The following is a 121,896-nucleotide window of genomic DNA, read 5'->3' as shown; positions in this document are numbered from 1 at the left end:
GTCTCCTTGGGCTGGGAAGGGGAAGCAGCTAAGAGCAAGATCTGCTGCTGGTGTATGGAACCAAACTGCCCCTGACCCACCTCTGGCTGACCTCTGAACACAGGGCTGGACAAAGCAGGCCCTCTCCAAGTCCTCTGTCTCAGAGAAACCCCTAGGTTGAAGGGAATAGGCACTGGGGCCGTGTAACCCATCGTTTCCCGCCCCCTCCCTTCCCTGCCCTTGTGTTTCTGCTTCTAACACCCCGCCCTTGGCGCCTGAACTGCACAGGTCAAGAATGGGAAGAATGGGAATGCTCCCCCACCTTCCCCTCCCCAGACCTTATCTATCCAAAGACTGACACCATGAAAGCCCCGCCCCCTTGCCACCCAATGGGGACAACTCTGGCCCAACCTGTACTCCAGAGACCCCTGCAGAATCAGACTGCAGCCCTTATTGGCTTCCTCCTTTTTCCCCCTCCAGATTTCTCCACTCCCTTACGGGCTCCGGGGAGGGAGGGAGTGTGGCCTCAATGAATCACCTGCACACAAATCCTCACCACACAGTCAGCATCTGGGTTCCACCCTAAGGCAGGCCACCTCCCTGTGCCTTAAAACATCCGTGCACATTGTGCATTCCGCCCCATAACACACTTGTGTGCTTTAGTTTATTTATTTTTAAAAGAGATTTTATTTATTTATTCATGAGAGACACAGAGAGAGGCAACGACACAGGCAGAGGCAGAAGCAGGCTCCCTGCGGGGAGCCCAATGTGGGACTCGATCCCAGGACCCCGGGGAATCACACCCTGAGCCAAAGGCAGGTGCTCAGCCACTGAGCCACCCAGGGGCCCCTCCTGTGTGCTTTCACTTAAAGGTATTTTCTGTGAATAACCAAGAAGGGTGCCGCAGGATGTGGGCGTGGCTTGGGTGCCCCTGCACCCCCACTGTGCATCCTGCGTTGAGCCCTGGGGGCAGGGGAAAGGCCGCAGCTGCTGCTAGGTGTTGCTCTGAGCGCCTAGCATCTGACCGACCCACCCCTCTTTGGTTGAGCAATCAGAAACCCCAGCCCCAAAGGCAGGCCACACAGCACGCTGGGCCTCAACCTTGTTCAGATTTCTTTATTGAAAAATTAAAGTCATAAGCTCTGTATATAAATACGCTGACATCGCTGGTCACCTGCAAGGCCTCTGGGATAGGCTGGGGGCGGGGCTGGGAACCTGGGGTCTTGGGGTCCCCAGGGGTGAGGAGAGGGAAATAAATAATAAATACTATAGGGGGATGAGGAGCCAGGAGGAGAGGGGGTGAGAATGGAGGGGGGGGTTGCTTGATGCTTATTTGTGGCACTAAAGGTCCTGCAAGATGCCCCCCTGGCTGGGGGCCGTGTCCTCGAATTCTCATGTGACCTCACTCCAGATAAAGGCTCAGACAACCTGAGGATGGGCCAGGTCCTAGCTGGCGGGGGAGGGGGACACAGTGCCCCCTCCCCAACCCAGGTAACGGGCCCTGGCAGGCCTCCGGTGGACCTTCTCTCCTTCCCGACACCCATGCTTGTACTGAGCGCCTACTGCATACCCCGGGCATGGCACCGGACCCCAGCCTGACCTTCTGTGTGCCTCACCCGGCTTTCTTCTCCTGGTTCTGGGCCGGTGCGCCAGGAAAGAGTGGGGGGATGTCTTCCTGCTACCCTGGCTACGCAGCCCTGGCCCTCGAGGAGCTTATAGTGCTGGGAGGGAGGAGGGACCGGGGCCAGGGACTGGGCAGCAGTGGGGGGCCTCCAGGCCTCAGCCTCTAGAGCATCACGTTGAACTCCGTGACCAGAAAGTCGATGTAGTCTCGCTCCTTGGTCTTGAAGGCCTCCGCAATGATGCGGGCCGCCTCCCGATGCTCCTTGCCCCGGAGCGTCAGCCCGTTCACTTCCAGGATCACGTGGCCCACCTTGAGCTGCCCACAGTTGTGGGCCGAACCGCCTCGCTGCAGGGGCGAGACACAGGGCCGGGGTGTGTGAGGCAGCTGGGGGCGAGGCTGGGCGGCCTCAGACACCCACCGGGTCAGGCCCGGCACCGCCAAGCAGCCTGCAATCTGGGTGTCCACTGCCCTGATTAGGAAAACAGGCTCAGTGAGGGGCAAAGGGCCTGGCTCTGCCCGCGGGTGCCGGGTCACCCCGGAGATGGCGAGGGAACGGCCCTTGGGGGTACGGACAGACCTGTCAAGCGGAGCCCGTGGAGGGGTACCTGAATCGTGACGATCCGAGGCAGGGGCTGGCGGGTGTTGGCGCCACCCTCGATGGCAATGCCCAGGGTGGCTGCACTTTTCTTCACGCGGACCACGGTGGACGTGGGCTCCAGGAGGCCAGGCTGCAGGTGTGAGCAAGGAGACCAGTGCCTGAGGCCTGGTCAGCGTTCAGGCCTGGCTGGGTGGGGGGGCGGCCTGGCCATGACATGCACCCCACCCCCGGGGTCACAAGGGTCCAGACCCCAGCCCAGTGCTGGGGGCCGCCAGTATGCTAGCGCTAGGCTAGGAACTGGTGTTAGCAGATCTCTGATTGCTACAAACCCCGAGGCTCAGGAGGTTAAGGGCCGGCCCCAGGCTGCCTGGTGGTGGCGCTAGGACTCGGACCCGGGCCTGACTCCCTTAGCCAGGACACCCGCTCAGAGCCGAGCTGAAAGGCCCTCAAGACCTAAACTGGGCCCCCAGACTCCTGACACACTGTTCGCTCTGGTACCCACATCCCTCCGGTGATGGGGGCTCACTTCTTCCCCATGGTGGTCAAGTTGAAACCTGGTTGGGGACCTCCTGTTCCCCTCTGGGGCCTGCTTTCCCCTCGGTCCTCTGTATCCCCTCCTCCTCGCTCACCGGTTTGGTGGCCCCCTCTGCGGTCCTCTCGTTCCTAGGTGGCTCCTTGCTACTCCTGCTCTTGGTGGATGCGATCTGTCTGCCTCGGCCCGGGGCGCTGGCCTCTGCCTCACCGGCGTCCACACCGCTGTCCTCGCTCAGGGTCTGCCCACTGTCCGAGAGCTGGGACAGTGTGGAGGCTGCTGGAGGTGGGAAACGGGAGGAGAGTGGTGGTTTATACAGGTGGGGTGGAGGAGGGCTTCCTGGAGGAGGTGACAGAGCTGGGATGCTGTGGGGATTCCCCAAGCATGGACTAGGGAGGAATCCAGGGAGACTCTCCACCACTACACCTGTCCTTCCAGCTGGGCCTGGCCCCACGGCTGCCAGGACTTCTGCTCTGACCCCCTCAGTCCTCAGCCCGTGGCGTAATGATGAACACGGAGGTCAGGAGGTCAATCCAGCCCACAGATGTGGGTCATTATTATTATTATTATTTTTAAACTCGCACAATGCTGTCAAATCGTAATGATGGATGAGCACATGGATGTTAGAATATTTTGCACAAAAATTAAATCTCTGGCTTCTCAATAAGACAATGGAAGCTTTGCCACACCTGGTCTGTACCCTCCACGACCCAAGTGGCCTGAGCTGAGCAGTGGGCACATACCCGAGCTGCTTTGCCGCGTGCGTGATGGCTTGACCCCTGCGTCTGAGACACTCTAGAGTCCAGCAGGTCAGGCCTGACTCCCCTCTGACCAGCCCGAGCGACCCCGGGTGAGTCACATGGCTTCTCTGAGCCTCCCTGGCGCTGTTCCACGCCGCCGCCCGTCTAGCAGCATTATCACCCAGACTAATTAGATACGACGTGTACAGTGAAGCCCGCAGGACAGCGGACTTGGCGCTAGACACTGCTCCGAGGTTGCTACGTTCTGTGTCTCAGCTTTTTCCTCTGTAAAATGGGGATAACGGTCCGGCCCTGCAGGGCTGCTGCTGGGAGGGATAGAGGAGCTGCTAATACAGGCAGGGGCCCCTAGAACCGAATCTGGCACACAGGAAGCCCTGCACAACAGACAGCTCCATGGCAGGTGGCGCCTCGGGTCTCCCTCACCACATCCTGCCTGCTGTCCCCCTACCTGCCCTCCCTCACCGAGCTCCCGAGCCCAGGGACCCTGCACTCAGCACCCCAGCCTGCCCGCCGTCTGGCACACAGCAGGCGCTCAGTCCGCAGCCCTGACCTGGCCTGCCGCCTTCCCTGGCCACCGCGGGGGCCCCCTGTAGCCCTCTAGCCACAAGGTGGCAGCAGGGTCCAGCAAACTGCACCCAGCTTGCCAAGGGGAGGGAGGAGACCTAGAGCCCACCAAGGTTCCAGGCTTCCTGGGAGCCGAAAGCCAGCTTTACACTGCCGTCCACCCCCTCAGCTGGACGCCCTCTGCAAACTCTGGGGCCGCAGCCTCGTCCCAGGGGTCTGTGAGGTCGAGCCTGCACGCTGACCCTGCAGCCCCCCGGATCTGGAGACTCCCAGGGGTCCGGAGACAGTCATTTCAACACAGGCCTTTCCCCCAGCACTTGCCTTGTGCCAGGCCCCGGGGACAGAGGTCACAGAGGTCACCCCTGCCCTCACGGGGGGCTGCTGTCCCTGGAGAGACTGTCGGGGACTGCAGGGTGGCCAGGACTGGGGGTGCTGGAGAGAGGAGCCCAAGCCTCCCAGCGACCCGGTGGGGCTGTCACGGAATCTCCATCCCACGGCTTGTCCGTGGTCACCCGGTTTTTCAGCGGCAGCGCTGGGGCTCAGGACCCTGTCCCCGGGGCGCTCTGATGCCCCCCGGGCCACGAGCAGGGAACACCTGTGCTACAGCACGCTGGGCGCACACCGGCTCCCACTTTGTGCCGACGGACAGCCCACCCCAGAGCTGCTGGGAGCCCCCCACCCCGGCCCTCTCGGCAGGTGCCCTGCAGCCCAGCCGCGGGGCGGGAGGGGGGCGGTCGGTACTCACCGCGCGTCTGCGGCAGCGCCCTCACTTCGTTCACGTCGGGCTCGCTGTCGGGCCGGTGCACCTCCACCATGACAAAGTGCTGGTTCGTGCCCGTCGCATCCGGCCGGCCCGAGGGGGAGGGCGGCGGGAGGCAGCCCCCGGCCGGCGTGGCCTCTGCAGGGGGGCTCTTCAGGTGCGGGGGTGACCGGACGCGCGGGAAGGGGCCGATGGGGTGCTGGTTGACCAGGGCCAGGTGGGCGTCCAGCGGCCTCTTGGAGCCGGGGTTGGCGGGGGACACAGAGGCATAGACGGGGGAGGAGGGCGGGTCTGGGGCTGCCGGGGCGCCTGGGGCAGGTGCGGTGCCCGCCGGTGGGCTGTGGGTCCTCGGGGCCGAGAAGACGATGCCCGAGTGGGAGGATGCGGACGAAGGGGGCTGGACGTCCTCCTGCGCTGGCTTCCTCCGCTGGGTGGGCGGGCGGCCGTGGCCTTGGGCCAGGGGCGGCGGGGGAGGCGGCGGCTTGCAGCCGGGCAGCCCCTCGGAGCCGGAGCCGGCTTTGACATCATCCTGCCAAGAGACCCAACAGGAGTAGAAGGAGTCAGAGCCCATGGTGGCGCGGCGGGGCGAGGCGAGGGCCCCGCTGGAACTCCGGCCTGCTCTGTCAGCAACCGGCCACGCCGCTCTGAATAATGCAACACCCCAGTGGAAAACTTCTCCCCCCCACCTCGGCAGCTGATAAGCGTCGGGATCTTGGCGGGCGTCTCTGGGGATGGCATCGTTACCTTTGGGACCTGAAGCTCTTGGCATCAGCCAGGGCTTGTCACGGGGAACAAGACTCAATTAGAGGTGGATGCGGAGAATGGAAAAACAACAACAACAGGGGCATATCCTTGGCTTTTCTTTTTAGAAGATTATCATGGCTGCTAGAGATTGGAGATGTGCGGGATTAGAGGGAGGGAGGACGGATAGGCGGGGACAGTCCCCTGGGCTCCAGGGCTGCGCGGTCCCGGGCAAGGCACAGCCCCTCTCGGAGCGCTGCTCTGGGCCGCGGGGAAACCCGCGCCTGCCCAGCGGAGGTGTGGGGACGTGAGGAAGCACACGTGTCACGTGTTCACAGGTGCCTGCCATCGAGCAGGTGCATGGTGAGGGGCGGCTGTGGGTACGTGGGTCATTGCTCTCCCCCCTCTGCCTAGGCCAACCTCCGACACTCGCAGAGCTCCGATGGCAGTGCAAGCATTGCCCCAAATGCTTTGACTTCAATGGACTCACGTGCCCCTTGCCACAAACTCGTGGGGTAGGTACTCTAGTACTATCCCCATTTTACAGAGGGGAAAACGGAGGCACAGAGAGGTTAAGGAACTCGCCCGAAGTCACGCAGCCAGTGGCAGAGGTGGGATCTGAGCCCAGGCAGCGGGCTCCGGGGCCCAAGCCATTCAGAAGTGATTTGGGTCAGAAATTGCCAAGTGATGCTGCTGACGTGTGCACAGGGGCCCGAGGGGACGAGGTCACAGGTAGCCTCCATTTCCAGTGTGGTCAGACGGCCGCTCACACACTCGTTAGGACAACGTGCAGATACCGAAGCCAAAGTTAACACCAGCTCGGCAAACAAACAGCCCGAGTCCCCGCCTCGCATCCCCCGAGCGAGTGGAGAGCGGTCCTGGGACCTGCCGGAGAGGCGGAGGGACGCCCCTGGGCCCAGGCCCGGGGCAGGGTCTGAGGGCCCCGGTGCCCCGCTGTGCTCTGCCGGAGGAGCCGGCCGCCAGGGCCTCCGGCAGGCCCAGGGAGGGCAACACTCAGTGCAAGAGCCAGAGGGTCTCACCAGGGAAACGTCTGGGAGGGTGTTCGTACTGCCCTGGACAGCCTCACCAGTTTCCTCGAGGTCCAGAGTGTTCTAGAAACGGAGAAGAAAGCAACGTGAGCAGATATAAACTGGAGAGGGAAAAAGCAATGCGCCCTCCGGGACTCCAGAATCCTCCCTCCCTGCGGCTCACGCTTGTCCCCACACGCCCCACCCTGGGGAAGCTGACACGTTAAAATTAATGTTAATTTTCCTGCCGGTCATTCTGAAATCAATTTTTTGTTTGGGGCTCTCCAGGCCTCCCCTGAACCCCCTGGCGATGCTGTGGGGTGGCTCCGACCGGGACTGGGGATTCCCGAAGCTGGGCCCCGGGTGCCCTGCTCCACGCGCTCCCAAACCCAAAGGTGCTCCTGGCAGCAGCCCCAGGAAGGGGTGACAAGGGCAGGACGCAAGTGAGAGGTCAAGTCTCTGTCTTTTTTAATGTGAATGGTTTCAACTGCGAGGCGGGCGGGAAGTTTAAACAAACCTTACTTCGCAAAAACATGCCCATTTCTTGCTTCCTTCTCTAACTCACCGGAAGAAGCCTCACGCCCCCTCAATCTCCGGGTCATCCCCAAGAGGCCGGGCAGTGCCCCTCTAGGGGTCCCAGAGGGGAGCCCAGGATGGCAACGAGCCCCCTGCGACCAACGCCTGGCTCACGTCTCAAGTGCAGCCGTCAGTGTCAAGCAGCCTCGACGCCGGACTGACGAGGAGGGCCCGGGGCCCCAGGGGAGGTGAGACCCCAGCCCGGCCTTCAGGAGCCTACAAGCGGTGGGTTGGACACAGGCAAGCAAGGAGGAGACTGCGCGCGGAGCGAGGACACACAGGCACAGAAGCGGATGGGGAGGGGCCGTCAAGGAGGGCTTCCTGGAGTAGGGAGCGTGGCTGACAGTGGAGAATTGCGGGCGAGCGGGGGCAAAGGGGGGAAGGACGGGGTTTCAGAGGGCAGGGCGCGCAGAAAGCGGGAAGGAGGCAGAGAATCTTCGAGCACTTCCACCCGACTCAGGCATGGATGGGGCGGCTGGGACCTGAGGCTGCGGGCAGTGGGTTGCCATGGCGACATGGCCCCAGTTTGTCTTCTGGGAAGATTCCCTTTGCTCACTTCCTCTCCAGCCACAGCAGAGCAATGCGGGCAGGTCGGGGCCTTGACCCACGCGGCCTGTTCCCTGTGCCTGCAACGGGCTCCGCCTCAGCTACCACACGGCCCGCTCCGTTCTTACCTCCTTCGACACCTTCCCCGGATACCACCTCCTCCAAGAAGTCTACCCTGACAACCCCCCGCCAACCTGAAACCACAACCCTTCCCTCCTGCCCTGCTTTATTTTTCTCCTTCTTACTCTGATCACGTCCTTCACCCAGCAGCCCTCAGGATGTAACCCTTGAAACATAAATCAGATAATATCACTCCCCGGCGCATAACCAGGGTCTCCTTCCATGGAGAAAGTTCTAAAGTCTGTACTCATCGAGCCTTGTGACTGGGGCCCTTTCTTGCTACTTCTCCAACAGGATGGGATGGTTCCTGCCCCAGGGCCTTTGCACTCACTGCTCTCTCCCTGCCCCCAGAGACTCGCTCCCTCACGTCACTTAGCTCTGACCTCAGCGAGGCCTTCCAGGACCAGCCCTGTCTAAAACAGCACCCGTCCCCACCTCCACCCCCACCCCCACCCCCTGCCGAACCCCTGACTCTGCTTCGTTTTTCTGTATAGGATGTATCAGTTATATTATCGATCTGTTTATTGTTTGTCTCTCCCATTAGGATAAAACCTCCTCCAAGGCAGGACTTGGGACCACCTGGTCCCTACTCCCTCCTCAGTGTTTCGGATTGCTGCTGCTCGATAAATATTTACTAAGCAAATGAATCCACGAGTGAATCGATCGATGGTGAATGAATTCATCGATCACTGGCTGTCACGCAGGAGGCCCCAGAGAATGAGGCCAGGCAGCCCGTGCGGATCATCGTGGAGAGCGTAACGGTGGGGCCTGAATTAGGGTAGAGCAGTGGGCAGGGATGGAAGGGGCTCCAGGTGCCAGAGTCCCTGGGCCACCGGCTGCCAGGTCACTCCACACTCAGCCCCGTCTCGAGTGATGCTCCTTGAACATTCTGGGCGGGCGAAGGGCATGTAATCACGAACACCCGCCATGGGAACCCACCCCCGAGACACTCGGCCCTCCCAGCCCGGAGCCTTTCCCACCCAGGGCTCTTTTTCTGGTCCTTTGACATCCGGGGGGTGGGGGGTACCATCAGGCCGAGACACCTGCTTCATTTTACCAACAAGCTGAGGCATACGTGCAAACTTCAGCGTCCCAACCCCGTTCCCTGCACCGTGTCACAGGAAGATGCTTCTGGATGCAGAGATGGGAGGGGTTCCTCGGGAGGGGGAGTGACGGGGCTGCTCTCCCCCCCCACCAGGGGAGCGGCACCACTTTTGGCGTCTATGAGATCACACCGGCTCCTCTGCTGCTCACAGCCACGGGGCGGGGAGGGGGGGGCAAATCACAGACGTGCCCTGCGCCGTTCCCTCCTCCGCAGAGTGGGCTGACGGCCGTCCCTCTCTCGTGACGTGCTCAGAACAGGGCCTGGCACAACCCATGAGAGCAGGTGACTGTCGTCGTATCAGAAGCTTGGGACCTGGCAAATCTGCCCCAGTAAGCCCAGAGGCTGCAAAACCCTGCCCTGGCCCACGTGACTGCTTCAGTGGAAAGGAAACGGCCTCCAAAACCAGGCCGGGTCCAGCGCTCCCCGGAACTGGTACAGCTGGGCACCCCCAGCCGACCCGAGCCGAGGTAGACGGCGAGGCAGGGCTGGTCGTGAGCAGAGGCTCATGGAGGCAGCCCTGGCCTCTGCAGCAGGCACGACGGGGATCAGAGGCCGGATGGCTGTCTGTCTGCAGGAGGGCCAGGCGGCGCCTCTGCCACACTCAGCCGCTGCCACCTGCCCCCGGAGTCAGCCCGCAAGCACCCTGGGGGCTCAGCTGACGTCAGAGATGTGGGACCCTGCCCTGGTCTGCCTCGTCAGGAGCCTTGGGCCCTCATTCAGCCAATGAGCATTTATCAGGCAGCCGTGGCTCATGGGGATAAACGACGTGCAGGTCACCGCGTCCCCAACACCCGCAGAGGGCCATGCACACAGTACGTGCCCATGCGCTTCCGCTCAGGATCACTGATGGGGGTTGTAACGGGGCCCCTGGGAGGGACGGGAGGGATCCGGGGCCCTGACCACACTCCAGAGCAGGTGTGGCTTTCTCAGCAGCACGGCAGCGAGCGGAGCACAGCGGGCGAGGCACCGGGCCCTTCTACGATCTCACTTGCTTCTGCATGTGAGGCGCACCCCACGATCCTCCCTGGCTCGCAGCTTTTAGGTTTTCAGCTCAGAGAGGAAGTGACCTGTCCAAGGCCATGTGGCCAGTCTACCGCAGATCAGGTTTTTAACCCAGGTGGGGTGGCCCCAGAGCCCAGGCTGCGGTACCCTGACCCCAGAACCGGAGACAGCCCCAACACTGTGGGAGCCAGAGGGCCCTGGGAGCGCCCCTCACCCAAGTGCAACGGTAGGGCCATCCCTGGCCCCTGGCCTCGGCCCTTCTTGGCGGCAAAGGGCATCCTGGAGCCAGCTCGGGAGGCAGGGAGGGAGAGTCGCGAGGTGAGGGTACGGAGACCCAGCCCTGGGAGGAGGCCTCAAGTGGAGCAAACGGCAGACGGGTCGCAGCCCGGCCCCGCCAGACTCCATCTGCCGGATCCAGACGCTCAGGAGCCCCGAGGCCCCGAGCCATGTTCCCTGAGCCTCTGAAATAGCTACGGACAGCAGGCGGAGAGCCCCGGGGAGGCGTCAGCAGAACCGCTCGAGGAACGAGGAACGGGCTTCCAGAGGAGGATCAAGGTCAGAGCCCACGCAGGAGCCCGCCCGCCCCGCATCCGGGCCTCCTCCTCCTGCGCCCGCCCCCGCCCGCTGCTTGGGGGCCCCCCCTCCTGCACCCACCCAGGCCACAGACCCGTGGCGGAGGGCTTAGACTCAGTGGCTCCACTGGTCCTGCTAGACGGCCCTTCATCTGTCTGCAGCTGAGGTTGCGAGGCCCAGAGAGGGAAGGCCACCTGCCCAAGGTCACACAGCAAGGACGAGGCAGGAAGCGGGGCCTGTTAGGCAGAGGGCTTGCAGCAGGCAGGAGCCAGGACGCCCTCCCGGCTGGCTACTCCCCCCACCTCCCATCTCCTTCCTCCCCAAATCAGCGACAGTTCAGAAAATTCTCCTCCCTTCCTCTCTTTTTGTCTGAGCTGCCCCAGTCAGGGCCCGGATATGCCAGGAGCCTGGTCTGGGGGAGCTGTGCAGCCAAAATAAAATGACGCGATGGAGGGCGATGACCCGTGCTGACCTCCGCCAGGTGGCCTCCTGATTCTGGAAGCGGTGACACTTCCAGGTGACTGTGGCCTAGGTGTCATCTCAGCAAAACGAGCCCCCCCCCCCCCACTGCCCCCGCCACCCGCTCCAGCCCAACTCCCTGGTATCTCAGCCCCTCATCACCACGGGAAGGCTCTTACATAAAGGCGCTATTTTCAGCTCTTTGTTCTTCTTGCTTCTTTACTCTGATGTCAGGACAACAGGCTCCCCCCCCCCCCCACTCTGCCCCAAAATGCACCAGAGGCCTGATGCTATCTGGGCCTTATCCTGCTCTGTCCAGAGGAAACTGAGACCCTGAGTCACAGAAGGTCCTGGAAGGTCACCGAGGGGGCCGAGATGTCTGGCCAAGGCCAGTGGGGAGGGGCAGAGGAGGGAAGGCAGAGAGGGGAGAGGGAGCCGGAGGGAAAGAAGAGGAGGAAGACAGCGGGGAGAAGTGGAGAGCAGGGGATGAGGCAAGCGAGGCGTGGTACTGACCAGAGCCGGGGCTGGGGAAAAGGGGCCATCACCCCGGGAAGGTCGGGGAGGGGAGGGGACCGGCTGGGTGGAGGCTCGAGTCCTGGAGCTCCTGGGGGCACGGGGCGGGGGCGGGGGGGCAGTGGGGCTGCCTGGAGTGCAGGGGACGGACTGAGAGTCCAAAAGGATCATGGAGCCAGGCCATGGGGTGCTGGCCACACTGGCGGAGACAGGCTCATCCTCTCCCGAGCTGAAAGTCTGGGAGCTGCCAGGGAAGGGCAGAGGGGTCGGCGGGGAGACAGGGTCCCCAAACGGAGGACTGGAACCCACCCTCACCGGCGTGGCACAGGCCGTGGGAACTGCCTCGGCTCCCGGCCGGCTCGGGGCGCGTTTCCCAGCTGCCCGCCGCGGCACCGTGTTCGACCACCCAACCACGCACGGCCCCCAGGCGCCACCCTCCCAGGGGTCTCAGGGAGAGGCCTTCACTCAGCGACAGACGGTGACCCAGAAGCTCCAGGTCAGGACCGGAGGAGCCCTTAGGACAGGTGCTGGAAAGCAGGGCTCCGGGAGGGATGCGGCGACCCAAGAACCCAGCCGAGGGAGAACACACTGCCCGTGTTCACCAACCTCCAATCCACGTCTAACACTTGCTTCCTTATAAACCGGGGGCAGCGCAGCCCAGCCGGAGACACCGTCACCAACCGAAGTCGCAGGCCTATCCCGTCACATCCCAGATCCCCGTTGTTGCAGACGCCACAAAACCCACTTACGCTCACCCCGGCTTCACAGGAGGGACGGCCTCGCGGACCCGCCGTCAGACCTTGCCGCCGGGCGTGCGAATCAGCAAGCACCCGGTTTACAACTGCTTCCGTATTCTGAACGTGGCATTTTGCTCCAGGACTTGAGCTGGTTTGTTATGATCCAATGTATTTTCTTTTAAACATTTAAAACTGCTATTTCGAGCAGGGGTGCCCGGGCTCGCCAGCCTGCCGGAGGGGTCCAGGGCACGGAGAAGGTGAAGACCCCAGTCTCAGGTCAGCGCTTACCCTGACTCGCCCAGTTTATACCTGGGAGGGTGCAGGCTCCGGAGGAGCAGGGCGGATCCGTGTGGACTTGGTTCTGTTTGCCGGAAACAGCTTCCAGCAGTCAGTCCCAAGTCCCCGCGCGGGGAGGCCACCGCCTCCCAAAAGGACCGGCCGGGAGGATCGTGGCTGCTGCAGACACCAGCTAAGGCAACGCCGCGGCCGCCCCGAGGCTCACTGACGCCCCCGATGAATTTAAGGCTCTGAAGGTGCAGGGCGCTCGTGTCGAGGCCTCTTAGGGGGGAATGGGCTGTTCTACTCGTGCAGAAAAACTAACTCCAGCCTTGCCGTGCCCCCCGCCCCGGGGCACCGAGCAGCCTCCTGGGACAGGGGCCGCGGAGCCCGGCCGCCTGACTGCAGACCCGCCTGCCCGGATGGCAGCAGGAGCCTCGCCAGGTCACCCCACCGCACGCGCCTCTGAGGTCTCTGCGCAGCAGGGGAAGCATCTTAAAAGAGGCCAACAGGATCTTGTCACTTCCTGGCTGAAGACCCTCAGTGGTGTTCCGGGGCTCCAGGGTTAGTCGAGTCTCTGGTGCCTCCTGCTGCTAACTCGGCGCCCTCTCCCCATCACCCCCGGCATTCTGGCCCTCCTGACCTCCCCTAGCTCCTTCTGGGGTCCACAACCCTTGCGCTCAGGGCCTTTGCACATGCCGATCTGGCCCACCCGGCTCCTGGCCTTGTGGATTGCCCGGTTGATGCCAATGACTTCCGAGCTCCGCTCAAACATCCCCCTGACGCCCTGCTCTGCTCCCCAGGGCCCCAATCCTCCCCATCTCTCAGGGTGTGAGTTAGGTAGGTGATCTGATCTGAGGCTGCCTCCCCGACAGGACTGGCTAAGCTTCCCCGCAGCAAGTGCTGTGGCCTGAGAGCCCGGCGCGGGGCGGGTGGCGGGGGAGTCCCAGTGGATGCTCGCCGCAGGAGTGGCTGATGGATGAGTCAATGGTTGGGGTCCTTCCTGCTCCCCCACGGCGGGAGGGCTCGCCCAGCAGAGCTCGCTCTGCACCCGGCCAGGGCTGGGCCACAGGCACGGCACAGGAGGTGGGAAAAGATCCTCTGATGGTTTGCTCCCCGTGACAATCAGGGGAAGAGCTGCCTTGACAATCAGGGTCCCTGCGGCCGGAAGGGCCTGAGGCAGGTCTGAGCATCTCCACCCTCCTCTCGCCCCAGAGGAGGAGGACAGAGTGGAGGCCACAGGGGAGCAAAGTGCTGACAGCCACACCCGGCACCCACTTCTCACCTTACCGCGTGGGGACAGGGTAAGGCTTTTAGAGGCAGGGCCCCCGCCCCAGCATCCTCTGGTGGGGCCCGGGGAGCCCCTTTCCAGGCACAGGAGACGCCTGGAGTGCAAACCTCTCAATTCCAGGAGCAAAGGGGCTGTGGTTAAGGCTGGAGATGTCCCAGCTGCCACCCCTGACCTCAATGGCACCTGCTATGTGGGTACAAGGCTGGCCTTGGCCTCTACAACCCCTCTGCCCCGGAAATCCTCTGCAGCGCCCTTTGCCAGCCCTTAGAGCATTCAGGGAATTGGCTCCCCCATTCTCCACACCTGCAAGTCCGCTCCTGAGCTCACTGAATTTTCACGACAACCCACAGATGACTGGTCTTATCAGCTGGTGTACAGATGTGGAAACTGAGGCTCCAAAAGCTGACGTCACCTGCCCAAGGTGACACGGCTGCTACTGGGGAGAGCCAGCCCCGGGCTGCGGGACTCTGCACCTGTGCACCTAAGCCCCCCTGCCGCCGGCTGGCTGGTATCCCGTGAAGGATTCAAGAAATGGCAGGCAGGCCCTGCTTCCGCTCAGCTCGCCTGGCTGACGTGTGCATGGGAGGAATGACATTGTTTGCAGGCAGGACAAATTCCCAGGGCTGGCTCTCTATTAGACAAGTGGAAAAGAAACGCAATTTGTCATCGGGGGAAGGCTGTATCTGATCTCCTTTGATCGATTTTGTCTGGTTTAAGGGAAAAAGCTGCAGAATGAGCCACGTTTAACCTGCGGCTGCTAACTGCACAGCGCGGTCCACGCTCAGTGGAAACTGGCTCCATCTGGGGCAACCGTCTGGGGCATCTGGGTCACGAGAGCCAGCCGCCTGCCACTCTGCCGGTCGGAACACTGGGGCAAAGGACATTTGCCTACGATGCGGGAGGTACGTGTTTAGAAGGCTGGAATGTCGGAAGATAATCCTGAGTGGCCAGGGCGTGCGGATCCATTTCAGTTTCTGCCCCACATTTCCCGGGCCCCGACTCACTTCCAGAGCCTGGGCTGGCACTTGGGCACACAGGCAGGAGAAAGGTGTGGTCCCCGCCTGGTCCCCGGTCCCTCCTATTTACCAGGGAAGACTAACTCAGAAGGAGGTTAGAGCCATGTGACAGGTGTTTGCACACAGACAGGGAAGCAGGTGAGCTGCATGAGGGACAGGAGCTGCGTGATCACAAGAAAGAGGTGCTGTGGGGTCTTGTCCATCTAGATTTGGGGGTTCAGCATCACTGCAAAGCTCACGGACACGTGTCGGTCCCACAGACCAGTGCCCGGCACTCGGTGGGGAGTAGATAAATACTGAATCCTGACTCCGCCACTCACTAGCTGAGTGACCTGGACCAAGTGGCTTCCCTCTCTGACTCTGGCTTTCCTCTCTGTACAGTGGGAATCGTGGCTGTACCTGCCCCTCCCAGTTACCGGCAAGGTCAAAGAAGACACAATTGGAAAGTGTTATCACGAGGCCACAAAGAACTCTCGACAAATGCCAGCAGTGCTTATTATTAGGTAAGGCCCCAGTTGCATCAAGGAGGGCACGTGATGAAATGAGCACTGGGTGTTATACTACATGTTGGCAAATCAAATTTAAATTAAAACCAAAAACCAAAAACAATGGCCTCAGATATTAATATGGGTCAGGCTCTGGGCTGGGCACTAGGGATTCATTGGTGACTCAGACACAGTAGCCACTGTGGGCGGTGGGGAGGAGGGAGTACCCAGCCAGGCTTGTCAACATTATTAGAATATGATGAGACAAGAGTCATGACAATGGGACGCTCAGGGGGCTGGAGGAGCCATAGGGAAGTCAGAGAATCAGGGAAGTCTTGGGGGAAGAGGTGACCTGTGAGCACAGGGCTGATGCACACGCAGGGGACAGCCAGGCCATGGGAAGTGGGAAAGAGAACAGTCCAGACAGAGCTTATAGCCTATGGAGGGGCAAGAGGTCTCACAACGGCTCCACACCCCAGAAATTATCATCCTTATCTTACAGATCCTAAAACTGAGCTCAGAGAGGTAAGATCCCTTTCTGAGGTCACAGAGCAAGGAAGGGGCAGGGGCTGGGGTTTAAGCGGAGAGCATTCCCACTCCAAAGCCTGAGGAAACCTCATGGACTGGCCAACAGGAGGGACAGCGAGCACGAAGGAGGATCCCAGTTCCCACCAGGGCTCGGTGCAGACATAAGGGGGTGGCAGGAAGGGCCACGGCCCCCCTACCTCCACCCCACCTAAGGGACCCCCCAGCCCCGCCCGGCAGGAAGGACGGTACCTCCATCAGGTCTATAAGCCACAGCAGCCGCTCCTGGGGAGGATGGGTGGGCAAAAGGCAAAAAGAAAAATACATCAAATAAATACCAGGGATGGGGTGGGTGCAGCAGCCGCCCCCTCTGCCAAACATGCACGCATGCACACACCCAGAGAAAGGCACAATGAACACGATTCTCTAAAATCCCCTATCTCCCCTAGATGCCTGGGGCGGGGGGGCAAAAAGGACGGATGAAGAGAAGGCCCCGTTGCCACAACTAGCACTCCTCCGTCGTAACTGCGTCCTCGCAGGAGACCAGGGGCCGCTGCGGCTCTGCAGAGATGGCAGCTGTGAATAGACGACGGCTATTCACCCGGGGGCCACCCTGGCACTGGCCAGCAGGCAAGGCTGGATCGTCACTCCCATTTGGCAGATGGAAAAACGGGAGGCCCAGAGAAGAGCGGGGACTTGTCCAAGGTCACACCTGCTAGTGGAAGGCAGAGCCTGAAGGGGGACTTTGCTCCGAAGATTGGACCAGAGAAAACCTGGACTTCACAGAGGCCCAAGCCCTGAGCCGGCAGTGAAGCCCTGAGTCTGAAGGATGAGGCCCCAGGCTGTACATGCAAGGGCACCTGAGGCACGAGAAGAGTGAGGGAGGGTAGCAGACCCTCAATCCAGTGCCTTCCAGAAGCTTCCAAATGTCTGCAAGGCCCTGGATGCAAATCCTTAAGGTGGTTTTCTGCAGTCAGGTGGGGGGTGGGGGTGGGGGAGTGGGTAAGAGCAGAAGCTTCACCTGCCCTCGGGGTCTGGATGGCGTTTCTGGGATGCCGGTGCCAACAGGGAGGTTACTCCTCACTTAATCCTCCCAACAAGCTGTGCATAGCCGCATCCCTGTCCCAGTGCAAGTGGGGAAACTGAGGCACCAGGCAGTGAAGCACGGGGCCGAGACTGGGGGGGGGGGCAGCACCTCTCAGGTTTGGGGGCGACCCCGGGGCTGGGCAAGGCCACGGCAGACCAGTGCTGAGCTGGACATAACAGTCACCCTGACGGCCATCAGGGCCTCGGACGAAGACTTTGGGCCATTCTCCTCATGGGAAAACTGAGGCCCGGAGAAACTGGGGCTCAAACCCACATGTCCTGCCTCCCAGGGTAAAACACACCCCGTTCCCCCCACTGGATCTCCCATCCCCGTTTCTAAAGGGACTAGCCCAGAATTACAGCCTGCAACCCCCCAGGTTTTAGAGCGGAGGCTCACGGCCCCCGAAGCCCCACAGGGATATTACCGAGGCCAATCTCAATGGAAATGGAGCTGGCCCCGGAGAGAACCGGCCCCTCGGGCCAGGGCCCTGCCCCCTGCATCCAGCTCATCACCTGGGTGCCCCATCGGAGCACGTGCACAGAGCCAAACACACAGCCAGCCCCGGGCGGCGGGGACCGCTTCTTCCCTGCCCCAGAAGCGTGATCTGCTCGTCCCGAGGCCTGGCACTGCCTCCACTGCAGCCACAGCCAGAGCCCTAGAGGAATGCCTGGCAGCTTGCCGGTCACCCCAGGACGGGACCAGGACTCAGAAGGGGAGGAGGGTGACTCAGAATGGTAGGGGTAGGAGACAGAGAGATAGAAGTTCCCCCAGAAACCCAGATCCCCAGAGCTAAAGAGGAACCAAAGCTCTGCTGGGATGGGCAGGCTGCAGAGGCTCCCCCGGGCTGTTCCCTGCCGGGCCCCTAACCGGGGTGCACCCCCGGGCTCTGCTCCTCCAGCAGGCCCGCTGACTGCGTGTGCCCCAGGGCTCCGGAGACCCCACCGGTAAGATCTCCCAAGCCAGCATCTGGGAGCAGCAGGGCTTGAGAAATGCGGCTCCCCCCACCCCACCCCCCGCCCGCCCTTTCCACGGGGCAGTGGTGACGAGGGATCTAAGGACAGCAGAGGAGAGCGTGAGCACGTGGGCTCTCCTGACCCCCAGGCCCGCGTGGCCTGAGAGCCTCTTCCCTTGCTCCTTCCTGGCAAAGGCCTCCTGGGGCTCATCTGCCTCTGAGCACCCTGGGGGCAGAACCCAGGAGGGACCCCAGGCTTTTCTGGGGAAGAGAGGCAGAGTGGGGTCCAGAGACAAGACGGTGCGTCTCAGGCGAGATGCCACCACGATGACCCCCAGGAAGGCCCTGCCACGGTTTCTGGTGGGATCCTCCCGCGGGCCGTTACTGATTTTTCTGTCTGATCCCCCACGTTTTTCACCTCTGTCCCGAGCCTCCCCCTACGCACCGCAAGCCCACGCCTGCCTTGCTGCGCACGTGTGGGGCCTCCAACAACGATGAGGTTTTTCCAAGGGAAGAAGCTGCAGCTGGGAAAGGCAAGGGACAGAGCCGGGAAGGGGTGGCGCTGAGATGCGCACCTAGATCCGTCTCACTGCACAGCCGGCATCCTGAGGCCCCCCGGCCCCCGCGGGCCAGCACGCCAGGGACGGGGCGCGGGCAGCTCACCCTGGCCGAGCTGACGGTGGTGGAGGTGCCGTGGCTGCCTGTGGACGAGCCCGTGTCGCTGTAGGAGACCACGGAGTAGGTGTCCCCGGCCCCAGGGCCCGGGGGCTGGCGCGCCTTCATGGACTCGATCTCCCGTCTCAGCACCAGGTGGTCGAAGCGGTCCAGGTCTTGGGGGGAGATGGTGCCCCTCACTTCAGACAGGAGCGAGAACTGGGGATGGAGACCAGCAGGGCAGTCAGCCGGAGCTCCACCAGCAGGCGGGCCCATCCCCTGCTGCTCCCAACGACCGAGGGCAGACTTGGCCACCGGCTTCCCTCAAGCCTCCGTGGCTCCCCCTGCCCCGGGAGACGTCCACGCACGCTGTGGCCTGGATGCCGGGTCACCTCGTCCTCGCTGGCATCTTGGCACGCCCGCGTGGCTGCAGCCCCCCGAGCACACCAGGAAGCCCCGTCTCTCCCACCTGGAACGCCCTTCCCTACTTCTCTCCAAACCCCGTTTCCTCTGTTAAGCCTCCCCACACGCGACCACTCCCCGTGGGTTTAATCACTTCTTCCTTCATGCAGCCTCTGGAGCCCGGACCTCCTCTGGCAGCACGGCACGGTCCCCTGGGGGCTCGCGGCGGGCTCCCACCCACAGATGAGTGGAGTTAACCAGCCTGGGGCGGGGCCCCGGCCTTGCTTTTGAAGAGCAATCCAGAGGATTCTCAAGGTAGCTCAGCACTGACAGCCACCTCGTCAGGGCCCCGTCCCCGGGAGTCTGTGGGCTGGCTTCCCTGGGACAAGGAGCCCGCCTCGGTCACTAGCCTCCGCCCAGGGCCATTTCCACCCGATTCTTTGGGTTCTCAGGAAAGGAGCAGGGGATGGAGGGAGGCAGGGGGTGGGAGGAGGGCCTCGTCCTCACCTTGGCGTGGGTGTTGAACAGCTCAAACAGGGCCATGACCAGGGCCTCCACGGAGACGCTGCCGCCGCGGTACTCCTCCAGGTAGTAGGCCATGGTGGCGCGCTCCTGCGGGTTCAGCAAGTGCCTTGCCTGCTCCTCCAGCAGCACACGCGTCTGGTGGCCCAGGCTGCTCAGGGTCACCTGGGAGCCAGCCGGCCCCTTGCACAATCCCAGCTGAAAGACAGGTGACAGGGAGCCGGGGATTCGGAGCTGCTCCGGGTGGGGGTGGGGTTGGGGGTGGGGTTGGGGGTGGGGCCGAGCGGAGGGATGGGGGCACCCCATGGCCTCGGCCTCCCCGGGACTCCTGCAGGAGAGGCCGGTTACAGGCCCCATCTCAGACGGGGCGGCTCGTGCGGTTGCAAAGCACTTTCACGTGTCATCTCATCAGATCCTGGCACCGTTCTGAGCGGAGCAATTTCAGTGTGTGGTTTCCAAGTCATTCCCCAGGCTTCGGTGCCCCCCTTGGTAAATCGGGGATAAGTCACCTCATTTCCGAGAAGAGCGCAGACGTGTATCCACCCCCTTGCCCTCCCGCCACTGCCTCCGGCATCACCTGGAGCCGTGGCCACGACGACGTGGGTGTCCCCTGTCATCCCCTCTGCCTCCCCCATCACCTACGCAGAGCTGCTGAAATGATCTTGTGAAAACATGACGCCCCTCGTCTCGCTCCCCTGCCTAAGCCCTTCTATGAAGTCCCAGCATTTCGGGCTAGAAGCCAAGCCTCTCAGGCGGCCCACAAAGCCCCGTGTGATCCAGGGACCCCGCGTGGGGTCACTCGGTTCCCACCCCGTGCTCGCTCACCGCACCCCCTCGTGCTCTCCTTGCCTCCACCAGGCGGCCCTTTGCTGCCGCGGGGCTCTGGCACACGCTGCGCCCCCCGACCAGACCACCCCTTCCCGCCCCTGCACCAGACTCTGGTGTGGCTTCTAGTTGGCATTCAGGGCACAAGCCCAAGTTACGGCGTCACCGACCCCCACAGAGCCTTCGCCCTCCCGTCTGCCTCTCAGCCCACCTGAGTCAGATGTCCCACCTGCTACTCCCTCTCATGCTCCAAGCCCCTCGCCTCACGGCACCCAATGACTTCTGTGACTACAGAGACCCGTGTGCGCGGGTTTGATTTTCTGTGTCTAGGCGTCATCTCTGCGTGGGCAGGGATCTGATGGGTTCTGTTCAGTGCAATTATTCCCGGGGCCCGGGGTGGTGCCCAGACCTGGTGGCGCTCAGCGACAGGCCGGGATTCGAGGATGGACGGACCATCGGCGGGCTGCCCGCCCCAAATGAGGGCAAGCACGCGAGTGGCTCTGCACACCCGGCCAGGCCCGGCCCCCACTCTCACCCCCCACGGGGACCGTGACGAAGCCAAGGATGGCCGCAGGTGGAGAGTGCCCTACCTTGCTTGTTCCTTCCGTGGGAAGATCCCCAGGGAACCTATGGAGAAAGACAGATGTGACCGAGCCGTTCCACAGGCGTGAGCAAGGGAGGGGCGCATGTCGAGGGCACCCTGGCCCCACTCGCTGGGGCACCTCAAGGGACTGGGAACCCCTGGGCAGCGGCGCCACTTCTGGCCTCCCCATCAGCCACGTGGGCAGCGCGTCTAAAACCACGCCCAGGTGGGCTCCTGACTCGTTTTGACCCCACAGGCCCAGGTAGGCAACGGGACAGGAGACAGCAGCCATGGCCTCAGGGGACAGGCCAAACTTAGGGAGGGGGAAGACCGGGGTGGGGGGGGCAAACTGGAGACCCAGAGATCAGCTCGCAGGTGCAGCTCAGCTCCAGCCCAATTTCATAAAAAAACATGCGCCCAAGCCGCCAGAATGCCTAATTTTAAAAGCAGCCAGAAATCCGCTGTTTGTTTTTCCCCATGGGAAACCTGATGGCCTCTTAAATGTTGGTAGCTGATTAAAAAATTTATGATGTTGTGCTGGGGAAAGGGGAGGGAAGCAGGAGGGAAGGAGGGAAGAGGGAGCGCGATGCTCTGGGTGTCACTGGCCTGGGCGGCCCCCAGCGGCTCTGAGACTCCTGATGGAAATCCAAAGGGGACATCTGGCACCATCAGCAATGACAGTCACTTTCTGACTCCCAGACCCCTTTCCTCGGGTAACTCGCCGGGTCTTCATCCCCAGGGCTGGATGGGGGCAGGGGTCAGGAGCCCCCCCTTTCCACAGGAAGCAGCTAAGGGCCCCAAATGACGTCAAGATAAAGAATGCGGGAGCTGGATTATGCACGTCAGCTCTCCACGGAAACAGGCCTGGGAGGAGAAGGGACGTGCCCTGGGTCATGCAGAGGACCCTGGTATGGGGACCCTGGGCTCTCAGAATCGTCACAGGTCAGGGTGTGGTGAAGGGACGGCAGGGGGCTTCACAAGGAGCGAGGGGCGCAGCCGGACCCTGCCGTGTTTGCGGTGGCGTCCTCGATCCGGGAACTGGCGATCCACTTGGTCTCGTCCACCGTGGTGCGGGCGTGGGGCAGCCTCCCCACGTCCTTCACCGTCAGGATGAGGTGCTGGGAGGACTTGAGCAGCCTGACCGCCTCGTCATGCAGGATGTTGAGAAAGCTCCGCCCGTTCACCTCCAGGATCTGGTCCCCAACCTGCCAGGACCACCAAGGGACACAGTAACCCGGGCTGCTTGGAGGACACTGGCTCATGCCAGGGGCGTCCGAGTCCCGACCCCAGCCTGGCGAGGAGGTCACGGGGGCCCCGAGAGGTTACAGGGGGGCGCCTGTGGGTCACGCAGCAAGTCCGTGGCAGAGCCAACCTCCCCATCCTGAGCCTGAGCCCACGCTGCTGTCATTACAAAGGGCCACCTCCCTCCCCTCAAGGGGTGAGTCCACAGCCGGCTTCTCAAGAGGCCCCTTATCCAGACGACGACAGCCCCGCGAGAGGCCTGGTTAGGCCGGGCAGGGCAGGGCGAGGGACGGGGAGGCCCGCTTCCGTGATCTCCCTTCTACGCTTCCACGGGGTTGAGAGGTTTACACCTCAAGCGCGCACGTATTTCCTTAAAACACAAACAACATTTTAACTTACTCAAGAAAGAAGGAGTAAGTGAGAAAACGAGCCTCCCATTAAAGCAGTAACATATCGCTTGGATTCTTACAAGGAGGCAGTTTTATTTTGTAACATGAACTCCCCCCCACCTTTTTTTTAGCAGAAGGATTCAAAAAAATAAAAGGGGGAAGAAAAGTAGCCTTCCCATACACAGGAACCCATCACCGAATCCCAGGGGTCTGGAGGGCAGGATGCCCGACCCGGGGCAGCTTCTCTTCCTCCCTCTTCCTGGAGGGGGCACTGCTGCCCGGGCGGCTCCCCACCGCGGCCTTGAAGGGCAGCCCCACAAGGCCCGGGGTCCTGCCTGCTTTTCCCTCCCCCAGCCCCCCTGCCCTGCTCACGGCTCCGGGTCAGGCCCCAGGGGCCAGGAGAGCACTGTGGTCAGGGCTTAAGGGTTCTAAGGGACATCACAGCTGGGGTCGAATCCCAACTCTGCTACTTCCGTGCCATGTGAGCTCAAGTGGATCCCCCACAGGCTTCTGTGCCTCAGTTTCCTCGGGTGTAAAAATGGGGTGCGAGCCCAGGACTGTCCTGCAAATGTCTCCAGCCACCAGCATGTTTCCCAGGGCTCCCGGCCATACCTGTGGGTCTGAGTCTTTCCGCACCACCCGTGAGCACCCGGGCTGCCGAGAGCTTAGGTGGCCCCAGCTGGCCTCCGAAGACCAGACCCAACCCCTGCTTCTGCGCCTGGCACACAGCAAGTGCTCAATAAGTGCTTACGCAGGATGGATTTTGCCCCTTCCCACCCTGTCTCGGCGGCCCCAGCTGGGCCTGCCTCCCGTCGGCCTGCCCCGGCGGAGCAGCAGAGCAGAGGACCACTACGCACCAGGCCCTGCTGAGCGTGGAGGGCACCTCCTGCCAGGGCCCCGGCACCCCCGCCCGTGCCCCACGGCCCCACCTCTGCCCTCGGCCCCTGGCCCTTTGCCCGACCCTGGCCCCCTCCACCACCCCCCTGCACTCTGCCCTCTGCCCGGCCTTGGCCCCCTTCTGCCACCCCCCCACCCCCCTGCCCTCTGCCTGGCCCCCTCCGCCACCCGCTGCCCCCACAGCTCCGGCTGCAGCCCGCCCACACCTCCCGTCCGCTCAAGGCTCTGTTTCCTCCAGTATCTCTCCCAAGAGCTTCAGCTTTGTTAAGGGAATCGGTCGTAATCTTCCCTACACGCTCTATTCCCGTCCCAGCAGTTTAACTAAAGGGACTAGCCTCTGAGAGCCCGCACACGTCAGGACACCGTTTCGTGCACGAGCTTCTCCCGCCGGGTCCCCAGGGGAAGACAGCTCAACTCCGCGAGCACCCACCTGGCCCTCCAGGGAGGCCTGGGGTGGGGGGGTCCATCGCAAATACCGCACAGGCCAGATATAGGCTAAAGGAAGCATCCGTTACCCGGGCACATTTAGAAGGGCATCCTGTATTTCGATGCGCTAAATCTGACGACCCTGGGGTGTGGTGTCAGTAACCATAGGGGAGCAATCGGGGAGGGGGGGGCCCTGATTGCACACGGTGGTTCCAAACTCCAGTTACTCTCCCTGGCCCCGAGCCCAGCACCTGTCACCTGTCACCTGTGCAGCCCCGTGATTTCCCAGCCACCCCATCCTCTGCATTCATATCCCTGAAATCACCAGGCCGCGGTGCTGGTCCTATTTCCCTTCCTGCCTGCTGAATAAATACACCTCTGCCAGATCCGGGCAGGCGGCGTGGGGTTCGTGTGCAGCCCGCCGGGGGAGCGGGCGTGGAACGGGAGTCACACTTGGGAAACCCCAACTGAATGGGGGTACGGGAGCCCATCTTCTCAATCTCCTTCCAATTTTCTTCTTTTCCAAGCAGCATCGGTTTTAAAACCCCAGTTCCAGACAGGGTCAACTTCGGGTCCCCACACAGCCGCCCACGGCATCTGAGTTGGTGTGAGATGCTCCCGCGTCTCCGTGTCCGGTTCTCGGTCACGCTCTGCACTCGTTGGAGGGCTTCCCGGGTCCGACAGCGCCGTCAGCACAGGGGCCGGCTGGCTTACTGTCACCGCGAGTCCACAAGCCACTTGAAACAAATCCGGGGTCTCCCCGGCCGCTCAGAGCCCAGCGCAGGCTGTGGGGTGTGGGGTCTTGTCCCCACGGTGCAGCAAAAAGAAGCCCCTGCTTCCGCGGCCGGACAACTGTGAAACAGGAGGGGGCGGCCCTGCACTGCTCCTGAGCACACCCTGAGGCTCGGTGTCCTCTCTGTGGAGTGGGCTCGATACCACCGGCAAGGCCCGGGAGGCCAGAGAATCCAAGGGGCCCGCCGGCCCACGAGAGGCTGTTCATTCGCTCCCCTTCCAAACCGAGGGTCAAGCGACTTGCTCAAGGTCACACGGGATGGGAGAAAAGAGCCAGGACCCGAGCCCAGCTGTTTGCACATTCTTGGCACCGCTGCCACTTATTCCCGGTGGTCCGGGCTGGTGGGGGGCATTCGCGGTGAAGGGCAGGGAGGCCCCCATCCTCCCCACCTGCCCCCCTGCCCCTTTGCCTTGGCCTGTTGGAGATGGCATGTTTCAAGGCCTTGATCGGGCTCCTTCCCCGCCAGGACTGGGTGCCCTGTGTTCATTCAGGGCATCGTTCCTTCCTCTGGGCCCCCGGCGCCAGCCCGGAGTTAGAGGCAACAAGCAGGGAGGCCGAGATGCTGTCCTGGTCAGGGTGGTCCAAAGTCTCCTGCAGATGGGGAGACTGAGGCCCGGACCGCACGGGGCACGTGCCTAGGGCCACAGCGAGGCCACGGCAAAGCCCAGACTCTGAGGCTAACTGAGCAAGAAGACACCCACGCCACCCAGAGCTCCTCAGGACACGACCCCCCGGAGAAAGGGGAGACAGATGCGGTGTGATCGAGTGTCTGACAGCGCTCAGCTTGCACACGGGATGCCGATGGGGAAGACACGGGAGGATAAACGAATAAAGGTGGCTTCATTTTATTTGTCACCACGGGCATCCTGTTTATCACCAGGGACGGGGTGGGGAGGAGGCGGTGCCAGGGGACGGACCACGGGAATGACCTTTATTTTAAGGCAGAGGAGAGACTCCTCCGTCATCCACAGCCCATCAGGTGACAGGCTCAGATCTGGGACACTCCGCGGAGGGCACAGAGACCTGGCCAACCACCAGGAAGCAGGAATTCACTCCCTCTGGGTCCGAGGCCAGCAGAGGAGCACAGAGGAGGAGGCCCTGCAAGCGGCACAGGGCGCTCGGCAGGCGTGGGACTGACCCACCTCGACTGCTGGTCCCCTCTTACTCCCTGAGAGACCCAGGGAAAACAAGTTCACCGTTCTAGGCATCTCTTCCCTCAAAACAGGAATGAGACACCAAGTGCTCCGGAATGACACAGAGTAAGTGGCAGGGCATGTGAGGCACAGGAGTCGGCCTGCCCGGTCTAATCCCACCTGCGTGACCCTGGGTAACCCCCCTCTCTGTGCCTCAGTTACCTTCCCGGGAAAATGCGGGTAGCGTCAGTGCCTACCCTCATGGGTTCCAGGACTAAGGGAGTTGATAGATTCCGCTGGAGCCCGAGCACCTAGAACAGCACTTGGCACGTAGTAGGTGCTCAGTGAATATGTACTGAACGGGTGCACAGAACGCAGTAAAATAGTGTCTAGCATCCAGTAAGTGCTCAATTAATGTTAGATGTGCATTTTTTTTAAAAGATTTTATTTATTTATTCATGAGAGACCCAGAGAGAGAGAGGCAGAGACACAGGCAGAGGGAGAAGCAGGCTCCACGCAGGAAGCCTGATGCGGGACTCGATCCCGGGAGCCCAGGATCACACCCCGGGCCGAAGGCAGATGCTCAACCACTGAGCCCCCCAGGAGTCCCCTGTTAGCTGCATTTTTGAGAAACTGTGCTGACAGGGTCCCTGAAGAGACCTGTCCTCTGAGACATTCAAAATCATGCCCTATCTTTTCACCTGCCTCCCCGCTGAGCCCTGCCTTCAGCTTCCTCTGAATCATGTTCTGACCACATCTACGAGGTACATACGGTTACCCCCATTTTACAGATGGGGAGACTGAGGCCAGGACATAAAGTGACCAGGGCTGGGATGTGGCCTTCGTTCTCCCAGCCGGCAAAGCTTGCCTGCTGCCCGCGCCAGGCACAACTCCTTTAAGGAGCTTAAACTCCTTAAACTTTAAGGTTGAACTCCTTAAACCAGCCGATCCTTCTGTCTTCCACCCCTCAGCCCCCCGCTCCGTGTCATGCACACAGTCGGTGCTCTATTCCTGCCTGAAGGGAACTGAGAACGAAGGAGCCAAAAGAACCCGTGGCGTGGCGGGATGACAGTAAGGCCTGAGCTCCCTCCCCAGGGAGAGTCAGGAGAGAAACCTGCAGGCAGCTCGGGGGGAGGCGGGCGTCCATCCCCTCCGCACGCTCCCCAGTGCCAGCAGCTGGGCGAGGGCCCCGACGGAAGTGCTCTCGGGCCCTTCCTCGCCACCTCCCCAAGCCTTTATCGAAATGGCTTTTGCAGCTTCAGCGGAGGACCAGAGGAGCACCCCGCTGACTGTAGCATCACCACAATGACAATTTCCAATTCTATGAAAGGGTTTTATTACAATTATGAATCTTTAATAGTCTTCCATGTCAGGTATGAAACTTTAATGGGCTTTTGTGGGGGTTTTTGGGGGTACAAGTGAGCAATGCAGTTTTAATGAGACAACACTAGTTTTTCCCAACAGTTCAGAAGTCAGTAAACCTTGTCCATGTCTTAGAAGAAAAAAAAAAAAAGGATCAAGATAAATGCTAAGATAAGAAGGCTCCTGGAGAGGCTGGGGGCACAGGCTGGGCCGGGGTGAGCTCTTCACGCAAGCCCCTGGTCTAGCGTAGGGCCCCATGAGAAATGCCATGGATGGACCTGGCAAAGCCTGTGCATGCTGACCTCTGGTAGGAACCCCCGCTTCCTTCTGGTTCCTTCTACTTCTTCTTCTTCTTCTTTTTTTTTTTTTATGATTTTATTTATTTTAGAGAGAGAGAGCGGGGGGAGGAACAGAAGGAGAGGGAGAGAGAATCTCATGCAGACTGAGCACTGAACGCTGAGTGCAGAACCCGACGTGAGGCTCGATCCCAGGATGCTGAGATCGCAACCCAAGCAGAAACCAAGAGTCGGACACTTAACCGACCGAGCCACCCAGGCGCCCCTGGTTCCTTCTGTTGACACGAGCTCAGCGGCTGGCAGTGCTTGTCACTCTCTTCGGCGTGTGGGCCAGCCCTCAAGGAGGGGCTGCTCTAACGCCCACATCACCAACGGGGAAACGGAGGCCAGCAAGGGGAAACGACTTGCCCAAGGCCCTACACTCTGCATCAAAGCCGGAGCCAGGGCGGAGGAGCCACCCGGGAGTTCTTTCGTCCAAGGAAACGTATCAGAGCAATTAGAGACGTCGGATCCAGGGGGAGTTACAGGTATCCGTGCCAGCGAGGGCCTCTCCAGGCCAGCTACCTCCCGCAGCGGAGCTCTACGCTTACGCAGCACCGCACGACGCACGGATGCAACATCCGGTTTCACAGATGAGGGTGACAAGGCTCGGAGAGGTGAAGTCACTTGTCCAAGGACACCCAGCATGCAACCTAGCCCGGCTGCTATTCTGAGCCCCAGACTTAACATTTGTCCACTCAACGTTTCCACTCAGATGACTCACAGGCACTTGCGACCAGCGCCGTCCAAAAGAACTGCCTGCGATAATGCAAATATTCTCCATCTGTACCGTCTGATACGGTAGCCACTGTTACTTAAGTTTAGATTAATTGAATTTACATAAAATTAAAAGATGCATTCCTCTGGTCACACTAGCTCCACGTCCGTGGCTGCCATACTGAGCGGGGCAGCTGCGCACGCTGGTGCAGACCTCCTCCAGGGCTCCCGTCCCAGGGCTCGAGCCCCAGACCTCCGAACCTACCAGGCCCATCACCCTCCCCTCCAAAAACAGTCTCTACTCCACTCACTCCCCTCCATCGCCCCTCATGCCCCGGGGTCCTGGCCTGGACCGCTGTCTCGGCTGCTAACCGGCCTCCCTGCTCCCACCCTCAGCATCCTCTCTGATGGGTGGTGGTGGTGGCCTGTGCCGGCGTGACCGGGCTCACAGACGCCCACGAAGCTGGGGAACCCTTAATTCTGGGTGTGTCTGTGAGGGTGTCAGGAAGACATCAGTGTCTGGATCGGGAGGCTGAGGGATGAAGGCTGCCCGCAGCAATGGGGGCAGCAGCATCCCATCCCCTTGGGGCCTGAGAAAAACAAGAACGTGGAGCAAGGGGGAATCCAGTGGCTCTGCTGAGGCGGAGGTAGCTACTTCTCCCGCCCCTGGAGCACCAGGCGGTGCTGCTGCTCTCAGGCCTCAGGCCTCCGACCCAGGCCTACATCACCGGCCTCCGGAGTGGGGCCTTCAGACTCGGACTTCCAAAATCAGCTCCTCTGCTTCAGGCCTTTGGACTTAGACTGAATCGTACCACCAGGTCTCCTGGGTCTCCAGCTTGCAGATGGCAGACGGGAGGACTTCTCTGTTCTAGAATCATGTGGGTCAGCTCCTGTGATACACTTCATCTCTACCTCCCTCCCTCACTACCTGCCTCTCTCTCTCTCTCTCTCTCTCCTATTGGTTCTATTTAATTTATCTGGAGAACCCTAATATATCTCCCTATGTAGCAGAGGGATCAATTTAAAGATTTTATTTATTTATTTGACAGAGAGAGAGAGAGAGAGAGTGAGCGCACGCGTATACAAGCAGGGGGAGCAGCAGAGGGAGAGGGAGAAGCAGGCTCCGTACTGAGCAGGGAGCCTGATGTGGGGCTCGATCCCAGCACCCTGGGACCATGACCTCAGCCAAAGGCAGATGTTTTAACCGACTCAGCCAACACCCAGGTGTCCCCCAACGGATCAATTTGAACTGCAAACCTGATCTTGTCAAACTTTCCTTAAAACTCCCCACTGACTTCTAAGCTCCTTTACCTAGCCTGGGAGGGATCTTACCTTGCTCACACTTCCATCCACCCATCTCACACTTCTCTCCCTCAGCATTTTCTGCTCCATTCACCCCTGTTATCTCTCAGTTCTACAACCAGAAGGAGCCTCTGGTCACCTCAGGGCCTTTGCATATGCTGTTTCTCTGCCCCAAAGGTTTCTCCCTCTGTTCCTTATGTAGGTGACTCCTATTCGACCTTCAGATCTCAGCTCAATTGATGCTTCCTCCAAGAGGCCTTCTTTGACCACCCCCTCCAAGGCAGGGATAGCTGGTCCCCACCCAGAGCGCCAGGCAGCCCGCCCCACAGCTCTTACTGTGCCTTGAGGTCATGCTGAGCTGTAAGCACTGAGTTCAGGCCAGTGTGCTGCATCTGCCTTGTAGGGCCTGTGAGGGGCATCCAGCAAGTGCCTGACAGACTCAGTGAGCAAGTGAGCACACAGTTCGGTGTTCACCACGAACATATACACGAGCAGGCCAGCCCTCTTGCCCCTTTCTGTTTCTGCAGACAGGCAGGAGACATTTTCCATTTCTGGAAAGGTTGAGTTTGACAAGGCCAGGGCACATAGGGAGCTGGGTGCTTGCGGCCCGGCCCTGTACACTGCAGCAGGGAAAGAACGTCGCATTTTTTTCTTTTCCAATCAGGTGAAAGCCAAAGGGATAAAAACACAAATCATAGCTTGGTTTCGGCTACAATTACATTCTGGAAAATGGTGCACACTTACTCAGTCCCTCATTTTGGAAGCCAGAACACGGGCTGAGGACTTGAGAAGAGATGTCACAGGCCCAAGGCCTCCCAGGGCCCAGCCCTATCTATCCCCTGCTTCGGGCCGCTCCGCAGACCTGCAAGAATCTGAGCTTTCAAGTTCAAGCCCACAGCTTTCACACGCACGAGCTACTGGCCAGCTGGAAGATGTGATGACAGGGCAAGCCCCGTTTATAGTAGCAAGAGAAGAGAGGCAATACTTAAAAATAGGGATCCCTGGGTGGCACAGCGGTTGGGCGCCTGCCTTTGGCCCAGGGCGCGATCCTGGAGACCCGGGATCGAATCCCACGTCGGGCTCCCGGTGCATGGAGCCTGCTTCTCCCTCTGCCTGTGTCTCTGCCTCTCTCTCTCTCTCTCTCTCTGTGACTATCATAAATAAATAAAAATTAAAAAAAAAATAAAAAATAAAAAAATAAAAAAAAATACTTAAAAATAAATATAACAAGAAGCGTGCAGCACCGAGGTGATGAAAACCTGAAAACACTCAAAATGAACCCACAGAGAGAAACAACTTCCCCTGTTCCTGGAAAGGATTCCACATCCTTAGGATGGCAGCTGGCGCTCAGCTGAAAACCGAACATTATCCTGATGAAGACACCAACAAGTTAGATAAGCTGACATAAAAGTCCGTGCGAAACAATAAACCTGCACACGCAGGAATCTTCGGTGGATGTAACTAAGCATGAAAAGGCTATGCACTGTACGCCCCGACTCTAGGACATTCTGGAAAAAGCAAACTATGGAGACCGAATAAAGATCAGAGTTGCCAAGGGTCCAGAGAAGGAGGGAGGGATGATAAGGGAAGCACGGGGGATCTTCTGGGCGGTGGAACTCTTGTGATGGTGGATGTGTGACATCACACATTTGTTAAAACCCCCACTATGTGTACAACGCCAAGAGCGAACCCTAAAGTAAACTAGGAATTTAAGTAGCAATGACAACAGTCATACTGCATCAATATTGGCTCAGCATCGTAAGAACACTGAAGATGTTAAAAGTAGGGGGATTGGTTATGGGAAGGGTTGGGGTGGTGGTGGTGAGGCATACGGGAACTCCGCACTTGCTGCACGGTCTTACTGTTAATCTGAAATTGCTCTAAAGATGAATCAATTAATTCCTTTTACAGTAAAAAAAAAAAATCAAAATGAAAAAAATGGCTATGAAAATCCTGATACAGAATAGTTACGAGAAGACGTGCCAGAAACTAAAATCTGCTCTAAGCCTCTATAATTCAGATGGTGAAGCACAGACTCACAGGTAGACAAATAGGAGAACAGGCCAGAAAGAGGCCCATGGACACATGGGGATGGATTTTACGATAAAAGCGACGTTGCAAATCTCTGTGGCAAAGCTCAAGTACACGGATAACTACATCCCCATTGGAAAAGGGATAAAACTGGATCAATATTTCATATCCTACACAGGAGTAAATGCCAAACACATCTAAAGGGGAAAATGTACATAGGGATATTTAAAAAAAATGGGTACAATCCTCTACATCGTGGGGGCTTACGGAAAAGTTCTCTAAAGAGAACTCAGATTTAACAAAAAGAAGGGATTGATAATTAAACAAAATGATGATTAAAAAAAACCTTTCATATTGGGGAGAAAAAAAACATCAAAAGCAAAGTCAAAAGAAAATGACAACCAGGGAGAAAAAAAAAGCATTTGTAATATAGATCACCGATAAGGGCTAATTAATCCTAATGTATAAATAATTCTTAAATTTTAGGGGGGAAAAAAATCCAAAGTTCTGATCCCAAAAGGATAGCGAAAGACATGGACAAATTACAAAACAGATATTTTAAATGGTCTTTAGTCCCGTGGAAAAGAGATGCTGGACATCACTTATAAAGAAAACGTCACTTATAAGGAAAGATAAGCTACACCAGGATTCCATCTCTCGCCTATTGGACTGGAAACCCTTAAAACCTGACGGCACCTGTGGGGGGAGCGGTGGGGAAGCAGGCGGGCACGCTCCTGCGTGCTGGTGGGGATGCAGGTAAAGCAACTGGGCACCAGTCCACAAACTATGTATGTATTTACCATCTGACCCAGAAATCCCACTTCTGGAAATTCACCCTGCAGATACGCTTGCAAACCTAAGAAAAGACACATGTGCAGTTATTTTTGGAGCATTGTTTGTCATTGTAAAATACGGAAAACAGCCCAAGTGCTGGTACAGAGGTGAGTGGCTGACCGAGGCCCTGCTGCAGCCTCCTGGGTGAAGTGGGGAGGGGGGGGAAGAGGGGATGCTACACAGCTGTGGAAAAGGATGATGCAGATTTCTGAGCACTGACATGCCAGGATACTCAACTTTGAAAAACTTCAGTGCCAAAGAATCTCTGCAGCATCCTACCGTTCGGATAAGAAAGAGGAACGTATGTGGGTACCTGCCTATTTCTGCACAAAGGAACAGCAGCAGTGGAGTCCCACAGACTCCAGGGAGTAGGCGGGAATGGTCAGGACACGAGAGCAGTGATACCCTGAGCACAACTCTTTGGGTATAGTTTTGATGTTTCAGTTACTCAAAGAGTAAAATTAAATTACTAAAGATGGGGGCAGGGCCCCTGGGTGGCTCAGTCGGTTAAGCATCTGCCTTCAGCCCAGGCCATGATCCCGGGGTCCTGGAATCGAGTCCCGCATCGGGTTCCCTGCTCCGTGGGAGCCTGCTTCTCCTTCTCCCTGTGCCTGCAGCTCCCCCTGCTTGTGTTCTCTCTCTGTCAAATAAATAAATAAAAATCTTATAAAAATAAAGAAAGATGGGGGAAACGCCAGTGAATGCCAGCGGGAATAAATGAACCTATTTTAAAGGGATAACAGAACCAAGAAGAAGAAATGATCCAAGCATCACAGTTCTTTGCCTATTAATCCCTCAGTTTAGAGACAAAAGGAGCTGCAAAAAATAGCAGAAACTCGACCTGCTAGGTTTGCTCTGCACAGCAGTACGCAGGGGGCAATTCCACTTTTTGTGTCTTGGAAGACTGGGCAAATGAGTAAAACGCCGAACCATCTGGACGAGAACCAAGTACCTGCGAAGGACCAGCACTGCGCTCGATGTCAGGAACGCGGTATGCACAGTACTCATTTCCTATAACAAATTACAGGTGAAAAAATTACCACCAACTGTGTGGATGAAAAGAACACGAATTTATGACCCGACAGTTCTAGAGAAGTCCGACATGGGGGCTAGGATCAAGACGTCGGCAGGGCTGCGTTCCTCCCTGGGTGCTCCAGGGCACAGCCCATTTCCTAGCCTTTTCCAGCATCGAGAGGCCACCCCCGTTCCTTGGCTGGTGGCCCCATTCCTCCACCTCCAGAGCCAGCCTCTGCCAGCCGAGTCCTTCTCCCACGGTCATCTCTCTGGCTCTCTCTTCTGACTTCCTCTCCGACTTTTCAGATTCCTTGTGATCCCCCTGGGCCCACCTGGACAGCCCAGGATCACTTCCCCATCTACCTGCAGGTCAGCTGATGAGCAATCTTAATTCCCCTTTGTCACATCACCCAACCTAGTCACAGGCTCCGGGTAGATTAGGCCATAGACAACCTTGGGGGGCCCTTTATCCTGCTACTACAAGGGTGGTGCTCAGCACAAGGGAGGCAGTCAGCCAGACAGCGGAACACTAAGAGGCTTCTACTACCCCATCTGGGCGAGGAAGGGTTCTGCACAGGGCGTCTGGCACTTTGCCGGCTGGAGGCACCTTGGTTCGAACTTGCGAAGAAATATTTGCCAAAAATGGCGCAAGAACCTCTGCAGCTTTACGTCTGGGAATTAACCCCCAAGAAAGTCATCGTGGCTACGCAAAACAAACAAATTACCAACAATAATGATAATAATTCGGACTCCCTCCTAAACGCCTGGGAATTTATCAAACACCACGTGATATATCTATAAAGTGGGAGTGTGACACCATAAAGATATTTTTAATTCCGCTGTAAGATATTTTTAATTTTTTCCAATGAAACTTTTTAAAAATTATAAAACCAATATGAACAGGGAGGGATGCCTGGGTGGTTCAGTGGTTGAGCCTCTGCCTTTGGCTCAGGGTGTGATTCTGGGGTCCTGGGATCAAGTCCCACATCGGGTTCCCCACGGGGAGCCTGCTTCTCCCTCTGCCTGTGTCTCTGCCTCTCTCTCTGTGTCTCTCATGAATAAATAAATAAAATCTAAAAAAAAAAAAAAAAAAAAAAAAAAACAATATAAACATAGTGGAAATAGTCAAACAGTAAAAAAAAATAAATAAATATAAAAACTGTACAAATCATGCTCCCTAAAGCTCCCTACCCTTAAAACCCCATCTCAGGCCCTCAGATTGAGACTAAAAAGTCATCACCAGTGACAGTCTCCTGGGCAATCTCGCAGGCCCTCTCTCCAGCTATGTAACTAGGGACCGACGAATGTGTTTCTCTTTTTCTAAAAAAAAAAAAAAAAAAAAAAAACCAAAAATGAGATCCTGTAAACACCACTGTGTACTTTCTTTTTCTGCAAAGGTCTTCCTGAAACAGAAGAATCTGAACGGTCCACGGTCACAAAGGGTGGGGAAAAGCAAATCATCTGATCCCAGCTCTGCTGAACTACCTCTGGGCCTGTGAGCAGAGCGCTCCGCAAGGGCAGACACCAAACTCGTGGCAGTGGTTTTTCCACGAGGGCACGATTTGCTACACCTTCTCCGGTGAACGTGCTTTACTTCTGAGTCCAGGTGTTAAGATATTTTTTTTTAATAGTTTTTTTTTTTAATTTTTTATTTATTTATGATAGTCACACACAGAGAGAGAGAGAGAGAGAGAGAGGCAGAGGGAGAAGCAGGCTCCATGCACCGGGAGCCCGACGTGGGATTCGATCCCGGGTCTCCAGGATTGCGCCCTGGGCCAAAGGCAGGCGCCAAACCGCTGCGCCACCCAGGGATCCCCAGGTGTTAAGATATTATCTTAACACTGCCACCTCTTGGGGCCTTCAGTTGTATTAAAGGGGCAGGGAAGGAACATGCCAAACTCTTCACAGAAGTTGCCACTGAAGGTGGCCCAGCTGGCTCAGTGGTTTAGTGCTGCCTTCAGCCCAGGGCCTGATCCTGGAGACCCGAGATCGAGTCCTGCATCGGGCTCCCTGCATGGAGTCTGCTTCTCCCTCTGCCTGTCTCTGCGTCTCTGTCTTTCTCTCTCTGTCTCTTATAATAAATAAATAAAATATTAAAAAAAAAAAAAAGAAGTTGGTTGCCACTGAGTCGTGAAGTCCAGGCTATTTTATTATTATTATTTTTTTTTTTCCCAAAACACTTTAAATGTACAGTGATGTTGCGTGTCAGTTACATCTCAATAAAAATGTTTTCTCAAAAAAAAAAAGTGTTTTCTCGGGGCGCCTGGGTGGCTCAGTCGTTAAGTGTCTGCCTTCGGCTCAAGTCGTGACTCCGAGGTCCTGGAATCGAGTCCCACATCAGGCTCCCCACAAGGCGCCTGCTTCTCCCTCTGCCTGTGTCTCTGCCTCTATCTCCTCTCTCTCTCTGGGTCTTTCATGAATAAGTAAATAAAATCTTTAATTAAAAAAAATGAAAGGTGTTTTCCCTTCTGCTTGGGAGATGACAAAGAAAATGTGCTCTAAAGGCCAAACGCTAAGGTTTTCTGCTAATTAGAGAAGTTTCCAAGGGGTAAAACCTACGCTAAGGTTTTCTGCTAATTAGAGAAGGTTCCAAGGGGTAAAAACCTGGTCGCATTATTTGACTAGACCATATTCAGAAAAAAACTGATAAAAATATCAGTCCTTGATATTCTGGAAGTCGTTCTCACGTTAGGTATGAGACAGGCAATCTTAATTTCAAGCTCTTTATTCACTTTCTGTGCTTTCAGGATTGTACGTGAAGACCACGCTGGTGAGGGAAGAAACAAAAACAGTCCTAAGAAGAAACGTAAAAATTCTCAGGCCGGGAGGGAAGGGGGTGGGGTGGGCCTGATAGAACATCTCCCATCCTCCTTGTTTGGGGGTCTGGGAAAGAATGGGCTGGGCCCTTGGCCAACCTGCCGTGCCGCCGCTGGGGAAGAATCTTCTTTATATCACCCAGTCCAACCCCTGACTCTTAGTAATTTGGGATAAATCACTCCCGTTCCCCCACTGAGCTCAGTGGCCTGTTGGCACAGATAGGCTTGGAGGCGGTTTAAGCTTTTCTGGAAAAATCCTCAGAGGTTTCTCTCATTTGTTGCTCCTTTTAAAACCCTATTTCAATTGGAAACAACTAAACAGCTGACTTCAAGGGAATTATATTAGGTGAATTATTAATTAGGTGAATTATATTTATTTATATATATTTATATATTTATTATATATATTAATATATATTTATTATATATTAATATATATTATATATTTATATATTTATATATATTTATAATATATTATATTTAGGTGAATTATAATTCAGCCACAGGATGGAGTAGTATCACGCGGCTGTTACAAACTGCGCTTCTGGGAAGTTCCTAATCGCGTGGGGGAGACGCAAGTGAAAAACACAGGATGCACCGTGGTGCACGGCGTGTGCTCTCGGTCGCGTAGGAGCGTACAGAGATAGGGACGCAAGAAGCTGCGTCGAGGTGCAAACAGACGGAGACAACCCGGGCGTCACCGGCTAGCGCGTGGATAGACAGACAGACGTGCCACGGGCGCGCATCAAATATTTTTCAGCTGTAAAAAGGCATTTACTGGTATGGGCTATGCCATTATGCTAAGCGAGCCAGACAAAAGGCCACATCTTTATGATTCATTGAGATGAAATGTCCCAGATAGGCAAATCTACAGTCAGAAATGGAGAATGACTGCTTAATGGGTATAGGATTTTTTTCTTTTAAGATTTTATTTATTTACTTGACAGAGAAGAGCAAGAAAGAGCAAGCATGTGCAGTGGGGAAGGGCAGAGGGAGCGGGAGAAGCAGGGAGCCCGACGTGGGACTCGGTCCCGGGCCCCGGAGATCCCCACCTGAGCCAAAGGGCAGACATCTAACCACCCCACCTGAGCCACCCAGGCAACTCTGAATTTTCTTTTTTTCTTGAGGGGGGGATGATGGAAATGCTCTGTAATTAGACAGTGGTGATCGTTGTGCAACCTCATGAATACACTAAAACCCACTGCTTTGTACACTTTAAAAGGGGTGGATTTTATGGTATGTGAATTATATTTAAAGAACTAAAAGATGCCAGTGAAGGCTGTCTTTAGGAGGTAGGACATCTGGTCCCACTTTCTGCATCTGTTTGTGCGCGTGTTATGTATTGAATCTATTACTCCAGTAGCTGGGAGGGGGGGAAAAAAGACAACTAAAAGCAAAACAAACAACACAAAACCCAGCAAAGTTTCCCAAACGATTTGGGGGCAAGAGCCCCAGCAAAAGCCCCACCCGGGTCTGGGGACACCCAACTCCCCAAAAGCTCGCGCCTTCTCTCTGCCTTACAGCAAACAACTCCTTGACTTTGGATTTAGCACACTCACCTCTAGGTTTGTCTAGCCACCTGCTGAGGTCGGCGAAAAGCCTTGGAGCCTGACCCCCTGGTGCCCCGGCCCCCGCCCCTCCCCTGTCCCCCGCACACCTGCGCCCTCAGCAGCCCCCCGGCCCAGGTCTCTGTGCCTTGGCCCTCCTGGAAGATCCCTTCCTTCACCCGTCTGCCTCGCCTAATCTCCCACCGTCTACACCCCGGCCATACCGCACACTGCGGGGGCAGGAAGCGTGGGCCTTGGGGTTTCTGCTCGCGTGTCAGGTGCCCGCACACGCCCCCGGCGAGTCAGCGCTGACCCAGCGGATGCCCAGCGGGGCCCAGCTGGAGTGCAAGTGTCCTCTCTGCAGCCAGGACCGCTCCTCCTGCCCTGGACTGACAGCCCCCTCCCCGGGCCCCAGCGCATGGGAGGGTGGTGCGGGGGTAACTACAAGGACCCTGAGTCAGCCTGCCTGGGTTCAAGTCCCAGCTCCACCACGTCCTGGCTGTGTGACCTTGGGCGGGTCTCTGAACCTCTCTGAGCCTCGCATCTGGGAGCAAGGGTAGGAACCCTTCTTGTAAGGTTGCCGTGAGGGTGAGAGGAGCTCACACATACAAGGTGCCCGGGGCGGTGCGCGGGACGTGTTCTTCTAGTGCTGGGCTAGCATCAGTGTTAACAGTGCGGGAGCTGGTTTGCTATTTACCCTTCCTTCTTCCTCACCGGCCTGTCACAGCTTGAGAGTGGTGCTGTGCATCCCTGCACTCCGTGTGCTGGCCGTCCACGCCTCCTAGACGTGCAGCACCTCAGTCTCCACCCCAAATCTGCTGAGGCGGACTGCAGTCCCCCCCCACCCCGGGCCACAGCGATATCCACGTCCCATGTCCTCTCTCAGAACCTTGCCCCTCCCTGTCAGGATGTTGGTGTGGACGGCACCCCCAAAAGCTATGCCCAGACCTTAACCCCTATACCTGTGAACGCGTCACCTGATTTGGAAACAGGGTCTCTGCAGGTGCGATTAAGGATCTCAAGGTGAGATATTCTCAGGTCTGGGGTGGGCCTCCAATCCAATGACGGGGACCCTCAGAAGGGGAAGCAGAGGAACAGCAGAGACGCAGAGACACCGGCAGGAAGACCACATGACGTGCAGAGACCGAGGCAGATTCGGGGGCCGGGGGTGTGCAGCACAATCCAAGGTGGCCAGGACCCCCCTCCTCCGAGGCTGCAAGGGAGGGGTCTCCCCATAGGCTTGGGACGCAGCACAATTCTGCTGCTGACACACCTCGCCTGGTGACTTCTGGCCTCCAGAACTGCGAGAGAACAAACTTAGGTCGTTTTAAGGCACGACGTGCCTCGGAAACCCCCGGAGGTCAGGGGTAGCCTGGCCCCGCGAACCTGCAGGCCCCGCGCCCGTGAACAGCACAGCCCACGACGGCTGCCTGGTGCCTCCTGAGGCTTGGGGCTTAAAAAGAACACAGCTCGACCTGCCTCTGTCCCGGGACCTTGGCCCTAGACACCCCGTCGAAGCCACCTTGCTCAGAGGAAGCCCGAGTTCACCCTGTGGAAGGATGGCCCGGGGAGGCCCTCGCAGGGAAGGACGGGGACCCCAGCCAGAAGCCAGACACGAAAGGCGAAGACCCTCCTGAGGGCTCTGGTGCCAGACCGGGAGTATCCTGGCTGTGGGGCACCTGAGATGCCGGGGGGCGGAGGTGGGCTGCCCTGCTGCGCCCTGGCCACCTCCTGGCCCTCGGTGACCCGAGCAGAACCGCGATGTGCGCCTCCAGGTTGCGAGGTTGTGCAGACGTGATAACCTCAGCCCTTGACAGAGACCCTGGTGATTCGTGTGCTTGGTCACGTGCCCGAGGCACCGCCCGGCCTGGTTACTGACCTTCCACCTGTGCCCTACGCCACGGCTGCCCTTAGCAAACGGGGGAGCATGCTGACCTCAGATCCAGCAAACACACTCGAGGCGCGGGCAGTGATCTTGGCAGGGCACGTGGGAAGCCGGAGGGGCCACCGACGAGCCTCCCTTGCCAGTCAGCTGCCACTCAGCCACTCCAGGCTGGCTGACTGTCTCCCGCACTCAGCTACTTGGAAATGAGGGATCAGGAGACCTGCAGCCAGCCCTGGGGCCACCTCCCTCCGGTGGGCAGCATACTTCGGGGTTGGGGCAAGTGGTGGGGAGCTGGACACTTGAATCCTGTGACCAGGGCAAGTCGCAGCTGGGCTGCTGCCCTGATAGGCCTCCTTGCAGAAACGAAGTGTTTCTCTTTCTGCCAGTAGCCTCCCTGGGAGCAATTATGGCCCTAGCGGGGGCCCCTTTAAAAACCAGGCAGCCTGAACGTTTGCAATGCATTAACCACCCATGCGGAGGCCAGGTCACAAACCCAGCTAAGAGAGCATCCTAAGGAAGGGTAGAGAATGTGGCACCATCAGGGGTGGGGGGGGGGGGGTGGGGGAAGAGGGTAAGACAGTCCCCTGGTATGTGCAGGGTTTCTGGAAAACAATCCCCTTCCGGCTCTTTGGGAAAGACGTGCATCAGCCCAGATTCAGCAGCTGGTGGAGAGTTTCAGATGCCAGAACAGCCCAGTCTCACCCACCAGCACCCCCCACTCACGGGGCTAGTGAAAATCACCCACACAATGGGTTCTGGGAGGTGCTTATCACGTGCCAGGCACTGGGCTTTACACGCACTAGCTCACTGCATCCTGACAATACAGTGCTAAGCTAACAGGTGCCGGTGGTATTATTATTTATCTTTTTATTGGTTGGCCGGTTGGTTGATTTAGAGAGGGCATGCATGCACCGGCGCACATGGTTCACAAGCAAGCGGGCCTGGAACCTACAGGGAGCACGCTTTCTCCTCCACGGTGCCTGGGAAGGGAAACAAGATACCAACTTTGAGGTTCACAGCTCGTGGACCCCTGTCCAGGATCGAGAGGGGGCCACTGTGCCTCAGGGAGAGGCGGCCCCGAAGAAAAGCTCCGGAAGGGAAGCAAAGCTGGTCCTTTAAAAAGGTCAGAGCCAAAAAAATAAATAAATAAAAATAAAAAGGTCAGAGCTCAGCAATCGCTTGAAAGTTGTTATCCTACTTCTTGCTCAAAGAGCCGGGGGACTTTCAAGTCCCCAAAGCAATCAGGGGCTGCTCTGCCGCCGTTCCTCCCAAGTGGGCCCGGAGGGGGGCAAGGCTGGCACATCAGTGAGAGACCAGAAGGAACATCCTTAGGGTTATTCCACCCCGGAGAGGCAACGCAAGACCCGTCCTTCGCCTGGAGGCAGCCCATGGTGGACACTGCATGACGGGCGATCAGAGCAGAGAGCCAGGCCCATGACCTTGGCCAGCCCCTCCTGGCAAACCGCTCCTACTTACTTACTTACTTTCTTTTTTTTTCTTAAGATCTTATTTATTTGGCAGAGAGAAGAGAGCAAAAGCAGGTAGAGCGGGAGGGAGAGGGAGAAGCAGGCTCCCTGCTGACCAGTCAGCTGGACGCGGGGCTCGAACCCAGGACTCTGAGATCACGACCTGAGCCAAAAGCAGACGCTTAACCGACCGAGCCACCCAGGTGTCCCAAACCACTCCCGCTTTCTGAGTCCCACCTTCCTCGTGCACTAAGGCCGGGTTAGACGGACACCCAGAAACCATGTTTAAAGCGAGCGTCTCTTGCACACTTTCACTTGTGTCAAGTGCTTTATAGAGGTTCTCTGGCTATGTCCTCACCACGTTCCTAGAGGTATTATCATCCCAGCTTTACAAATGAGGAAACTGAGTCCAGGGAGATAGGGACACAGCCAGTAGTTTCGACTCCCAAGAGCTCGCATCTAGCCGCCGTGAGACGGCCTGGGAATGACCTCGAGGGCCTGGCACACAGCGGCTGTGCGTGTTCGCTGTTGCTGTTATCAATCCCCCCGATGATACTTTCGTGCTGAAGTACGGCTGTAGTCGAAAGTTCTTACTTAAATGACCTTCAAAGTCGAGCTGGGCCCATCCAACCATCCGGGCGACGGGTCCCCCCTCCCGACCCACGGCAGCCACGACCTAGCAGTCCTCCGCGCAGCTAAGTACCCTTCCTGGCGGAGCCGAGTTGCCACCGCGCGTGTACTCACACTCGCACAGCCTCGCCGCCGGCAACAGCGCGCACAGGCGAGCACGGGGCCCGATGGGCCCAGGTCTGGATTGCCCGTCCTCGGCCGGTGAGGAGCGTGCCGTGGGCAGGCCGCCTCCTCTCACCAGGCCTCGGGTCCCTTCGTGCGTAACACGGGGATGGTGACGATCAGCACCCCTCGCGCGGGTGACGGGGACCCAGCAGCACGCCGCAGAAAGCCCCTAGGTGGGACTGCGCCCGCTGTGAGTGGCCAACAGGCAGCCCGTCTTGTGCCGTCGCTGTTACGCCGACCGACTGCGGAACATCACTCAGTCCCCTGCTCCTCCCCCAGGTCCCCCGAGAACCACTCTGCAAGGGCACAAGCTCTTGCAGCTTTCTGCAGGAGCCACTGGGCTTGGCGGAGGCGAGGGAAGGGTGGGGACGGGACTTGCGTGGCTAAGCGCCAGTCGTGCCCGAGCTCCAACACCAGCTCCTCCGCCTGCCAGCTGTGCGACCTCGGGCATGTTCCTCGGCCTCTCTGGGCCTCGGCTGCCCGTCTCTAACGGGGGGTGGGGGGTGCTCCTAGGGCCTCCTACGGGGTTGCTGCAAGGACTAAGGGACTCTGTGCACCCCGGCTGGCGCAGAGGGGGCGCTCCCCAACCCTGGGGATTACTATTATTACTGTCAGGTAGAAACAGCTGGAAGACTGCTCTGCCCTAAGTTACGTCCGTGGCTATCATCCCCCCTATTGCGATTACCAACCTCCCCTGGCCGTACCTCCTGCCATTTCCACCAGCTTTGACTGGGACGTTTTCTGAGGGGCCGGAAGTCTCCTGCAGGTTCTGAGGCACACCGGGCAGGTGTCGCTCATCTGCTGGTGGCCGGGACCCCAGGCAGGGCCAGGGGGTGCTGAGCGGCCGCCATCACACGACCGCAGGGCTGCAAGGTCAAGGAGCTGACGGGAGAGTTCTGGGGCCAGTCCCCACCCCACTTCCCCTGCTCCCTTCTGTGGGACCTTGGGCAGGTGACGACGTCTGGGAGCCTCAGTCCGCTGGCCTCTCTGCGAAGGATGACACGGCGTGCACTTACTGCGGGGACTTTTTGGGGTTCATTAAGGTGGGACCCTAACAGTCACTTCGGGGGGTGCCTGGCTGCGGATAATCCCCAGCTCTTCAGCAGGGGCTCCGGGAATCTCCGTCTGTGTCTCTCATGCCCACTCTGGCCGATCGACACGATCTCCACGCAGAGCACGTATGGGGCACAAATCCGGGTGCTGTGTCCCCCGGCCCTCGCCGTGCTCCCCAGGCCGCCAGCACCGGGCGCCCACCCTATTGCCCGCAGTGCTCTAGCGACGGGGGAGGCCCACGGGGCCCTGGGGTGCGGGGTGGGAGGAAGGCGGCCGCTCCCCTCTGCACCCCCCTCCCGACCCCGCTTGAGGAAGACGGGAGCCGGTCTGCCCTTGCCCGTGGCACGACCCGCTGGCAGAGGGAGCACCGCAGGCCTTAATCTCAGCACCAACAGGCGAGCGTAACAAGCGTCCGCTACACGTTTGTGCTTTGAGTTTTGATCAGGCCCATCTCCACGCTCAAGTGGCAATAACTTAGTCAAAATCTGACAAATCAGAGACGTCAGGTTGTGAGCTACAAAGGGGAAGCAACCTTCTGAGAAGCGGATGGTCGGGGCATAAAAGGAACAGAAGGGAACAAGAAGAGCGCCCGGGACACCGAGTAGGACAGGCCAGGAGGAGGCCTGCAGACAGGCCCGCCGCTGACCGTTGTCAGGGTCCCGGGGCTGCAGGCCCAGTCGGGGTGTGACTGGGTTTCTCTAACACCTGCGTTTACAATTAGGAAAAGATAAAGATTTTTCAGAAAAAAATTCATTACACGTAGCCAAGGTGGTATCTGCAAGGATCCTCCGCCGCAAACTGATTGTTTTTCCTTTTACAATTAGGAAATATGGGGGACACCTGGGGGGCTCGGGGGTCGAGCACCTGCCTTCGGCTCAGGGGTCCCGGGATCGAGTCCTGCCTCGGGTCCCCCGCAGGGAGCCTGCTTCTCCCTCTGTGTGTGTCTCCGCCTCTCTCTCCCTCTCTCTGGGTCTCTCATGAATAAATAAAAATTTTTTAAAAAAAGGGAATATTTATTGGTAGAGAGATTTTCACTCTAGGCAAGAAAAATCCTGTTTCTGCCTCAACCTCTGCTCGCTGTTTAACACCCCCCGGGGCATCTTGCCCGCGGCAACTGTTACTATAATGTCATGTTTGGACGGCGGGCTCCTGCTCCCTTATTCCGTGCTTATTAATGGGAATTCCTCCTTGGAGGAGAGCTGCTGCTTCCCCCTCATCTATTTATTTAGTTCTTTATGCAATTACATCAGCACGGCCCCAAGGCGCTTCCCGCGTTCTCCTCTGGCCCCGGGAGCGCTTCCGCGGGGCTCCGCGCGCACCCCATAGGCTGAGCGGTGCGGGGGTGATTCTATGGCACATCCTCACTCTGTGGGGCCAGGATGCCCCAGGCTCCCCCTGGACTTTCCCTGCCCCCCAGGCTCCCCCTGGACTTTCCCTGCCCAGGGCCTGGACTCACCATTTCTACAAAGATCCCGGGCTCCTTTTTTTTTTTTTTTTTTTTTTTAAGATTTTATTTATTTATTAGAGAGAGAGAGAGTTTGAGCGGAGCAGGGAGGCAGGGGCAGAGGGCAGAGGGAGAAGCAGACTCTCCATCGAGCCCCAAGCCCGACATGGGGCTTGATCCCAGGACGCCGGGATCATGACCTGAGCCAAAGGCAGACACTTAACCAAATGAGCCACCCAGGCAGCCTTCCCACCTCCCCCACCCCCCAGCTCCTTTTATTTAGAAAATAGTACTTAGGAACTAAGATCTGAGCACAAGGGGTACCCATTTTTATTGGGGTGTCCCTACTTCCAGCCCTTCTCCACGGATAGAGCAAAGAACTATACATACGTGCTCTAGGTCACCCCCCCCCCCCACATGGCTGTCTTTGCGTCTACCTATGTGCCCGTGTACGTATCCACGTTCCTTCTCTTGGTAACTGCGTCCACACTGATACCGTTGACTGATTCAGTCCCACGGGGTCCATTTCCTCCTTTCCTTACTGGAGCGTTTTGCCAGAGTGAGAACTTGGCTCTCATTATCTAAAACATGATTACTTAGTGTTTCAACCCGAGCATACAAATGAAGTACTTTCAGGATTCCTAACCCACATGCTTTTTTTTTTTGGTTTTGTTCAAGAGGTACAGGGGAGGGGCAAGGGCAGGGGCAGAGGGGGAGAGAGAGAATCTCAAGCAGGATCCGCACTCGATGCGGAGCCCGTCGCGGGGCTCAGTCCCCACGACCCTGAGATCATGACCTGAGCTGAAATCAAGAGTCAGCCACCTCGCGGACCGAGTCACCCAGGTGCCCCCGTAAGCTTTTGAGAAAAAAAAAAAAAGAAAAAAGAAAAAAAAACTCCTGCCAACTGGAATAGTATTTGTGTATAGTTCTACTTGTCTTTTTGCCTTACAGCATCAGTCAAAATAACGTTTTTCAAAATTACTTAGACTACTGCTTTTCTTCTCCGTTCTGAGTGTGGTGGTGTGAATCATCGGTAATACACTTAGATTCCTTTACCTTCACTTGGCTCAGTCTGCACTCTATTACCTCTGCCCCCCCCCCCCAACCTGGCTCATTTTTAAAAATTTACATGCAGGGCTCCTGGGTGGCTCAGCGGGTGAGCACCTGCCTTGGGCTCAGGGCATGATCCTGGGGTCCCGGGATCGAGTCCCGCATCGGGCTCCCTGCATGGAGCCTGCTTCTCCCTCTGCCTCTCTCTCTCTTTGTGTCTCATGAATAAATAAGTTATTTTCTTCTCCAACTTTGTGGCTTGTCTTTCTGTTCTCTGAAGTGTCTCCCGCAGAGCCAGAGTTTTTCATTTTGATAAAATCCAGTTTGTTAAATTTTTCTTCTACGGATCTTGCTTCTGATGTTAAGCCTAAGAACACTTCCTCAAGGTCGCCCAGATTTTCTCCTATGCATCCCCCCTACAAGTATTATCGCTGTATCTTCTCCATTTTGGGTTAATGTTCACGGAAGGTGTGAGGTTAAGGTTCACTGGTTTGCACACAGACACCCACTGTCCCAGCACTGTTTATGGAGAGGACTATCCTTGGGGCATCTGGGTGGCTCAGCGGTTGAGCGTCTGCCTTCAGCCCAGGGCATGACCCTGGAGTCCTGGGATCGAGTCTCGCATCAGGCTCCCTGCATGGAGCCTGCTTCTCCCTCTGCCTCTGTCTCTGCCTCTCTCCGTGTCTCATGAGTAAATAAAATCTCTTAAAAAAAAAAAAAAAGACTATCCTTTCTCTCCATTGAATTACCTTTGTGCTTCTCCCAAAAATCACCTCAGTATATTTGTGTAGGTTTATTTCTGGACTCACTCCGCTGTTGCGCTGATGTCTGTGTGGGCCCATTACTAATCCTGCCACTGCAGCCTTACAGTAAGTCCTGAGATGAGCAGCGAGTCCTCCCACAGCGCTCTTCCCTTTGAGAATGGCTTTGGCTCTGCTAGTTTCTCTTCACTTAAATGTTTAGAATCAGCTTATAAATACCTACCAAAAAATAAAAAATAAAAAAATAAAATAAAATAAATAAATACCTACCAAAAAGCCTACTAGCATGGACATGGGGACTGCACTGAATCTAGACCAAATTCGGGAGACGTGACATCTCCATCACACTGAGCCCCCCCATCCACAAACACTGTGTCTCTCTGTAATTATTTATGTCGTTTTTGTGTTGCACTTGTCAGCAAACACGACACATATTTTGTTATTTACACCTAAGTACTTCTGGGTGCTCCTCTAAACTGTATTTATGAATTCTGAATTCCACTAATTCACCGCCAGCTGATAGAAATACAATTGATTTCTCTATGCCGACTTGGTTATCATTCCACCTTGCTAAATCCATTTATTGGTTCTAGGAGCTTTTGGGGAGATTCTTTGGAAATGTCTCCATCGACAGTCTTTGTAAATAGGGTTTCATTTCTTCTTTCCATATCTGTGTGCCTTTCCTTTCCTTTTATGACTTACTGCACCGATTACAACGTCTCGTAGGATACGGAACAGGCGCGGTGAGAGAAGACATTTCTGCCTCATTTCAATCTTGGAAGAAAGCGTTTAGTAGAAAGCCTTTCCCTTTCTTAGAAGAAAGCTTTGTTGTAGATGTTTACAAGCTGATTCTGAATGTTTTTCACCATTAAGGATGTTTAGTGGGAGGTTTGTGTGGATGCCTGTCACCGAGCCAAGAAAGCTGCTTTTTATTCCCAGTGTGCTGAGAGCTCTTATCATAACTGGACATTGAATTTTGTTAAATGCTCTTTCCGTTCATATGTAGGGTTTTTTTCCCCTTTTAGTCCGCTAAGAACACTAATTTTTCACATGTCCATCCAGCCTAGCATTCCTTGGATAAAGGCATCCCCGCCTGGTCCCCGTATATATTCCTTTTAGAGATCAAAAGATTTGACTTGCTAATATTTTGTTGAGTGTTTTCACACTCAGCACGTCCTGAAGGGCAGCGGTCAGTAGTTTTCCTGCAGTGTATGGATTTGGTCATGTTATTACATGACACTGGCTTTGTAAAATGAGCTGGGAAGCACTGTCGCATCTTTGTTTAGTTTTTAAAGATTTATTTACTTATTCTAGAGAGACTGAATGGGGAGCACAGGGCAGAGGGAGAGAGAGAATTCTCCCTGCTGAGTGTGGAGCCCAATCCAGGGCTCGATCTCACGACGCTAAGACCATGACCTGATCCGAAACCAAGAGCTGGACACCCAGCCAACCGAGCCACCCAGGCGCCCCGCACTGTCTCATCTTTTCATTCCAGGAAGAGATTGCATAGCATTTTTTTTTTTTTCCCTTAACTGTTCAAAAAAGGTTCATTAGTGAAATCACCCGGGCCTGAGTTTTCCTTTTTGGATGGTTTCTAAATACAAATTCAGTTTCTCTGACACATACACGCAGAACTCCAGGTTTCTTTTTCTTTCTTGAGTGTTCACAGTTTACATCTTTCAAAAAATTGGTCTCTTCATCTACGTTGTAGAATTTATAGGCTGAGAACTGTTGGTAATGTGCCCTAATTATCTACGATTTTTATCCACTGTCAGGAATTATATAAATATGAATACTGAATTTTTGCTATCTCATTAGGACTGCCATAAAAATCAGCCACAATCACAAATAAAAAATACCCTGAGAGGATTCTCATTAGGGACGCCTGGGTGGCTCAGCAGTTGAGCATCTGCCTTTGGCTCAGGGCGTGATCCCGGGACCGGGATCGAGTCCCGCATCGGGCTCCCTGCATGGAGCCTGCTTCTCCCTCTCCCTGTGTCTCTGCCTCTCTCTCTCTGTTAGTCTCTCACGAATAAATAAATAAAATATTAAGAAAAAAAAAGAGGATCCTCATTAAACAGGTAACAGAGTAGCCACGCCCCCCCTCCCCCCCCCAGCCGCCAAGAATAAGCAGTAAGCAGCCTCAGAGAGTTTGCCAAGCTCATTTGTCTCTCCCAGCAGGACTATTTCAGGGAAGTGTCGAGACACAGCTGGCAAGGTCAAACCGTCTGATGGGTCCAGGCCCCACCTCACCTGTCCATGACCCTCAGCCAGTGCCTTCCTCTGCTGCTGGCCCTCGACACCCCCATGTATAAAATAGGAGGTTGGGAGGCTGGGATGTGTCTGCCTAGATGGATTCCCGCCACCTACCCTCCATCAGGGAAGAGCGGGGGTGGCACGTGATGCCCACAGGCCCTGGTGATGAGCAGACCTCACTGTGGGCCATGGCTGCTACTCAGCTGCTTTCAACGCAAAGGCAAAGGCGAGCATTTCAGAGGGGAAGAGCCTGATTTCTCATCTCACACCCTAGGTGAGTGGGAAGATAACTAACCCTCCCTAGTGGGATTTGATCCTTAACAACAACAACAATAACAAAACGCAGGCCCTGTGCTGTGTTCGGGCCAGGATGCAAATGAAAGGGTGGTGCAGATCGGAGCTTTGGGGTCAAAAGGCCTGGTCTGGGGTCTGCCTTGGCCAGACTCACTCCTTCACTGAAGAACTCTTTTCTGAACACCTACTGTATGCCAGGCTCTGTCGTGGGCAGGGAGATAAAATGTTTAAAGAACCACCAGGGATCCCAGAGGGCTCAGAGGTTGAGCACCTGCCTTCACTCAGGTCATGATCCCGGGGTCCTGGGATTGAGCCCTGCATCGCATTGGGATCCCTGCTCAGCTGGGAGCCTGCTCCTCCCTCTGCCTCTGCCCCGGCTCCTGTGCTCGCTCTCTCGTGCTCACTTTGCCTCTCAGATAAATTAATGAAATCTAAAAAGAAAGTGGGGTGCTGCTGAGGCTCAGTCCAGCGAAGAAGAGTTAGGAGAATAGATGCTGGCCAAGCCCATCCCAGGAGGGATCAGCCCCAGCCCAGCTGGCTTCCCCGCTGACACACAGTGTGGGCTCCCAGGGAAGCCCAGCACACAGCGCCGACCTGCAGGCTGTCCCCAGCCACAGAGACACCGACACTGCATCGGACATGGTCTGTGCCACGGCCACCAGCAGCGGGGTGATGATGACCCCGAAACTGGGACATCCTTGGGAACAGAGATCCTGCGCAGATGAACCCCAGCCAGGGTGGCAGCCGACTGGGACCAGCGGGGCCCCCTCCCTGGCATGACCTCCTGGGTGAAGGCTGTGCGGCCCGGCAGGACTGAGGCCTGGCAGGACTGAGCGCACGGGGCTTGAGAAGCTTGGTGACTTCTGCAAAGAACAAATGTCCTTCATTTCCTCTCGCTGCATTCTCTTGTTATTGGGGCAAATTAGGGTACCAGGCAGGTGACAGCACAGCACGTGGCCTTTGGAGGGCCCCAGATCCCTGCATGATCCCAAGCAAGTCACTACACGTCTCTGAGCCTCCGCTGCTCATCTATTAAACTGCACTACTGGGGCCCACCCTGAGGATTATGTGGGAGTGAACCCTACGGGGTTTAGCACAGTGCCGGATTCCTAATAGCTGGCTAATAACTAGCAACTGCTATCATCATTATTATTATTTCTAAATGCCAGTCAATCTGGTTGTCCTCAAAGGAACAAATGAGGCTTTATGGTTCATTCTGTGCTGGGGCTGGAAGCTGGGGGGGGGGGGCGGGGGGGGGGGGATGGCAGGGCAGGTACAAAGGAACAAGAGAGGTCTAAAGGTAAGTGCTGGAGGTGGAGTTAGCCCCTCCCAGGAGGCTGGGACAGCTCCCCCTTCCACCCTGGCCACCCCCTGGCTAAGTGCTGGGAAGTGCCTGACCTCCTCCTAAGAGCTTCTCCTCCCAGAGCTTTACACCCTCCCCTCCCCACCCCGACTCCCTGGGCTCCCTGGCTCCCTCTGACTCACCCTCCCCTGCTCCCTGGGCTCCCCTGGCTCTCAGGCTCTGGGAAGCCAAGTGAGCCTGGAGGCTGGGCCGGAAGGCATCACTTCCACCCAGGGGAGCTCTGCACCCTGCAAGGAGGCCTACTGACACATAAAGCCTGTTCTGGGCTCCGCCACCCCCCCAGCCAAGCCCCTTCATTCCATTTCAATGTGCTGATCCCACTGACAGCGCCCCCCCACCCCCGCGCCCCTCAAAACCGGAATTAACGAGCACTGGGTGCTCCCTGAGTGGGCAGGGGTGAGCACCCTGGAGGAGCTTGGGAGGGCACGTGGGCCAGTGACAGGGAGCGTGAGCAGCGGTGAGCAGTGGTCGAGGGGAGGGGACAAGGGACAGGGAAGGAAAAGCCTCTCCCGAAGCCGGTGCATTTCACAAGCAAGGAAAGCCTGTGACTGGGGGGACTGGGAGGCCGGCTCTAGTGACCCGGAAACTTCCACGGAACCTTTTTCTGCGGCCTTGCCTCAAAATGGATATGGCTCTACTGTCGCCGCTTTCACGCTTACAGAAGTGGCACTTGCTCCTGCCGCACCCCGCAGGGACTCCGAGGCCCCCCAGTCCTCTGGCCTCTGGTCCTCTCCATGCCCCAGGAAGCACACTGGTGCCCGGTACCACTCTCATCTATTAAACTGCTCTTCCTGGTTCCCGCGCAGGTGCTTACACACATCTCCGGCCCAATGAGCTGCTGTTAGGTCAGCGGCTTGGCACCCCGTGCTCCCCACCTAGTGAGAGGCCTTGCACGGCCTCCCTAGCACTGACCGCGGATCCCGGGCATCACCTGTTCGCGGCCGCTCGGCCTTGGGTGAATCCCGCGGCCCGTGGTCATCGCTCTCTGTGCTCTGTCGGCATCATCTGGCACCTTCTCCCCACCGGCTGGCGGCTGGCGCTGGCCGTCCTCTGCATCTGGGAACCCTTCCCGCCACTACAGGCACTTAAGCATTTGCGTTGTTCTTTCTGCCCGAAATTCTCATTTCTTCCTTCACGTCATTAATTTTCTTCTCTTCTTTTAAGTTTCAACTGAAATGTTTCTTCCTCCAGGAGGCCTTCCCGGGTATCCTAGATCAGAGACGGTCTCCCCCGTTACTATACCCACGCGGTGCCATGTGCTTTGCCCTCTTGTTACTTATCCTGATTGCAATTCACCCATCGGGTGGTCCCACCCCCTACCCGCCCGTCTTCCCACCACAAGGTAAGCTCCTGGAGGTCAGAGACTGTATCTGTGGTGCTGGCTCAGAAGCCACAGGGCGAGCACGGCGTCTGGCACGCGGGAGTCCTCAGCACACACGTGCTGATTACAGGGAAGGCGGGCAGCCACGGACACTCACTGTCCCCTAATGTCCCCTCCCACTGTCCCTTCCTCCCACATGAAAGACCTGCCAGTGGGCTACCTGTTTGGGCATCTCTCCATGGCTATGGGGACCCGCAGGGGAAGGAGAATGGAGTAGGTTCTGGGTCTGGGCACCCTCTGGCTCTCTCAGGCCGGGGAAACATGCAAATCTAGGAGAGAGCCTCCAAAATCATCCAACCCGACTATTCAACAGCCACTGTCCAAGCAGAGACCGAGGCCCCATGAGGAGAAGGGCATGGCCACCCCCACACAGCTGGGCCGCGGGTCCCAGGGCCCCTGTCCTCCCCTACACAAGGCAAGCCCAGGCTCATGATGAGGCGGTGGAGGCCTAGTGGTTAAGGATGTGGAGGCGATGGGGTGGGGGGACGGGGTCCCCGGGTGATGGGCATTAAGGAGGGCACGGGATGCAATGAGGCCTGGGTGTTACAGACAATGGATGAATCCCCGACCTGTACCTCTGAGACTATGATACACTCTATGTTAATTCATCAAATTTAAATAAAATCTAAAAAAAAATTAGAATTAAAAAAAATATGGGCTTAGAGTGTGCTGGGTGAATGCAGGACTAGCACTTCTTAGCTGGGTGACCTTGGGCAAGTTGCTTAATGCTGCTCCCGAATCTGTCACCTGTAAAATGGGGGCAAGAATGTTCCTTTCTCACACGTTGTCCTAGAAATCACGTCACACTGTGTGACGTATTCAGCACAGTTCCCGGCACGGTGACTCTGCAGTGAGAGGACAACACGATAATAAAAGCTGCCACCTGTCAGTGACGAGAGGGACAGGTGCAGAGACAGAGACAGACCGGAGGACACTGCTCAGGTCCTCACACAGCATTCCCTCTACGAGACGCCAGACGAACGCTGCTCTCAGGCCTCAGGAAGAGGAACAGGCGGGCTTCTCAAGCACGGCTGGTCTGTTTTCATCTCACAGACGTCTCTGACCTGCTTCCCTCTTTGCATTGGCTGCCGGGAAGCTCAGAGCCAATTCTGCATCCTGCCTACAGCAAGTGTTCCTGGCTTCATCCCTTTCGCTCAGCCCCCATATTTCTTCTCTCCAATCTCCTCAACTCATTCATTTAAGAAAATCTTGGGGTGCCTGGGTGGCTCGATCAGTTAAAGCACCTGCCTTCGGTTCAAGTCAGGATCCCAGGGTCCTGGGATCAAATCCTGCATCGGGCTCCCTGCTCAGCAGAGAACCTGCTTCTCCCTCTCTGTCTGCTGCTTCCCCTGCTTGTGCTCTCTCATTCTCTCTCTGTCAAATAAATAAATTTTTTAAAAATATTTTATTTATTTATTCATGAGAGACACACGGAGAGAGAGAGGCAGAGACACAGGCAGAGGGAGAAGCAGGCTCCATGCAAGGAGCCCAACGTGGGACTCGATCCCAGGACCCTGGGGTCACGCCCTGGGCCAAAGGCAGATGCCCAACTGCTGAGCCACCCAGGCGTCTCAATAAATAAAATCTTAAAAGAAAAATCTTTACTTGGTGCCTAGAAGCTGCCGATTCTAGGGGGTGGGTGGGAAATAACGGAATTACAACCGCAGGCAGGCCAAACGCAACGCGGTGCGGTGAAGTCGACTAGGCTAGTGGGAAAACTGGTGGCCCTGAACGAAGTGTGTGGTTTGTTGAGCCGCATCGTACCGACGTCAGATTCTTGGCCTTGACGGCTGCGCCGCGGTTACAGATGTTGACGCTCGGGGAAGCTGGATGAAGGATAAATGGGGAGTCCCCCTGTGACTTCCCAGTATATCTACAATGATCCCCAAATAACGAACATCTGCAACAAAATGCACACGTGGGCTACGAGGTGATTGTTTCCTCCTGGGAGTCCCGTCGAGGTGTCACCTTTACCTGAGAGCACGGGGTACACTCAGACCAGGGGGCATTTCAGAATCGTTTGGGGAGCCTCAAGAGCAAGGTTCTAGAAACCAGAATCCCCATTCCCGCAGGGAGTCCCAGCTTTGCCTCCCACGAGCCGAGCCGAGCCGGGTGGTGCTCCGGGTCTCAGCGGCTGCGCCTCGAATACGTGCCCCTCCCCGAAGCTGCGCTCCAGGGCTGGTGGTGTGGGCACGTGATTTAACGGCACCAAGGTGCTGGGGAAATGGGGCCCCCCTCGGGCTGTCCAGGCTGCTGTGACAAAGCCCGGCAGACCGGGAGGCCTATAAGCAGCAGGTATTTACTTGGCAGGGCTCTGGAGGCCCGAGGTTGGGGTCAGCAGCCAGCACGGCCGGGCTCTGGTGGGGATCCTGTTCCCAGCGGCAGACAGCCCACCCACCTCGTGTCCTCACGCGGCGAGGGAGCCCCCTGGGGTCCCACTACCAAGGACATTCCACCTTCGTGACCTGATCACCTCCCACAGGCCCCTCCTCTACCACTGTCGTGCTGGGCTGAGGGATTCCAGAGGAGGGTGGAGGACGCAAGCCTGCAGCCCGTAACATCGACGCTCGACGCTCGGTAAACTTAACCTTCGTGGTTAACGTTCCGGTCAGCTCAGCCTTCCCCTTGTCCTCTCAACAGCCCTGAGAAAAAGCTGTCACTTATGATGCTTTTCTGGGAGAAGGAAGGGAAGCACGGACAGGTGGAGGGGCTCTCCGCGGTCACCCCGCTATTAAAGCAAAAGCAGCAAAGCAGGGAGTGGAGCCCCATCTTCCGGACCCCAAGCCCAGAGCTCTTGCACCTGCATCATCGCTCCTAAAAGAAGCTGACAGATGCCCCCGTGCCCCCCCGACCGCCGCGGCCCATCCACGACACGCACAGGGCACCTCCTGAGCACCACCCTCACCTGCCACGACCTTTTCATGACCTTGTCTGCTCCTCCGTGTCCAGAACCAGTTTCCCCCGCATCAGTGGGGCATTCAAGGCCCTTTGCTACAAGGCACAGTCTCATCTCGCGTCTCATTCCTGGGCCACCCGGTTGCCCACGGTCCCGCCTTCTGGCTCCCTCAGTGGCACCCCCTTCTTCCCCAGGCCCTCCTCCCCATCCTGCCTCCTTCCGCAAGGCCGGCTCAGATGCCACCTGGGCCCTTGCTCACTGCTCCCATCGCTGCTGCCTCGGCTTCCCCGGCATCAGGATTTAGCCCAAACACACGCTGCCATTTATTTAGGTGACCTGTGTCCCGGCCCAAGGTCCTCATCCCTGCCTCGCTCACTGTCACCGGCCCCCGGGCTCCGGCGGGCAAGTTCTGGCAGCGGGACTGGCAGCGGGACAGAGCAGCGAGGCGGCTGAGACCCTGGGCGGTGGAACAGGCGCTGCCCGGGCGGATCCTGCCCTGCAACCGCCCGCCGCATGCTCGGCGAGTCCGTGACCCCTCCTGAGTGTGTCCACCCGCAGACTGGAAACTGCGGGTCACGGCCACCAACCCGGGGGGCAGCCTGAGGGTTCAATGAGCCCCACGCACAGTGGGCTACAGTGCCTGGCCCATCAGCCTTCTCTAACGGGACAGCGTCGCCCCGGCCGAATGCCAGCGGGAGCTGCTCGGTGCCACCCCCACTCTCCCTCCCTCTCTGTGCTCCCCGTGAACCCAAGGTCACCCCCACCCAGCTCCTGCCCTCTCCCTCCCTCTCCGTGCTCCCCACGAACCTCCTGGAAGTCGGCCCTCGGGGCCCTCACCTTGAGCCCACTGCTCTCTGCTTCTGAGCCCGCGTCCACGCCGGTGACGTAAATGCCCAGGCCGTACTCGGCTCCCCCGCGGATCGTGAGGCCTAGGGAGCGGCCCTCACCCAGCACCAGGTTCACCTGCAGGAGGGACAGGAGACAGCTATTCGAGGGCCTGGAGGGTGGGTGACGTGAACTTCGTGGGGGCAGCACAGCAGGCTGGAGTCCTTGGCATACCCCGAAGGGCACTCCCATTGAGGCCTGGAACATTCCAGGTCCCCTGCCCCGGCTCTGCCTCCGAACTGCTGTGTGACCTTGGGGAAGCCCCTGTCCCGTCCTAAAAGAAAGGCAATGAGGGAGGTGACCTCCAGAGACGCCCCCAGAGTGACGCGACACCTCAGGTTTTCCCATGTGCTTCACACCGTGGGGGCGCAGGCACCCCAGCTGCCCTTCACCACCCGCTTCAGCCAGGGAGAGCCTGCTCTGGCCCAGGCTCCTTCATCCCCCATCCTCCTTAGGATCAACGCTAAGTCCACTCTGGTGCCCAGGGGCCCCCTGTCCCCTGGGGGGGGTCTCCTGCTCTCCCAAAGGCCCACAGCAGCCTTGCCTCAGCTGCCCTCCCGTCTACAAACAGCAGGAGCGCCTGCTGAGTGCAGACCCAGTGCTGGGGGGGTGACCAAGTGACCCCCTGGAAACAGTCCTGCTTCCGAGGGTCTCAGCAGAAGAGCACAGAGACCAGCAAGCAGAGCTTCAGAACATAAGTGCTGGCTCAAGGCCACGAGGAGGCACAAAAGGTGCAAGGTCCTGACCGGGGGCGGGGTGAGCGGGGTGGTGGGAGGGCTTCCTGGAGAAGGCAGCATCTCTGAGATGGGAGTGTGAGCAGGAGTGAGCGAGCAGGTGCAGGGCAGGGGGAGACGGGCTTTCCAGGGTCCCAGGGACAGCAGTCCTTGCTGTGTGCCGTCGAGGGGCTGCCCGGCTGCCGTGAGGCTCGACCACATGCTCCGCGGCGTAGCCAGCACGGATTCGTTACCTGGGAGGCCCTGCGTCCACGGGGCCGCTTTCCGTCCAGAGGCTCCCGGGGGTGGGGGATGGGGAGGGGACCCGTTTCCTGGCCTCTTGTGGCTTTCAGGGACCATCTGCCTTCTTGGGCTCGTGGCCCCGTCCTCCATCCTCAGGCCAGCGGGGAGCACCTCCGTGCCCAGGGCAGCACGCCCCCCTCTGTCTGACTCTGCCCCCCTGCCTCCTCCTCCCCAGGACCCCGTCACAGCACGGGGCCACCCAGAGAATACAGCAGACTCTCCCCTTCTCAAGAGCCTCAACTTGCCCGTAGCCACCGTCTTAGGCCATGGAAGGGGACGTCCTCGTGGGCCCCGGGGAAGAGGCAGCGGGTGGCCCGGGTCTCCATTGTGTCGGCCACAAGCACCCCCCCAAAGAGCTCCTAGGGGAAATCCTCATCTCGGAGTCCATCCTGTGGAGCCTGACCTCAGGCAGGGTGTTCCAGAAGTGTGACCTCCGAGCCATGAAGGCCTAGGGGTCAGCCAGGGGAAGGGAGAGGGATGACAAGTATTTGGGGCGGGGGAGGGGGGGCAGGAAGGTGTGCAAAAGCTCAGAACCTGGATGTGGCATGGCCCCCAGGGGTCCTGCAGGGCGCTGTGTGGCCAAGAATGGTGGGGAAGGGGGGCCAGGGCAAGATTGGCTAGCGGGGGGCCCGGGCCGGGCCGAGAAGCTTTAGGGGGACACTGACCGGCTCAGATTTGGGCCGAGACGCAGTAGGGGGAACACAGACCGGCTCAGATTTGGGCTGAGATGCTTTCGGGGGGACACGAACCGGCTCAGATTCGGGCCAAGAAGCTTTAGGGGGACACAGACTGGCTCAGATTTGGGCTGAGATGCTTTGGGGGGGGACACGAACCGGCTCAGATTCGGGCCGAGATGCATTAGGAGGGACACAGACCTGCTCAGATTCGGGCCGAGAAGCTTTGGGGACACAGACTGGCTCAGATTTGGGCTGAGATGCTTTGTGGGGGGACATGAACCGGCTCAGATTTGGGCCGAGATGCATTAGGGGGGACACTGACCGGCTCAGATTTGGGCCGAGACGCAGTAGTGGGGACACAGACCGGCTCAGATTTGGGCTGAGATGCTTTCGGGGGGACACGAACCGGCTCAGATTCGGGCCAAGAAGCTTTAGGGGGACACAGACTGGCTCAGATTTGGGCTGAGATGCTTTGGGGGGGGACACGAACCGGCTCAGATTCGGGCCGAGATGCATTAGGGGGGCACTGACCGGCTCAGATTTGGGCCGAGACGCAGTAGGGGGGACACAGACCGGTTCAGATTTGGGCTGAGATGCTTTCGGGGGGACACGAACCGGCTCAGATTCGGGCCAAGAAGCTTTAGGGGGACACAGACTGGCTCAGATTTGGGCTGAGATGCTTTGGGGGGGGACACGAACCGGCTCAGATTCGGGCCGAGATGCATTAGGGGGGACACGGACCTGCTCAGATTTGGGCCGAGAAGCTTTGGGGACACAGACCGGCTCAGATTTGGGCTGAGATGCTTTGGGGGGGGGACATGAACCGGCTCAGATTCGGGCCGAGATGCATTAGGGGGGACACTGACTGGCTCAGATTTGGGCCAAGACGCATTAGGGGGGACACAGACCGGCTCAGATTCAGGCTGAGAAGCTTTAGGAGGACACAGACCGGCTCAGATTTGGGCTGAGATGCTTTGGGGGGGGGGGGACACAAACCGGCTCAGATTCGGGCCAAGAAGCTTTCGGGGGGACACCAACCGGCTCAGATTCGGGCTGGGAAGGACAGAGGGCTTGGAGACAGACGGACGGGGCCTTGCCCTGGGTCTACACGCTCTCCCAGCTGTGTGATGCCAGCCCCGTCATCGCCGCACCGCGGCACACGGTCCCACGTGAATAATGCTCAGGGAAAAACCTCATCCTCGTCCCCCCCAGGACAGCTACTACCACACACAAACACACCCCTGAAAATACCAAGTGCTGACAAGGAAGTGGATGGAGCAAGTGGAACCATCGTGCCCCGTCGGTGGGCACGTAAATGGGGCAGCTGCCATGGGAACCTGTCAGGAGGTCCTCGGAGCGTCAGAAATACAATTAGTATCACCCCAGACTCCAGCAACGGCGCCCAGGTGGCCTGAGAGCGGGTCACAGGCATGTCCTTGCAGGCCGGCAGCAAGCCGTGTTACCTGCAACCGCCCTTGGGGTGAGGATGCGAGCCTGGTGAGCGCAGGGGGGCCGTCCAACGGCCTGGATGGGGAAAGAAGCCCTGGCACGTGCCACAGCCCGGACGAGCCTTGGGATGGTCAAGGCAGAGTGGAGTCCCCTCCAGGGAACCCGATGCGGGACTCGATCCCTGGACCCCGGGGATCACGCCCTGAGCCGAAGGCAGACACCCAACCGCTGAGCCGCCCAAGTGCCCCCTCTAAGCCACTTCTTGATGTCTTCAAGCGGGGAGGCCCCGATGGGCTTAGCCCCATCAAACTGGGAAAGAACCGTGAAGGGTGAGGCCTGGAGACCTGCTGACCTCGGGTGAGCGTCACCTCCCGTGGGTGAAGGACAAGTGACAGAGTCCAAGCAGGTGCTCGTCCTCCCTGGAGGGTGACGGGCTGGGCACCAGCCGCCAGGGCCATACGGCTGTTCAGGCCGCCACAAAGACGCCAACTTGGGCCACAGATAGCCACAGCCTCCTCTGTCCCCTCGTGACAACGGTGGGGAGGTCTGGCCGCACAGGCCTTGGCTTGGAGCGCACCGGGCTGCTGGCGGGTGAGTCCACGGCCGCCCGGTCACTCCCGTAGCAAGCGCTGGGCGCCTGCGCTGTGCCGCACCGGCCCGGGCTCCACGAGGGTGCCAGAGCCCCACGGCCCCGGCGCTCACCCGGCGGCGGGCGGAGGAGCCCCTACCCCGGTCTCCACTTTACAGGGACGCCGGGCTCACAGCCCTTACGCCACTCATCCAAGGTCACACGGGCCGGCCACGGCGGAGCCGGGATTTGGATCCACTTGTCCTTGCGGCCCTGTCGCATGGATGCTGCCCTGGTTAAGCCCCCCCGACGTGTTCCGGTTTATTCCCGCTGGAGAGGCTGCGGAGTATTCGAGAACGGGAACCCCGGGGCAGGAAAGCCCCGCTGCACGCCGCCCCTCTGGGCCTCGGAGGACGTGGCGTCACCGGAGCGCGGACGGCTCTGATCCCCGGGGACTTACACGTCGTCCTGCCTCCTGCTCCCCGCTTCAGCCTCACGGGGCAGCTCTCACGCCTCAGGAGGGAGGACCGCGTGACGCCGCAGCCCGAGAGCCGGCTTCCCCGACGGGCCGGTCAGGGTCCCACCCACGGTGGGATTTTTTCATCCCTGCCGCCCTGGGCAGGCTCCCTGGGAGGAGGAGGTGTGAAGGCTGGCGCGGGCAGCCTGGGCGCCTGGTTGCCGTGATCTGTAATGTCAGACAAGCCCAGGACACTGGGAGGAGAGACGCAGGACCCGCTGGGCTCCAGGGCCCTGGGAACAGAAGTGTGGGCCCCCCTGCCCCGCACAACAGGAAACGGGGGTTTCCGGGCTGCGTGGGCGAGAAGAGGAACAGAAGGGAGGCAGAAGCTTGTCTGGAGCTGTGACATCTGTGAAGGTGGCTCTGGTGTGGTCCGGGGTATTTCCTGCCTCCTGAGGTCTCTGGGTCCTCCCTGGAGCACAGTTCTCTAAGTATCTGCCTTCCGCGTTCCTATGTAAGTTATTCTAAGACTCCTGGGGGTGGGGGGTGAGCACCTTATCTGCTCCCAGCCCTCTCACCCCCTCCATTCCAGCGGTAGGGCCCTTCTCGTTGAGCCTTGAGGACGTGCGCCGGTTCCCACTTCAGGGCCTTTGCACATGCTGTCCTTGCCGCCTGGGGTTTTCAGTCCTCTGAGTGCACGGCAGCCCCTTCTTCCCCTCCAGGTCTCAGCTCACAAGTCAGGGCCTCCTGTCCATCACGCTCCACCTCTCCCCGGAGTTTACTTCCTTCCGTGGCTCCTCACCACCTCCATGGCCTTGCTCACTCACGCTCCTCTCTAGATTATTGTCACTCGTCCCGTGACCTCCAAGCTCACTGGGAGCTTCCCCACAGCAGGGCCTCATCTCTCTTGTCCACTTCTCTGTGCCTCCCTCCCATCGTGCGTCAAGTGCTCCGCAGGTGCTAAGTACGGGGTGACCTGTGGAACGAGTCCTGGGTGCCATCGTGTTCTCTGTGGGATTCCTGCGCCTTGAAATGCGGAGGAGGGCAGCCACCCCGCTGGGCGGCTGGAGGATTCACTCGGAAGCCGGCAGCACAGAGCCCAGCCCCCAGCGGCGCCAAGGCCCACAGCCCACGCAGGAGAGGCCCAGCCCCGGGAGGCTGACCTTGAAAATGACTCCAGGCCGCAGGCTCCCGGCTGGCTCCGCTGGCTCGAGACTGACCCGCGGGGAGGGGGCCCAGCCTCCTCTGCCCCAGCCTGCGCTGGCCACCAGGCGGCTCCAGAGGGGGGACCTGCCCACTGGCTACCCCTCTGCTTGCTGCCCAGCGCAGGAGCCACCACCCGCACGGCGACATCTGCAAGAAGAACACCGAGCCTCGGGGGCGCCCCGGTGGTTCAGCGGTTGAGCATCTGCCTTTGGCTCAGGGCGTGATCCTGGGGACCCCGGATGAGTCCCGCATCGGTTTCCCCACAGGGAGCCCGCTTCTCCCTCTGCCTGTGTCTCTGCCTCTCTCTGGGTCTCTCATGAATAAATGAAGTCTTTAAAAAATGAAAAAGGGGCAACCCGGGTGGCTCAGCGGTCTAGTGCTGCCTTCAGCCCGGGGCATGACCCTGGAGACCCGGGATCGAGTCCCAGGTCAGGCTCCCTGCATGGAGCCTGCTTCTCCCTCTGCTTCTCTCTCTCTCTCTCTGTCTCTACGAGAGAGCCGCGTGCAGGAGGTACACTCCTGGTCTCCGCAGCAACCATGGCTGGCAAAGCAAATAGCACCAGAGCGAAGTTTAAAAATTGGGGTGCAGGGGGAGTGGAATTACCTCCTTTTCTGGTCTTTTTAAAAAAATGTTTATGTAAACAGGTGCAATATGAGAGGAGGAGGGCTTCAACAGCCCTGTGCCCCTTCTTCGGGTCACAACAACCCATGGTGCTCGAGGGGCAACATGCCTGCTGCCACCCGCTCCAGCCACACTCTCCAGGCACCCGCTCCGGCCTCCCCTTGCAGCCTCCCCCTCCAGTGGCGTTGGTTCTGTGGATCAAAGCGCCTGCCCTGCAAAGGGGCAGAGAGCCCACACGCTGGAAATCCCTTTCCTCCGGGAGGTGCACCGAGCTCCTCACCTTCAGTTCTGGGACTGCCCTCACAGCTATGAGGTGAGCAGCACCAGGTCCTGTTCCCCCCAACCCAAGATGCACAGGGGCAGGAGGTTCCCAGTGGAGCCCTGAGTCCCAGGGCTGCAGGTGGCCACACGCCCAGGAAGCTAAATCATGTCAAATTTACAGGGCGGGGGGGGGGGGGGCTCTGAGCTGTCTCTCCTCCCTTTTCCACCCCAGCGGCTAGAACGGGGAGCGGGCGGGTGCAGCTTCCACCATCAGAGGGGGCAACAGCCCGGGGGATGATGATGGGAATGCATGTGGGCCCCAGAATAAGACGTGGAGCAGGGCTGCCGCTCCGGCCCAGACCGTCCCCTGTTCTGCGTCAGGGAGACGTAACTGGTCTGAGTCAAGCCACGGCCTTTGGGCGCTGGTTGCAGGGTCGTAGCTCGTATTAGAAAATACATCGCATGGGTCATAAAGAAAAGAGGAGGAAACCCTTCCGTAGGTTCCTGAGAGGACAGAGCCCCGAAAGAACCAGGCCCCTTTGTCCAGCCTCCAAGAAGCTTCCCTGTTCTGGGTCAGGCAAGGAGAACGGGCCCTCGGGGGGATGAGCCTGCCCCCTCCACCCCAACGTCCACCCCTCGCCGAGGCCGGGCGGCTCACCTTCTTCTCATCCCCGCCTTGCAGGAGGTGCAGGGTGCTCCTGGAGTCACCCTCGCGCTGCCTCAGGGTGCTGCCGTGGGTCTGGGGCAGGCCTGAGGGCGGGGAGATGCTGCGGCCCTGGGGGTCCACCCAGGTGTAGATGTGGTTGGTGATGTAGCCCCCGGGGATGCGCCCTGCCGAGTACACGGACAACAGCAGCTTCTTAGAGCCCTTCAGAGCCTAGAGAGAGAGAGAGAGAGAGAGAGAGAGAGAGAGACACGGGTTAGCAGGAAGGGGGCATCGAGGGTCGACCCTCCCTGTTCCCAGAGCTCACGTCTCCCCAGACTCTCCGCCACCCCCACCGCCCCCTAGAGCAGGAGGCCAGCCCCTGAGTGCCCCCAACCTTTGTTTTTCTTCCCCAGCCCCCCATTTTTGTCCTCTGGAAACGAGGACACCCGTTCCACCCCGATCTTGAAGTGGTCCACGTGTACGGGCCCCCTGCCTCGGCCCAGCCAGGCACCAAGAGTTCCCACTACGCGCCTCTGGGAGGCCTGCTTGGCTGGCCCCGGGGGACCTGGCCGGGAAGGGCGGCTCCCCGTGTCTCCGTTACCCGTACAGACTACGTCGGGGCCTGGAATGCAGGGTCCAGGCCGAGGGGCCCTACGTGACCAGACCCCCACTAATACCCTGGCGCTGACTCTGACGAGCATCCCTAGTAGCGACCACAGCTCACCCTTGCTCCTCCTACAGCGGAGGGAGATTCCGAAGCCTGTGCCTGGTTTCCCACCACGTTGCCCCCTGCACCCGTTCCCTGGGCTCACTTCGCTGTGTATCATTTCACTGGCGTAAATATATATATATTTTTAAGCCTTTATTTATTTGAGAGAGGCAGAGAAAACACGAGCCAGGAGCAGCAGCAGAGGCAGAGGGAGAAGCGGACGCCTGACTGGGGGCGGGATCCCAGGACCCTGAGATCAGGACCTGAGGCGAAGCCAGATGCTTAACCAACGGAGCCTCCCAGGCGTCCCTTGCTGTCCTAGATCTTTGTCCCAGGTTCGATGACACGCTGGACCTGTGAGCCCTCCCAGAACCCGAACAGGCAGAGCAGCATCCTTGAGAACGGAGAGGAGGCTGGTGCCTTTGACGAGAACACCACGCAGAGCCGGCCCGGGGAGGGCCTGGGCGGTCACCAGGTCTCCCACGCGTGCCTGCCTCTAGCAGTTCTCAGAAGGGGTCCCTGGGAGCCCGCAATCGGGAGGCACAGAGAGGCAATGAGGATGCAAAGCACAGCCGAGGACACAGGAGGCCAGCCCCGGGCAAGCCACTGCCCCGTGCGCCTCAGTTTCCCCAGCTCAAGGCTGTGGGACTAGAAAATCTGACGACCACTCGGGACACCTGGGGGGCTCAGGGGTGGAGCGTCTGCCTTGGGCTCAGGCCGTGACCCCAGGGTCCTGGATCGAGTCCCGCATCGGGCTCCCTGCACGGAGCCTGCTTCTCCCTCTGCCTGTGTCTCTGCCTCTCTCTGTGTGTCTCTCATGAATAAATAAATAAAATCTTAAAAAAAAGGAAAAAGAAAGGACGAAAATCTGACAGCCACTCAGGCTGAGACCCTTCCAGAACCTCCAACGCTGCTGGTGTTTTGGGTAAATGTGGGCTTCCAGCGGGTCCTGGAGACCAAGAATATTATCCTCATCCGCTCCTGCCTCCTTTATTTTTCTGGCAAAACTGAACAAACACAAGATTCCCGAAACAGCCGTTGCTGCGCCAGAGCAGGCTCCCGGAAGGTGGTCTGGGTGCAGGGCCCTCGGAGGCCGCACCGACGGCTGCGCCATGGCCCCTTCCAGCTAAAACATGCTCGTGTGTGTGTCACGCGGGGGACACATGTTGGCAGAGACAGTCTGAGTTCCTGGTCTCCGTCTTCTTTCTGCCTTTTTGTCTCCATTTTCACCAACAGCCACTTGCTGGTCTTACAAAGAGGCTCTGAGCCGACAGGCGACCCCCTAAAGGCCTGGGTGGGGCGGGCTCCGCCGCGGAGCACCCCCCCCCCCAGCTCTCCAGCAGGCTCAGGCCCAAGCGGGGGGCGGACCTGAGATGCCCTCATTTCTCAGAACCCCCAGCAGCTTCTGTCTCCACAGCGAGCAGCTCAGGCGGCAGAGGACACTAGGAGCTCTGCCCGGGAGACAGGCCCTGAGCGTCCCCGCCGTGTCCTCCCCTGGCCGGGCCTGGTTCCACCACCCAGCAATGAGCAGCGTGAGGTCACTAATCACTGGGGTCCCACCCCGGCCTGGTGAATGGCTCCGGCTAGAAGGAAAGGCTGCAGCCGACGGTCCCGACGGTCCCGAGCCGGGGCCACAGGGGCATCAGGGCCCTTGGCCTACGGAGCACACACGGTGCCAGTGGCCCTGGGGAGTGAGGACTCAACGCCGTGCTGGCGGAGTCCTGGGGCTCACCTGGGGGCTCCGAGGCTCCCTGTCACCTGGAAGGGACCAAGAGGGCGTGAGAGACCAGGAGGGTGGACGGAGCAGCTGAGGTTGGCGTTGTCACGGCCGCGGGGACGTCCCCAGGGCCCCCAGGGCATCCTTCCCACGGCTCTGCTCCTCGCAGCCGGCTGCCTGCGGGTGGGGGGCGCCCCCAGCACCCACCCGAAAGCCACGTGGGTGTTCGGCCCGTGCAAGCTGGTGACCGCGAGCCATGCCTCTGTCCTCTGTCCGGCAAGGCCGCCTGCACGGCCAGCCCATCTCCTGAACCCGCTGCCCATCGCCGGCCCTCTCTGCACCTGGTCCTCTCCCGTAAGATGAAGATTACAGTCCGCTCTGTCCCTGGGCAGGGGAGCCCCCATGGCACCGTGCCCGTCGCCGAAACAACTCGAGATCTAAGGGGGAGGCCACTACACGCGGGGCGCCCCCCAGAGGCTCAGCTCCCCGCGCCCGCTCCATTGCGCGTGCCGGGAAGCCCGGCCCAGGGCCTGCTGCGTTCCGCGGAGCCTGCTCGTCGGGGCTCAGGCTCCAGCCGTCGGCCGAGGACTGCTGAGGCGGCGCGTTCCGATTGTGGAAACGTGAGGGACGTGTGTGTGTCTTCAAACTTAATAGCCTGCTACTTGGACTAATGCTCTCGGGAGGCAACTCGGCCTCCCTCGGCTCCCCAGAGCGGACTCTCGAAGCCCCCAGGTCGCAGACCGGGCCGTGTGGCTCCGCTCAGCAGCGGACGGAGGAACGGACGGGGGCGGCCCCCGCGGAGGGGACCGGGCGCTGTGTGATCACGCGGCACAGGCACACATGCCCCCGTGTCCAAGGGCACGCAACCGACGCGCACGAGTGATGTGGGCCACGAGGTCACAGGACAACGGACTGCGATCCCCGGGGGCACGGGCACAGGACGCGCTCCCGCGAAGTCTCAAGGAAGGGACATCCTGGTGACTCAGCCAGCTGATTTCGGGACGCAGACCTCGAGGGGTGAGGCTTTCTCAGGCACAGAGATGCTCAACCTCAGGAAGAGGGGCCGGTCCGAGACCCAGGCCCAGGTTAGTGATCAGGAAAAGAGGAAAGGATGACACGCGTGCGCTGTCCCCGACCCCACCTTGCCCAGCTGGGCCCTGGGTTCCGAGTCACTGGGCCTCGATCCTGACCCGGCTGTTGGCTTGCTGTGTGACTCGGCAAAGGGCCTAACCTCTCTGTGCCTGTGTCTGTACTTCAAATGCAACTGTTGGGGCGCCTGGGGGGGGTCAGAGGTTGAGCGCCTCCCTTCGGCTCAGGGCGTGACCCCGAGGTCCTGGGATCGAGTCCCGCATCGGGCTCCCCGCAGGGGGCCTGCTTCTCCTCTGCCTGTGTCTCTGCTTCTGTCTCTGTGTCTCTCATGAATAAATAAATAAAATCTCTTTAAAAAATGCAACTGTTGTCAAGCATTATTAAGATAATGTAGGGGGGCCCAGCTGGCTCCATCAGAGGAGCGAGCCACTGTGGATCTCAGGGTTGTGAGTTTGAGCCCCTCATTGGGTGTAGAGGTTACTTAAACAAATAAAACTTAAAAATATATATTATAACATAGACTTCCTATATATAGTACAAAGCACCTGGCACATAGTAGGTGCTAAATATGAATTTCCTTCCTCAGTCTACCAGCTTCTTCTCCCAAATCCAACCCCTAGAATTCTCTAAAGTCCTAATCTACGTGGACACAAATACAGAGGCAGTTCTAGCCTCTCTTACAACTTTCCTTTTTTTAATTTTATTTTTAAATTTTTAAAAAAAGATTTTATTTATTTATTCATGAGAGACACAGAGAGAGGCAGAGACACAGGCAGAGGGAGAAACAGGCAGGACTCGATCCCAGGACCCTGGGGTCACGACCCCAGCCAAAGGCAGATGCTCAACTGCTGAGCCACCCAGGCAGCGACCCTCTTACAACTTTCCTCATCTGCAGAAACATCCTTCCTTCCTTTAATCCATATACTCCCTCACAGCTGCCCCGCCTCTGGCATTCAGCCCATTCCCACCACCTCCAGGAGGGCCTCCTGGATCGTGACCGACTCTCCTCCGAGGGCACCCAGCACGGTTTGTTGCCATGTAAACGACGGTCTCCGCCTCACCTTCCTACACCCTGTCTCTGGGACTACAAGCTATGTTCCTTGAGGCACACGGCATGCTCTGTTTTCTTTAGAACCGTTGCCAACCAGATATTTATTGAGCTTTCTGAATGCCAGGCAGCCCCAGGGAATCTTTTAAATGAGGCCGCAGAAAGATCAGTGCAGCTGACTAGGGCCCAGGCAGCCTCGGGTCACCGCCCCACGCCTCTCCACACTCGTGTGCACACACACACCTCGGGCTCACACAGAACTTGGCGAGAGAAGCGAGAGAGTGGAGACGGGCCGCAGAGAGTCCCGACCCAGCTCTGCCACCTGCCAACGGCAACCTGGTGCAAGTCACTGGGGTGTGGCCCAGTTTTGCAGGCATAAGACCCTATAGGGGTGGTATCCTATCACAGGGTGCCGGTGAGGGTTAAATTAGATTCTTTTTTAAAGATTTTATTTATTTATTCATGAGAGACCCAGGGAGGGGGGGGGGGCAGAGACACAGGCAGAGGGAGAAGCAGGCTCCATGCAGGGAGCCCGATGCAGGACTCAATCCCAGGACCCTGGGGTCATGCCCTGGGCCAAAGGCAGATGCTCAACCACTGAGCCACCCGGGGATCCCGCGGATTAAATCAGTGTAAATGCATGAAGTGTTTGATGCCTGGAACACAGGTCTGACTATTCTGGGGAAGCAGGGTGGTGGCCCCAACGCACCATCCGTGATGACCGCTGTGCATCCTCCCCAAACGTTCTGTCCTTTTTCTCAGCAGGTGGACGGACATGTGCAAAAGCACCGTTGTTGATCTTTACATAAATGGACTCACACTTAACATGTTCGCCACCGTGGTTTTTCCAGCTAAAAGGACGTGTGTTGAGGATCTTCGCTCCCCGGTTCCCTGACATGAGCCAGGCTCGTTCTGTGTGCCCTAGGGCGCGCTCCCTGGCAGCGGAGCACCACGGCTCAATGCCCGCTCCTCCGTTGCTGGACGCTTAGATGGTTTCTCGGGCTTTCCCACCGCAAACAGAGCGACGGTGACACACCTCTTCGTGCATCTGGAAGCACACGCGTGTCTAATCCTCTAGTTGGGGGATGAGTGGAGTTCCCGAGGCCACTAGCAAGGAGCAACGCATCTTTTTTCATATGCGCCACGTCCCTCCCTGCTCTAGCTCCTACAGGCACCTGCAGGGGGCAGCACTGTGACATCCGAGCCGACCCCTGTGCATCCCCCTCCACAGGGCTGTGGGTGGGACCAGACGGGGCTTTTCGGATGCCTTTTCCCAAAGCAGAGCTCACTCTGGTGCAGGGGCCTCGCCTCCTTTACGCTCTTCCACACGCTCGAGAAATCTCCTGCTTACGGGCAAACCGTGGCTCTATTTTCCAACCGCATCTGGAAACCAGAGGATTGCAGAGCACTGAAATAAAAAGGTATCTTAGGGGGAGGCTTTCCCCCCACCCCACAGAGTTTTCAGTGAGAGGTAGAGTCACTAGGGAGGTCATTCCCAAACAAAATTCTGCTCTTCCTGGCTTTGAGACTTTAGACAAGCTGCCTCCGCTTTCGACGGGATGGGATGCTGTACACAGAGCGGCCTGCACTCGGGAGGGTGCACGGCGGGTGCCCAACACGGTGGCTGGTGTTACTGGGAAGAGCGAAATTACGGGGATGACCACACACTTTATTGTTCCCCTTGCACAGATGAGGAGAGGCGCTCCAGGGGGTGGTGTGACCTATGCAAGGTCATAAAGAGGACAAGGGGGCAGGGCTGGCTGGACTTTCCAACTCACGCTTCTTTCACCAGCAGTGCAAGACGGTTCCGATACCCAAGGCCAGCCCTCTGTCCCGGAGAGGGTCTGAAGAGGGGCCGTGGGGCTTACAGGCTATAAGCAAGGGAGAGGCCCCCGAACTCTGGAACCCTGGGCTGGCGCTAGGTACAGCCACATGGGCTAGAGGGACCCTCCCCGTTCAGCCCCACTTGGAGGGAGGACAGAAATGAATGGTGTGGACTCTGTGCCCCAGGGGCGTGTTTTAATATCATGAGAAACTAAAGCCCTAATTAGCCCTGTCTTCAGAGCACCTTCCTCTGCATCCCACTTTTATCTGCATTAATTACCTCTTACAGGGACCACTAACTGCAAGAGCTTCCCAGCCTCTAAAATCAGGCTCTGCTGGGCAGCCAGGACATGTTTATTTATTTATTTTTAAAGATTTTATTTATTCATTCATGAGAGAGAGAGAGGGAGGGAGGGAAAGTAGGGCTCCCTGCATGGAGCCCAACATTGGACTTGATCCCGGGTCTCCAGGATCACACCCTGGGCCAAAGGCAGTGCTAAACCACTGAGCCACCGGGGCTGCCCAGGCTGCCCGCCAGGACATCCTTTAAAATGAAGTGGACCCAGCCCCCTGCCTGGAGCATCTGGCAGCCCCAGAGCTGCCCATGGGGGTTGCTGCCAGACGGGAGGGACTGGGGGGATCCCAGCAGGGGGAGGGCAATCCCTTCACCCCAGTTGCCAAACAGCCCCCTCACCCCCTGGACCTTCCTCCTCCCTCTATCCCTGACAGTTCTGGCTTTCCCAAACCCCTTTTGATCTTCTGATTCCTCTTGGGTTGAAGCAGACCAAGTTCCCCCCAGGCACCCCAGTTTGGGGGGGGCTTGTATTTTTTTAACAACACCCCAGTTCCCCACCTGTTCCTCCCTTTTCCCATGCTGCCAACTTCTTAGCTGCAATAGTGACTCTGTGCTTGTCTGTTTAGTTCTGTGTATAAATGTAATGTTGTGGAGATGACCCTTCCTTGCGCCACCTGGCTCCCTTCCCCTTTACCCCTGGTCTTGGCACTCATGGAAACAGGACGAGTAAGGGACCTTCAATTAAAAAAAACCCAACAACACACACAACAATAAAAAGGCTCACTAACGGGGAAAAAAAAAAATTGCAGTGGACCCTGTTCCTTCCGTAAACTCTCCCGTTGCTTCTGATTTAAAATGCAAACTCCTCACAGTGTGTCTCAGGCCTGAGCGGCCTGCTGCGGGCCCAGCCCCATCTCCTGTCGCTGCCACCCACCCTTCTCACAGTAGCAAATGCTCTGAGTTATTTGCAGGTGCTGCTCCCTATCCCTGAAAGTACGTATCTCAACATGCATATACGGTGGCTATTTAATTTATATCCTTCTCAGTCGCTAGAGGAGTCAGGGAATTCTTCTGTTTTGGTCACAGATGTGTCCAATAAATATGAAAGACTGGAGATCGTGGGTGAGTCCACATAAAATGAGAGACAATGAAGAAAAGCAGTTGAAATTGCCTTCCTCCCGAAATGAACTGCCTTCCTTTTAAAACTGGCTGCCAATGAAGAATTTCACCTGAAATACCAATGGATTCTCTAGTAGAATGTAAACAATGCATGCATTTCCCTTTTTGCCTTGGTTGCTAGGGAGCTCACAATTCCATTTGAATATGAAATATCATTCCTCTTAAAGGCAACACACACACATACACACACACTTTCCAATATGGTTTCTGGTTTTCTGTACTTTCTAGGTGAAGTCGCTCGATTACTTCTAAAGTACGAAGAAATACTCATTACAAACGCATTAACAAGTAAGTAAATAGGATATGTAGAGTTCAAAGAGGATGTTAAACCACATCAATCCTATAAGAGGAGCTCAGGAAAACAACGGCCGAGGGAAGGAAGGAATGTGCAAGCACATCTCCAGCATCAGATGCCTCATACGTGGAGCTGGAGACAGAGATATTTTTCTACAGACGCCTGGGCCGTAACTCTGCTTCCTCATCCTACTCCCTCCTTCCACTCCATAGGACTACTTTGCTGCTGCTGCTGCTGACTTTGGCCTAAGAATCATGTCATCTAAAAACATCCCCTTAAATAAAAGTCTGAAAAGCGTTAGTTTATATTCTGCTGGAACATTGACGTAAGCGAGTGGGGGTATGCTGCGAACTCATGTTACCTGGAAGGATGGTGGCTTCATTTTGGTGTCCCTGACAGCTGCGTGCCCGTTAGGAGACTAGGATCTGGGGCAAAGCTTGCCACCACGTGGCTCACCAGCTCGGGCCCTGTGGCCACCTCACCTCTCTGGGTGGCTACATCCCGGGGGAAATCACTTTGGAGGGCAGAGCAGCTGCAGGGGCCCATCCAAGACCCTTCCCTGAGATGCAGCTCAACACAGGCATGAAGCAAAAGTAAGTGGAAGCAGGTTGATCCAACCAGCAAGGAATGTGAATGCACAGAAAATAAAGGCCGGGGGCCAGGGCAGAGAATGACAGCTAGTTAGGAGGGTGGAGAGTAATCAGCATCTTCTTTTCCCCTTTTGAGTCTTTTTTTTTTAAAAAAAATGTTTCTATTTGCCTTTAATTGGAGCCTTACAAAGGAGATTTCAAAAAAATCCAACTCTTCATTGCTTCCATTGTCCTTTCTTTATGAGTTTGACCTTCTCCAAAGGCTAAGTGCAAGAAGGAAGTCTTTGCTCCCGTGCTAGGAACACCAAGATCCCAGAGGCTGGAATAGGAACCTGAGATTTTAAAGCCTCTGATCTCCAGGATCTTTGCTCCTAAATGTCTCTCAGTGAGTAAAACCTGTGTGAAGAGGGAAAACCTGAAGGACCAGAGAGAGAAAGAAAATGCTGTCCTTGCGGGTAACGCTATGGGAAATTTGCAAGCCGGTGACACAGGGGCCATTCTCCTTCCAAAACAGCTCAGAAGCTGAGGACTGATTCCAGATTCCAGAAAGATATTGATTCCTTTTTAATGCAATTCTTCAATTATCCACTAAGCCTGGCTTTTAGTCTCTTATAATTTAAGTAAATTGCTTTACAAATGTTCTTTTAAATTTGGTCTCTTTATTCTTTTCCCTTTTTTGGAGGTGGGGGAAGAACTAACAAGATTCTAGGAGTCATAAAAAGATGAGCCTTGATGGGTTTCCAATGTAGTTGTGATCTAGAACCAATGTCCATAGCACATCCATCCATCAGAAAAATCTGATTATATATCAACATTCTCTTGGCCCAAGAGTAGATACATGGGTGGGTGTATTCTCCTCAAGGGCACTTAACATTCCTGTCCCTCATCACTTTCTGTGCCTCCAATTTAACTCACCCTCGGCCGGAAGAATCTGAATTCCAGGTGGAGGAAGCAACCACCTAACAGCGACTCCCAACCACCAGCTCTTACAGGAAAAGACTGATAGGTCTGAGGACCTGGAAATGTAACACTCTTGGATTAAACGGGCATCGGACATCAGTAAGTTACACACCAAAGATAAATAAACGTATATATAGTATATAATAATAGAATAAATATTAAATAAATATAAATATAAAATAAATGTATATATTATATAATAAATATAATATGTATGTAACATTGTGCCACACGCTATTTATCACGTATTAAGTGTACGTATGCACAGCTTTTCGAACAATAGACATGCAAAGGAGTTCAACTTCACTGTTTTAAATCATGCAAATTAAAACAAAACACTTTCTTTTTGCCTATCAGATCAGCAAAAATGGGAAACAAATGTAATATCCAGTGTTGGCAAGGCTGGGGGAAAATGAAAGCATCTCATCCTCTGCTAACATTGGTGGAGGGGGCTGTAAAATAACAAACTCTTCCCCCAAGAACAATCTGGCAACAGTTACCAAAGCCTTAAAAATCTGCCTATGCCCAGAACCACTGCCACCTCTAGAAACACAGCCCAAGGCATTTTTAGAGACCGAGCTTACGGATGAATGTGCCAGGACACATTGTCCACGGCAGCAATACGGATAACGTTCAAAAAAACCAAACTGTCCAACAAGAGGAAATGGAATCAATCACGCACCTCTTTGCTTTGACACCTGTTCTAGAAACACGTACTAGAGCAGAAAAAGAGTCAGACTCAAAAACTGCGTTCAGAATGGCAGTTTTGTAGAAAATCCTCAATACAAATCTATGCACATGGTCACATGGGAGACTGCAGAGATGGCCATTAGGCTGTCAACAGTGATTATTTCTGGGCGGAGCAGATTATCGATGATTTAGAGGGTGTTTTTTTTTTCCCCTTTTATATCTTCCTGGGGTTTCCAAGTTCTCTACATTGAACCCATAGCTCTCGGGTCATTAATTCACCGGCGCACACATATCTCATCGTCAGTGCCCGGGGCGGACTCTTCTACTCCTTGGGTCTCCCAAACACGATGGCCCTTCCTTTGTCCAGCCCACGGTGGGCTGACGACCACGACCTTCCACACGAGGCCCGGGACACCGCGTTCATGCCTCGCCCACGCGTGGCAGGCCGCACAGACGGATTCGGAGCCTCCGCCAATCAACGGGAGGATGTCCTAAGTTACACGGGTTTATCCCAGTGCGGGGTGAGCTGAGGTCACAGTTAATCTATTTAGGGAATTTCCACAGAGGAGGCACAAAATAAAATCGTGACAAAGGTCGGGGCATGGCAAGAGAGATAAGAGGGAGACGGTGGGGGAGAAAAAGGCAAAACGTGCCCAGGGCCGCGTCTGTACCTGAAGTCTAGTCAATAAGATGCACAGAGCTCACTCGGGAAGGGGCCGTGAGGCTGTGGCCCGGGCTGTCTGGTTACTCGTGGGGTTTCTAATCAGTGGCTGCAACACCGTTTTTAACAAGGAAAAAAAAAACATTCAGAGAAGAAGTGCACAGTTACCCACACGTGGCTGGGCCAGCGCGGTGCTCGGCTGTACACCCGGCAGAAGGTGGCAGTGAGCGCACGCTTAGGACACCGCACGGACTCGTGCGCTCGGTACCAGAAGCTCGGGAGCATCTCACGTGCTATGCACTTTATACCAGAAGAGCCCCCCTGGCAGGAAAAGACCCCAACACGGCGGTGTGGCCAGAGCGGGCAGTTGTGAAGTGTTCAAAGGCACAGATGCCTCCGGTGCCACTCATGTCCGCGCTCTACGGGTAAGGAGACTGCATAGGGCACTTAGAGACTTGCCTGTCCTTGGACTCTTGCTCCCATTACAACTTTGTCAAAGCGGAATTTCAGAAGCAGAGAGGTTAAGGAGTTTGTTCAAGGCCCCACAGGCACAAAGGGGCAGAGCCAGGCTCTGAACCCAGAGCACCCGGCTCCAGAGCCTGGGCTTGAGCATCCCGATGGGAGGCCGCCTCGCCCTGGCGTCGGAGTGACCACCACATCCCCTCACGTCGACAAAAGCTGGCTTTAATTCCTGGCTCTGCCCCGTCCACCTCTGTTGACGATAGGCAAGTGACAAGCTTTGGGCAATTTCCTGTACAACGAAGGAATCAAAGTGGTGCCTACTTTGAACCTGTTGGGCTGTGGCGAGGGCCAAGTGAGTTAACACGTTGGAAAGTACAGAGAACGCCATCTGGATTATCGTAAGCCCTCAATATAAAAATTATTATGGGCCGCAGAGCCATTCAAGGAAACACTAGGAGATGCATCATCTCTGTCCAACGAGTGAGGCAGGTCCCTACGCTGACAGGGCGGCGGGGAGAAGACGGGGGTTCCCGCAGGTGGGTCAGCTAAGGGTGGGCGGGACGAGCCACTGGGGCCGGCCTCACAGGGCCACGGTGTCCACAGGTGCCCAGAGACAAAGCCGGCTTGCAGGGGAGGGCGCGCTGCCTGTCTGGTCACATGTGGACAGCACTCGGGACAGCCAGAGAGAAGGACTGTCTGCAGGTAACAGGGAGCCAGAACACCAGGTTCAGGAGGCGGCTTCGCAGCTCCAGACACATCTAGAAAGTGTGCCCTGTCTCCAGGAAGCTGAATGGACGTGTGGGTAGATGAGCAAGCCGGGAGACAGCCAGCCAGCCAGGAGGCCGCTGCACTCCGGCCTCCAAGGGCAGGGAATGGGGGAGTGTGGTCTGGGATGAGCTGGGGACAGATCGGGCCTGGAGGTCCTGACACCCCCGGGTGCAATCCCCAACAGGGAGCCCGTAGAGAGGAGAGCGGGTCAAGGCCACGAACTTGGGAGATGTCGACGATTTGTGGGCAAGAGGATGAGGTGCCCTGAAGGGGGTCAGGAAGAAGCCAGGACTTCCGCGGCAAATAAATGCTATTCCTAATACTGAGGATGAGCTGGAAATGGAAAAAGAAGTAAATGAAGACGCCAAAGGGAGGCCCAGACCCTGTTCAGAGACAACACAGGAGAGAGGAAGGGATTTGTGGGGAACCTGAACATCCTGACTTAAACCTCCAGGACCAGAAGAACTCGTGGAGGGAGAAGAGGGTTTCAGAGGGTCTGGGAACACCTGGCATCGGCTTGGGGCCCCCTGAGGAGAGACAGGAGGTGGTAGGAGAGATGGAGCAAGGATGATGATGGTCATGCCAGGCTCAGACATGCTGCAGGACACCACCTCCCACCCCTCCACGGGCCCCCACAGGATGGAAATGGCAGAAGGAAAGCCCCTCCCCAGACTTCCTCGCTTCCCCACCTGTGTGGGAGGGTAATTCCTGAAACCTGGACCACTTTCTTCTCCTTTCTTAATCAGAAACCTCCTAATGAAGCCCCACACACCACTGCAGATGTGGTTCGAAAACATTCCAGGTTTTGGCTTGTCTTTTTTTTAAAGTACAGATGCCATATTGTCGAAATTCACCACGTTCAACCTGCATTAATTGCTTTAATGGGTTCTGGAAAAGCAGCCACCTTCTCTCCCTTCTCATCAAGGCCCCTGGGGAGCCCAGCAGGGAAGGATGCTGGGGAACAAGGACGGGGAGGCAGCTGATCTGGGCGCCACGCGGTCACACACTGGCCTCTGAGCCGTGCACCTGCCCTGCCGCCCCACATTTCTAAGGGAGGTCGGGACATACAATTCCATCCAATCGCTGGACTTTATGACCGCTGTAAAACAAAGATGCAGATGCCAAAATCCAAATAGGAGCAATTACAGTTTTAAAGAAACCCTGTCTGTGTGGGAATATTGACCACATTTAGTAAATGACTCTGCAATTCAAGCAGCTACAATGCATCAAGAGGGCCCTGAGCCCCACTCTTTTCTTCCAAAGGCACCTTTTTTCTTTTTTTAGACTAAGCAGGCACAACAGAAGACTTTCAAAGCCAAGAGGATGCAGTCAATAACATTTTTCATTACAATGCCTGCAGTGGGACCTCCACGGTCCCCTATCTCTCAAACTTTTGATGTGTGACAGCATCAATAACCTGTTTGTGAGGGCTAGGAGCCAAGTTCAAGGGGGAGGGGGGTCTGTGTCACAGAGAGGCCAAGGGAGCTGCTCAAGGTCACAGCCAAGTAACACAGTCAGATGAACCCATCTCTAACCTCTTGGGTACAGACCTCTCTTCCCTGGTTTGTCCAATATATCAGCTGACCTTGCACGTCTAGAAATACGCTCCAGAACAGCTAAGGATGCGGACAGGGTGGGTCCACCTCTCCGGTCTGTGGATAAATGTTGGGGGTGGGGGCAGAAAGCAAAGGAAGGTGGTGCGCCCCAAACCTCAGTGTCACTAAGACTTCCCTAGGGAGCCTGTTCATCCTCGGGCAAGCTACATTTCTGACGCACCACTTCCAGAGTATCTGGAAACACCCTTTTAGATGCCACTTGACTATGTTCTTCCCTGTAACCCGCAGCTTTCGAATCTGGTGAGGAAGACACCCTGGGACTTGTTTACGGGAGGCTGAAATATCTGCTCTGCGTTCAAAGTTGAGAGGATGCTGATATTACGAAAATTCAGGTAGAGAGGAAAAATAACTAAGAAACCAGCTGCCAGCTGAAGCAAAACCACAGCCAATTTAGCAGAAGGAACACAAATTCTCAACGGGGAAGGAGGTAAAGAGGTTGGGGACTGGAAAAGCAGAAAAAAATAAATTCACTTGTGCTTTCTCGATAGAGGATAATGCAGCTTTTAAACGTACGTATGATGAGCAGGAACGTGGCCTTTACCTGAAGTGCAGGGGTTTCTTGAAACCTGAACAGTGCTGGGTTTTGTCTCTTTTTTTTTTTCTTCTTTTTAACAAAACACCAGAAGATATATCTCACCCAAAATTGGTTCATTGATTGCTTCAGAATGCGTAAATGATTCTATTTTGGAGTCACAGACACAGGCTGCAGAAATAACCCACTTCTGGGAATGTGGTTTTAAAATTAAGAGCAAAGCAACAAATGAACTGACCGAAGAGGTCTTGGAGGGCGGACTGGGCCACGGAGGATGGGAAAAGCTCTTTTCCCAGGCACAGAGCACGTTGTGTTTTGTTTCGTTTTGTTTTTTTTTAAAGGCCTCTCGCTAAAGTAGTGTATAGAGTTTCCTATTTACCAGTCTTTGTGCCTATGAAGTCATACGATTCCATACCCATCCCGGGAGGGGCAAGTGGAAAATGGCTATGCCTAGTTCACAGCTCCAAAGACTGAGGAATCCAGAGATATCATGTGATCTGCTCACATGTCAGCTTCATGGTGACGCACACATCAGAGCCATTGGTGCTCCTCGATTTTCTGCCCCAGCACCCGCTGCCTGCCTTGCAACTCGTGGCCTTTCTTCAGACATCACACCCAGGAACCAAGGAGTCCTGAACTCGCCAGCACCGCACTGGATGCAAGCTCATTCCATGCCTTCGGCGAATGTTTATTAAAGCGCCTACTGTGTGCCAGGTACTGTGGAGGTGCCGGGCCACGTGAGGGAGCAAGGCAGACCAAATCTTGGTTTGCGTGGAGCTTATTTGTAGTTGGGGAAGGCACAGGACACACAAACGCGGTGAAATGTCCTTCTAGCAATGACAAGCGCGCTGAAGGTAATTACAGCAGGATAAGGGGATGGAGCGGGGGCCTGCTTTGGAGAGAGGGTGGCGGCGATGTGGAGGCATGTGCATGTTACAGCACTTAAAACCCTTGGTGACCTGCGGCCACGGGTGGGTCCGTACCCCACCCCCACGGCTAACCGAGGGCAGAGGCACTGGTACTCTGAATTCCGAGGACCAGCCACCGGCCTGTGTGCCGGGTGCCGCTCAGAGCTCGTATGGATGAAAGGTTCCCACGTGGACAAGCTGGGCTAACACATGCCACCTTCCCTTGATGCATGGGCATCAGACTCCCCACTTAACAAAATGAAGTCTTTGGATGGTTCCTAAAAGGCTCCTGAATGTCAGGCACAAAGTATGACGTCTGCTTGCCTTCCAGCAGGGGGCCTGGCGGCGGCGTCTTCCAGAACACTGGCTGCATAACAACCGCTGCTGGGTCCCAGGCAGGAAGGTAGGGGAGAAGGGTCCCACTTGGTTCCTAATCCCAATGGTGACCCCGAGCTAGTCAAATGTCTCCTCCTGGACCATGACCCTCCTGGCCTCCCTGCCTCCCCTGGAAGGAGAAAGCACCGGGCACACGGGAGGCACTCACTCACTGCCGCCAGCCTGACGCCAGCCTCCTCTCTTCCCGGTAGCGTTCCAGTAAAGCAAAGTTCAGACACAAGTGCACTGGCCCCATGGTGCTGCCTCCCGCAGCTGACGCCAGGAGAGCACAGGAAACAAATGGTCTGACTCCTGTTCTCTGCACCCTTTGCCACCTGCCCTGCTGTAAAAGTAAAATGACATGTCTGCAGCACGGGAATCTTTAAAAAGCAGCCCCCACCCTGCGGCACAATTACAAGTCTGTGTGAGCTGCATGTTAACATCAGATTCTTGCTTGGGGGTTTAATAAAAAATAAAAAAAAAATTTAAAAAGGAAGAAAAAGAATCGGTTTTGAAAGACTGGTATTTCAACCTCCAACCACCTCCAGCCGTTAAATGTCATTCCTTCTAATCAAATTCTCCGGTCCTTGCTGGGCACTAGTTTGGGGTCCCTGAGCAGTGGAGACCAAACGCTGCCCTTCCAGGCTATGAAAGATCCTTGCTGGAAAGCCAGTTGGAGCCTAATCTCCCCACGGATGCCTGCTTCAGTGCAAAGCCCTCTGCAGGGCAGGGTGGGGGGTGGGGGGGTGGCGGTGGGGGGTGGATTATGACTCTGGAGCTGATGCACATGGTGCTGGGCGCATGAGCAGACAGGCCTATGAGGGGCTGCGTGCGCTTGACAGGTGCGTACAGGCTGTGTGCCGTGTGGCGGAGGTGGAAGGCAACAACACACACAAAATCCAATTAGTCGGGGGTTAAAGGATCATACTTATCTTTGCAGCTCCATCCAAATGATGAATCTCTGGCAGGTAATAAACAACGCCAGGTTTATGGCAAGAGAAAAGTGACAGAAAAACAAGCAGCTAACACTGGGGTAATTCTCTATCTCTTTCGTGTCCAGCTTAAAGTCAAGAGGCAGGAATCTTCTACGATAATAATATCAATTCCTAAAAAAAAAAAACCAAAAAACAAAAACAAAAAACCAAAAACAAAAACAGAACAAAACTAAGGGCATTCTCTTCCAGCCGGGGACAAAATGCTGCTTTTTATTTGAAGAGGAAACAACCAGTTGAAAAGGGATTGTGTCCTACCCGGGCACTGTAATTGTCTAAAACCCCGAGTATCAGCTTGGGCCACATAAATAAATAAGATTAAATTAAAGAAATGGACCCTCTCAATGTACTGCATCACGCTCTGGATCGAGCAAGCAAACATCTATTCAGCGAAGAGCTTATTAATAGTGAGCTTTCAGCATGTCACTGCTGGCAAGGCCCCCAGGACCCAGGAAAGAGGACAGGGCCAGAGGAAAGTCTCTGCGTACCCGTGAACACATTACCCGCCGCTTCCAAATTGGAATACAGTAATAACACCAGTGGGAGAAGCTGCATTTCAGATACAAAGTTGCAAGTGGTAATAATCTATAATGGCTTCAGCTAACCATGTACAACAGGAAAATGACAAATGTGTCATTTAGAATGCGCCGGGCTAAATGCAATGACTTATATTAATACGGACAGGTTCTTTGCGGGTCATCATGCAGAGGGAGGGAGGGTGTGATAACTCTGATTAAATGAAAGCGCCGCTGTTTTTAACTTCTGGAACGTTTCAAAGTCTAACATGCCCCTCGGATGCCCCCGGGGGGGTGCCGAGATTGTAATGAAGCCATTTCATTTTCATCGAGATGAAGCACACACATCCACACACACATCCCAGCAGCACCCCGCTACCCCGCATCCCGCTACCCGCAGAATTAGGGACTCGGGGGGCCAGCGGGTAAGTGAATGGGATTTTGAGGGCTCCCAGGGCAGAGATCCTATGCTCGTCTTCTCGTGAACTCCGGAACGGCTCTAGGGTTGGTGTTCTCGGGCCCAGGGAGGGCAGTCACGCTCTCATCATACAGGGTGCAACCCGTCAATCTCCTGATTTAGTAGGAAGCTACACAACCGTGCCAAGATCCTCATCGCCCAGTCCTTAGCCAGCGTTCCTAACTCTGCCTTAAAGGAAATCGGTTCCAAAAGAACAAGAAAACACCAGATTAAATATTCTAGATGCCTTCTGCATAGCACATACTGAGCAAACCACAGATTTCTCAGAGCCCAGAAGAGACCCTGGGCAGCCACTGGCCCATCCGGCCTTGGGCACGGAGAGGGTCGGTGACTGGCCCCAGGTTACACAGCAAGCGTGTGGCAGAGGCCCAGTGCAGCATCCCTGGTCTGTGGGCTCCTTGGCTAACTTACCAAGCCTTTTTGGCTGAAAAGCTTTGAGAGGTCTACTACTACTACTACTATTATTATTATTATTATTATTATTATTATTATGATTGGCTCTTGTTCATTCAAGATAGATTTTTCAAAAATCAAACATTTCAACATAATTGCAAATAGTAAATGGCTTGCCTTATCTGGACCTGTCACTGTTGATTTAGCAAATAGCCTTCAAGAGAGGGATGGGAGCCCCCTGGAGAGAGGATCAGAATCCTCGCTGAACCGCTCTGGGCAACCACGGATACCTGATTTGTGAGAGAGAGAAGTGGAAAAACTTTGTATGTTCAAGCTCTTCTGTTCCCTGGGAGGAGGTGACCCTCTCTGATTCACGAATTCACTGATTCCTAAAATTTAATTTTCTTTTTATTACACACACACACACACACACACACAAAAGCTTTCCTTCGGGAAAGCTCCTTGTATCTGCAGAAGAATAAGGTTTCGGGATTGAAAACACATCTCAAGAACCAAAACAGAAACAACCGAAGTGGAGACTGACAGATGAATAAAGAAGGTACACACAACACACGCACACGCACACGCACACGCACACACGCACGCACACGCAGTGGAATATTATTTGGCCACAAAAAAAAAATAAACAAATTCTGCCCTTTGTGACAGCATGGATGAACCTGGACATTACACCAAGTGAAATAAACCAGACACATAAAAACAAATGCAGGACGATCTCACTTACATGTGGAATCCCAAAAAAAGCATAATCCACAGAAGCAAAGAGCAGAGCAGTGGTTACCAGAGGCCAGGGGTGGAGGAAACAGGAAAATGTTGGTCAAAGGGAAGACTCTCAGAAAATGAGTAAGTGCTGGGGAGGATCCAATGCACAGCCCGGCGACTATAATTAATAATTCTGTATTGTATGCTTGAAATTAGCTAAGAGAGTTCATCCCAAGTGTTCTTAACCACAGAAATAAAGTAACTGTGTGAGGTGATGAGTAATTTAGCTTGACTGGGGTAACCCTTGTATAAGGGACAGGTATCAAAAAAAAAAAAAGAAGGGGGACAGGTATCGCAAATCACTACACTGTACGCCTTAACTATACACAATTTTTATTTCTACTTCCATAAGGCTGGGGCAGAAAATAAACAGACGAGTAAATTAACAAATAAAAGCACACCGAAGAAGACAGAAAACGTGTCTTGTGCTAAATGCAATGTGGCACATGGAGCAGAAAAGACAGAAAAAGCGGTGATACTCGAATCAAGTCTGATGTTTGGTTGAGAGGAATGTAAGTTTATCAGAAAATCCCTGACACGGTGCCCGACAGCAGTGTAGCCAATAAACAGGGCCTGGAAGTGGAGAAATCCGGGTTAAGGGCCGTTTGTAACCAGCAGAGAGGCCGGGGCCTCTTTTGGCTCCCGGTTAAGGGACTTAATGCCCTCACTTTTGTGGAGATGTGTCAACCGCGCCGGGTGTTCTAGGCTGTCCTGAAACTGCCTGCCCATCCTGCAACCCGGAGGTGCTCGCAGAGGCCACAGAGATGAGGTCCCGCCTCCTCCGTTTTAAATTCCACCCACGGAAAGTCTGTTCTCCTGTCCCCCTGCAGTTAAGGTGACACAAAGCAGTATTCATTTTGCCTGTTGCTTCTGTAGGTTGCAAAGGGGTGTGTTCCAGGCAGGCTGTGTCTGGCGGTGGCCGGAAGAAGGGCACCCGGAGGCAGGAGCTCCTCCTGCCCTGGCCGGCCCCTCCGTAGGAAAAGTGACAGTCGGGGACATGGTGGGCGTGGGGAAGTGGGTACTGCTCAGCTCCCAGGGCTCCTGCACCCATCCAAAGGCAGTTCTGCTCCTCTGGGTGCTCAAAAACCATACCATGGAGAGTTTACGTTTTACTAGACCAGCTAAGGCCCGCCCTGAGTCACAGAGTTAGGGGGAGCAAGGTGAGCCTCCCTCCCTCAGGGAGGCTCAGACACGCCATGCAGAGCGACACCCACCCTGGAGGGCCGAGCTGAAGCTCCGGTCCCCGGCAGCTCCGGCCCCTTGATGTGTCTGACACTGGGATGCAAACCGACAGGTGAGCCTGTGTTATTAACGTCCGGGTTACCTGAGGCCTTTCGAACGTCTGGCACCTTGTGACGAGTCAGTTTGCCACTAAAATTGAATCCACGTTTATAACTGACCATTTGGACCAAGTTATCTCTCGAGTATAAATGTATCATCTGGGAACTCTAGACCTTTTAGGGCCAAAGGCTAACAGACTATTTCTTTATAAACATACTGAATGTCAGATAAGGGGAAAAGATTGATACCGGGGGGAGGAGAGAGAGGAGGACAGACGCATGGAAATGCACAAGAACCTCTGTCTGACCACAGGTCACCTAATGGGGCCCAGGAAGTAGCCCTGGACCTCTGCAGCCTGGCCACTTCCCAGCAGCCCGCGGGCCCTCAGCCGGTGTCCTGACCACCTGCACCGAGGAGGACCCAAGGCAGGGAAAAAGGCGTTGGTAGTGAGAAGCTGGGTCACAGGACGCCCTAAGCCCCTAGGAAGCATTTTCCCTGCACGAGCTGAGTATGTCACCGTTTTTTCCCCCAAAACCCTTTACTTCCTGTACAAAGGTGAGCAAAGGCGAAGGTGGCCTGTAGGTGTGGGTGTGCAAACACCCCCAAGGAAGGGATCCTTGAGTCCCCATGTACACCACGCTCTACCCATCTCACACTCCAACTGGTTGCCAACAGCCCTAGGCGTGAGATTAGCAAACTCCAATCTACTTTAAACAGCTTGATTAAATCCCTAGGAGACCGCTGTCAGGGGGTTATTTTTCTCAATTAACAGACACAAAAAGTGCAACCGTTCTCAAGGGGGTGGAAGATTTATTCCTGACGTTCGGGCGGGGGCCTCCTTTCCAACAAGGTTAGGGACACTGGGCCCAGCCGGCTGCCCCATTTTCCAAGCGGAAGACCCAGGGGTCTTGGAGAGGAAACGTGTCTGGTCCCAGGACACACCGCCTGGGACATGCAAACAGCAGAGCCAGGTTGGGGGCAGCCTCCTCGGCCGGGCAGTGCTATAACAAAACTTTGTCTCTTTCAGGGGCATGAACCCCACCAAAGGAGGAGACGAGCACACAGCACAAGCGGAGACACCCGCTGATCACTAAGATATGCAAGAAGGGGACCTTACCTGTTTTTCTTTAAATGCTCATGAGAATCCCTGTGCCTTTGCACGCTACATTTGTCTGAGTATTTGATTACGTCCCCCCCACACTGGCGGCCTTTATGCCCCCCACGGAAGCGGGTCCACGCCCTTTCCCCCCCATCACCGCGTCCGCACCGCAGTGCCGGGCATCTATTTGCCGAAACCAAACAAAACTAGACGTTCCTGTCTTAAAGAAGCATTTAAAAAAAATAATAAAATAAAGACAGAGAGACGCGGCCCAGGAAGGCCAGGTGGACCGCCCCCCGCCCCCCGCGCAGCCTCACCTTGACCGCCTCGGCGTGGGTCACCCGGGCCAGGGACTTGTCGTTGACGCGCAGGATCTGGTCCCCGACCCGCAGCCCCTCCTTCTCGGCCAGGGAGCCCGGCTCCACCAGCGACACGTAGATGCCCACGCCGTGCTCCGCGCCCCCGCGGATGCTGAAGCCCAGGCCCTCGTGCGCCCTGGCGCGCCGCAGGCTCACCAGGCGCACGTCCCCGGGCCCCGCGCCGTCGGGGCCGCCCCAGGCCGGCGGGCGGCAGGCGGCGGCGGGCAGGTAGAGCCCCTCGGCCGTGTACTGGTCGAAGAGCAGCTGGTCGGCGCGCGGGATGACCAGGCGCAGCAGCGGCAGCAGGCGCCGCTTGCCCGGGCTGTCCAGCAGCACGCGCAGGGTGCGCACCAGGTCGAACACGTTGCGGCGCGCGTGGTAGGCGTTGAGGCAGTGCGTGAGCTGCTCGCGCTCCGCCTCGCTCAGCAGCGCCAGCAGCGCCCGGTGCAGCTGCCGCACGTTGGCCGACAGCAGCCGCAGCCCCGCGCCGCCCCCCGCCCCCGCCCCCGCCCCCAGCGAGCCGCTGGAGGACGAGCTCCCCGACAGGCCGTCCAGCTGCGCCTGCATGTCCCCGCCGGGGCCGGGCGCACGCGGGGGAGCCGGGGCGCGGGCGCCGAGACGGGCGCAGGCTCCGCGGGGAAACAGAGGCAGCCGCCCCGGGCGGGGCGGGCGGGAACCGCGTCCCGGAGGCCGAGGGCTGCAGCCGGGCGACGCGGACGCGGACGCGGAGGCGGACGCGGAGGGAGCACGGGCCCCGGCTAGAGCCCGGAGGTGGCGGAGGGAGGCGGCAGCTACATCGCGGAGGGCGCCGGGGCGGCGGGAGTCGGGACGCGGCGCGCGGGCACCCCCCGGCCGGGCCCGAAGCCCCCAGGCGCGGTGCGCGGCGCCCTGGCCGGAGCCCCCCGAGCCGCAGCCGCTGCAGCCGCCGCAGCCGCCCGCCCGGGGCTGCGGGGCATGTCCGGGCTGCGGCGGCCCGGGGACCCCCGCGCGCCCTCCCCGCGCGCCCCCCGCGCCCTCCCCGCGCCCTCCCCGCGCCCTCCCCGCGCCGCCGGGGCGCAGGCGGAGCCGGGACTTCGCGAACTGTCGAGCCGCCCGGGGCCGGTGTTGCAGCGAGTTCCGACGCCGCCGCCGTCGCCTCGGCCCCGGCCTGGCCCCGCCCCCGCCCCGCCCCTCCCCCTCGGCCGCCCCCTCCCCCCCCGCGGGCTCTTCAGGAAATGACGTCCCGCCTCGCGCCTGGCGGTTGCCTGGAGACGGGGTGAAACAGTCCAGCCCCGGGGAAGAAAGGGGTGAAAGTGATGGGGGGTGCGGGGAGGAGCTCCGGGGCGCCCCCCCCCCCCGCCTCCCCGCTCCCGGGCCGCGCCCCGAGCCTCAGCCTCAGCCTCAGCCTCAGCCTCAGCAGCGCTTGGGAGCAATTAGCCGCCTAGAAGCTAATTCACAGTCGTGGGGGGGCGCGGCACGGGGGGTCGGGGGGACCCAACTTTTTTGCCGCTGAAATGCTAAACGCTCCAGGCTCGGCGTGGAGCCTCCAGAGGGGCGCTCCCCTCCGGCACGCCCAGGCGCACCAGCGCGAGGGGTTGGTGCGGGGCGGTCGGAGGGCACCTGCTGTGTGCGAGACCCACACCCAAGCCTGAGGGTGCTGGCGCCCGCCGGGGCGACCCCCCGTGCAAGGGGAGGTCGGGCTGCACCGCCGCCGGGGAGGCGGGAAGCCGCTTTCCAGAAATGCAAGCGCGCGCGGACGCGGGTGGGTGCGTGCAGCCCCGGCGAGATCCCAGCAAGGCGGGTGGGTTGCATATCGCTGTCGGCGTCCTGGTTGTGCTCCCGTCAGCACGGGGGGGAACATGGGATGTCTGTGTATTACTTCTTTCACCTTCATGCGAATCTGCAAAAAAAAAATAATTTTGGAATGTATATGAAGGAGTCGGGGAGACAAGTACTCTGTGCCTTCCCATCCCAAGACGACAGGGGACCAGGGGACGGTAGTGCAAGGTGCGGCCTAAAGCTCTCCTCTCCCACCCCACTCCCCCAGATGTGATCCAAGTGAAAGTCCTGTGCTTCTGTTCCAAGGTGGCTTTCCAAGGAGCCCATTGGTGTTCCTCCCCCCACTGCCACATCCCTTCCAACCGATGGACTCTCCTAAACTATTCTTGGCTTTATTGTCCCTAAAAACAGAGTGGAATTACCAGTGCGAACTTCTATCTTGGGGAAAGAGAGATTGGATATCACCTAACGGAGTAGCTTGAGCTGGCCCCGGAAGGATGGAGCGTTCGCTCCTTCATCCACTTACTTATTCGGTCGCTCCTTTACTCGGTGGTTTCCAAGCACCTGTTGGGTCCTGGGTCCTGTCCTGGGTGTTGGAGACACTGGTTTTAAAAAAAGGAGCACTGAGGGGGGGGCACTTGACGGGATGAGCACTGGGTGTTATTCTGTATGTTGGCAAGTTGAACACCAATAAAAAATAAATTTATTATTAAAAAAATAAAAATTAAATAAATAAAGGAAATCGCTAAAAAAAAAAAAGGGAAATCGCTGATTTCAAGGAGGTCACTGTTTCCCAGGGGAGAAAGACCACGTGAATAAAGTTAAAAACCAGCATGGTAAGTGTCATGATGGCTGAGAGGGCCCCGGGTTAGGGGAGGGGAAAATTTGAAGGCCTTTATCAAAGAGGTGACACCTGAACAAAGGTCCCCCTAAGGAGAATGGACTTTCTTTGCTGGGCTTTGGGTAATCACAGAAGGATTTTCAGCACTGTCGGGTTAGTGCGTGCCCAAAGCTGAGGCTGGGAATTGAAGCTACTCCCCACCCCCCAAATCTTTAACTCTCTTATTCACTTCCCTATGACAGATCTGGGTTAAATTAATATCCAATGAACATATTGGACAGAGTGTTTTGAATAACCAGTTAAGCTACCTTGGAACATATGTATGTCTCACAGCCCTCAGCTTAGCAGCTAATGCTGTGTGTCATTCTCCCTCCTCTTAACTGCCATTGAAGAAGCCTTTGATGCCACTTGGCGAAGGTATTTAGATTAAAAAAAAAATCTCCCCCACTCCCCAAATATATAAATGGCATGCCTCAAAATGACACCAAGCAGGGTTTAATTATATGCAGTTCAGGTTTTCTGCAAATGTATTTCATGCTCGGCTTTCACTTAGTTTGTGTTTCTAATTATAATTACTGTGATTGGCTTGATAAATGCACCTAGGAGCTAAGATCCCCATTCCCAACACTTTATCTCTGTGCAAGGATGCTGGAGGGAGGGGGGGGGAGAGAAAAAGGTATTTTTGCCTCAGGCAGTAGAAACTACATCACACAGGCCTCTTTGTAGAAAAGAAACACTTTCTTCTGCAAACATCAGAGACCATCTGGGAGGCCACACTATTGTTTAATTTCGTGGAGGCCAGTTGCAGGGGGGGTGGGGGGACAGACAAGTGCAAGAGCCCGGAAAGAGAACTCGCTGGGGCTTCTTCCATCCATCTTGCATAACCGCCTTAGTATCGGTTTGCACTGTGTACCCTCTGATGAGAGGCAGTGTGTAACTGTGCTCAAACCTCAAGAATCCTATTTCATGTCGGAAGATGTGTTTGTCGTTCAGAAATAAGCTCCTGGAAACCCAAGATGCCTGGGCTCCTGAGGGCTACACTGCCTCCGGCCTTCCAGACCTGGAAGGAAGCCCTGACCACGTGAGCCGACCTGGCCTTGGTTGCACACTGCCCTCTTCAGAAGGAAAGTGTTATTATTCTCCCGTGTGTGCGGCAGCTTCCTTTGGCTGACTTCACCAAAGTCACTTTCAGTGGGGTCGCTACTGTTCCCCAACTCTGGCCAATCGATGCCCTTCTCCTATGGATGGTTCTGGAAACTTGGACACGCTGGAGCAGTTGAAAGGCAGAGGGAAGAGTGAATTGTACGCCAGCTCCGAAGGGCTTTGTGTCGAACTGGACTCTGGGTTGTTTGTTTTTTATGCATTTGTTTTAATAAGAGGCAGCGTACGGAGTTGCACTCGGGATCTCGGGAAGAAAACCATTATCCTGTCCCTTTACTAGTGAGTGACCCATAACAAATGGCTTCCCTTCTAGTCTGTAAAATTGAGTTTCTAAACCTTTCCTGTGTCCCCAAAGGACAGTTGCAAGCACCACGTCCTGCCCAGTAAATGAAAGCTCGCAGGTGGAGGACCATGAAGCTGTCGGTTCTCCTCTGTTTTTATGGCAATCTTAGAAAGCCTTTTTCTATGGCATAGTCATTAGGAACTCCTCCCCTTTCCTCTTCTCCACTGGAATGTATCTGTGGGAGGCAATAGAGATTAATTTAATTTAAGATGCATTTCCTGTGGGACGTAGAGAAAAATTAAGCTAATGTTTATTGAGTGTCAGACACTGTTTTAAACACTTGTAACTCATTCAGTCCTCCTAACTATTCTGTAAGGAGAGATGCAACCACCACCACCACCATCACCACCACCATCACCACCACCACCATCGTCATCCTGGTAAAGCAGGTAGAAAAATCAGGACATAGGGACGTGACCGTCCCCAAGATTACAGAGGTAGTTAATGGAAGAGTTGGCAGTCTGGCTCCAGGGTTCTTACTCAACCACATTGCTGTGTAGCCTTCCAAATGCTTGGTTCAACGAGGCTGAAAGGTCGTAGATGGGAATGGTATGAAGACCACATTTTCTTGAAAGTCGGGCTGGGAACATCGGAGGTCGAACACAAGCCACATATTAATGATTCCCAGTTGGCAAGCTGACGTCTGCTGGAGGGGGGAACAGGTAGGGTTTTTGTTTTTTTTTTTTAATAAGGAACGCCTCATTGAGAGAGATGGGCGGTGGAGAGGAGTGGGATCCCAGCCTGGACACAGGCAGAGGCTCAGAGCAGACTGATGCAGGATGTCATAAGGAGTATCTCCCAGTTATCACTTCTGCTTTAGGACCACACCCCGTCTCTTCCTTGCAGCGTCAGTGGGGATGGTGTGAGCAGAGAAAAGAGAAACGTTCACCGTTCACCTCCATGCCTGGTAGCCAATGCAGACAATATTGATGGAAGTGCAGGGAGATAAGAGAGAGGCAGCAAAAAGAGAAAGCGCGAAATATCAGGAAAACAGGGTACAGGTACAGGCTCCAAACTTTCGGAAGCTGAAATGGCATAAAGGGAAGAAGCAGTTAACAGTATTATGGAAAAACTTTGGAGCGTCCTCAGACCCCAAAAATATCCTCTCTCAGGCTTCTCTGATACCTTAGGGCACATCTTGCTAACGGCTGCACAAAATAAGTCAAGATCAGACACAGATGCTCACAGACGCAGCTCAGGGCTATGGCTGCTTGATGCTGAGATGCTGAGTGGAGTTTCTGGGGAAGGAGCTTGGCGGGCCGCGCTTGCGAGGGGGGGTGGGGTGCGCTGCCTTTGTAACAGCTCGCTGCGATGCACAAACCCTGAATGCTAGTTTTGCTTTTTTCCCCCACCCTGCCCCCCGAAAAGCAAAAACCCTCCTCGAATTTCTTTGGGTCTGTGAAAGCAGATACCAGTGTAGGTCTTTTGTCAAAGTGAGGTGACATAAAGCAAATGTCTGAAAAGCGGGGGATACCTGTGTTTATCTGGGCCTTGGCACAATCTCCAAAGCGTCTGACTCATGGTCGTAGAGAATCACATGATATTTATGCTAGAAGGGTGCTAGAGCAGAGAATTGATCTCCAGGTTTCAAGCCCCACTCTGATGTCACTGGGTGACCTTGGCCGAGTCCTGGAGGTCCTATGTGCCTTCTGATGCCCTTTAAAACAGGGACAGTGGTGTTGTCATCAGCATTATGATTGATGGAGTTCATGGATGTGCAGTCTTACCACCCTGCCTGGCAAGCACCGGGTCGTCCTGCAGTGCTTGTATCTAACCACACAGGAGCCCCCCAAAGATAGGGCCGTGGCTCCTTTATCTCTGTGGCTGGGGCTCAGCCCCGGGGCAAGCACACAGTAACTGCTCAGGAATTAGCCGTTGGGTGCCTCCTTGATTCCCTCCCTTGTCGTACAGATGACAATCAAGGCCCAGAGAAGGTCACTAACTCATCCACAGTCCCGCGGGGCACCAGCGGGGCCTGTCTCGGGGTCTCGTTAGCAGCTAGAAGGAAAATGTACTGAGAGCTTGCAATGAAAAGGCTAAGCACTTGACGACAGGCGTCGCGTCTTTAATCCTCACAACAATCCTGGCAAATGGACATGATGATGACCCCTACGTTATAGATAACAAAACAGTGTCCGGCCTATGAGGCGGTTCCCCCAAAGTCTGTCCCATTAACCGGCACCGGCCCACAGCCTGCTCTCACAGCACCTGGTATCAGGACAGATGGGATTGATGCTGACTTCTCTCATACAGCTTTGAGGGAAATAACAAATGATAATGACGGCAATAATAAATCGCAGGGAGCCAATTTGTGGCTAGAAAGAGGCCGAGCGGTGGAAGCGACCCTGTCGGGCATGCTGTGTTGTAATCCGATTGCTACGTGGAGAAGAGCTTCTTTAATCAGAGGATTATATATTGGTTACACCCGGATACTCACTCCACATATCAGCTTGGCTCAGATTAGAGAAGCCCCCAGAGGACACATCCCTACCGTGTACACATCCGCACGGCTAACTGGGGCACCCATTCATGCGTTCACGCCGTTCATTCATTCATCCTTCCAACTTTACTTAGCGCCTCCTCCGTGGGGCCAGGCAACACCCTGGAGATCCAGCAGGAACAAGGCCACCAGGGCTCCTGCCCTCCTGGGGTTGACAGCCAGGAGCTGTTGTGCCGTGAGCTTGCAACAGGCTCATGGTGACCTCTGATGTTAGGGTCCCAGGCAGGGCTCCCCTGCTGGCAGCCCCTTCCCTGAGCTTCAGCTTCCCAGGCTTTTTGGCATCATAGCAAAGTGATTATCAGTACTGCAGACCGACTTGGTGAAATGATTCCTGGTTATGTAACCTCGGAGGAATCGCATCTCCTCTCTGAACCTCAGTTTCTTTATTTATTAAAAAAAAAAAAAAAAACTATAAAAAGGGCTATAAAAAAGTAATGGTTGGAAAGTTAATGGAAATAATGCATGTAAAGCACATAGCATGTGCCTGCGACCAGGGCAGCTCTGCACCGCTGTAAGAATTGCTTCGAGGGGCGCCTGGGTGGCACAGTCGGTTGAGCTGCTGACTCTTGGTTTCGGCTCAGGTCGTGATCTCAGGGTCCTGAGATCAAGCCTCGTGGCGGGCTCTGTGCTCAGCGTGGAGTCTGCTAGAGATTCTCCCTCTGCCCCTCCTGCTTGTGTGTGTTCCCTTTCTAAAATAAATAAATCTATTCTTTTTAAAAAAGAACTGCCTCGAGAAAGGAACTCAGAGTTTTGCTTATCTGTATGGATCCTGTAAGACTTTTTTTTTTTTTTTAATGATGAGGTAATGAGGTGGCTAAATTTCTGGTTAATTGCTTCATGTCCTCGCTGATGCTCAAGGAGGTTTCTTGTTTTGTTTTTATTTTTAACTCCAGTCTTCAGGGGATTCTGAAAAAGAATGCTGTTCCCGGGACTTTCTGTACACTATCGGCCAAGGTCTTCCTCTCCCGGCCTCAGTCTTCCCGTCTGTACAATGAGGGGCTTGGAGGCGATGACCTACAGGCCTTCCCAGCTCTAAGAAGGGTGTTTTTGTTTCTATGGCAGAGGAGGAAGAGGGAGGGGAAGGCAAGGATGAGAGGGAAGCAGGAAGAGCTTTCTGGGGTTCTGGGCAGATTCAGATTTAGAATTCCGTCCCTGGCTCCCTGGCTGAGTGATGACTCTTCCTCTGACTGGTTTGAGGCTCATAATGTCTCTTTGCCTCCGGGTTTCAAATAGCAGCTAATGGTCCTAGCTGCCTTTCAGCAGGTTTTGTGATTTTGCCTTTGACTTTGACCATCTTCAAAGACACTCGGCAGACATCGTTATTACATTTACAGGGCCCGATGTGCCCAACCGCTTGGCAAATTGTGTCAAAGAATCTATAACTGTTACAGAAGAATGCTTGCTCTCTGCATTCTTCTTTATTCCTTGGAAGTTTGATGTCCTCATTGACCTTCCATGAAGGTAACAATAAATGGAGTTTCCACATCCTGGAATTACAGTGACATTTCTTAAAGCCGGTGGAACCGTAAAGACCACATTCATTGATTCATCCAACAAATGTGTTTCAAGTGCCTACTATGTGTCAGGCACCACGTGAGGGCTGAAAGGGCTGACCTATCATCCTTATTCTCGGGCCTCCCTTTTTTTTTTAATAAATTAATTTTTATTGGTGTTCAATTTACCAACATACAGAAAAACACCCAGTGCTCATCCCATCAAGTGTCCCCCTCAGTTCGGGCCTCCCATTTAGTTGGGAACAACACGTAAAGACTAATACCTGCTCTTTGCTCTAATAGAGTGCCTTAGTTATCTATTGCTGTGTAACAAATTATTACAAACCTGATGGCTTGAGCAGCACACATTAATTGTCTCGTAGTGTCCAGGGGTCAGGGGCCTGGGCATGGGTTAGCTGGTTCCTCTGCTCGTTTTTTTTTTTTTTTTTTTTTTTTCACAAAATGGCAATCAAGGTGTTGGCAGGGCTGTGTTTTCATTTGAAGGCTTGACTAGGGAGGATTCACTTCCAACTCAGTCAGTGGCAGAGTTCGTTTCTTATGACATAGAGGATGATTGGACGTCCCACCTTTTCACTGGCTGTTTCTCATCTTGGAAGCCAGGCAGTTTTTTTGCCCTGTGATCTGTACATGGCAGCCGACTTCTTCAAAGCCAGCAAGGGACTCTCTCTCTCTCTCTCTCTCTCTCTCCAGTCTGCTAAGACGGAGTCTTCTATAATGTAAGGCAATCTCAAGAGTGCATCCCATCCCATTTGTCATATGAAGTAACCCAATCAAAGGAGTGACATCCTATTTTGCCTTATGCCATAGTTAGAAGCAAGTCATCGGTTCTGCCCAAACCGAAGGGGAGATTATATAAGGACGTGGCTCGTTGCAGGGGTCACTTTAGGGTACGCCTGCCACACAGAAAATGGACAAAGTGTAACAAGTGTGCAGAGGAGGTAGCCCCTGTTCCTTTCAGGGGAGGTCAAGAAGGTGTCCTGAAAGAGGAGACATTTGAAGGGTGACACTTGAAGGATGAGGAGGGGGTCGCCAGGTGGATAAGGTGGAAAGGGCACTCTGGGCAGAAGGAACAGCAAGGGCAAAGACACGAAGGCGGGAAAGACTACAGATTGTTTGGGGAACTTGCAAGGAAGTTCTGTGTAGTTGGATCCAGCAAGCATGTGGCCGGAGACGTAGCTGGAGAGAAGAAGGTGGGCAGCAGTGAATCGGGACAGCCGTGGAATGGGGGGCTCAGCACCTTTGACTGTATTCTAAAAGCAGCGGAGAGCCATCAGTTTGCAGGTGTGGATCCAGATTCTCCCTGGAAGAGCCACCAGCACCTTTTCTAATAGTCCCCAAAGATTTATAGAAGCACTTGGACTTCATAAAGCATCCTCAGGGAAGGTGGCACCTTTTTTTTAAAGAGCGTGATAGACACCAGAGCCTGCTAAAAATAGGTCTGAGCCTCCATGGCGGACCAAGCCATGAACCGTTTATGTTGGAAGGCACTTTCAAACCTCATGCGAGCCGGTGACTGCCTTTTCTCCTCGCCTGTTTGGTGCAGCTTGGTCATGTGTGGCAGGCGTTAGAATCAGACTGACCTGGATTCAAATCCTGATGCTGCCACTTGCCGGCTCGTAAGGCCTTGACCAAGTAACTGCAGGGAGAATCAAACGCAAGCATCTCCGCAGACCACCCCTCCGGCTTGTGTGTGAGCCTGTCGGGGCTGCCATAACAGAGGGCCACAGGGGGCATAAACAACAGAAATTTATTTTCTCAGGACGCCTGGGTGGCTCAGCAGTGGAGCATCTGCCTTCAGCTCAGGTCATGATCCTGGGGTCCTGGGATCGAGTCCCGCATCAAACTCCCCACAGGGAGCCTGCTTCTCCCTCTGCCCAAATCTCTGCCTCTCTCTCTCTCTCTGTCTCTCATGAATAAATAAATAAAGTCTTTTAAAAAAATTATTTTCTCATGGTCCTGGAGGCTAGAAGTCTGAGATCAAGGTGTCAGTAGGGTTAGTTTCTCCTTGAGGCCTCTCTCCCGAGTTTGCAGATGGCCACCTTCTCCTGGGGTCTCTACTTTGTCTTCCTTTTGTCTCTGCAGACATACCTGTCAAATGTCCTCTTCTTACGAGGACACAAGTCATAGTGGATTAGGGCCCATCCTGGAGATTTCATTTTAACATAATCACCTTCTTTAAAGACCTAACCTCCAAACATGGTTGGTCTGAGGTGCGAAGGCTTAGGATGTCAACATATGACTATCATCAGGGGACACAATCCAGCGCAAGATAGTATAGTCTCAACTCACATTAGCTGCATCTTCCTCCACCTCCGATGGTGAACATGTCCATGCTCCGGTTGGAGGCATGATTTCTCAGCCTCTCACACTCTAGTTCTTCCACAAGAGCTGCTTTGTCTCATCAATCACCTTCCAGAAGGACGTGCGTTCACTCCTTGCTCTGTAACTAACGGCACCAGCAACACCGGTCCAGACGGGCTCCCAACGCCACTGAAATATGCCTAACAAAGCAACTGAATAACCTTTCTTTAATTTAATCCAATGGCAGTAATTTTCCAGAACACACCATTACAAGGGAGCAGGATGGTCTCCAGGGCTTTTGATGCCTAATTAAAAGGCACTGTTGCAAGAAGGAGATTGCAGTTACGTCTCAGAATCACCTCGTTCTGATTTTGGAGTTGTAGAAAAAGGAGTTTTTACCCAACTGTGAGGAGGAAGGGGCTAGGGGAATTGTGGGGGCCTCTGCTGGTCACACAGAGAAGGCTTCGTGCCATTGTTTCTGTTTGTTAGAGTAAGCCAAGGTCATTCCTCTTATGTTGTGGGTGACGGGGCCAGGAAGCTCTGACCCTGGGCCACGGAACTTCAGGGATCGCCCACCCATTTTCAGTATTAGCTTATCCAGCGGCACCTTCTTCTTGAGCAGGTTATTAGGTGCTGTGGATGGTGGGCACGATCATCAAAATAACAGATAAATATTTCAGAATCACAGATTCTTCATTTGAGGCTCATGCTCTAGCACATTTGTGAATTCTGGTCCCCAAAACTGTGCGAGAACCACTTTCTGTTGTTCTGAGCCACCCAGTTTGAGGTAATCTATTAAGCAGCCTTAGGAAATTAATACCCGTGGTTAATAATAATTGCCTGAAGTTGATGTATTTCAAGTGTTATGTTATTTGAGGCTTCCTATTCTTGTGGTTGTTTTGAGAAGTCAGTGAAATAATGCATATAATGTGCTAAGCATGGTTTGTCCTCCATAAATGCCATACGAATACATTCATTTGGCTATTTTTTTTTTAAAGATTTCATTTATTTGTTCATGAGAAACACAGAGAGGGGAGAGTGAGAGGCAGAGACACAGGCAGAGGGAGAAGCAGGCTCCACACAGGGAGCCCGACGTGGGACTCGATCCCAGGTCTCCAGGATCGCGCCCTGGGCTGAAGGTGGCGCTAAACCGCTGAGCCACCCGGGCTGCCCATTCATTTGGTTATTAATATCTTTATCTTTTTTAACAAAGATTTTAGTTTTAAGTAATCTCCTCACCCAACGTGGGGCTCGAACTCACAACCCTGAGATCCAGAGCCACACGCTCCACTGACAGAGCCAGCCAGACGCCCCTGTATTTATTATTATTTTTTTGTTGTTGTTAAAATCAGATTATTTTTTTGTTGTTGTTTTTGTTGTTTTGTTGTTTGTTGTTGTTAAATCAAAATCAGATAATCAGATAACCCCTAAAGGCAACAAACAAATATGCATATAAATGGGGTCAAGGTAAGTGAAGTGAATTCATATTTGTCCTTTTGACTCCTCAGAAAGCTATTCAGGAAGGAGGTCACCTAGGATCCAGCACTGGGCTTATGGCCTGGGTCCTAGACAGGAAGGCCTGTGTACTGGTCCCCTGGTCCCCTGGTCCCCTGACCCCTGACCTCTGCTCCAGAGGAGCCGTTAGGCAATTACATTACAGTGGAGCGGGCCATCAGGCAGAGGAAGCTGAATGGGCCAACGGGGGAAGGTGGAGCTGGATGTCAGGAAGGCTTGCAGGAGGAGTCAGTGGAGAGAAGCAGGTGTGAGCATTGTGGAGGGCATTCTGGAAGTAAAGCCTAACTTCTTCGTGCATCTGAAAGGACGCCTGGGACTTCGCCACCTCAGGAAGGTGGAGCATACAAGTCTGAAGGAAACCCCATTCAACCAACTAACTTCAGAAAAGATATGTGATTGGGGAAATGAATATTGCATCCATAAGATACCGGGCACCTGCGTGGCTCAGTGGTTGAGCATCTGCCTTCAGCTCGAGTCATGACCCCGGGGTCCTGGGATTGTTGGGCTCCCCGCAGGGAGTCTGCTTGTCTCTTTGCTTGTGTCTCTGCCTCTCTCTGTGTATCTCTCATGAGTAAGTAAATAAAATCTTTAAAAAAAAAATCAATAAGGTACCATTTCATACCTGCCAGGTAGACAAAAATCAAAATATCTGACATTACCAAGTATTGATGGGACCGTGCTATAAGAGGAACCCACTTGCAGGGCTAGTGGGGTGTAAAGGGGCATGATCGCCATGGAAAATACCTGGAAGTATCTAGCACGCTTGAGGAGGTGGCAAACTGAGCAGCTCTGTAGCTTGGTATATTCCCTGGAGGAATTCTCACACATTTGTACCCAAAGTGCGCCAGTTAGTTTCTGCTTTGTAACAAGTCATCCCCCAAAACACAGCACCTTGACCAACAATCTCTTATTTAGCCTACACTTCTACGGGTCAGCTGGGAGTCTTTCTGGTCTGGCCCAGCTTGCTTGGCTCATCTCTGCTGGGCTCTTTCCTGTAGGAGAGGTCAATGGGCAGGCGGCCGGCAGGTGCATGAACTCGCATGGCCTCATCTCGTGTCTGCTGGTCAGCTGGCTGTTGGCCGCAGTGACCGAGCTACATGTCTTGTGTCCTCTAGCCCCAGGCCGTGGTTAGCACCCTTGCAGGGTATAGGGCATGTCGCTAATATATGGTGGTTAATGACACACTTGCCTGCAGGATTATCTGATGATGTGGATTAGGAAAAGACAACCTTAGAAGTTTTATCCTCTTTTCTTTTAAATCATGGCTTCATTGAAGTATTATTCATATACCATTCAACTCTCCCACTTAGGGTGAACAATTTTGTAGTTGTAAATACATTCGCAGTATTGTGAATCCTCTCTGCAGTCAATTTTGGAACATACTCGATCACCCCAAAAAGAACTCCATATCCGTTAGCCATCAACCCCCCCAATCTATTGTCCCCTGTATCCTAGACAACAACCAAACTACCTTCTGTCTCTAGAGATGACTTGCTTATCCTGGACATTTCATGGAAATGGAATTATGTAATTATTTGGCCTTTTATGCCTGGTTTCTTTCGCTTAGTGTAAAGTTTTCGAGTTTCCTCCAGGTTATAGCATATATTCGTTCTCCGTTCCTCTTCGTGGCTGAATGCTATCCCACCGTACGGCTATACTACTCTTTGTTGATCCTCGCATCAGTTGAGGCACATTCGAGTCGTTTCCACTCTTGGCTATCGGGAACAACGCTGCTTTGAGCGTTCACGTACAGGCTTCTGTGTGGACATATGTTTCCATTTCTTTCAGGAGTAGAATTTCTTGGTCCTATGGTAGCTCTGTGCTTTCCAAGCTGCTAGATTGTTTGCAAAGTGGCTGCACTGAGCCTTGGAACTCTACAGCCCTCAAGAGTCAGCCTTTGGGGCCTTCTAAGCCAACATTTATACTGGTAACTTTTGGTTCTTTCTTTGCTGTTGTTGTTTGCTTTGTTTCTTTGTGGGCTTTTTTATAAACCAGGAATCAGATGCGATGTGGCTTCAGGCCCAGTGAGGCCAACCGGGTTTGGGCAAGCTCTGTAAGTGCTTCCTGCCCACCTCTGATGCTCTGGCAGGGTTTGCGGCCCCCTCACCTTCCTTCTTGCATCCAGCTCGTTCAGAAGCTTTCTGTTCTTGGTTCTAGTTCATTCTCATTTCCTCCTTGGTAGAGCCTTCCATGCCTCCTCTCCTCCACCAGGCCACTGAGGAAGGTTCTGGGGGTCATCTCACCAACCCCTCCCTTCTGGGGACTGAGGCACGAAGGCAGTGTTGGAGTTGTGGGGTCCCAGATCTGAAAATAAGTTGAGGGCAGAACTGAAACAGAAAACTAAGATTTGTTTTTTTTCCCCCTCTTCTTATTAAAATTATAATGCCTGCTTATTGTATAAAAATGAGAAAGGTAATTATAATTCAAAAAGAATAAAAACATCTTTTAAAAAAAGATCACCCATAATTTCACCACCAACAGAAAGTTAATGTTATCTTTTTTGGTTTATAACTTTTATTAATTTAATTATTCATTAATTTTAGTATATGTGCTGCCAAAGCGAGCACCAATTATTCATTAATTTATTCAATAAATGTTTATATGGTGTCTACCAATTGCCAAGTATTTACTAAACCCGGGAGACATTTCTCTTTGCATATGTACATATGTATAAATATATACATCATTTCCGACGAAAATCAGGATCATCTTACATATGTGCTTTATCATTTAAATTTCTTTTTTTTTTAAGATTTTATTTATTCATAGACACACAGAGAGAAAGAGAGAGAGGCAGAGACACAGGCAGAGGGAGAAGCAGGCTCCACGCAGGGAGCACGACATGGGACTCGATCCCGGGACCCCGGGATCACACCCTGAGCTGAAGGCAGACACCCAATCATTTAAATTTCTCTATCATTCCAATGATAGGTTATACATCCCCTTTTTATGAAAATACATTTAAAGCTACATTCTCATTCCTTTTTTTTTTTAAGGTTTTATTTATTTATTTGAGAGAGTGAGCATGAGCGGTGGGGAAGGGGCAGAGGGAGAGGGAGAAGCAGACTCCCCACTGAGCAGGGAGCCCGATGTCAGGACTGGATCCCAGGACCCTGGGATCATGACCTGAGCTGAAGGCAGCTGCTTACCCGACTGAGCCCCCCAGGCGCCCCTACATTCTCATTCTTAATGACTGCAGAGAATATGCAATGAGTTATTTAAGCAATCCCCCCTTGTTGAACACATTGGTTATGTTTAACTCCCTATGATCAACTTGGCTGTAATCACCTTTTTGTCTTCTTGGTTTTCCAGATAAATTTGTAGAAATATAACTGCCAGGTCAAAAGATATATAAACATTTTTAAGGCTCATGTTGATACATTTTGCCAATTGACCTGTCAAAAATAACTGTTCAAGTCTGGTCTCCCAACAGCCACGCATAAAAATGCCTGTGCTTCACTCCTCGTGAACATTCTGCGAAGCCCTCGGTAATTTATTCGTTTCCAAGACGAAAAATAAAAAATGGTTTTATGGGTTTCCTAGGGCTGTTCTCACAAAGTACCTCAAACTGTGTGGCTGAAAATAACAGAAATTTATTGTGTCACAGTTTTGAAGGCTAATGTCCCAAATCAAGGTGTTGGCAGGACCGTCCTCCCTCTGAAAACTGCAGAGGGATATTTCCTCCTCTTTCTGGCTTCTGGCAGTTGGCCAGCGGCCTTCTGGCTCCTCGGCTTGCATCGCGTCACTCCAGTCACCACCCTCCTGGCCACACAGCTTTCTCCCCGGGTCTGTTTTCACACGGCCGGCTTATTGTATGGACGTGAGGCAGAGCGGATCAGGGACCTGTCCTACTCCAGTAACTCACTACGTCTGCAAAGACACTATTTGCAAATAAGATCAGATTCTGAAGTACCCGAGGGTTAGGGTTTCAATATATTCTCTTTTGCAGGGTTGCGAGGGGGACACCATTCAACTTAAGGCAATGGTATCACATACTTGCATTTTTTACTGATTTGCGTTTTTGGTTACATACTTGAAATTTTTTTTGGTTTTTGTTTTTGTTTTTTACATACTTGAAATTTTGATCGATGACTGGTAAAATTGAGCATTTCCCCATGAGTACCTTGGGTCATTTTTCCATGGGGGTATTTGTCTCCTCCCTATTTATTCATAAAAAAATTTTATGCAGTAAAAATAGTCATGCTTAAACTCTAGGTTTTTCTCTTTTACTGAGACTCTTTTTTTAAAGGTTTTATTTATTGATTCATGAGAGACCCAGAGAGAGGCAGAGACACAGGCAGAGGGAGACACAGGCTCCCTGCGGGGAGCCCAATGCAGGACTCGATCCCAGGACTCCGGGGTCACGCTCTGGGCTGAAGGCAGATGCTCAACCGCTGAGCCCCCCAGGCTTCCTTTTTACTGAGTTTCACATGCACCAACAGTTGCTCAGACTTTGGGGTATTTGAAAAATTGCCAAACTGCAGCTTGCTCCGGGTGTGGTTCTCCGGCCACCAGCGCTATGAGAGAGTCCTCCCCAAAGAGGCCAGCAGGAGGACCACGTGACTTCGAGGCTCCTGTATGCGTCGGGATAGTCTGACCCCAGAAATCTGGACGGGCTGCAGCGCGAGGGTCTATTTCCTGCTCAGACCATATGTCTGCTGCAGGTTGGCCGAGCCCCTGCCACGTCGTCACTGCAGGATCCAGGCCACCCGAGCAGCTCCCCTGCAGCCCATCGGGGAAACAGAAACAACTGTGTTTTCTAACAGAGAGAACTGAATACAGGGAATTATCCTCATGAGTGCGGGAGGAGCGACAAAGGGAACGAGGAGGAGGAGGAGGTGGTGCAGAGAGCCCTGGAGGCGGCGGAGGCAGCCCAGGTCCGGGCACCAGCGGGGAGGCTTGGGATTGTCAGGGGCTGGCTGCTTGGAGGCAGACCCCCGGGAGCACGGAGGCAGACTGCGGGCAGGACCCGGAGAGCAGGTGCAGCTGCGGGCTGCTGGCATCCCACGGGGGCGCCACCAGCCCGGAGCCCCAACCAGTGGGGCGTGCAGGACTGGGCCGCTTTGGGGCAGCAGACAGACCAGCAGGCAAACGGGGACAAGGGAAGCTGGTCCCCCTCCTCTGGCCTGGGAGCCCGGCCTGGTGCCCCTACTGCCGGCCTGCCCCCGGCTGCTGTCCCAGGATGCCATGCACCAGGTGGCTCCGGGCCCCAGAACTGAGGTGTGTGTGGGGAGAGGTGGGAGGCAGGATGCTGAGTACCAGGTGGCTCTGGGCCCAGGACTGTGCTGCTGCGCTTCTGGAGGCGGGCAGCCTGAGGTCGGGGGCAGTGCGGTGGTTCCCGGGAGCGCCACCTACCCGCTGGCTTCTCGAGAGCTGCACAGAGCTGGACCTCGTGTCTCCTCCTCCCTTTACAAGGAGGCCCCACTCCATAACCTAATCCACCCCTAGGTACGTCCCAAAGATGCCACCGCCAGGCCTCATCACGCTGTGGAGTCAGGTGGTGGAGGCAGGAACATTCAGTCCATCCCAGGTGGCAAGGCCGAAGGGGACCACTGGCCAAGGAGGCTGCACTGCAGAGACGTGTGGGTCTGGGCCTAGGAACTGGCCCCGCCGGCCCGGCCGGGGGTGGGGGGCGGGCGGAGGTGGAGGGGAGAGCGAGTGAGCGCTGCCCTGGAGCCTTGACCAGCAGCACCGCCAGCCCAGTGCCTGGCAGGTCTGAGGTCGTGGGGCGGGACGGCGACATCCTCCTGCACCACCCCCCCACCCCCCGCCATCCATCACGGATGGTCTGCAAGAAGTCACGGCTTGGTTCAGCTGCCTCCCTGGGGAGCTGCCCTTGAGGCCGACTGCATCCCCTCCCAGGCCCGGCACCCCGTTCCCAGGCCACCAGGAGCCCCGTTATCCCAGGCTGCACCTGCCGGCCCCGAAGGTGCTGGGAAACACGGAGCCTCGGCCTCCTCCCACACCTGCTGCACCAGACCCTGCACAGGGGCCAGGCTCTAGGAGCTCCTCTCTGCGGCCGCCGTCCCTGGCTCGCTCTCTTACCTGGACCAAAAGGAGGGTCCACCGTACCCCCTACCTAAGCCTGGGTGGGTTTTACCCGGGTCCCCTGCAGCAGTAGCCTCGGATTAGTGTCAGTTCCTCGCACACTCTGGCTGTAATCCGAAGCTCCATCGAAGTTCCCCAGGTTGGCGGGAACTTTGTTCTTGTTCTTGTTTTTTGTCTAGACATAAAGATTTAGCGAGAGGCTGGCAGGGGCCTCATCAGGGTCGCCAGCCAGTTGCCACTCTGTGCAATTTCTTGATTCCCAGTCCGTGGCTCTGACTTGCTGCTCAGGGTCCGGGTGGACATGAATTTGGGGGGACACAGTTCCACCCACTACAAGGTGAATTTTGCAGGGGGGGGAGTCCCTGGGGGTCACTCCAAGATTGAAATCCCTTTGTTGACTCCATGGTTCCTCTGCCTGGAAGCTTCAGAATGCCTTGACCTCACGCCCTATCTCCACACTAAGGCACTTTGGTGACAAGAGGCAAGTGTCCCCCCGCAGCCGGGATTGCACTAAACCTCACATCCAAGTACTGCAAGATGAGTTAATTAAGAACAAATCTCTTTGCCTTTAAAGCATGCAAATCGAGGACGTGTGCAGCAATTGACTGTACAAAACCAATTATTTTAAAAAGTGTTTTAATCTTCCCTATACTGTGATCCTCCTCAAAGCAGCAGCCTGGGGCAGCTCTAAGTAACCAGGCAGCTGAAGCCGGTACACGGCGCGCCCGGGCGGGCTTCTCCCTTCCTCAGGACTGCACCCAGAGGTAGCAGGGTTATTTGTGGAGAGGAGGCCTTACCCCACGTGGTCCCCCCGGAAATGCAAGCTCTGGGAAGGCAGAGACCATGTTCTGTGCCTTTCTCTGCAGACAGGACAGTTTCCAGCACACGGCGCTTAGTGGACTTTGGCCAGGCTTCCGTGAACAGAGCCCGAGCGCAGGTGTGTGGACACCAGGTATCATGAAGCGCTCCCAGGGGGGCTCCGTAGGGGAGTCGGGGATGCGACAGAGAAGGGGAGGAGGGCGAGAGCCTGGGGAGCTGCGTGAGGCACCCAGGATGCAAAACTGGACGTTGGTGCACGAATCTCAGAGTGAGTGTCCCCTTAAATTTGGTGCCTCATTATGTCACTTGCTTCACCCTAGCCCCAGCCTTCTGGGCAGGAATGTGACTTCAGACAAAATCCCTCCCAGGCAGCTTCGGCCCAATCCTATGGGCCGCTGGAATATAAGTTGCAGTCACTGGTTCAAGGCACCCTGGGAATGGGGAGGACGTACATCCCCAAGGGCAGGGTTGGTAAGAGTCACAGATGTGGGCTGCTGGAAGGGAAGGCCCACCTAAGAAGCTGGTGTAGGGCACAGAAACAATAAGAAGGAATCTGGGTGCAGCGTTAATAATACACCTCACCGATGATTGCCGGGTGAATGAATGAAGGCAGAAAGAAATTTATGAGTGAATTAACGATCCAACAAAAAGTGAATTCACTGAAAATTGAGAATGCTCATAAAAATCCTATTCTACAACCAACTCTGAGCTTCGACCCCACTCAACCCGTGGGGCTAATGTTTATTTAATGCTGGGTGGCAAGCTTAGAGGGGGACTTTGTTGCAGCAAAGTCTATGTCTCCGTCACCAGGACACTTCCCATCACTGGTGGAGAGACCGAGTGCCCACTGATATGATCCAAATGCTGGTGGACACAGAGGCAAAATGACAGCAGGGCAGAGTGTCCTTCCCTTCCTTGGGAGCATCCCCTGAGAGAGGAGAAGGGAATGAGGACCCGAGTTACTGGTATGCTAGTGCCCTGGCTGGGGGACTCTTGCCTGCCCAATCCCAGCTCTGCCCGCTGACTAAGGGCTCCTGAAAGCAGCCTGGCATATTGTATCAGCATTTAAATCCCATCACATCTCCCTGCTGACTCTCATTCCAAAATATTTATTCATTTGATGACTCAGAATAATTGCCTCCATCCCCAGTCTCTAAGACTGACAGTGTAGAACAGCAGAGAATTCCCATCCTTGCCTGGCGCTCCTGCAATCAGGGGAGAGGAAGTGAACCATCAATCGTGACGTTCAATCGAGCACTCTGCCTGGCATAGCTCCATTCACCCCAGAGCCACTTTTCAGGCCCATATTCTCATTTTGCAACAGGGGCATTATCATCCTAGGGACCCAGACTTAAGATTCAGGTCATCTATTGATCCATTCAAACACTTACTCAAACACTACTTTGGGCTAAGCTTTGTGCTAGCTAAGTCCTCATCCTGCCCAGTAGCTGTGTGGTAGATGACCTGACATGAGTGCCTGTACGGTGCCAAGCATAGAAAAGGCTCTAAAAATGCTTGTAAGATGGACAAATGGATGGATAGAAGATGGAAGGGTGGGTGGTGGATAGATGGTCGGATGGGTGGTTGGATGGGAGGATAGGTGGTGGATGGATGACTGGATGAGTGGATGGATGGAAGGATGGATGGTGGATAGATGGATTGTTGGATGGATGGGATTGTGGAATTTGTGGTTATGTCTCTTCAGTATCCTGTACACATTCCCTGTGATAGGTGGGGTTGGACTTGACCCTTCACATTCTCTACCCTGGGCATGTATCCCAGCCCAAGCTAATCAGACTATTCCAAACTTTTGGCCACAGAAATCAGTTTCAGGTAGAGACATATAACACAAGCCAGATTAGAGTTCACCTTGGGAATTTTTTGGTTGGTTCTAGCAGTGGATAACGTTTGTGCTAACCTGTCGGGATGTTTATTTGAAGTTGCTGGAGGCTCCTTTACTTGCCACAAGGAAAGAGCCTGACCAAACGATGGGAAGAGGAGAGGCAGCAGAAAGGAAGAAGGAAAATGAGGAGAGAGGAAGAAGGAACAGAAGAGGAGGACACATTTGGGGACATAATTTAAGCCCCCAGTGTGGGAAGCCAGTTGAATTCTTGCACTGTCCACGTACAGGAGCCAGTGAATTTCCTTTGTCTGACTTAACACAGCTTGAGTTCTGTTTCTTTTATTTGTAACCAAGAGAATCTTGTCAGTGCAGAGAGAGTGAATAAATGAGTGAATGCATATTGAATGAATGAATGCACTCTATAAATATCAAGCCAGTCACATGTTTTTTTCCTCCCTCGAGAACCAGACCTGCAAATATAAGGATTTAATTAGATGTTCCTGGTTTCCACTGGAGCCTATCTGATTGCTTCTATTATGCTTGGTGTTGACTCTAACTCTCAAAATGTAAATGAAAAGTGAAAAGGAGAGAACAGCCCACTAAAATTAATAATTTTCTGAGGCACGCGTTCACTCTGGCTGCAGATCCCAGTCTCTAGGAGTTATTATAAATGAAGGGTTGAAACAAAAACCGATACGACTTACAGTCTCCGCCCTCCTACCTCCATTCAAGCCAAAGCAGTGGGAGCAGATGGGCATGTAAATCTGACCACACAAACACATCCTTCCATTCCTCCCTTCCACCTTCTGGAACATTCTCTCCATCCGGAACTTTTCAAGGGCTCCTCAGTGGTCAACAAAAAGCACAATCTGAGTGTTCCTGGAGGACTCCCTGGGTGAGGTGATACCTAAGCTACATCTTGTGGTCTGGGAAAGGCCCAGGGCCAGAAAGGCGGGAGGAGCTTCATAGACATGGAAATGGCACAAGTCAAGTCACCAAATGGAAGGTTCTGGGCAAGTACAGCAGTGGGAATGGCCAGAGATGAGACCAGAGAAGTTATAGAGGCCAGTTCTTAAAATCCCTCATAAACACAGCATTTGTATGTTTCCTTCCTTAACCATCTAAGTGTAAGTTCCAGGATTTGGTGCTTTTCTCATTGGCCTCCATGACACATCAGTAAATACCGGTTGCAGAACCCCCTGCAGATCTGCGTAGACTAGAATCTGTTGGGGTGAGGTTCCCACCCTGAATTTGTATCAGGTGCCCCCTCAATTTGGATGCTCACTAAAGTTAGCAAACTGCAGCTCTAGATGATGGGAGAGGGTACATCAGTTAAGGCCGAGTCGGACTTTAGTGACAGGAACCAAAATGCGGTTACTCAACCGAACAGAGATTTCTCCTTCTTGCGTCACAAGAAATCGGGAGCTGGGCGGTCCCGGGTGACTGTGGCTGGTCCAGGAACTCATTGGGCAAACAGGCTTCCTCTAGCTTCCTGCTCCCCCAACCTTAGGGGATGACTTTCATCTTCTTGGGATCAATCAGGATGACTCCTCCCACAAGCATCTGCCCAGGTACCAGACAGGAACAGGGAAGAGAAAAAGGTGCATTGTACCAATTGAATTCCTTCCTTTTAATCAGGAAAATACGGCTTCCCTAGAAGCCCAGCCCATAGATTTTTGTTTACATCTCCTTGACCAGAACCTGGTCACAAGCTTCCAGGAAAACTAGAAAGTAGGATTTCTAACTAAGCATATGGCGGCCCCAAACAAACTTGAGATCGTTGTATGGAGGTTATATGGAGAGTCATGGAAGACTTACAGCAGGATAGACCCGCAGGTGGATTTCATTCAGCCTCACCAGAGAGGAGAATGGGTGGACAACAGGCAAGGCCACAGCCGAGACACCAGGGTTGGGGGGAGGCTGCTGCAGCCCATCAGGAGAAGGGGGTGACGACCTGGAGAGGGCAATGGCTGTGTGCATGGAGTCAGGAAATACTTAACCCGTCAAATGGACAAGCCTTGATTGTATGGGATCAGAACAGGGCAATGGGCAGGATGGTGAACAACACAGGGTGCCGGAAAGGAGAAAAATGAGCTTCTGAGGGTGTCAGTAATTTTTCCATCTTCAATCCCTGGAAAGATGATGCTATTCATAAGTGAGTTTGCAGCCACAGAGAGGGGAACATTCTGTTTGGGACAAGCTGCATCACCCAGAGATAGGACATCTTAGCATATCGGGTGGGAGTTCAAGCTCTGAGCTTAAGGAGCATGAGGCAAGAAAATCAGCGGACACAGAACTTATGTAGCCCACACCGAGGCTGCTCTGGCCTTCAGATGGAAGTAGAACCAATCTGAATTTATCTTGAAACCTGTGGTCTGCGAGACGCCTTGGGGGGCTCAGTGCATTGAGCATCTGCCTTTGGCTCCGGTTGTGACCCCTGGGTCCTGGGATCGAGTCCCACATCGGGTTCCCCACCGGGAGCCTGCTCCTCCCTCTGCCTGTGTCGCTGCCTCTCTCTCTGTGTCTCTCACGAATTAAAATGAATAAATAAATAAATCTAAAAAAAAAAATCTGTAGTCTGCACGGAGTAGGAGCACAATGTTCCAGTTTCCCAAACCCCACCCTCTCTCCCAGGCCAGGGAGCCACCAAAGTGACTGCCACCCTCTGTGGGAAACTGTTTAGGATCTACTCCTCCTTTGGCCTGGAAAAGCAATTAATAATATGAGGTAACTGACCCCGAGCAATGATCTAACTACCTTACATACCTCACCTTGTTTGATTCACGCAACCGCTCTCCTATCTCCAATTTACCAAAGAGGAGACCAGTGGGAAATACAGTGGCTCAGGAAATAAAACACCTTGCCCAAGGACATGCAGCTCGTCCAAGACACAACCAGTAGGTTCGACCCAGGAGGTCTGACTCCAAAGTTCTAAATCGTAACTGCTAGGCGATGAACTTCCAAGCCCTAAGCATTTCCTACCCTGAGTTCCGATCATTTATGTCTTTGTCTTATGACCCCTATTGAACCGCAGCCCCCTGAGAATAGATGATCTCAGATCTTTTCTTAATAACTGTTGAATAAAAGAATCGATGCAAGCCCTAAACCATGGCCCTCGGTTTGAGGGCAGACATGATCCCCGAATATCATGGATTCTTTCATAACCCATGAACCCTAATCCACCCTTTGGGACCCGATTTCATCCTTTTTAGTGCATAGATATTTGTGAAAAATCTGTTCGTGATTATCTTGCTTTTAGAGATGGAAAAAAGGGCAACTGCCAGTTTGTTAATGAACTGCATGTACCATTATGAGAAACCAGCGTAGCCGTCGTCACCGCTGATTCGGGCATATGGGTTTTAGTTCCTATGACATAAAGTTGCTTTTCTTACACAAGATAAAGCAGTACCGGGGGGCTCCTGGCTCGTAGGAGAGTGTCTGGGGGATTAGTAAGCCACAGAGCCGGAAGTCTCCGCACCACCTGGGCAGATGGAAAAGCACCAGCAGACTCTATTTCTGGTCTGGGAAGCAGGTGGTGGGAGAGGTCTCAGGGGAAGAATGAGATAGAGACTGTCGGACGCTGCCCTGGAGCACATCCTTCTTGCTCAGGTGACACATTGTGACCTGCCTCCTGTGCTGGCTTTCCCCAGGCTTCCAGGATGACCCAGTCGGATGTCTGGCCCATGACGAGTCACGAGCATCGCATCTGACACCAACCACATGGCACCGAAGGAGGCCGTCTGAGAGCCAGGAGTGGGAGATGAGGGGCACTGCGGGGCTGGGCTCACTATATCTTTTGATTCAATTGCATATCCCAAATAGCTCATTTCCCTTTTTTTGAGAACCGAGTTCTCTGTCCCATTTGCCCAGATGGGCACTATATCTTTTTGATTCAACTGCGTATCCCAAATAGCCTGTTTCCTTTTTTTGAGAACCGAGTTTTCTGTCCCATTTGCCCAGATGGGCAAGAGAAAGCGGCTTTCTCTTTCCTGCCTTGAATTCCTCCAGTTAACTCAGACACTGACCTCCAGACTCCTATGAATTAAACTCTGGTTTGCTCTTCAGAATATCCTTGTTACATTAATTTAGGGAGCATAATAAATCTGGAGTGAAGTATGTTTGCTGCAAATGCTAATTTGCTCGATGAGAATATCAATTAGATCTCTGAGGCATAGAAATTATGGCTGTTAAAGATCTCAAAGGTCATTCTTAGCTGGCTCCAAAGTAAGAGGATGAGTAGTTATCTGCTGGAGAGGTCTGGGTTAGAATTGTAAAGGCACAAATATTTAATAGCAATGAAGTGTTAAGCACTGAGCTTGGGAGCGAAAATTCAGGAGTTTCACAGATAGATCCCAGATCCTATGATAATAACAATAAACAACAACAACAGGAATCGTAGCAGCAATAAGGGGCAGCTTCTACCTACTGAGCAATTATTATGCATTAGATTCCAGTATTCTTGCCTTTAATCCTGACGACAGCTCTGTGACATAGGCACTATTCTTATTCTCATTTTATAGGTGAGGAAATGGAGTCACAGGGAATTTAAATACGTAACTCTCCTGGCGTCTATTTCTGGCCAAACTGGAATAGCAGGCAGGCATCGGATTTGCTCTCCTTGAAATAACTGGAAAAGCAAACGACAGCTCTCAGGACGGCGGCTATCGGTGAGCGAAGGACAGTGAGCCCTGAGAGATGGGAAGCAAATGAGGCGAACCTTAGGCAGGCTCCAGCTTGGTGCCTGGGGAGTTTCCACTCTGAGGTGCAGATCCAGGGAATCTAGCAGAGCCCAGCACATTCTTGAGTTGAGGACTCCAGCAGCCCTGGGAGTCCAAGGAAGTCAGGGTGCCTTGGGTTTGCAGGGCAGAGCACCAGAGGGAGGGGAGCTTCGGGGACAGAGGCCTTGAGCTCTCTGCAAAGGGTCATTCATGAGTATCCAGTTCACCGATCACTGCTTGAATGTGAAGAAACTGAGTCCAAGGAACGATCTGCCCAAGAGAGAAAGAGGAAATATTGCTTGCTGAGAGCTCCCCCGGGATGGGACTAGTGCCTGTTCCCCACGGCCAGCGTGGGAAACTCTCATGATGTGGGGTCGGTTAGAGGCCTGGGAAGGGCATTGCCTCGGTAGTGCGGAGAATTAGCCCCTGATACTGCTCTGGCCCTGCCAGGGAAGCCCAAAAGGAAGCCCTCAAAGGATCAAACTGCTTCCAAGGTGGGGGGGGGGGGGACAAAAACAAAAACAAAAACAAACCTGCTTCCAAGGAACAGAACCACATTCCAGAAAAACAGCTACATTTTAGAAATAGGTAACTGTGGCCTGGCCAGAGAAAATGTATAAGTGGACGGACTAAATGTGTAAAAAGTAGAATATAAAAACAAAACCAAAAAAAGGCTGCACATTGTATCGTTGCTGGTAAGAAGTGTACTAAATGAAAATGGGATCTGTTCACATCTGTTTTTGTTTGTTTCCGACAATGATGTCCAGCACGCAACCAGGTAAAATGTACAGTGTCTGGCATCCAGGAAAGAAATGACCAGCCAGCAAGAGCAGCAAAATAAGCAGAAAAATCAATCACACCTGACCCAGAAATGACATCGATGATAGAATTAGCAGATAAGAACAGGAAAACAGGCATTACAACGTTATTTCATATGTTCTGGAAGCCAGAGGAAGATCAGACATGGTAAATAGATGCAAGGAAGAGGGGCGCCTGGATGGCTCAGTTGGTTTCAAGCATCGGGCTCTTGATTTTGGCCCAGACCGTGGTCTCAGGGTGGTGATCTCAGGGTTGTGAGATGGAGCTCTGGGGCCGGGCTCCTGGGTTCTGAGCCTGTTTAAGGTTCTCTCTCTCCCTCCCCACCACCCTGCTCGCTCTCTCTCTCTCTACAAAAAAAAAAAAAAAAAAAAAAAAGTACAAGAAAGATACTTTTAAAAACCAAAATACCCAAACTGAGGTTCTAGAGATGAAAACTGCCCTGTCAGAGGTAAACACGTATCAGGGGAGATTCCTGGGACATTAGATGTCTGAGATCAGTGGACTTGGTGACACTGCAATAGGAACTATTTGAAACTAAACAAAGAAAATGCAGCCTGGTCTGGGGGACAGAAAGCTGGGCCGTGGTTTCCTGGAGGTGAGAGCCCGGGAGTGGGGGCAGCACCACGAAGCTTGGCTGGCGGGGGACGCACGTGTTCATCGCCTCGGCTGTGGGGACAGTTTCCCGTGTTTGTGCGGGTCCAACCTCATAAAGCTGTACGCTGCCAGCATGTGAAGCTTCTTAGATGTCAATCGTGCCTCCACAAATCTGCCCCAAGACGAGTTTCCAAAGGTCAGACAGCTAATGAATTGCAGCCTGGCGCCGGATGCTGAGCCCTTACCTACCGCTCTACGTGGCAAGGGAGAGATTGTTGGTCCCATTTTATAGATGCAGGAGAAGCAAAGCAACGACGGGCCTCCTCCGGGCCACACGGCGGGCAAGGGACAGAGCTAGGATTTATACTCACGTCTGGCTGACTCCAAATCAAGTGCTCTTTCTGTCTCATTCTCTCTGTTTTTGCAGAGCCTCTGCTCCCTCACTGGACTCTGGGTCACCTCCTCTCATGCTGCACCTGTGTGGTCTGTAAAAAAAAAAAGCTAAAACAAGTAAGCCCCTCCCCCTCCTCCCCTCCAAAATCAGGGGAAAGTTTACTTGAATATTATGCTGATACACTGCAAGGTCTCACACACTCACTAGAACAGAAGGCAGAGCCAAGCGCTTATATGCAAGTCAAAATCCTGAACAGCTTCATGAAGGATGAAATGAAGCCTCTGCAAAGAAAATTCTTTAAAAACCCACATGCCCCCCCCCCAAGTACCTATATGAAAAGGCCAGTTGTGTCAACACTGGCTAACATCAGATGAGATGATTAGAAGCATTTAAAGTTCACATGCAACTCTGGAAAAGTTGACAGTATATTATTACTCTACCACTGTCAAATTTAGAGACCCCTGACTTTCTGGAAATAGTGTAGGTGTAGTTACCTGTTATTCTCATCATAATAAAAGAAAAAAAAAATGCCCGAAAATGCCCTTCGGATGCCCGAAGGCCACCCTGGATCGGTCCTCAACCACGGATCGTTACTCAGCTGCCCGCCACTGTCTGCACCTGGAAACACGGGAACAAATCAGTGTGTAAACGCCTGGGCGGGAGCGGGGCTGAGTGATAGCCCACGCATCTTCATCTCCGAGAGCAGGAGCTTGCTGGGCACTGGGAAGGAGGCCCCTTGCCTGTTTTAAGGACGTAGGGACTCTGGACCAGCACGTGCAGCACTTAGCATCCCGAGAGCCCTCCCCCGCCCCTCTCCCATCTCTTTACAGCAGCACAGGTACCTCAGCCTTCTCTCTGCCTCTTTCTTTCTCTTTCTTTCTTTCTTTCTTTCTTTCTTTCTTTCTTTCTTTCTTTCTTTCTTTCTTCTTTCCTTTCTTTCTTTTTTTTTTTTAGATGAAGCAACTGGTGCTGAAATTGGTTCCGAGGAGTGCAAAAATGTAAATAGCTAAGGCTGCATTCAAACTCATCCTTGTTGGGGGAAGGGGGTTGCTTTGAAGTCTAGATCTCATTTAGTTCACCACAGAGTGAACACCTGACCATATTTTTCATCACAAGCATGAACTTTATACAGCCAGAGCTGTTAAAAACAAACCCCCAAACCTAACCACCTGGGTCTTTGGAGTGAGAGAGGGCTTTCCATTACGAGAGAGAGAGGTTCCAGCGGAAGCCAGATGGCTGCAACCATCAAGCCTTGTGCAAATGAGCCTCCTGCATGGGGTGGAGGGCCACCCTGAGACTTCTGAGGTCCCTTCCCCATCGGGGGTGCTAAGCTCACACTCAGAAGGCTGCTGCTATCATACACGAGGTGGAGGGTGAGAAGTCATCCCTGCCCTGTGGCCTGCCCTGCCCCTGTCCTGACTAATTCAGCATTTCTCAGCCACTGGATTGTCTCTACCTGCCTGGGGCGAAGCTTTAATCACTATGTAGAAACGTTTTACCTAGCATCCTGAGAAAGGATGCTACTCTGTATCCTCCGTCCACCGAACCCTGAGTGGTTATAAGATGCAGGGCAGAGCAGGACATGCTCTGTACTCCAAGCGAATCTGGATTTTGTGAACTCTAAACGTTGTGATATAAAACATATCCATTAAGCTCTCATACTGCATGCAAAATTTGAAATGATGCAAATTCCCCTAAATTGAAATAAAAAAAAAAAAAACGCACTATGGAAAGAATGATTTCCAAGCTGGAAAGGGTCCGGGATGAGTTGTATTCTGGGTTTATGCTCCTGATTCATGGCTTAAGCACGTAAGCGGCAGTACCCATTTTCCTTGCTCAGGATTTGTCTTAAATCACGTGAGATCTTTCAGGAACCATGTCCCTTGCACTGCCCTGTTACAGGTAAAAAGCAAAGGGCAACATCAAGCCAGCTCTAATGAGGTGTTTTTCTGTATTTTCCGGAACATGGGAGAACTTGAACTCTACAGCAGCACGATCCGATAGAAATATAACGTGAACAATATACGTAATTTTAACTTTTCTGGTAGCTAACTTTTCTGGTAGCGTAATTTTAACTTTTCTGGTTAAAAGAAGTTAAAAGAAACAGGTGAAATGAATTTTTGTAAGACATTTTATTTAACCGAATATATTCAGAATGTTCTTTCAACATGCAAACAAAAGAAAAAAAAAATGTTTGAGATATGTTACCTTCCTTCCTTGTTTTTTTTTTTTTTAGAAATTTGAAATATTTATTTTTTAAAAATTTTTATTTATTTATGATAGTCATCAGAGAGAGAGAGAGAGGGAGAGGCAGAGACATAGGCAAAGGGAGAAGCAGGCTCCATGCACCGGGAGCCCGATGTGGGATTCGATCCCGGGTCTCCAGGATCGCGCCCTGGGCCAAAGGCAGGCGCCAAACCGCTACGCCTCCCAGGGATCCCAACCTTCCTTCCTTGTACTACATTTTCAAAACCCTGTGTGTACGTTACACTTACAGCACATCTCAGTTCAGAACGGCTGCATCTCAAGTGCTCATTGGTGGCATGTGGCTAGTGGCTGCCATATGGGACAATGCAGGGCTAGATATGGGGCCTGGTCAGGGCACTATAGGAGTGTAGGTGGTGAAGGGCATAGTTGAGGGGTGGGGGTCCCTTCCAGGAAGCAGTCATTAAAGCATCCTTTAATGGCTCTCCCACTCTGGCAGCCATTATACCATAATTACTGCATTTTAAGTCTTTTCCCTCCAAGTGACCTGCCCCAAACTCCAGTTTTCAAAGGCATCTTCTCCCACAAGGAGACTGAGAACCACTGGATATGTCAGACAAGCCACAAGTCAGTTAACCACTTTTTACAATAAACTCCCCATCTCTAGAGTGGGGATTGGCAGGGATACCAAGAAGATAAAAGAAGACAGCTGATGTGAGTGGTACCATTACATTTTATCAAGAATAGCTACAACGATATTGCTTGGCTTTATTGCTGGGTGTCTGTCTGTGTATGATTTTATAATTCATTTCATCAGACCTTTGAAGCAGGTATTTTTTTTAAGATTTTATTTATTTATTCATGAGAGACACACAGAGAGAGGCAGAGACACAGGCAGAGAGAGAAGCAGGCTCCGTGCAAGGAGTCCGATGAGGGACTCGATCCTAGGACCCTGGGATCACACCCCGAGCCGAAGGCAGATGCCCAACCGCTGAGCCCCCCAGGCGTCCCTGAAGCAGGTGTTTGAACTCAAAGCAAGCAAAAACAAACCTAAACAAATTTTAAAAACCTCCAAATTGAATACATGTACTTGTTGAACCTCCAACAAACCAAATCCAAGTATTTTTGGAAAGTTTAACAGAGAATTGAACTAATCCCCCAAAACAATACTAACAATAAAACAAAAGACCCCCTAAGTCATTTCTAACTAGTCTAATGGTTCCTTGCCCTCCTCTTTGCTGCAGACCCCAGTCCTAGACCTCAATGCAGTCCTAGTACATCCACCATAGATCCCCTCAGAGGCCAGAAAAACCAATACATGTGGCTCGGGTGGAGGTGTGAGGCATCAGCCAAATAATCATTGTTTGCTTATGGTGTGGATGCAAATGCACATTGGGGCTTGCATGTTTATTTTACAGAATGTGCAAAAAAGGGATCCCTGGGTGGCTCAGCGGCTGAGCGTCTGCCTTCGGTCCAGGGCATGACCCTGGAGTCCTGGGATCGAGTCCCACATTGGGTTCCCTGCATGAAGCCTGGTTCTCCCTCTGCCTGTGTCTCTGCCTCTCTCTGTGTGTCTCATGAATAAATAAATACAATCTTTTAAAAAAATAAAATAAATTTTATTATTTCCTTAAAAAAAAAAAAAAAAAGAATGTGCAAAAAGGGATAATTTCAGAGGACCTTCCAAGTTGCCAGGGCAGGGCGGTCTGTCCCCAGTCAATTACCACAATATGTTCAGGTACCTTGATTTAGAACTTGTTTTAAAGAAAATGCCCCAAGCAAGAATCCATTCAGTAGCCTGTTCCACCCTTCCTGCTCAGAATTGGATTATTCCCTCCCCGTTTGAATGATAGGCTATTATTATGTACCTGGGAGATGATTTGAGGCTACGGAACGTGGGTGTCTGGGTGTTGTACAATATTTCACTCAACGCAATTTTATGGAGAACGACCAGAATAGCTATGCTCAACCTCCTTTGCATAAACAATGAACGGCATGTCCAAGCGCTGAATTCTTAAGGACATAGCAATTTAGGGGCAATTCTTGTGGAGTGGGGCATGCCTGGTTCATATATTAGTTTTCCTCCTTAACACTGTATCTTAGTCTTTCTATCGGTAAAATAGGACAATCATGGCTGCCCAAGAAGAGCTACAATGAAGTCATGGGAGTAACTTCTTGGCACATAGAAGGTGCTCAATAAATACTTTTCTTTTCTAGTTGCCAAGCCAGGATTGCCCTCCCAAAGTGATCTTTCAAGTAATTGCTGGGTGTTTTCCAACTGGCACAGCAGATGATGGAACTTGTTGACCCCCATAAATCATGACCAACTTCATTATAGCAACCCTAGAAATGCTTCCCCCAGGCTGCTGTCCAATAACTGGACCACCACCAAACTAGGGGAGTTTCTGCTCTTGGCCCTAAATTGGTACGATTCCACGAGCGGTAAATACTGTCAGCCCCTGCGACTGTAGTGTCAGTCTGTTCTCAGAGGCAGAGCGATCAATCCGAAAATACTGAGGAATTAATGGGACCTGGATGTGAAGATGCACATGTATTACCAATTAACTCCCTGGAATTAAAATTCTCGGAGCAGAATGGTGGCTTAGGAGGGGCTGCGCATGTGAAAGATGTTTAGAGCATGTGAAAATGAGCCTGAGGTGTTCTACTAGCAGTGGATCAAAGTGCTCCCTTCCGCACAACCTCATTCCAACCACGTATTGCCACTTTTCATGTTTACTAATATGAAACATAAAATGGGATAATGTTTAATTTGTAAGGCTTTGTTGGACATTTTTTTTCCATGTGCCTATTGGCCATTTGTGCTTATTTTTTCCTACTTTGTGTTGTTAGCATAGTGTTCACCAGAGGTTAAGTTTTTCCTCATTGGCTTATAAAGGATCTTTGTAATATAGATATATGAGCTCTTTATCATGTCTTTAACAACTGTTTGGGTTTTTTTTTCCCCCAGTGTGTTATTGGACCTTAAATGTTTATTATTCTGTTTTTCAAAATTGCCTAAAAAGTAATGAGCAAACATTTATCCATCCAATAAACACTTGCTGAATGCCAACTATATGCCAGGCTCTGTGCCAGGCATTGGCATTGCTAGAGAAAAAAAAAGCCTAAATTTCTGCCCTCTAAGACAGCAGAGTCTAGTAGGAAACAGACATTTTTGTGAAGGTGTCATGAGCACAGGGTGATAGCTGCTATGGTCAAGGGAAACACTGGGGTCCCTGGGTGCAGAGTAAGGGCATCCTAACCAGTTGTGGGGGAGGAAGGGATTGAGGGAAGGCTTCATGGAGGTGGTGGCATTAGAGCTGAGTTTCAACTAGACAGAGCAAGGAGGGCATTGTAGGGAGAGGAAAGAACACAGGCCAAGGTCCCAGGACTACAAAAGGCTCGATCTTTTCAGGGATCCTAAATAATTCAAAGTGATTGAAGTATATGTGATATAATGGGATGAGGGAAGCTCATCCAATGACATAGATTTGACAGCAACAAAGAGACCAGTAGGCGAGGACTGGTGAAGGCCCCGTGCTCTATGAGAACCATACAATTAGAGTCCAAGAATTAGGAAAGGCATCAAGGGGTTTTTGGAAGTTGGCTCTAAAAGGCTGGGCTACATTTCAGGAGCAAGAAGGGTGGAAGAAGGAATTAGAAATTTCAGGTGAAGGATGTGACCTTTCAGCCTAAAGAAGGATTCAGAAGTAAGGCTGGAAAAGGAAGTGGAACCCAAGGTAGTAGGTAGGAGGGAGTCACTGACGACTTTGACTAGGGAGCACCAAGGAAGTGCTTTAGGAGGATAATTCTGGAAGCGGATGTGGATAGACCGGGAACCAAGAGACTCATTAAGAGGCCACTGCAACATCCAGGCTGCTCTGAGTGGTGGTGGCCGGGATGGAGAAGAGGGACAGCTTGCAGGGACCTTATGAAGGTGGAAGGACCTGAGGGATTCAGGTATGGGGGACGGTGATGCTCTTACAGAGTCAGTGTAGGGAATGGGACAGTTGTTCCTGGACTCCAAGCCTTCAAGCCACGGGACACCTGAGCTAGCAGGGCCCTTAGAGTTCACTATGGTAGGTTGTAAATGGTGGCAAATTCTTTCCCTGCAATTCATTCCTCCTAGCGAGAGGTGGCAACTGTGGGTCCTCCCCCTGAATCCAGGTGGGCTCTGTGACTACTTGGCCAATAGTCCACCACTGCGCCAGCTTCTGAACTCAGGTCTTGAGACTCTGACAGCTTCTACTTCCCAACTGTTGGATGAGAACAACTTTTGGGGCCCAGGCAACCCCATGAAGAAGCCCGCATGAAGCAGTATCAAGCCCCCGGCCGCCTGCCCCACGTGAGTTCCCAGCGGACAGACAGCACCGACCTGCCAACCATGTGAGCGAACTGTCTTGGAAGTGGCTCCTCCAGCTTCCCTGGAGCTTCCTCAGCTGCAACTGCCTGGAGCAGAGAGGAGGTATATCTGACAAGTCTCCCAGATTGCAGATTCATGGGCAAAATAAATGATTGCTGTTATTGTAAGCTGCTGAATTTTTGAGTGGACTGCCACACAGAGATAGGGAAAGGAAAGGGAAAAAAAAATCACATATTAGAGAGATGCCAAATGTGGGCCACCGCCTGTTTTTGTAAATAAAATGCTATTGGAACACAGCAATGCCTGTTCATTCACATATGGCCTTTTTCTGCTCTTGTGTTTTAATGGCAGAGCTGAGTAGTTGGGAACCCTGTGGCCCACATAGCCTAACATATTTACTCTCTGGCCCTCTACAAAGAAAGTTTGCTGACCCCTCACCTAGTATAGAAGAAAGAGGCCCAAGGAGAAGAAGGCTTGCCTCCAAATTTACATACAAGTTGGGGACAGAATCAAGATAAAATTCCAGAATTTTAAAATCCCAGTTCTGTGTTATTTACACCATTCTACTAGGGTTTATTAAGCACCTGCTGTACAGTAGATGTTGAGCGACTAGTGTCAGGATAATAGGAGTCATGGCTGCTCCCCCAAAGCACAAAACCAGTGGGGGAGAGTAAAAAAATAACGATCTAGAAAAATCTGTAGTAGAAAATGAGCATAGAACGTGGGAGAAGGCAGGGCCAGCGCTTTTCATTGCTGCTGTGGCTGGGAAGGACACCGAGTGCCTCCCTAGCATCCGCCCTCGCCCTTTTAATAACAGCACCCGACTTTCTCTTGAGAAGCCTTTGCCATCCTGCCCGTTCACATGGGTTGAGTGGAGCTCACCTCACCTCTCAGCACCAGGCCTGGCCGCTGGGCTTTGTTCCGAGATGTCACACCTGCCAGTGAGATGGCCCTTCCAGTCTTTTGCTGGATCTTCTAGGACAGAGAGGACCACTCTCCCTGGAGAGGCTAAGCCGGTAGCTCATCCACCCGGAGCCACAGTGACCATCTCTGCCGTCACGCTGGGTGGGCCTGGCCAAGACCGAAGCCCCCACAGAGGAAAGCGGAATCAGGAGCCGGAGAAAGATTCCTTGCGACACCGAATCAGATATAACTCTGGGCCACTCCACGAATGCTAATAGATACCTTCTTTTTTTTTTTTCCCTGAGACCACATAGACTCTGCCATTATAACTAAACAATTCCAGCTGATAGAGGTTTTCTCCTAGGCAACCAGCCCCCCACCCCCCGGGCCGCTTCTGAAGCCTTCCCTTGCCCACACCGTCTCAGCTGCCTGCTGTCTGCGGCCCTCTCCTCCATCTAGGAATGCAAATCTCAGAGCAGAGAGTGCCAAAGGCACGTCTGCGAGGAGCGGAGCCAACTTTGATAATGAATTCCTGCACACTGTGCGAGCCATTCCGTGGTTATTCAAAAACCCATTCAATTTTTTTTTCTCCAGTGATAATAAGTACACCGCTCTTGGTCTCGTGTCTATCGCCAGCTAAATGGCAGATGGATTTCCACGCAGGATCTTGATAGGCCTGTGCCCCTGGGGTTGGTGCCTCTCAGAGGGGACTGGCGGTGCGGGGCAACGCATGTGTGCAGGCTGAGTGGCCTTGGGGTAGCCGGCAGCTGGAGATCCGCTGCCCTCAGAGGACCTGGCTGAGCTCTGGACCCCATTGCATTGAGAGATTCCTGGCTTCAGGAGGCCTATCCTTTCCTTTCCAAGTGGGGCCCGTGCTGGCCTGGTGCAGGCCATGGAGCAGCTAGAAAGGGACGGTCAGCAAGCGGCATGCTGGGTGGGCTCAGATCTTGGGTCCCAACACCAGCTGCTCCAGAATTTCATGGAGAGCTTTCTAAAGGTGGAGCTGCTGGTCCCATCCTCTGCAAGGTTCGGAGTCAGGAGGTAAGGGGGTAAATCCCGATACTGGCGAAGCTCTCTGGTTGGAGAGAGCAGCCTGGTTGGAAAGCCATAGGTAGGAGCTGCCCAGAGGCCCGGGCGGGCCCCCTTCCTCCGCCCTGCCCCCCCGTTAGTGCTCCAGGCACCTCTCCCCCTGGCCTCCCGGGATCCTCACTGGAACCCTCCCCGAGTTAGCTCATGCCATCAGAGCCAACTGGAAACAATAGTAAAAACCAGCCCCGTAACTTTCTCCTTAAGGAAACCAACTGAGAACCAGACACGTTTTCCGAGATCACGTAAGACGTCCAGGGCTTAACCAAGGTGCAGATGGGAGAGGCTGAAGGGAGGCACCTCTCCCGGGCCTGGTCTCAGCCTGAACGACGGGGAGAGGGTGCCACCCTCCCGTTAGCTCAGCCAGCCTCCCGAAGCCGACTTAGCAGCAGCCTGTTCTCCATCCCGATGGGTGGGGAGGAGCTGCCCGCCGAGGGAGGGAAGCAAGGGGCTCCTTTCAGTCCCCCACTTCCACGTACAAGCTTTGGGCCATGCACAGGCTGCTTGGAACTTGCCAGGTAGCTCGCCAGCCTCCAGCATCTGTAAGCAAATTCCTGTCCCCTCCGCATGGGTAGAGTACATGTGCTTGGTGGATACTGGCTCTACCTCCCCCCCCGCCCCTGCCCCCAGGATTCCGCCCACATGACCACTCACCTAGAACCAGCTCTTCCCAGTCCCGTGGGTCAGCAAGCGTGAGTGATGGAGCCCACAGACCATTGTTCAGGAGCCGGTAGTGGTGAGTCACGGTGAGAGATTCTTTCCAGGCTGTGCTGGGACACAGAATAATAGCACCATTTGGACTGGCCTCTTAAAAATGGAACAGATGGAGTATGTGACCCTGGGAGGAAAGTCGTAGGACTCCAGTGGCGTCCTGGGAGCTCTGGGTGCTCTGCCCAGGCAGGTTACAGGTCACTCTAGGACGCTGGCAGCTGGTGTGCACATGGGTGCTTGGGAGGTGGTGTTGTAGGCCATTTGCGGTGGGGCTTCTGAGTCCTCTGGTGGCTACAGAACCCTTCAGGATTCCATAGAAACCAAGGACACACGCCATCTGAAATTCATACACGCGTTGATGCAAAATGCTTTGTACAGTTTCAAGGGGTCATGACACTCTGTCATGGTCTCCTGGCAAAGAACTCCTGCTCTTGCGTTCTATTTGCTCACTAAGCCAATGGAACACATTTCTCCCAAATTCTTCTCCCCATACCCTCCATTAAACTAACCCCCCCCCTTTTTTTTTTCCCATTTTGGTTGTCATTTCCTTAGAAACATTTATCAAGTGCTATCCAGCTCCTTATGGGAAGTGCAGTATTCCTGGGAGAGAGAAAAGAGGAGGAGCCACCACTTTGGGTGTCTGCAAGAGGGGTGCAGGCATTGCAGATGCAGAGGCTCTGAGGGACTGACCAGCAAAGGGAACCAGGTGGTCCAGGTTGGCCAGCTTCAGAGCCCAATGGCCATTCCCCACTCCTTCCCTGGGGTGTAGTTAAGGGCAGTGATTCCTCCCCAGCCCCGGGGTAAGTCACCACATGTCTAAGGCAGTCCTGGCAATCTCATCCCTCTTTATGAGTGTTTCTGGCCCCCGTTCTGGCCAAAGAAATCAGAGGGGAGGTCTGCTTGTGACCCTCATTTCCTAGAAAAAAGACAGAACCTCAGAAGGAAAAGCCTTTTTGCTTGTGGCCCTTCTTTCTTCTTTAGGATGTTGTGTGAGGACTTAACACCTGTTATGGCCATAGTATGACCTTGAGATGATGGGCATGAAAATGAACAACAAAAAACAATACAAAACAAAACAAAAAACTCTAACAACTTAAGAAGAAGGAACCAAAAATTGGGAAGAGACTGGGGTCTTGAAGGATTTCCCTGGACCTCTGACCTATCCTGGATTCTCAGATTCCTTGTCTTATTAGGCACAGAAGTGTCTGCTTTATTTAAGCCACTGGTGAATGGGTTTTCTGCTAGTTGTAGCCAAAAAGCATTCCTAAGGGCTGAAAGTGAAGCCCTGAAACCTTAGGTCTCTATTAGGGGCATGAACCTGGTTTACCACCAGGACTCAGAGAAGGAGGTGGTGGTGAAGGAGAGATGGAAAAAGGCTCCAAGTAGGTAATACTGTTGGACCAGGCCAATAAGATCGCCTCTTCCTTCTCTTTTATTAGATTAGATTGAAATCCCCAGTGCCCAACACAGGCCCATACTTGATAAATATTTGTTGAATGAACACACAACTGTGTCTATGAATGAATGGCTATTCCATTTTGAATGCAGGACCCCAGAGCCCAGCGACGTCTCACCTAATGTTTCTTGAAGGCTCCTGTGGGGTCGCACAGGTGCTTACGAACAGAGGCCTGGGTAGCCTCAGCTCTCTTCCTTGTGAGCAGCAGGACTCGGGCAGATGTGTTAACCACGTCACTTGCTGTGATAGTAGATACAGGTCCTCCTCAGAGCGTGCGTGTCCCC

General features: G+C 54.6%; 1 protein-coding gene and 1 long non-coding RNA gene across 6 annotated transcripts; both read right to left on the bottom strand.

The window, feature by feature from the left end:
• Nucleotides 1-1,080: 1,080 nt before the first annotated feature.
• WHRN (whirlin) lies at nucleotides 1,081-84,747 on the bottom strand. Of its 5 annotated transcripts, none has more exons than XM_072727554.1 (13): nucleotides 83,682-84,747; nucleotides 62,118-62,336; nucleotides 55,156-55,281; nucleotides 21,839-22,041; nucleotides 20,844-20,880; nucleotides 19,414-19,626; nucleotides 18,514-18,723; nucleotides 16,064-16,096; nucleotides 6,600-6,671; nucleotides 4,804-5,347; nucleotides 2,831-3,012; nucleotides 2,209-2,331; nucleotides 1,081-1,948 (listed from the first exon to the last, which is right to left on the bottom strand). In XM_072727554.1, exons 1-13 carry the CDS (start codon nucleotides 84,288-84,290, stop codon nucleotides 1,766-1,768), a joined length of 2,754 nt encoding a protein of 917 aa, XP_072583655.1. In that variant the 5' UTR covers nucleotides 84,291-84,747; the 3' UTR covers nucleotides 1,081-1,765. The 5 variants fall into 5 exon arrangements, with proteins under 5 accessions (XP_072583655.1, XP_072583653.1, XP_072583654.1 ...); XM_072727552.1 differs by having other exon boundaries at nucleotides 2,831-3,009; nucleotides 83,682-84,407; XM_072727553.1 differs by lacking the exon at nucleotides 16,064-16,096 and having other exon boundaries at nucleotides 83,682-84,407.
• A 29,946-nt stretch (nucleotides 84,748-114,693) lies between these two features.
• Nucleotides 114,694-120,210, bottom strand: LOC140594547 (uncharacterized). The gene is made up of 3 exons (XR_011995410.1): nucleotides 120,100-120,210; nucleotides 118,344-118,527; nucleotides 114,694-117,644 (listed from the first exon to the last, which is right to left on the bottom strand). It is a non-coding gene; the product is annotated as an uncharacterized lncRNA (long non-coding RNA).
• Between the last annotated feature and the right edge of the window lie 1,686 nt (nucleotides 120,211-121,896).

The sequence above is a fragment of the Vulpes vulpes genome, chromosome 12 (genome assembly GCF_048418805.1).
Source record: "Vulpes vulpes isolate BD-2025 chromosome 12, VulVul3, whole genome shotgun sequence".
NCBI lineage: Eukaryota > Metazoa > Chordata > Mammalia > Carnivora > Canidae > Vulpes > Vulpes vulpes.
The sequence above is the reverse complement of the archived record's forward strand: the minus strand, read 5'-3'. Positions and strand labels throughout refer to the sequence as shown.

Bases quoted from the DNA above. Each gene is read 5' to 3' on its own strand.
- WHRN (XM_072727554.1), bottom strand. From the start codon at position 84,290: ATGCAGGCGCAGCTGGACGGCCTGTCGGGGAGCTCGTCCTCCAGCGGC. The intron at 5,348-6,599 runs GTGAGACCCTCT...GTCTCTTGGCAG, and splicing joins CCCTCCCAGACGTTTCCCTG to GATGATGTCAAAGCCGGCTC. The intron at 1,949-2,208 runs GTACCCCTCCAC...TCGCCCCTGCAG, and splicing joins CTCGGATCGTCACGATTCAG to CGAGGCGGTTCGGCCCACAA.